Raw genomic sequence first — 126,414 nt, 5'->3', positions numbered from 1 at the left:
CACATCATGTAAATAAAATAAAGTTTAAATTAACAGGACGGTGAACGTTCATCATTGTAGTTAATAGTTTGAATATTTACAATTTACCAACATCTCAAATGTGAAGATTTGATGCTGCTCTCTGTGTATTAGGCTAATAAAGTGGCTGCTAATGAATTAAACAGGCAGCCTGAATACACTCCTTCACCTTTGGCTGTAGAATTTCAAAACGTCTTTGACTAACTTCTGATCCAATTTTCTAAACAAATCAATGAAAATCATCGGCAGGAACATCAATCGCCCAAATGGCAGTCAACTAAACTCTTTATCGTAATGATCAGACTGGTGTGAGTGGTACCTGAAGTAGTGACACACAGCGGTGTGGGGGAGACAGGGGTAACAGGGGTCGTAGATACCATTGGTATCTGTATCAAGCTCAGTGCAGCAGCGACTGCACCCAATGTAGGTAATGTCCCTACTCAGTGCCTCCAAGATATCAGCCAGCGGAGTGGAGCTGACCAAGACCGGCTGAGGAGCATTCTGGGAAGGCGGAGAGTCCTGGAAGTGGAAGGCGATGATGTGGACTCTGAGCTCAATGTTACCTAATAGAGCAACAATAATTTCCTCTCAGACCAGGATCACATTGTTCACAGTCACTGAAAAGTCAAATAATGTTGATTTCCTGCTGATTACATGTAGTGTTTGCAGCTTGGCAGCAGTGGAAGACATCGAGCTCTCAGTCCTTCAAAGGACATGAAGCAACTTTCATTTTCAAATAGAGGCACTATGAATGAACACTGATGTAGTGTCCACGTGGTGAAACTGAAATAAATGTAAAAACACCCTGAGAATGTATCATTTTAACCACGTGTGATTTTCTAAATGACAAATCTCAAACAGTGGAGGCAAATAGATAAATGACTTTTATTTCCAGCAGATAGAGCTACAGTTAAACTTTGAAAAAATACTTGTTAAGTTCTTCATTCAAAACCTACTTTACAGAAAGTGTAGAAGTATTAGAAGTTAAATGTACTTCAAGTAACAAAGTACACTGCCTACTTTTACTGTTAAATGACTTTATTGGATTAATAATCCTGAATCTTTGATGCTTCATTATTTTTACTCTTTATACACAGTTAAAAGGTGTAGTCCAGCAGTTTTCAGGTTTTAGACTTTTCTCTAATCTTTGAACTTTAATGAAATGTTGGATGAAATGGAGGAACCTGTGAAACAAAATGATCACCAAATGATGGTGACTTGTTACGAGCTTCTCTACAAACTACTTTTGATTAATTCTTTAAATGACTTTGAAAGAGAGGAACTTCACAGACTCATGAGCAGTGTTTCAGCTTTCACTGTCATCAGGAGCCAAACAACAATATTTTCACATCCTGCTGATAATGCTGTCACACTCACCGCTGTATTTCTGGGACAGTAGCGTGTCGAGGTCCAGCTCCAAACTGCTGCTGTTTCCTGTTCCGATGGGTCGTGGTGGGTAGAGGTCCAGTACCCGACGGTCTGTGGGGTCCAGAGGCTGGATTGAGCTCCAGGGGGTGGAGTGCAGCTCCAGGAGGTTAGAGGTCAAGCCCTCCCTCACCAGAAGGACACGGAAGTCCCAGACAGCTGCAATGGGAGAAGAAATGTTTCATGCTGGGTTTATGTGGATGCAACCATCACAGAGAAAAGGATCCTGGATTACAAGATGGCAGCCAGGTCCTTCCCATGAAGGCTGCTTATTGGCTCATTCTGAAAACATTTGGGCTAAGAGAATTAACATTATCTTCTGTGGGCTGGTCCATAGAGCACACATTGACGCTACCATTAGCACCGAGCCAGCGGACGTCCTGTCAGCTCCTTACAGGCAAAAACAGGATCAGATGCATGAGTCCAAATTATTTTGGACCAAACGGATGTTTAAGCCAGTTTGCATCACATAAAGAACATGGACATTACAGTAACACAGCAGTGGTCTGAAGGGATGGAAGTTTAGATTAGAGCGAGGCTTCAGGAATGATTGTGACACCTGTGTGTGTGTGTGTGTGTGTGTGTGCGAGGTGTACCTCTGTTTCTGTTGAAGCGAGGCAGCCAGTCCACAGCTGCTCCCCACAGCACCAGAACCCCCTGTTGTCCATCCCCCTGCTCAACAGTCAACATGACCTTCTCTTTGACCGCTGACCTACAGCGAGAGTCTGCTTCACTCCTCCATGCTGATACACACAAACACACATAGATACATACATACATAAAGCAACCACCCATCTCAGAAAGACTGGTGAATTCTATCTTCCTAAACAAAACTGACCAATTTTAGTGCTCAGTTGTGTCCCACAGGAATCAAACCTTGGATGACTGCAAATAATTGATTAAGTTTCTAAATGATTCAATAATTATTATTAAATCAAAATCTTTTGAATATAGACATATACATAATATAAAGTTTGCAGAAGGCTGGTATTTACACCGAGACAACTACAGAAACCACTGAATGTTTTTGCTCAGCTGGCACAGTTTCTTCTTAGTTGCTGAGACATGGACAGTAGTGTTGAGACGGGATGTTGACTGATCTGTGAAAGATTGTGTGTTGATTTATCCTGCCAGCTCTTAATATGTTTGTTTCTCAACCAAAGTCCTGTCCTGTTCAGAAACTTCCAAATCAGAGAACCAATGTGGTTCAAACTGTCAGACACACACTTCCACATCAGGGACAACAAACCGGACAGAGCAGAGAATCTGCTGCTGTACCAGTCTGGTTCAGCTTGAGTTCTCTTTATTCTGGTGAACCTGACACCCCTGTGACCCCTGTTACCCCTTTAACACTCTCACCTGAGCTGATTTGAGTGTGTGTGACACGCAGTAGCGCATGCACCAGTGTGTTGACCCTCAGCGACCTCAGGGGGGTGTAGGGGAGGCGATTTGGGTCCTGAGGTGGGCTACGGACTAGAGACAGCAACAGGGGGTGGCGCTTCCGAAAAAAGCCACACAGAGACCGAAGAGAGTGAATATTAACGTGCCGAGAAGCTAAAAACAGAGAGAAGGGAAATAATTTACTGTGAGGCAGCTGCTGCAACAAATGAAAGTACATTTTCCAAAATCTGTGCATGTGTCGAGTTTCAAAGAAAATAATCAAGAGCTGCAACTACCAACAATTTAATTTAATTCATTTTTGAAATATCAGAAAAAAGGGAAGAATGTCTGATAGAGTTTCCCAGAGGTTTTCGACTGATGTCATACCGAACTGAGGCAAGTTACAAATCCTCACAGTGGGCATGAGAATGTCAGTGAACTCAGTATTTTACAGCTCAGTGTTTCTAATGGACATTAGAGGAAAAACAACTCAGCTCTTGGTGGTGGAGGCTGCTGATCGGTTGTACCTGGTGGTGAAGTGGAGGCAGTGATGTGTCCCAGGTTTAGCAGTTTGCTGCTGAAAGTGGACTGCAGCACCGTCTCTCCTCTCCACCTGTCTTCATTAATCTGCAGTCCTGATCAAAGACAAAGTCATCGTATTAGACCTCATCTCATTGTACCGAATTATTTACTATTGTTTTGTTTTTGTTTTTTAACTCTGCTTTCAGAGTCAATCAAGGATTCATGTGTTTATGGTTATGGAAAAACAGATGGGAAGACATAGAGAGACAAATTACTCTCATTAATTTTGATTAAAGTGTGTTAAGTGTGTTAAGTTTATCTGCAAACACTGTGTGGCTGAACATTTTGTGTGAAAAATGTATCATTCAGAACATGAGTTTGTTCATCTGTTACCTTTTGTTTTTCATAAAAGTTTCTATGGAGGAGGTCAATAATGACTTTTTATTCTCTAGGATCAGTTTGTCTCTTTTGGCTGTGTGCCATCTCTTTGTGGTCACTTTGTGTTTTCTTTTCAACCAGTGTTTGGTTCTTTGGGATTGTTTCCACTTCTTTAAACACTGACTTCAGAAAGAGACTCTGGCTCTGGACCCCTGACCTGGTTACTTGCCACAGAACCGGCTGCATTTCTTTACCTGTAATGAGCAGGACGTCTCCAGGACTGACGGTCAACACCCAGAACGCTGCTCGTCGCCACAGCACCACCTTCATCTCAACACTTGACTGATCCGTCACCACAACGGATGCTAGTGGAACAAAAGTCCCTGCCGAGGGCCCAGATTTCACCTGTAATGGAGAAGAAACCTGAAACATGACACATTTTATGGAAGGATTTCATTCACTTCCTGTGCTAAAGTTTGATTGGTAACCACCTGAAATTTTTATACCCAGACCCAAGCACTGGGGAGTTCAGAAATGTAAAAAGTCTGAAAGACCACAGAAAGCAGCTGTGTGGGACAACAGAAGAACTAATTCCCTGGTAGAGAAAACCCCTCTCTCAGATACACAACAGCCACCAGGAGGTCAGCGCATCAGTGTCAGAGTCAATTATCAGGAAAGGACACCAGAGTAAATACAGAGGCTTTATCACAAGATGGAAAGAGGTAGTGCGGATTAGACTTTGTTAGAAACTTAAGAAGTTTAAGGAGACGAGACAAAGATCAAGCTGGACCAGAACGATGGGTTTGCAGTGGAGAAGCTACCACCTTATCTGTGAAGCAGTGTGGAGGTGGTGTTATAGTGTGGTCAGGCTTGATCAGGCCACTCATGATCACAGATATGATTGTGTTCGATTGGCCAAACTAAAGCCTGGCTGCAGTTCCTCTAAGGTTCAAGTGATGTATGTGACAGTCGACACGTTCACCAAAGTCACGGTAATGACACCTTTGTCACTGGCCAAATACTCATGAAACAGACTGTTCTTTAGATTATATAAGACCATGATAGAAGATGTGTCCTCTCACCTTGACCTCCTTCAGGTGACAGGGGTGAACTACCGCCACCAGAACAGAGTACCGTACCCCCAGTTTGTCACACCGGACCAGAAGTGTGGTGGAACCCTGAAGCACAGTGTTGGAGCTGTTGGACCCCGCCTGTCTCACTTCAGTTCTACAGTCCTCGGACAGTCGAGCTTTCTTGACACTGGGGGACCTTAGGGGGGAGCCGGAGGTGGTGGTGGATTCCTGGGAGCAGAGCACGCCCTCTGTGGTGGCCTCGAGGAAAACGCCCCCTTCCTCTGCCCTCGGGGTGGGGGAGGGTTGGCTGAAGAGCTCAATGGAGGCTCTGGGTGAAGAGGTTGCAGAGCTGAAGAGCTCTGGGGTGCTGGAGGACATGCAGGGTGGGGTCTTCTCAGGGCTGGCTGCTGATTCGAGGCCACGTCTGCCTCTTAAGACTAAGGCCTGACTCAGAGTCCAGGCGGAGAGGTACTGAGTGTGAGCAGAGGGTGGAGGAACAGCTGCTGCTGGCTGGTGTTCTGGATCAGGTTCTGGTTGATCTGTGGGGAAACAGCTGTCCAGGTACTCACCAACTGAAGCCGAACACCTGTCTTCATTTTCAGGACCTGGTTCATTGTCTCGGCTCACATACGACCCTGCAGCTGTGTGATGGTCTGAGTGAAGATTGTCCTGCTTGGTGTTTATGGTGCAGCCTGATCCTGCTCGTTCTTCCTGTCCTCGTGATTCATCTCCAGTCCGATCCAGTTCACAGCACAAACCACTCAGATCAGTGTTTGTTTCATCACGTTGATCTGATAAACTCAATCGTTCAGCTTCTGTGGTTCTGTCTTCCTCTGTTCCAGCTCCACCTGAAAAATGAGCACATTATCAGGGGGGCAAGTACTCACATCAATTACCACACTGAAAATACTCCAATTAGAGGCTGAAGTCATGCATTAAATCAAAAGTAAAAGTGTGTAAGTACTTTAAATTTTTGAATTATTAGAAATGAACATAAAAATGTTTGTGTGTATGTTTTAGTGTCATACTGTATATTTAATGGTTGTCTTGTTATCATGTATTAATGTTTAAGAAGCTTTTCACTGTTGTTGCTGCTGGAAATTGAGTTTTTGTATAGAATCGCCAGTAATAAATCATTTTTAATGTCCAGTACAATTTTAACGATGAAACAACTGCATTAAAACCAACACAAAATCACGAAAAGAGTATTTGGAATTATTAACGTATTGACTGTTCAAAAGTGGATTTATCTTTTTATCTATATATTATTCTTTGATATATAGATATATATATATATCAAAGAATATATCTTTGATACTTTTTTTCAGTAAAACACTAAAAAATTTGAGAATTGTTTCCCTGTTGCTAAAAAGCACAAATAAATGTGGAGGAGAGAATAACTTTATGTAAAACTGCTATTTTTCCACTTAGGTCCTTCAACCCCTCACCTCTTGTAGGCCTGAGATGTCCTCTTGTCCAGTAGAACTCAAGGTGTCTCCATCCAGCAGGGGGGCAATCGCCAGAATCTGGCACCGAAGCTGAGACAAAGGAAGGAGGAGGAGGCCCCAGGAAGACATGGATCTTCGATCGGTCACACATTATCTGTTAAGGACACAGAGACAAATTGTTCTTAAGTAAAAGTACAAATAAATAAACAAAGAAGTACTCCAGTAAAAGGATAAGTACCCACTGACATTTGTACTTAAGTAAAAGTAAGTACTGTAAGTACATGACTTATATTTAGAGTAAAGTAAAGTAACATGATTGTTACCTGTACGCAACTTTGATTAGAAATGTAGTAGAGTAGATTAGAGATATTTGCTCTTGTACTGAAGTAAAAGTCAAAATAGCCATAAGTAAACCTTAAGTAAAGCTTTTTATTCAATTGCATTCTTGTATAATATAAAAGGATATAGATTACAATAACAATAGTACCTTTTTTAGTATTTCAAATGAATTTAATAATTTATTTTAAATATTTTGCAAACCAAAATAAACAGATGGCATTAAAACTTCAATTAGGAACCACACATGTATAATATATAAATTTTTTGCCCTGTGTGTTCCGGGTCACCACAGTCGATCATATGTCCACATGTTGATTTAGCACAGTTTTTACGGCACAGTGGAGCTGGGGAGGGGAATGGGCTGTTAGGGGTTCAGTGTCTTGCCCAGAGACACTTCGACATATAGCCGGTAACGGGATCTAACCACCGACCCTGTGGTCCGCGGACAACTGCCTTACAAACTGAACTAAAGCCACCCCACACACGCAATATAAATACTGACTCTATATTTGAATGAATTCCTGTGTCTCAGAGGTTGTGGCCAGTGTAAAAGCTGATTCATTTTTCAGGACTGGATCTGAGATCAGTGGTGTAATTGAAAAATTGGCCTCCTCATTTTAAATATGATAGCCAAAACATTACAACCATCTATTTTTATAATGCACTTCAGTACGACTTCACTCCCCACCATAACATTCATAATAAACAGAGATTAAATTGATTACCTTTTGGGACAGTTTCAACCTAAAAACCTATGAAAAATTATAAAATTGTAAAAGTGGAATGGCAGAGCCACTGTACTGCATTGAATTAAACTGCACAGGTGGTAACAATGTTATGTCTGATCAGTGTACATCCAAATCTGACTGACCAAATGTGAATGAGTTTTACATCTTAGTCTTTATTCTTCTTATGACATTTGGTGCCTATCTACTTCCACATACATTTAGCTATAAACACCGTTAAAACTTCAAAATATTCAGCCTATAAGGGACATTATTGGTTTTATATGTTTTTTTAAATATGTTTTTTTCTAAAGGTGATGATGTCATCAGTGGCGTTCAGTGATTCAGTGACCTAATTGCCTTTAAAGTTTTGGCTTTGAAGTTTTGCCTTTGAAGTTTTTAAACGCTAAATGCCTTTGACATTTTTAAGGCTAACTATGGCTTTGAGGGCCTAACCAGTATCTAAGGAAGCAACATTTATTTCAGCTATTTCAGCAAAAACTTGTTTTTTCTCAGGTTTGCTTGAAAAATCCTTTCAATGCCAAAGCACTCACAGTGCATTTTCTTTTTGGAAATCCTTTTTCTACTAATATAATATTTATTCTGTCAGAGTTGTCAGATGTATGAACAGAAGAAGAGAAAAACCATCAGCAAAATGAGTTCCCCAGCAGAGGTGAGTTGAATTGTGACAGTAGGTTTATAACCACAACCAGAGACACTAAATGAGACAGTAGATGTGCATAAACCAGAGTTGTTCACTGCATCTATCTAGTAGCCAAACAGGCTTCTGTCGGGACGTTCTTGAAGATTTTTCAACTTTCATTCAAAAGACTTTATTAAAGATTGAAAAAAATATAAAGAATAATTTAATACAGCAAGTCAACAGGTGATGGCTGAGCTGTTAATCTTTTGTGCAATGCTTGTACATGTATGATCCAAGTTAAAGATAGTTCTTCTAGTGCAATGTTCTGTTAACATTACGTGACAGTATTGTTGCCCTTATCATTTATAATAATATGCTTTAATGACCTTAACATTCAATGTGCCCTCCAATGTCTTTCTCTTTTTAATTATTAGCAACAAATCGAACAAAACTTAGATGGACTTTGTGATAAGGGTGAGAATGAATGTTACATACAGTAAAAACCTCACACCATTGTGAGTGGTGCAGGAAGAATTTCTCTGACAGAAGTATTTTCATTAAACATCAGCGTGTCCACACTGAAGAGAAACCAGACATCTATGATCAGAGTGGAGGAAGTTTTCCAAAATCAGGGGATTTGGATGTTCACCAGCGAATCCATACTGGAAAAAAGCCATATCTCTGTGACCAGTGTGGGAAAAGTTTTACTACAAGGAAAAATCTCACAATACATCAGCAAATCCATACTGGAGAAAAGCCATATCTCTGTCACCAGCGTGGGAAAGGTTTTACTGAAAGGAACAAACTTGTAAAACATAAGCAGATCTACATTGAAGAAATGTCAAACCTCTGTGATAAGTGTGGGAAGAGGTTCATATGTGCATGGGGTCTCAATCAACATCAACAAAGATGTTCCATGAATCACACTAATTGTTAGATGTATAAAAGTTGTACAAATAATTTATCGTGCATCCAACAAGCGTTGTTTGAAGGTATCTGATATGTTGTTTATGTTCTATTCGTTATTAAATATGGACTGATGAGATTTACCAGTCATTGAATTCTGTTTTCATTTACATTTTACACATCTTCCCCAATTCCAAAAAAATGGGGAAGATGTGTATTTTTAATTTGCTTTTTCCAGGTTTCTGCAGAAATCAGCAAATGTAATTTAATGCATTTCAATGCCCTTTCAATGCAATTTTTAATGTCATCAACAGTCAATGCAAAAAACAAAAACACAAGAATAACGTACAGAATGCTAAAGCACATGCTGCGGGACATGTTGTTTTTTTTTTTTTACAGAACAGGATTATTAGGTTATTTCACTAGGTTTTGATTCCTATTCTGACTCGACATTTTTCTTTTTATTGTATTTGTCCCTGTATCTTGTCCTTAGAATCTTAGATTTTGTAATCATTTCATTATCCATGAGTGTGCTGGATTTGTTTTTAACCTCTTCATAAAATCCTGTATCCAGTTGTGGCTGAGGCTACAGAAGCCTTACTTACTTTGAAATGGTGCAGCAGATACTAAGTCTTTGAATGTCCCGTGAACTGTGATCCAAGATAACGTACTACATGCCATCAGCCTCCCCAAATCAAACATGGACATGTAGTTGTTTATTTTTTGTTGATGAATTGAAACTTTCATCAAACATCAGTACAAATGGCCCCCCTGCATTGTTAACTGCAGAAATCAGTTAGGCAGTTTGTTATTTCTGAATCGCTAAGTAGCTTTGGATAAAAGCATCTGCTAAATGAAACATTGCCTTAAACTCTGAAACACCTTTGTTGGGTGCGTACGAGTGGTGCTGCACGTCAGTATTTAGACACCAGGGCACCTCCGCCTGCAGCCTTGCATTCAATCCTAACAATGCTCAAAGACTGCTCGTTTTTCCAATGGTTGCCGGCTGTTCGATAATTCTGCACCATCCAGCTGGAAGCAATGTTTCTGTATATTGCGTTCTGTATGTTTATGCTAATGTACAGATGTAATCATGAGCGTATCAGAAATATGAATAAAATACTGATAATCAAATTATGCCATTTAAACCCTTTACTATTGCAGAATTAATTTAATGACTTGATTCTTTTTAATGCCCTGCAGAAACCGTTTCTACAGTGTGTTTTGTCATTCGGTTGTGTTATGGCTGTTGTGTTATGGCTTTTTGCGGCACGTTTCTTAATGCTGCGCCTGTGTTGTCAATGAAGTTTTTTTTTCGTTTAACCAGCCTGTTCTGACTCCTGTGTTTTTCTGATGATTCTCATCGGACTTTTCCTGTGCTTCCTGTGATCCCCGTCTATTGCTAGTCTTCTGTGTTTTCTCATTTGGCTACTAAGAACCCGAGTTACTGTTTGTTGGATTGCCTGGTCTGTTTCTCTACCCACAGTAATTGTTCATCAGATTGCCTGCTCTGTTTTCCTTCTCCTGGCAATTCAGTGTAGCACCGCCGTCTCTGATTTTCTGCTCGTCAATGTGACTCTTATTCTTATTGTTGGATTTTAATTTAAGAAAAGGACTTTTGCTCAAGTCTCTAGATGTTCTTAATTACATGGACCGCTCCCTTGTTAACACTTTTAGTTGATTACTTTGTTTTGGTTCTCTGTTGTGTTTTACTCCAGTCTTTACAGCCACCTTTAGTTCTCCATCCTGCCCTGGCTTTCTGCATACTGTTCCCGCTTTTATTTTATTTTTTATTCACACCCTTACTTAACCTGAACTCTCTTCTCTAGATCTACACTACATTGCTAGTCCCTCTGATCTCCTCTTCAATTCATTTCCCTTATTAATTCAATACTGTCATTCCACTCACTCACTTTTATTTTTTTCTGGGTCCACTATCACTGACATTTTCACGTTGCACATTTTGTGAGGAAAAATCTAAGTTCACAGCCTGTGTTCAGCAAATGCAAATGACTCAGGAGATTGAAAGCTGTTGTTGCCATGGTAATGGACACAGCTGAATCAGGTCGTGTGATCAGGCTAAGAGCTACCCGACAGATTTTCTCCCTTGTGATACACAGTGGACACACACACGAAATTCAAAATAAAAGCTTGTTTGAGTTTAGTTTTTTAATCACTATTTTTAATCACTACTTAAATTTAATCACTATTTAAATTGTGAAATAAATTTGAAATAAAGTCTAGGGACACTAAAAGGCCCAGGTTCAACCCGAAACACACATCACTGACCTACAGGAAATTCACTTTCAAAATAAAGTCTGCTTCAACTTCTCTTTAAATGTCTATTAACTTATTTTTTTCTTTCAACTTTTCACTAATAATTCACTTTTACTGTAACAGTTTTCTTGATTTATTTCCTTTTTTTATTGTTTCTTTCTCCTTTTGTCCGTATTTATCTACCATCACCTTCTGCTTTCATTCAACGTTTGTCTCCACATTTAAAGCTTCACGCAGCTTTAAAGGCACAAACTTGTCGACACTCTGCAGCTTCTGCATCTGTCGGGCGAGCTTAACAGCTCTCTCCTACATAATTTCCTCCAAAATTGTCTTTTCTTATTTTTTATTTAATGTGTAATGTTTTTGTTAAACCTCTAAGAAACTTGATCAATCTTCTCTACAGTAACTTCTTTTCATTAATCTTTTTCAAACTCTGATTCTTCGATTTTGGTGCTCAGTCAGGGTTGTAGACCCCGCTTTCTTCAATTTTTAACATACCAAAAATATAAAATGAAAATGTTAAGTCATCCTCTTCCTCAGACGTTGCATTGGTCTCGCTGCACTCATTTAACACATGTCTGATTGATGAGTGAGGTTCAGTGGCCTGTGGCACAGTGATACTTATACCATTTCTCCTTGTCAGATGTTGCACTCTCAAACACGTCTCAATAACACAGGCCAATGGTTTGTCTGCTCACTTCACTGATGTTAGCAGCTGTGTCTTCGGAGGCCTGTGGCACAGCAATTTTCTGCCTCTACCTGAGAGGCTGGTGTTTGCTGCAAAACATTAGAACAATTTCTTCTTCGGGGCTTAACTGGTTTTTCCTTGTTTCCTTTCTGGACATGGCTGTACTCATCAACATATGTCTCATTAACCACAGCCAGTGTATTTCTGGTGCTCAGGTACTTTTGTGTGTCCTCCACTGCTTCCCTGAGGTCCATGTTGGCCTGAATCACTGACCTGACGTGGTCTCCCATATCCTCCAGTCGTTCCTCAATCTCTTTAACCTCCTGCAACTTAATGCGATGCTGCTTCTGAACATCATAGATCTTGGTGTCGAGCAGATCTAACTCACTGTTTTTGTTTTCAATCATGGATTTGACCTCTTGCAGTTTAAGCAGGTGGTGGGTTCCTTGGTCCATGTACTGTTCATCTTTCTGAGAAGATACACAGCTCTTTAAGGTCTCAACTGCACTGTTGATTTCTACATGCGTCTTGCAAATATTCCTGTAGCTGCCAAGAATCTCCTTACATCGTTTTTTTGTGTACTTAGTCTGCTGAATGTCAGCAGAGTATCTGTCCACAACTTCAGAAATGGCTGTTTCCAGCGGGTGATGCTTACTGCTTTCACTTGTCAGGGTCACCTCCAGGTTTGTGAGTGTTTTCTGTAGACGTTTATCTTTCTTGTCAGCTGGTTTGGATTTAAAAGTTGAACCAGGGCCTGCTGTGTCCTGACATTTTGCTTCCCTTTCTTTGGCCACTTGTATAGCTAAGCGAAATCTCTCCTTATGCTGAGAGGGGTCAACTTCCTCTGGAAACATGAAGGTCTTTGGGCCTTTGGACCTTTGGATCTCTTGACTTCTCGCTTCCCTTTCTTTGGCCTGATGTAGGGCAAAATTAAATCGCGTTAAACTCCCAGAGGGGTTCACTTCCTTTGGAAACGTGGACCTCTGGAGACATATGTCCTTATTTTCTGTCAAAGCGTGGACCATTGGCAGATAGTTTCCAACAGGTTCAATGCTTTTTTCTGCAAAATCCATCATGTCCAATTGTTTAGTGTTCATCAATCTCTGACGTGGTCGGCTGATCAAAATATATTGTGAAACGAGCGCAATCTCTGTTTAGCAATGTGGTGCTATGATGTTTGTGATGTCATCATACATCAAAGGCATGGCATGACATCACAGCATTCTAACACTGAAATGAAACAAACGCTGAAAGGTGAGGAAGTTAGAATAGTTTTTCCTAGTTATGTTTTGCTCAGCATCTTTAACATCTGAATTTCCCCACTGTCCTGTCTTGTTTTTCATGTAAAAGTTTACTTTCTGTAAAAAGAAACTAGTAACAGCAGCTGTAAAATAAATAGGTTGGAATAAATTGCACACTATCCAAACTGGAATGTGGCAAAAGCATAAGTAAATACCTCAAAGTTGTACTTTTGTGAAGTCATTAGTTACATTTCACCAATATACTGAATATGATAAATAGTTCTCAGTCTGAGAGTGGTGGGTTGGGTGAACACCTTGAATGACAGCTACCTTTATCAGTGTGTGTATGAATAGGTCAAGGTGAAGCAGTTTTAGGTCCTTTGAATAAAAGATGGTATATCAGCAGATCATTTACCATTTACCTTCAAACAATAAAATGTGACAGCATTTGTTGGATTCATAGTAAAATATTTTTTGTACAACTTTTATGAATCTAACTAATTGTTAGATTTAGATTTAGATTCATGGAACATCTTTGTTGATGTTGATTGAGACCCCATGCACATATGAACCTGTTCCCACACTTATCACAGAGGTTTGACATTTCTTCAATGTAGATCTGCTGATGTTTTACAAGTTTGCTCCTTTCAGTAAAACCTTTCCCATGCTGGTGACAGAGATATGGCTTTTCTCCAGTATGGATTCGCTGATGAACATCCAAATCCCCTGAATTTGGAAAACTTGCTCCACTCTGATAATAGATGTCTGGTTTCTCTCCAGTGTACAAACACTGATGTTTAATGAAAATACTACTGTCAATTCTTCCTGCACCGCTCACAATGGTGTGAGGTTTTTACTGTATGAACATTTTTTGTTGATGCAACTGAGGTTGAGTCTCTTCACCCTTATCACAAAGTACAGGTAGGTTTTGTTCCATTTGTTGCTAATAATTAAAAAGAGAAAGACATTGAAGGGCACATTAAATGGTTAAGGTCTTTAAAGCATATTATTATAAATAATAAGGTCAACAATACTGTGACGTAAGGTTAACAAACATTGCTGCCATGTTGGTTCTTCATCATAGAGCACATAAGAAGCATGATTGTAGTAACTTATAATTTCTTTGATCATTGCAATTCTTCTGTGATTACAGATAGTTGTCAGTGACTTTGCACTTTGTCACTTTTTTCTATGCCCAGTGGTTCCATTTCTGTTCAAATTCACTTCACTACATAGAACAGTAGGTGCAGGCATCACTGTGCATACCACCATGAGGTCCAGTGCACTGGACTTACTGTCTTTAACAGATTAACAGCTTAGCCACCTGTTGACTTGCTTTATTAAATAATTTTTTATGTTTTTTAATCTTCAAATACAAGTAAAGAAGTCTTTTGAATGAAAGTTGAAAAATCTTCAAGAACCTCCCAGAAGCCTGGTTAGCTACTACATAGATGCAGTGGTTCTTGTTTTTGAGAACAATATAACCAGATTAAAATTTGTGGATTTTCACACATTTAGTGTCTCTGGTTGTGGTTATAAACCTACTGTCACAATTCAACTCACCTCTGCTGGGGAACTCATTTTGCTGATTGTTTTTCTTTTCTTCTGTTTATACATCTCTGACAGAATAAATATTGTATTACTAGAAAAAAGATTTCCAAAAAGAAAATGCACTGTGAATGCTTTGGCACTAAAAGGATTTTCCCAGCAAAGCTGAAAAAAGCAGTTTTTGATGAAACAGCTGAAATGAACGTTACTGTTAGGCCGTCAAAGCCAGTTAGCCTTAAAAACGTCACCTTAAAAACGTCAAAGCCAATTATGTGATGCCACTGATGGTGTCCCTGATGACATAATGAACTTTGATGACATCACATAAGTATAAAAGTAGTCAAATCTTAAAAAGTATAAAAGATATTAGGAAGCCGGATACAAGCAATAATGTCCCTTATAAGCTGAACGTGGTTAAGTTTGAACAGTGTTTCTAGCTGAAAGTATGTCAAAGTAGTTAGGCACCAAATGTCAGAATAATAATAAAGACTAGACATACTAGTCTTTATTATTATCATTACTGTCATGCTCCAGCATTCACAGTAGATAATAACAGACTATTAGTAAAACGTAAAGGTTTTAGCCCAGATCTGCATATTCTGAGGCACCCTTGCAAAATTTGCTGCACAATGTTTTCCAAATTAATTTACACACTTCTCTACAAAAATCTAAGAACTAACAACAAGACTGTCGGGTCTAGAAACTTGTGCTGACAGTAAGATGAAAAAATATCAAAGCATTTACAGAATGCTTTGATATTTTTTATGTTTGTTTTATTTAACTGTATTTTTAATTTAAATGTTGAGAGAATTCCTACTGAGGACTTTTTTCAGCATGAATAGTTCATTACATGATGCTGTAAATATTAACTGGGTCTTCAACATTTTAAACTTCTACTGAAATCAAATGCATTCGGATGATTAGGTACATGATTTTAAAATAACCAACATTAATGACAGCACAGGTTTGTTTTAAAATGTGACATTTGTTTTCAAAATGTATCCATTGATACTTTGGGACACTAAAAAAATTGTTCATGGGCGTGCGCTGAGCAGCCAAGTAGAAGGGGCTCATGGGTACAGAAAATGCAGAATTGCAATGGACAGAATGATGTCCACGTCTCTGGGAGGGTGACCCCTCCATCCAGCATAGGCAGCTCGAAACAAACTGTTTTTGTCTGTCAAAGGCTGGATTTTCACTCCTGTGCATTGAATGCAGATCACTTTCTCAGGGGTGGGTGTATGTGTGAACGCAAAGGCCCAAGTCTGTTGGCCCTGACATTACTTGGATTACCAGCTCCCAAGTGCAAAGTCAAGATTATTTCCAACAGAGCTCATTTGTGAATAGAGGAAGTAATACTCTGGAGAATTCACCTTTTGAGTGGGAATGTTGATTACGTCTATTTCCTGCGCCTGCTACAAAACTGGGCAAATACAAACATCTGAAGGTGAAGAACTCTCATTCATATGAACGCAAAATGTCGAACTGGAAGGACAACAAAATTCGTGAACTTCTATTGCTAAGGGCAGACCTGGAAATCATCAAACAAATACAAGGAACAGCATGATATTCTGTGGTATACGACCAGATTACAAAGCAAAACACTCACTTTTGCAGCTTTGTTTTGCTTCGTGTCCCCTGCTCAAAATGCCCAAGCACCATCCCTTTCCCAATTACACAGTGTATTTCTTCACAAATGAGAACGCATCGCACACGAACTATCTCCCGATGTTGGCTGCATGTGTGAAAGGGAAACTTGTGAAAACGTCAGGACTTGATCCTCCTGACACTCTCTAGAATTCATGTCAGAAACACGCTGTGCCTGGTTTAGTGAGGAGATTCCGATCACATTAGGCATTTGTTTTTATAAAAACAAAACAAAACAGTAAAAGTGGTAAATTATGAAATGTTAAGTAATGTATTCTTTTGATTTTGTTCATGTTCAAACAGCAGAAAATGTATCATTGTCCAGAATGTTTTTCTTTTTACTAAAATTCTCTATTCTCTACACTATTATCTCTCCTTTTTTGTTTGCCTGAATTCTTAGAAATTAGAATTTTATTCCTTTAAATGGACAGCGGTTTTCCTCATATCATAAAATAAAGGTGGACTTCAGCCATATTAAAGTCAGTATTTGGGGTGGGTTTTTGTTGTTTGTTGCAGTTGCACCTGCACTAATGCCAGCTATTACACAAATCATCAACTAATCTCTCACAACAGGCACTTTTCCAACCTCAGTCAAGCAGCCCCAGATTACCCAACTGCTTAATAAGCGTTCTCTTGAGTCCTCCCTTGTGGAGTATTACAGACGCTTCTCTCTTCTTACATTTCTGGCAAAGACCATGGAACAAGCAGTCTTCAATGGACTCTCAAACTTTCTTTCCAAGAACAACCTCCTCAATGTCAACCAGTCTCGGTTCAAGAGGGGTCACTCTACAGAAACAGCATTGCTGACGGTAGTGGAATCTCTTCGAGCTACAAAAGCCACAGGTCAGTCTTCTGTCTTAATCCTACTCAATCTAACTGCAGCCTTTGACTCTGTCACCCATCAGGTCCTCTTGCGCTCTGACATGGGCATCTCTGTAACTCCACTGATCATCACGGATTTCTGCCTGTCTCTCTACCAACTGAGCTTTAAAGACCACATCTCAGTCTCTAGAGCATGCAGATTTGCCCTCTACAACATCAGAAAGATCAGACCCTACCTCACGGAATATACAACCCAACCCCAGATTTTTATTTTTTTTTTATATTTATTAGTAGTGTGTAATTTGAACTCTACATTTTCTATCATATTACATCAAGACCTCCACTATAAATTGGTCTCTGGCTTGGTCTGAAATAAAATGCAAGAGCATCAGATCCTTGTACAGGGCGCTTCTGGCTGGTTGACTCATGCCAGTTTTTTTACAACAGTCAGTTATGAGTTTTCATGAGGGACTGTTGGTCAGAAGAAAACACGTTTAGCTTTTACCTCAAATACCTCCCTCATTTCTCATCCAATATACGTTTTTAATTTGAAAGTACTGTCCGGACATAAGGGTTTCTGTTTTGTAAAGAGGCCAGTTAGGTTTGTAAACGTTTCAGAAATGCTAGCTTTTAGCTAGCTAACGCTAAGCTACACTCGCCCGTTAGCTGGTGTCAGGACAACCGGTGGCACGCGCGCTGTGGGTCTGTGTAGCAGGAAGGGGCGGCGGGAAGGAGGGGCCGCAACTGCGATTCAACGTCTCGGCTTTATTTCCTCGTGTTGTCCCCGGTTCTCATAGCTTGCTTTAGCTGACGGTAAACTTCACTGAGTTAAACAAATGTACCGATACATTGGCGAGCTACTCACCCGGGGAGCGGGCAGCGTCCTGGCTTCTGGGTGCTCCGCCGCTGACTCGACGCTCCTGGCCTCCGCGTCCATGTTGCGGTACCGCGGCTACAGCCAGGCCGTGGACCGGGAGGACGACCCCAACTTCTTCACCATGGTGGAGGGCTTCTTCGACCGAGGCGCCGCTATCGTGGAGGACAAGCTAGTGGAGGACCTGAAGACCCGGGAGAGCCCCGAGCAGAAGAGGAATAAGGTCCGCGGGATCCTGCGGATCATTAAACCGTGTAACCATGTCCTGAGCGTCTGCTTCCCCATCAAAAGAGACAACGGGGAGTGGGAGGTGATAGAGGGCTACCGGGCTCAGCACAGCCAGCACAGGACGCCCTGCAAGGGAGGTGAGTCCATCACAGGGCATGTCATAACCTAAGGAGAATGTAAATAGGTACTTTTACTCTACTACTGTTTCAAGTAAAAGCTTTTAGGTACATGGACTTTACTTAAATATTTCCATTTTATGTAACCTTTCCTCCAGTTTAGTAACTTTGCAGATTGTTAAACCAGAATCGAATGAAATAATATCCAGTTGTGTTTTATTCTGGATGAAGCATTTTTAACACTTTTAACACTGGTATCTTCTGTGATTTTATCACTTTTATCATCAAGTGTTAAAATCAGCTCCAGCTTTACCTGCATTGGTAAATGCACCATTTTATTGCTATTAACCAAAGGGTTATTTAGTGAATAGAAGAAATAAATGTTTATGATTTTTACAGTAACTATCAGAAATCAAGTTTTTGAATTGGTTATCTCATTGAATCTTTACATGTTTTAAACTGGACAACACCTGGTTTTTGATTTCTGCAGAAACTTAATTATGAGGCACGCAAGTAAGAAAGAAGAACGGGCCACAACTGTTTCTCAAATTTAAATGAACTAAAAAGTATCCTATAAGATCATAACAACTGTCTCTTTAATTTCCTAAATATTTTGTATTTGGTAGAAACCTGTTTCTATAAAGTTTGGGACACTGAAATAAAAAGAGAATGCAGTGATTGTCTCTGTCTCAAAATTTTCTGGCATGAAATTCAAAAGCAGCAAATATTTTATGATTGTGCAACTAGAAATAGGTTTTAAAATCTATGGAAATCATTGCATTCGCTCTTTTTATATACATTTTGTAGAAATTGGTTGGGTTTTGGAAATACATTGGGTTTTTTGTAGCTTTAAATAATGTCTGAATGATTTCCAAAAAAATGTATAATTGTGACTGAATTTTTAAGAAACACATTCGCAGAGGGAACGTTTACTCAGCTATAGACAAATCCCAATAACAAAAATTAAAGCAATTAAGATGTAGCTGACCAACGTTTAGAATCAGCAGTGTGTGTCAATTGTTAATACTTTAAATTTTTGATTTTTAATATTGTAAATTTGTACTTCTAAAAAGATGTCATTTGGTGACTAATGTGTATGATTGATTAATTGAGGAATAGTTTCAACAGTTTTAATTCAGGTCCCTGCCACACTTCTGCTACTTCTTACTCGAGGGAAGAGCTCATGAATACCCCTTAGGACTTTTTTCCAATTTTTTGGCTTCTACTGTGGATTCACTCACTATTTGGATCAAGGAGGTGCATAACAAAGTGAGGCCCCTCAGAAGATAACACGCTAAGCTGTGCTTGTGCGTCACGGCCAGCACAGTATATTCCTCTCCAGCATGTTCTCACTCTGCAACAAAATGGATGAGTTGACCATGCTGCTTATCAATAACAGAGACTTTTCTATATCCTGTGTTTTGTGCTTCATGGAATCGTGGCTGTGTGATTTTATACCGGACTCTGCGCTACAGCTGGGGGCGGAATCTCAACACAAGCTTCCTGTAGCTGCTCGCACCGGGTTCAAAGCTCTGTCTTTCACCTACAGGCTGATCACCACAACAGCACCTGCTTACCTCAACTCCCTCATTCAGATCTACAATCCTTACGGTCCGCTGCGGTCTGCCAACAAACGACCTCTGGTGGTCGCAGCACCGCACAGAAGATATCAAGCAAAACTCTTCAGCGCAGTGATCCCACGATGGTGGAACGTGCTACCAAACTCTGCTCGCTCAGCAAACTCACTCCCAATATTAAAAAAACAGCTTAAAAACAGAACTCTTCCACATTTTCCTATGGACTTAAAACTATTTTTAAAAACAACAACAACAAAACTTTGCATCTCGTGAAATGTAAACACTTTTTTCTCCTTGACTTGGATTTTTGCTGCCTTGTACCTCACGTGTAAGTCGCTTTGGATAAAAGCGTCTGATAAATGACTAAATGTAAATGTAACTTTCCAGAGCGGATAGACACACAGGCTATCCCACAAAGGAAAGGGAGGTGGAATCTGTTTCTATATCAACTGTGGCTGGTGCAGAGATGTTTCTGTACTGTCTCTGCACTGTTGCCAGGACCTGGAGGCCTTCATCAATACAAGCAGTTTATCAAGTGCCCATCCAGAGAAGCGAACGTCCTAGGCCACTGCTACAGCACCATCAGCAGTGCTTATCATGCTGTTCCTCACGCTGCACTGGGCCAGTCCGACCACATTGATTTCGGCATAGAGGCAGAAATTAAAACTCTGCAAACCTGCTGTGAGGACATTAAAGAAGCGGACTAGTGAAGTGTGGGGGAACTTCAGGAGAGTTTCAAGGATGTTTTTAGGTCTGCCACTAACATACTGGATAAGTACGTGGACATTGTGACGTCCTACATTAACGTCTGTGAGGACATTGCATCACGCATCAGGGTGAGTTATAACAATGACAAACCTTGGTTCGCAGCTAACCTCAGACAGCAGAGGTCACAGAAAGAGGCTGCATTCAGAAGTGGAAACAAAGATAAATACAGAGAGGTTAAGTAAAGATTTAGCAAGGAGGTGAGCAGAGCTAAATGAGTGCATGGTGGGAGAATGACAACAACAATTCTCAGGCAACAACTCTGTCTCTGTGGAAAGAGTTTAAGGCAATCGCCAACTACAGGCTTCACTCTGAACAACTGGCAAACAGCCTGAATGAATTCTACTGCCGCTTTTTAAGACAATGGGACAGACCAGATACCCCCCACCAGGCATTGATCAGCAGCAGCACACCCCACTGCCACATCTAGATCACCCACACAGCTTTACACCTCAGTGTTCCCCTCCCATCTGCCACTCACACCAGTCTTAAAGAGGGAGATCTGAATAGACTGTTTGAATGGTTGAACCCACAGAAATGCACAGATCGGAATCTTGTCTCCCCCTCATTTTCACATTTATAACACCTCACTGGAGACCTGCCATGTGCCAGCCTTCTTTAAGACCACAGCCATCGTACCATCCCCTAAAAAGGCAAGGATCACAAGACTCATCAATTGCAGATCCATTGCCCTGAATCCACTCTATTGAGAAGGTGATTGGCTGCAGCCTCCCATCTCTCCAGCAGCTGTACATCTCCAGGACATGGAAACAGGCAGACAGGGTCACAGTCGACCCCTCTCATCCCAGACATGGAAGTCTTTCAACCCCTTTCCTCTGGCTCTCGACCTCATGCCACCAGTTTCTTTCGTTCATTCTCTAGACTGATAACACCATTACCTATGTACACACTTCAGGTTGAAGGTGTAATAGTATATCCGCACTATTACAACTACCCCAGCTACTGGAACATGGCTTGCTGGTACCTTTTCCCTTTTTATCACAGATCAGTTACAGCCACCGTTGTATGTGTTTGACCTGGGGCCCCATCTCTCCCTAAAGTAACCTTTTCCTGCAGAAAAACTTTCAACTTATAATCAGATCAACTCATCTCATATTTCTGCTGACAAATCTTTGAAATTTAAGGCCCCAAGCAGCATCTTGAAGGGTTTGTGGAAACATCCCATGATTGCGGTTGAGGAAATGGGTGTTGGGTTGTAAAGTGTCATGGTGCAGTAATGATTTTAGTGTTGTAGGTCCATCAGGTGACTAATGTTGATGTTGTTCATGTTGTGCAGCAGTGAGAATGAACTTAGTATGTTTGCTGTTCTTTGTGCTTTGGTTGTAGTTTTATTCCATATGGCAGGAGATATTCCGTTTGGTTTTAGTGAATATTTTTGTCAAGGATGAATTTTTTTTTTTATTTCAATGTCCCTCTTTGTTGTTGAAGACAGACATCTTCAAAGTGGTTATTTAGTCCAAACCTTTTAATATATTAGTGATTTTTAAAAAAACAGTCAATCATCTGATATCTCATATTAGAGGAGCTGGAATGAGAAAATATTTAGTTTTTGCATGAAAAACTCAATGATTAAGTCTTTTTTACAGGCGAATCTCGTTCATGTCAGCTCTACTAGAAATATTTAAACTTGCATGAAGAAATACTCAATTAAAGTACAAATAGACTTGCTAATGTAAATGTCTCAGGATTTGTATTTTTATTTTTGTGATTTAAAAAAAAAAGGTTTTAAAAGGAGAGTTGTTGTGGAGAATCAGTTAAAACTTGTTTTGGATTTTGGATTCATCTTTCCTGCTAACCCAGATGCATTTGATAAGACCTGGTGGAAGAGGTCAAAGGTGTGGTTGTTACAGTTTAGCAGTAATACATTTTTACTGAGGACAAACTGAATGGAAACTGTTTGTTTTACTTTTAAATGACTCACACCCAGAATGAGTCTCTGTTGCTGCAGAAAAACACGTCTGTCTGCTTCCTTCAACTCGTCTCTCTTTATTTACTTCCCTGCCATCGCCTCACTTTTATCTTCCTCACTTTTTTACTTTTCTCCTCGTCCATCATCTTGTCTCAATAACAGAACTCCCGCTCTTTCGTTCTTTTTTTTCTCTCTAAGCTGCAGCCATTTTGAGCTGTTTTCCAGCAGCAACCTATGTTTACTCTGCATCTGTTGGCTCAAATCCAGGCTAATTTGAAGTAGGCAGAACTCTTTCCACTTATCGTCTTTTGTTTTTTTTCGCTCAGACAAATGCCAGCAGCTCATTTCAGCAGCAGAGGGAACAGGCTTTAATTTTCACTGGCCAATTAGAGGAGTAAGAATATATACAATTCCAGATGTTGCACAGCCGAATGGATTCATGCACAACCTCATGTTTCTTGATTCTGTATCAATTGTAAACCAGAATTACATGTCCCCTCTCAATCAATCAATCAATCAATCAATCAATCAATCAATCAATCAATCAATCAATCAGTTTATTCTCCAGCCTAAGCTTGTTCCTCTCATGTTCTACACACATTCAGCAACTCTCCAGATACCTTGGAAATCTATTGTTAACAACACTAACCCAAATTTTGAAGTTACAGTGTTTGGTGAATTCTCACAGAATCATCAAACATAATCTGTTTTAGTCCAGGAAAATTTTTAATTCAGTTCTCTTTACAAATAAAAAGATATTGACAGAAAATAATGATTGCAACAAAGAAATGCACATTATGATATACTGCAGAAAGTTATGGAGCAAACTTTGTTTATGTTATTTTTAGTGAAAAATTTCCCCTATTTAAACAATAATTTCAGGTAAAGACATTATTATTTTCTCAACCAGAATTTAGAAATGGTCACCATGTACTAATTTCTGGGCTATCTGAAACATTAGCGGCGTGACATAAATGTATGTAACACGTGAGGAACAAGCTGGGGCTAGGTGACACTGAAAACTACCATCAAACCAATAAAAGATGAAGGGACAACATACTGAACAACAAATGAGCAGGCTAAGTCATGCAGAATACAAATATACATAATTAAAACTCCAAGATCTAAACTGTCAAAATGCACATTGTCTTTATAAGAGATGTAGTTATTCATTTTTGCCATTGTGTTAACATTTACCCAATGTCACAGTAACTAAGGACGCTTCACTAAGTTTACAAGGTGTCAGTTTTTTCAGAACCGTAACAAATGTAAAATTTTATTTCAGGAATCCGTTACAGCAATGATGTTTCTGTAGATGAGGTGAAAGCCCTGGCCTCCCTCATGACATACAAATGTGCCGTCGTTGGTGAGTGTACACATGCACACTAAAATGAGTCCTGTGGTTTATGTTGTGCGGTAGAAATGCTGTTTACTCAGATAAAGTAAATTCTTTACAGATGTGCCATTTGGTGGTGCCAAAGCTGGAGTGAAGATCAGCCCAAAGAATTATTCTGTAAGCTCACACACAGCCTCTGCCTGCTTTTATTAACAAGACTAATCAACATGTGCCAGTGACAGAGTGGAACAGGCGATTTTCATCCAGCAGAAATTACTTTAAATCAAAAAGTTTTCTGTCAGTACAGTGATATAGCCTTGTGTACTCTCTGATCATGTAATAATATCATGTGTTCAGTATCTGTCCATGTATTTTATGTCATGTGTGGGTTTTATAAATGTGATGATATTTTAGCTTTTTTCTCCATGTGTTGTCTCACCAGATACATGCGGAATGTTCCTGGGTTATAAGTTAGAATTTTTTCTGTTGTTTTCAGTAATATTTAACTCCACATATGAAGACACTGTGGTGATCCTGCACAGACACTTACACTAAAAAACACTGTAACTATTTGACCAGTATCTTTTTATGGTATATCTGGATTAAATGTCTGAACAGAACCTGAACAGACTAAACACAAGTTCTACTACCAACTTTGTTTAGACCTGCTGGGAACCAGAAATACTCATCACAGGGGCCGGCCCCCTCAGGTCCCAGGACCTGCTGCTGTACACGCTGTGTGCTGAGTGAGCCTCCTGTCAGCATCTCTGTGTTTTCTGATCCACTCACACCCCCATATTACAGACTGAGCCATTGAAACCTGTGACTCAACTTCGATGCTCCTCTGCTGCTTCACGCTGCCCCTCAGATCTGCCCATTTCTTTTGTCCTTTACATGGGGCTCAGCAGCTCAGGGTTTGTATTTTACAAGAGAATCGTTAAAGGTTATTTCTGAAGCACCCTGACCTGCCTTGCAGCAGGATAAACTGTGGTGTCTGTTTTGAGACATTTGAAGGTGATGAGTTTAACCCAGTGGAAAAGTAAAATCAGCTGATTTCTGAGTAAAAACAGTAGGTAGCAGGAGATAACATGACTGATAAAAGCTTCAGTGATATGTATTAAACCAGTTGTTTTCTGTCATTGTTTACCGGAAAGCCACTTGTGATGTGTTGCCACTGTGAAATCATCGGAGCTGTGGTCCCAAGGGAACAGGAGGATTTTACTTTTATTGGTGATAACAGTCAGAATTGACAGGGAATGCTGAGCCATTAGCTGGCAGAGAGACACTGGGATTCTCTCTGTCTTACATGATGAGTCATCAGCTTTTTCTCAGTGGTTAGTGAGCTTCGCTTTTTCAGTTTCCCTTTAGCGAAGCTCTCATATAGCTTCCCACTGACCTGAGGGAATTCTGTCCAAATTAACAGCAAATGTTAAATCAGTTCAGTGTCATATCACAAGTTGTCTGCAGCTTTTTCAGTCTTTATAAACCCAATAATAAACACAGTGTGGAATTATCACCTCTCTGACCATTTCAACTTTCAACTGAACATTGTAAAAGTAGAATGCATAGCAGAGCTGCTGTATTGGATTGTACAGGTTTACAATGGCTAATGAATGTATATCATGGTTTAGTGTCTCCTTGTTTTTCCTTATCATCTGGCTATACTGAATCTATTTTAGTTGTCTCGTCGTTTTATATTCATGATGTAACTATATATAATTTTCTGCTTCCATGTGGTTGCTCTTCGTTTCTTTCATTTATCCTCTCTATCTTTAGATGTTTAGCATTTATATGTTTATTTATATGTTCTCTGTGATAAAGAGAATCTGTGGTCATTTTCATACTTTTTGTAGCCGTTTTTCACCTTTTAAGTTTGTATGGCTGTTCCTCCCTTTTACATTTATTTGTAGTTCTTTCACTGGCTTTCCAACAAGAGATATTAACAGTCATGTCATACACAAACTGCGCTTCAGGTGCCCTCTGACTTCTTGGGTCATGGCCAGTTCAGTAATCCATAAAATCATCCACGACTGACGTATTTTCACACTGTTGCACTGGTACTTTAATTGAAAGATGTAGGTACTTCTAGTTTCACTCTGATCTTTTAAACACAAAGCTTTTTTACATCTCCAAAAAAACTGCACCAAAGATTTGCTTCCACTTGTTAAAGACATTTTAGTTGCACGATTGAGCAATTCAAGCGTTGAAATAAAAATAGCGGTAATAAAAGTAATGGTCTAGTAAAGACTTAGGGAAACATAGGGAAGCAGCTGCTGTGTCTGAAAACAAAACAGCACTAAAGCTGACTGAGTAACATGTATCTTGTTAGTTTATAGCACCAGTAAATCATGTTTGTTTTTGCAGGGGGTTCTAACAACAGCTAATCTTTGGTTTCAACTTGTTTTAGGATAATGAGTTAGAGAAAATCACCAGAAGGTTTACTATCGAGCTCGCCAAGAAAGGCTTCATCGGTGAGTGAATGCGATAGTGAGAATGCTTCATTCCTTCACTAAAGCTAATAGGTTTCATTGGTTAAATGATTATTTGTGAAGAAACAACACAAAAAAATCTATTTATTTCCCCTGTTGCATTAAATTACATCTGTGCAAGACACATACTCTCATCATACTTTAAGAAACCTGATGTTGTTGTTGTCCTCCTGATGTTTCTGCAGGGCCTGGTATTGATGTTCCTGCTCCGGACATGAGCACAGGGGAGAGGGAAATGTCGTGGATTGCTGACACCTTTGCCACCACCATGGGACAATACGTAAGTCTCTGGATTTCAACTCTGGATTTGCTAACAAACCTGAGAACAAATGTTGGATTATAAAGGTGACACGAGAAGTAAGGAGGAATAGGAATGTGTTGCAATAGCTGGTTTTGTTTTGGATCCAGTTCCAAATGGGTAAAACACTGGATTTGTTAGGCTCACGGTGAATCACACTTTAAACACTGTGTGATTCTGTGACTGTCACGTTGAGTGACACTTAGCAGAGGGACAGCAATCACTCCATCTTCAGGTAACATTTAGAGCAAGTCAAAACTTGGAGATGAAGCAGCGTAGAACAAGTTTCATCAACCTTGGTTCATACCAAGTACCTTTGGGATTTGACTTGATGAGTGCTCCTACTTACCAAGCTTTTGACAGAACTTGCATATGTTCATGTTGGCAGATTTACAGTGGACTCACTGTTACACCTGAAACCTTTTGTTTTTGTTTTGCTTGTGTCAGAAACCTCCACTCTTTTAAGTTTTTACCTCTGTCTCAGGTTTATCTTTTTCTTTTTCCATATTCAGGACATCAATGCTTACGCCTGTGTCACTGGAAAGCCCATCAGCCAGGGAGGTATCCATGGTCGGATCTCTGCCACCGGCCGAGGAGTCTTCCACGGCATTGAGAACTTCATTAATGACGCAGCCTACATGAGCCAACTGGGGATGAATCCCGGCTTCCAGGGCAAGACCTTCGTCATCCAGGTACAATGCAACAAATTAACAGAAGAGTGAAAAGTCCTGAAGAGGATTTTAAAATGAAACTTATTATCAGTTTAGCAACTTTTAAACTAATACTGAGTATGTGTTGCATTAGTTTAATTGTTTTTTGATTCTACTGATCATCAGAAATCTGTTTAAACAACCTAATAGGCCAGTCTAGAGCCCAAATTAAAATGTCCAGTCTTCTCTCCTTTAACCATTTATATATAATACAGGGTTCATATGGGTGCTTTAAATTCTTGAAAATGCTTGAATTTTAATGTTCTGTTTTCAAGATATGAAATGTGGAGAATTTTGAAAATGCTTGAAATAGTAAGTGTATGTCTTTCACAATAAATAGCTGTGTGACAGAGCAGTTAGTTCGCTTAGTAGGTGGAGAAATAAACTAGTCTAAAAGGAAAACTGTTACACCCGAGTGTGCGTGTGACTGATCGGCCAGTTTGTTTTCATGTGTCATCCTGTTGTTTTATTCAGCGTTAACTCGAAAAAGGAAAATATAAAGCATGGATAAAAAGAGGACCAAATCTAAGCAGAGCCTTCTGTAGAAAAGACTACAGCTTTTCACCATATGAGCGGTATACCATACTTCTCCTCGTCCCTCCATCTCCCTTTCCATCCTCCCTCCCTCCTCCTGGATCCCATTATTCTCAAAATCTTAAGCGGTGACTCGACAGCAAGCAGTGACTCATCTGAAGCAACAACTTTTCCATCAGGTTTAGCAGAAATATTACAGTAGACATAACACAGAATCCTCAGGATATTTCTTTCATTCATGTCCCAGTGGACAAGCTTAAGCTATAATTAGCAGTGTCAAACACAAACTCCCAGTTTGTAAACACAAAGAATAAGACTCTTAATGGGAGTATTTGAGTGTCCAAATGTGTTTTCAGTCCTAAAGAGTGTGCAGCAGATTTTTTTTATTATTATTTTATTTAATTTGTGTTCATAAATCAAGGCAGAGCTGCAACATTTGATTCGGTAATACTTAATTAAGTTTAATTAAGTTTTGTTCATATTCAGGTGCAGCAGCATAAATGTGTGCGAAGTCTGTGACATTTTACTGTAAGACTCATTATCACAACATCTATCTCAACGTCTATTTCAGAAGTCTGGCCTTTGTATTTGTCTCCAGGGTTTTGGTAACGTAGGCCTCCACTCCATGCGATACCTTCATCGTTTTGGTGCAAAGTGTGTCGGAGTTGGAGAATTAGATGGAAGCATTTGGAACCCCAATGGCATCGACCCCAAAGAGTTGGAGGATTACAAACTGGTCCGTACTGGGCCTAAAAGGACTATTAACTGGTCAGGACTTGTGATAGACGGAAAAACTAAACTTGTGTGTTGTTTTGTCTCCAGGCCAACAGCACCATTGTGGGTTTCCCAAATGCAACACCTTATAAAGGAAATATCCTGGAGGCCAACTGTGACATACTTATCCCTGCCGCTAGTGAAAAGCAACTAACCAAAAGCAATGCACACAAGATCAAGGCAAAGGTAACACAAACACATTATTATCAAGTAAACAGTGAATCAGTTTGCCCATGATTGTGGTGCTGTATCGCCGACACTAAACTGACATGGAGTCTGTTTCAGATCATCGCAGAAGGTGCAAATGGTCCCACTACACCTGAGGCAGATCGCATATTCTTGGAGAAAAACATCCTGGTGATCCCAGTATGTGGAGTTCTTCTGATCTTGTCTATGATAAAGAATTCATGGTGAAGTAATCTGTTGTAAAGTTTCAATTCCTCTCCTTGTTTCTTCTGCTGTTTTCTCCTCTCCTGTGTCAGGACATGTACCTGAATGCCGGTGGTGTGACGGTTTCGTACTTTGAGTGGTTGAAGAATCTAAATCACGTCAGTTATGGTCGACTCACCTTCAAATATGAACGAGACTCTAACTATCACCTGCTCAGTGAGTAGGACCACTTTTTGCTTCTCAGTGGCATTAACACCGATTCAGTTTGTCTACTTTCCTGCTTCTTTCATCACTACCTTGTTAATATTTCTCTTTTCTTATCTCCAGTGTCGGTCCAGGAGAGTTTAGAGAGGAAGTTTGGGAAACATGGAGGCTCTATTCCTGTCATACCCACTTCTGAGTTTCAGGCCAGGATCGCTGTCAGTAAATACATATTACTACTACTACTTCTACTGTACCACTAATTTGATGCCCTCTTCTCTAGTGTTGTAACAGTGTGTTTTGGTTGCAGGGAGCATCTGAGAAGGACATTGTTCACTCAGGTCTGGCATATACTATGGAGCGCTCTGCCAGGGTAATACACACACACACCCACACACACACACACACACATCTATTATCTATTGCAGAATAAGCAGGGTGATCATTTGAGTCATCCCTTTCCCCAGTAAAGTCTCCAGCTTCTCCTGGAGGATCCTTTGGTGTTCCTGGCTCAGATAGATACAGTAGGGATGTGAAAAAATTATTGGTACCACAAAGAAGAAGAAACCCAAAATTGTCTCTAAAATAACCTTAAACTGACAAAAGTAATAAAAGAAATACCTTAAGAAATAAAAAGAAAATGACCTAGGCAGATTTGTCAGCAAGGATCATAAGTAATTGGATTATTATATCTTAAAATGTTTCCTGTATGATTAGCATCACACGCCTTAAGTCTTGTAATCATTCAGCCCATTTGACTTGGAGAGAAGTGGACATGCTTGCTGTTTGTGAATGTGTCCACAAGACAGAACATGGACCAGAGAAAGCAAGGGAGAAAAAAATCTGAAAAATACAAACATGCATGTCAAAGGTAATGAGTGAGATTATTATTCTGAATCATCATTTTGCTCACTTTTCCATAAAAGACACAATGGCAGTCGTACTGGGTGTGACCTGGAAACATTTGTCACTTCTAGCATGGTACATTCATTCACATTAACAGAGAGGCACCAAGTTATTAACACATATATTATTGTAATACTTTAGTAAAACACAGGATGGACATTGAAAATTATTGTAGTGTCCTGAACTAAATGGTTTAAATATTCAGTCATTGTCTGACCTTTTATTAAATATATTGTAATGAGAATGGTTATGTATTCAATTCATGTTATCATGATTTTTGCCTTACTCTTCTCCCCCCTCACGCAGCAAATCATGCGAACAGCCAACAAGTACAACCTGGGTTTGGATCTGCGGACGGCAGCATACGTCAATGCCATCGAGAAGGTCTTTAAAGTTTACACCGAGGCCGGCCTCATCTTCACATAGACTCACCTCAATCTATGTCTGTCCGTTACCTGTTCCATCTGTTACCTGTTCCATCTGTTACCTGTTCCATCTGTTACCTGTTCCATCTGTTACCTGTTCCATCTGTTACCTGTGTCTGTTACCTGTCTGTCTGCAGGATTTCTTCAGGACTGTTTGAACAGAATCCAGCATTTGCAGTTTTTGCACAGCAGCGGTGTGAATGAAAAGTCTTAAGCTGTCTACTTTGCACTGGCTGTTTTTTGTCTTCACAGACCTATTTCACGTTTAGATAGATTTAAAACAAACCTGAGAGACTTCAAGTTTAATCCTTTTTACAACAGGCTAGTTCACCAGTGAGCTGCTCTCTTATGAATCCGACAGCTGCTTTCTGCACATATTAGCATCAATATAAAGAGATAGGAAGTGAATCTACTGTTTAAGCCTTAATAGCAAAACAACTTTTCACCATTTGCCTGCAACATGCTGTGTGGCCAAAAGTATGCAGACATCTTTATTCACAAACTTCAGTGTAGTGCTGATTTTCTTGGTTTGGAGCTGAAAGAATTTGTGAATTATTTAGATTTAACTCTACATTTTTAAGTCCAAAGAGCTTAAAATATATTTCTGCTTCATATCATTTTGTTATTATCATTTTCCCTACCCTTTATTGCTTGATTAACTTTCAGTCTGGGAAATGTCTAAAAAAATAATTCAAAGAACAGAGATTAAAAGATAAACATTGTTTTGAAGGCATCACAAACCATCTTTAGATTTTTTTGAATATAAACTGAATATGTTTGCACTGTATGTCAGACAAAACAAGACACTTGGTGACATCTCTGTAGAGCTTATGGACGTTTAATCAGAAGTCCATAAAATATCAGACAGTAGTGGATAATAGAGTGGATGTGCATGTACATTTAAAAATAGTGGCTTTATTGTTAAAGTGCTGTTTCTGATAATCATCATTTGCCTTTAAAAAGTACATTTTTTAAAAATATATTTTTTATTTTGTCATGGTTTCAAATATTTCATGTACTATACAAACACCCCAAAATATTCATGTCTGGGGAGCAGGAACCAGATTGTTTACTTAAAAAAACAGTTGCTGGAATAATTTGTTAAAAATCTAAATTGTGGATTTCTGAGATTCACAGATTTGGGCTTGTGGTTCTTATTGACACATGTTGAACCAAAATAGTGCTTTCTTGTTTTGTTAGACTTAAAAGGGTTAAAGGGGAAATTTATTCTGCTGGAACAGATTATTGTCTACAAACTTTTGGCCCCGCGGTGTGCACTGTATTGTTTCCGGGTTAAGAGCTTGTATGCATTTTGTTTTTTTTTTATATATATATAATGTAATGGACACGTGCCTCAGGACTTTAGCTTTATTATTTACAGCCTTCAGATTTATTAAAGGACCATTCTTGTATTTTTGTGTGTTTTCAATCATTAAGTACCAATTCTTGTTAGTGATTGTTTTCCTCATCCATCAGTTGGCAGTTTCAGTTCTTTCGTTTAAGCAGCCTCTGCTACAGTTCAGTTTTAGTAAAAATAATGTGAACAGAGAAAAATCCATTTTAGTCACTGTCGATTAAACTTTTATGTTGCTGCTAAAAATTAGTATAAAAATTTGATTAGTGTGCATCTGTTTACACCAGTCTACTTATTTAAAAGAAGAAAATGCTGAAAAGAATATAAATTAAATAAAGTAAAATAACAAAATCTCAAATTTGCCTCACGGGTTTTACAGTCTGCATAACAGTAACAGTCTCTGACCTTGGACCCTCCAATCAGATAAACGAAAAAGTTCCCTGACAATTCTGGATGGAACATCAGGAAGAGCGACAGAGCAGGAAGTCCTCTTCCAGGACAGACAGAAATCTCATGTCCTGTAAGCTGAGAAACAGGTTTACATTAAGGACAAAATGACAAGGATACAGATTGTAAACATATTTTTTTACAAAAGATTAATGCCAGGTGGGAAGTGGACTTCATGTCCTCTAAAGACCTGGAACAGGATGGACTACACAAACACAGAAGAGGCAGAACACATACATGTCATTGTCACATCTAACAACTAGAAGAGAGACATGAGAGAGAAGTTAAAGATGCAGTCTACAGAAATTCACTGAGCCTGGAACTGATCCCCTGGACAGAAACTGGATCTAGGCTCAGGTTTCCTGCAGTAAAATAAGTTGAACATAAAACATAATGCATTTAAAGATCTCTACAGAGGTGAAGCTGATGTCAGCAAGGAGGTTATTTCAGAGGAAGGGCACAATAGGAAAATGTACCTTAGCCAGCTGACTTCTTTTTAAATCGGGAAAAACAGGAGCCCTGAAATCTGAGAGACGAGTATATGATATTAAATCAGTTAAGTTCCCCAAAACAGAGGTGGGGTCCACCCTGAATAGGTCTTCAGTCTGTCTCAGGGGCAGCAAGGAGACACACACACAGAGAACCAGTTGGAGTTGTTTTCCAGCAATGATGAGAGATTGTCTACCATCCTTCTTTCTCACACCTCCTGTACCAAGTTCAAGGGGCATCCCCTAACTTATCCAGTCTCTTTCATAATACTGTAGAGATGCTGCTGCACCATTACGCCATGCCATAAAAGATGGCTGAGGCCACCCCAGAGTTGAAGAGGGTCTTCAGTATTGCTCCTAGCACTACAAAAGACCTTAGTCGCCTCAGCAGAAACAGTCTGTGCTGTCCACTCCTATGAAGGGTGTCTGTGTTATTTGTCCAGTCCAGTTTATATTTTAGATGAACACCAAGGTACTTTTAAGAGTCTATGCATTAAATATGCATGTCTTTGGACTGTGGGAGGAAACCACACAAGAAGATGCAAACTCCACACAGAAAGGCTGCAGCTGGTCAGGGACCTGAGCCAGGGACCTTCTAGCTGTGAGGTGGCAGTGCTAACCACTCCATCACTGTGCATATATTAGTAATAATAATAATACAGTACTTTAGTTTTATTTATTGTTTGCCTATTTGTTCTTGGCTGTGCACTCTAATGCTTTGATGGGAACAATAAGATTTTATTCTTCCATGTAGCTACAGGAAGAAACAAATGATTCAGATGATTAAACATTACATGTCAGGAACAGGTTTCTGTGCCCGTGTAACAGCTTGTAATGCTGTGGGGTTGTACCAGTAACTGATGTTTGTTTTAGATTTCTGACGGTACATAGAAAGTCAGTTTTTACACGACCATCACCATACACAAATGTACAATAAAGATACAACTTTAAGGTGGGAAGAAAATACTCCCAGGTAACCCTGAACTCACGGGATAAGCCGAAAGGACAAAAAAATAAAAAAATAAAATTTGTTATTATTGAATTTTTTATTGTTACAGTTTTTATGTTTATTGTCTTTATTATGTAAATATATTTAGTTTTATTGTTTTTTTGACAGTGTTTTGCAGTTATTTTATTTTTGTTTTAATTAAATTTAAATTTTTTTGTACGACTCTATTTTTCTGCATCACGTAATTCATTCTGACCAGTGGGCGGGACGATCTTTCCACCAATCATCGGGCTGTATTTGCCATGTGGCTCCGGAATTCCCCTACAGCTCCGGGGGTTTCCACGCTGACTGACAGACTGCTGTCACCATGACAACGGAGCTGAGCTGCGTCAGGTTCGTGGAGGAGGGCAGGACGTAACTCCGGTAGAGAGGGTTTGACTTCAAAATAAAGGCATTCATTTTCTTACTGTAATTGTCCTGTACTTCCCTCCTTTTCCATTTATACATATATAATTGCATACATATCATTGTAATAATGGAAAGAATAAAGCGAAATGTAAATACAAATATCCTTAGTTATGGTTTTATTAATAAATATATAATAAAAGCAACAATATAAGACCTTGCCTTTTGCCACATTGAAAATGTAAAATGGGAATTACTTGAGATCCGAAATTTTGGGTCAAAATACAAGTTGGATTAATTTTAATTAATCGTTTCGGTGTTTGATATTTTTTTTAATCCAAACTAATTTTCTGGTAGTTGATAGACTAAAAGTAGAACTAAACAATTACACTTAAAACCGGAGTTGCAGTTACAGTGGATGACCAGCCTCGATTCCGTGTTTTATTTTGGGAATCCTAAACAGGAAGTGGCTATTACTTGTGTTCGTTTTTCTTTCTAGTTTGGGATTGTTGTGTTTGACGGCGAAGCGGCTGCTTCATACAGGTAAAACTCACCTTTTATCCTTTTTTTTTCTAACTATTTTAGCATAATCGAAGATAAATTGCTGCTGATTCAGTGCCAGTGAGATAAACTAACCAAATACTCGATGAACCGCACATACTGAGCTCAGGTACTCAGACTGAAACTTGATTTTAACCCTTCACACCTGCTCAAGGTTGGATATGAACGCCAGGCTGTAAAGTAGCTTAAAATCTGTGTTTCTACCATGTGATTCGACCTTAACAGACTAAGAAAAGAACAAAATGTTTCCCACGGTCGGGATTTAGACGGTTATTCTATGGTTTAGCTTTTTCAGATGTGCACTAACATCAAGCTGAAGTAGTTTAGCAGCTGATTGTTGGGCCACTTTAAAGTTTGACTGGTCTTCGTCCTGAATGTGAACAACGACAGCAAATGTAACTTAAATCAGACTTGAAAAAACGGAAAAAAACAAAGTGAAACAAACAGTGAGATACAATGTGAAGGAAACAGTTTGTGCTGTTTGATCAGATTGTGTAACAGAGTAACTGTAGGATTTCAGGAGTTTATGCAATAATTAGCTTTTTTTGAAATGTTGTAGATCTTGGGTCCTGGGTCACAGTTAAGATGTGATTTATTATTAAAATAATTCCACTTGTATTGTAAAATAAGACATTCTACCTGTCGCTGCAGAGTTAGCTGACCTTAAATAATTTAATTGATGATAACTTTGAATAATTCAACTGAGGTTGAGTCCTAGGGCTTATTTTATTCATAAATTATTATTGTTATTAAATGAAGTTACACAGTTTTATTGATTAGTACCAAAGCTGGCCCTTTTCTGCTTTAAAGATGGACACACTAATCACCCAGCTATTTTAATTTTTAATCCATCAGTGGGTCAAATGTGGAAAACCCAGCCACAGTCATGTTGATCTTGTAGCTTGATTATTTAACCAAACGTATGTTTTTGGCTCGTGCACAAAAACTGAGATGTGTGTCAATTGCCCTCTGAATCAGGACAATATAGACAAAACAAATATTTCAGTGTGCCTAGTTTATTCAGTTGCAAATCCCTTTTTTAAGCCCAATGTGGAAATGGCTGTTTGAACTGAAGAAAGTTCTATCAGACAAAGTGTAGTAACGTCAGCGTCCCAAGAATTAGACGATGCAGATGTTTGACCAGCAACAGTAACAAACTCCGGTAGTTCAGAAGGACTTTGTATGTCAGAGGAACAAAATGCTGGAACAAATGGATGCAGACAGTGGCTCTGAAGCACAGACCTGATGCTGATTTTAATTGCTGATGAACATATACGTGAGGCTGTGAAGGAAATTTTCAGATTCTAGTTTTCAGCTCCTTTGCTGGTTTAATTCAGCAGATGATGGTCAAACAGATGTTGAATGGGTTTGTTTTTATATTGTTTCTACAGAAATGTTGTAAAAACACCGTTATGTTGCCCAACCCTAAAGAGAAGCAACACTCTGTTGTTTGTTTAAGTCTTACTGGCAATTGAGGATTGTCCCTAAACAATCACGAGAAGGAGGAGGAGAGAGGGAGGGAGGGAAATTCCCACTGATGCATTTAGATCTGAATCCATCGCTGAGCTGTGTGTGCAGTGATTAACTATGTGGTGTCTGCAGGAAAATCCCTGGAGGAAAGAGGAACAAGAACAGGAGTTCAGCCTTCATTGCCCTCATCATCATCATCCCTCATCTTCAGTGTTTCTACTGAGACACGGCTGGAGCTCTGAGGTGCGTTTGATTTGTGTGTTTTCTGACGTGTGAAAGTTTTCCGCTAGTGTTTCATTATTGATAATGTTTGAAAAGGTAAATTAAGGGGATTGATAAACCCCGACATGAATCCAGAACTTGGTTTAAGAATTTCCTCTGGCCCACAGAGCTCAGTGACCTACACTGCTGCACTGAGGGACATGTTTCGTCATAAGGAAATATTGTCTCTTTCCAAAATAAATGCCCTGTCACCTTTTACAGCATCTGAAGTGAATTTTCATAAGAACAAGTCAGGTTAAAGTGTGCATGACCTCTGCTTTGTTTGCACTTGTTCTTTAGCTTCTCACAATGCACATCATATTAGATTACATTTGTTCTAGAACCCTTCACTGTCTGGGACAGAGTGCTGTATCAGCAGAAATGTACTGTCCTGACAGCAACAGCAGGAAACGGTAAAACTGACACTCAAACAGTAGAACGAGTGAGCAATGGGTAAAGAGCAGCAACACATCTATCGCATTAATGTGGTGCATTAGAAGTGGATTGTTGGACTGTTAGTGGCTCTTGCGAAGAGGAAAACAGAAATCAGGAAGAAACTGTTCTTGTAGCGTGACGTTTTGGTCCTGGTGGAGCAGGTCAGAATGGACTTGGCATGGCAGTGTAGATGTGAACCATCACTGACTGTGACAGGTTGAGCTGCCTCAGCTGCTGCCGGATCTTCTGCTGTACTTTCTTTGATGAACAGACAATCTGGGGCTGATACTGCATGAGTTGCAAAATGTAGAGAGGATGATAAACTTTAATGTGTCCACACACCACCTGAGTCAGCTCACCTGAGGCCCAGGGTGTTGGACATGGTTGAGAGATAAAAGAGGCAGGGCCCACCCTGGACAGGTCTCCAGTCAATGTCGGGGCCACCAAGAGAGATATACACCTACCTACAGCCAATTTAGAGTTAGCAACTAACCAATTAAGGGTTTACATTGTTTAGTAATTTCATGTTATCATACTGTCCAGCTGAATGTCCTTAAGTCCAACCTATCGGGAAGTTTTACAGTATTAGTAAGGTGTAATCTGGAAATCTGTCGGTTTGTTTACAACCTGTCTGAGAGCTTGAGTGTCTGACATGTCACAGCTCCTGCAGATGTCTCACACAAGACTAGAGTTTTTTTTTTTGTCCTTTCGGCTTATCCCGTGAGTTCAGGGTTGCCACAGCGGATCATTGTCCGCGTGTTGATTTGGCACAGTTTTTACGCCAGATGCCCTTCCTGACGCAACCCTCCCATATTTCTACCGGGCTTGGACCGGCATTGCAGAACTGGGGAGGAGAATGGGCTGTTGGGGCTTTAGTGTCTTGCCCAGAGACTCTCACAAAACTAGAGTATTTATAAGAAATCAGAACGGTCCCTTTTTAAAAGAGCAACTTAAAGCAGGAATACACAAGTCGGCACTAGAGCCCTGTTATTGTCCAGCTGATCCAGCACAACCCTGATCTTCCAGCTTTTCATTGACTGAACACACCTGATGCAGGTAATCAGCGGTGGGTAGTGCAGGATTAGGCTTTAGAGGACTGGAGTTGACCATCCCTGCACTGGTGTGGAACTGTATCAATCCACTAAGCTCCACCCAGTCCTTCCTCTCACTTCTCCACTGCACAGACCTTCAGTTATCAGTCATTATCAATTCACAATAAATGAAAAGCTGCAGAACATTCTAAACAAAAGCTGCAGAATTGTCTGATCAAGCAGAAATTGTTATTCTCTGATTGGTCAGAAGATTGAGGCTCAGTCAACAGCACCTCTTCACAATAAGCTAAGTTAGGGAGCATTTAAATTAACATAGTACATAGTAGAACATAGTAAACAGAACCTACTGTGGCTTTATGACAACCTGAAAATGTGGTCTCGATTGACCTGCAGTGATTTAACATCTCACCTCACTGCAGTGATGTACAGGTGCAACGTCTGATCACTTGTAACCTTAGAGGTGAAACAGACTGAAACTAACTCCTGTTCTGTAATGTGTAGTTGGGGCTTATTTCACAGGGAAGTTACCTGCAGCTGTTTACCTTATGTAATATATAATTTAAACATCTTAAAAATGATCATTGTTAACCAGGTGTGTTAGGCTTTTATTAGTTTCTTTCCCGAAGCCAGGGGATATTTAAAATCCCCATAAACGGCACAGAGTAAATCTACACACTCTGATATAAATGTCCAGGTATGAAACAGAATTTTGACTTTTTGAATTTTAAATTGAGAATTAAAAAATTATTCTGTTACTCTACAAAACCACAGCTTCTGTATGAAATGGCTGCTGTTGTCACAGCTCATTTAGTATAGGCTGATTCAGAGTCTAATTTTAGATTGCTTTACTGAATTACTTTTATATTCATTATGTATCAGATAAAATGTGGGGGAAAATCTGTTGAAACAAAGGGTTAAATAGGGCTTTATCAAAGTTAGGTCTTCTCGTTGAAAGATGTTCTAGGGAAGTTTGAAGCAGAGGAGGATATTAGAATAAAACATCTCATCAGTCAGGTTAATAGAAAACTGTTGCTGTCCTGTTTCAGAGAAATACAAAAGTAAAATCACCTCTGTGGATTCCTGCAGACACCAGAGGACACAGAAATACCCAGGGTACAAATTTCCCCCTTGGGTTTCCTCTGTTTTGGCGGCCTCTCTCTTTACTGTACCTGCTGTGGCTTTATGTTAACAAAGACTGCCTCTGCTGTAATATGATTGGCTGTCCTAAATAGGGGGGGTTGTCCCATTGTCAAGGGACGTGGTTGAAGTCTGGTAAAGTAGACGATTGAGCTCGAATTTGAGTCAGATTCTGCTGTGAGGCATGTTCCAGAGCTGAGAAGCAACAGGAAGTGAAAGTGACAAACCAAAAAGACAAAAAAACAGAGAGAGGAGGACAAGAGAGTTCCGAGGACAGAATATGAACCATCAGGTCAGTTTGAGTCTGTATTTGTCTACTTAAAGAGGTTCATTCGTGTTTGTGCTTTAATTCTGCTGCATTTTAGCTTTCTGCTTGTTTCTTGTTGACAATGTTTGTTACAAGCTGAGCGTGAGTGTTTTATTAAACAATATATTTTCTCAGTTCACTAATTTCGGGTTTGCCCAGGAAATCTACCATATATCCTTACATACGCAGACAACACAAGGATTTGTTTAACTCGATCCTCTGGTGGCAGGTGCCTACATCACTCTGATGCGATTCAGGCTGTTTCAAACTGTTTTATATTTGATTAATATTTTATAATTATTTCTCACAGCAATCACTCAGTCAGACTGTCAGCAATACATCTTAAAGATATCATCGAATCCAGTGCATTTCCTTAAGCAATTCTGTTGCTTTAGATATGCAAAGTATATGTTTGAACAAAATGCAAATGGGTGCTGTGTGTGCATGACCTGGCTTATCTATATCTTTATATTCTATGTAATTCTACTTTATTTACATTTTTGCAATATTCACAAATGGGTAAGGGCAGCTTTTATTCTTTACTGTATTCGGTGGCTGAATGTTAGACACTGCACCCAAAACTTTCTGCAAATTAATTTGCACAGCCAATTCCACTGTTGTCCTGTCCATAGTCGAGGTTCAGTAGGGAACCTACTGTTCTGTCAGTAGGTGCATAGATGTGTTCGATATGGTGGTGACATCTAGTGACTGTAGTAATTATGACAAGGCTAACAGTCACTCCTGGTGATGGATCATAGACTACGATCTTTCCCTAAATCAAACAGACGTGTGGCTGCGTGTTTTTATTGTTTATTTTTTTTAACAGTGAAGGTTTAAAGCACTACCACACTTATTTCAACTTCCTTTGATACAGCAATAAAATTCAATCATAACGTTTTAGAAATAATTCTTGTCAGAAATAATAACAGAGTGAAAAAAACTTTGATTGCAGAACACACACCAGGGGATGGTGATGGGGATGTGGTAGTTACCTGGTGGTGGTTGTTGTTGTGACTGGTTACCTGGTATAAGCTTTTACATTACTGACACAGATGACTCTTTATTTCTCTGTCCACTTCATTGCGCGTCTTCTCATTCTCTCTTTAATTTTTCTTCTTCTCTTTCTTGTCTCCGTCTTTTTGGTCTAGTTCTTAAAAGAGCTAGTTTCCTGGTTGTCTTCGTAGGAAACAGTAATGCAGCAGCAGCAGTGCTGACGTCACCGTTGTAGCCCAGCCCCCCTCAGTGCTGGTCTGGGATTCTGGGGGTTTTCCTCAGCTCAGCCACTTCCAGGAAGTGACTGAAAACAGAGAGAGGGGAAAAGAAGGGAGGAGGTAGGGGAGTACATTTTTGCTAACACAGAGACACAGTGACAGAGCAAGGAAATGTTAAAGAAAAGAAGAAGACTGAGAGAAAACGTCAATTGATGTCATATGAAAGTGAAACTGCTGCAGATTTGTTTTTATTTGTTGTTTCCTCCTGAATCTCTGTCTTCATTCTCATCGGATCGGGGCTTTCAGCAGCTCCACAGGGGGTGTTAAAGTGACTCAGGTCAGAAAATATTCACTACACACACTGATGGTTTGTGTGTTTTTCTGCAGGATGACTGAAACTCAGTTTGCCGTCTACGAAAATGAGGTGAGTCCTTTTTTACATTTACATTTCTTATAAATGTATGTTGATAAAACAGAGTGTAATTAATTCTACATGCTGATGAATTGTTTTGGATAGAGGAAAGAGATTCAAAGTAGTTTCTCTTTCCATTAACATTTGCCTTTTCATTGCTACTAACTAAAGCTTCAGTTAGTGAATAGAAGAAATAAATGTTGTTGATTTTTCAAAGCGATTAGTCAGAAATCAGGTTTTTGAGATGCTTCTGTCTTTCAATCTCTAATTAAATCTATAATTGCTAATTAAACTTAGCAAGCTCTGAAACATGAACTTGTTTATTCATGTTATCAACAGCATCAAGTACTTAAGTATTTAAAATACTTGTCATTAACTCAGAGAATCTAATTTCTTACTGCAGCACTGCTATGTAAAGTAAATGAAATATAGTTTAATTGAGGTGGTTGTACTGTAGTGTAGTGTTTTTATTAAAGTACTTACAAAACTCAATACTCAAATAAAATGTATTTCTGCCACCTCTGAATCTATTCCCCCCAATGTTATGTGTCTGAATTAATTTACTATATTTATAAACGTTTAGATTTTCACAGTACAGAGTACAGTCAGTACCTACTGCAGCAAATGGATGTTAAAAGGAGTTTTTACTACTATTAATTAAAGTGTGGATGTCCTGAGTATGTACTAGATGTTAACCATGGGGTGCAAATATTCTTTGGGCCAGAGGAAACAATGGATACAACTAGCATCTGCAAATGTCCTGCAGTCTGGGACAGTGAAAAGAGTCTTACTTCTACAACAGATCAGCAAGCCAATCTTAAAATCTTCCATGAATTAATAAAAAAAAAAACACAAGTTGAAATTTAAAAAAACAAATTGGTGAGACTATTTTGAACATGCTGCAAGACATGTCAGCATCTGAAGTGATCTGCAGGAAGTAAAGGGACTTGCTACGACATGTGTTTGCAATGCTGCACCACATAATTACAGTTTAATATTCTAAAGTTAAGCTCATTTAATATTTGAACAAAGGATAATTTTAATGTTTATTAGCTGCAGGAAGTTGATTTACTTCTTTTCAGTTTAGAAAAATAAATCTATGTTAAAACCTTTAGCTACAATTATTGGCAACAGGAACTGTTGTCAAAACTGAATTTGAGCTCATGAAACTGTGATGCATCATGTAAAAGTTTGTCACACACGGTCAATATAATTATCCTTATATTTAATCTCACATCGTTATCAAATGTCAATCAGAAGCTCATTTTTATTAAAAGCCATTTTATCAGAATGATATGGATACCAAGGGGGGGAAAATTCCCAATTCATGCAGAAAGTTATTGAATGATTTTCATGTGTAACATTAGTGTTTCCTGCTTTGGCTCAGAACTCATATATCCATGAGCAGGTTTTTTTTCATAGCTTAATTTTTGATGTCTGTGTAAACATTTTATTTAAGCTGAAAAACAAATTCTTTGTACATTTTCATAAACTTTCAGATATACGTTTTAATTTAGACAACCTGAAACAAGCTGGAGACAAGGAACAAAACTTAAACATGTGACAAGGTTCAGAAATAATAGAACTTACAGAAACAGACATTAGCAGTAATGGTGTTAGATTCCCCTCATTTAAATGCCTTTGAAGCACAGCAAATTTTTTCTGAACACACTATCTTGTTGACCTTTTATTTCAGCCCATGCAGATATAGTTTCCTCCTATGTATGAATCTAAAGATAACGTGTGAGTATCGTGTGACAATGGGCTCACCTTTTGTTATTAGATAATTTACTCTTTTAGTTTGTGAAAAATATAAAAATGTCAACATATGAAAAACCCAAAGAGATGATTTTGTTTAATAAAAAAATTCAAGATTTTCTTTTCTTTTTTTTTCTTTTTTTGTATATAAGAATTTATTGGATAATCTCAGTGATCAGTTAGTTATTGTGGTACCTCTGATAATTGATCATTAATCATTCCTTCACCACAAACAAAATCAAACCACATCAAAATGCTTCTTTCCTTCTGCTTTCATGGCTCTCGGGGCTTTGTGGAAATCAATGAAGACATTAATTTACTGAGTATTAATTTTTAAGGTGGAATAAATGTAAAAGGTAAATCTCTCAATCTTTTTTTTTTTTTTCTTCTTTAGCTGAATTTGATGCCATTCGACTACATTCCTCCAGTGGACATAAAGACAGAACCTTACATACCTGAGACAGGTACGCAGACTGTTGACTTCACAGTGACATCTTAAGTTTTCCAGTGTAGTGAAGTGTGGTATGACACAGGTAGATTTAAATATGTAATGCCCATCTCACACAGAAAGAAGTCCATCAGCAGCATTTCATGCAGGATTTTTAAAAACTTCTTACATGTTTTTTTAAGCATCTTTTTCTTTTATTAAATGTTCTTTTTTTATTAATTTTAAAGAGCACAAAGGCTAAGCTAAAATATGAGTATATCCAGTCCCAGGATATAATGCCTGCTCTGCTGAATCTGCTTCCATTAGATGAGCCCTAAATAATGACTTTTATACTTGTTATTGTCGTCTCACTGGAAGACCCCAAACCTTCCCTCCACACTGAACAGTACAGGATCCTTTAATTCCTAAATGTTCTGACTTGCCCTTTTTGACTGACACAGAACCAGTTCGGTTCTCATTCTGAGCATTTTTACAGATGCCAGACTGGAAAGGTGATGTAATAACGGGTTGGTACTGAAACCCACACATTTTAGAGTATGCCGAAGCTTCTGTACCTTTTCTTTCCTAGAATGTCTTTTAGCCTTTCTTTGTGTAGTATTTATTGAACCTTACCTTGACAGCTACAATGTGCGTTATAAACTCTTTGCCTTTTCTGTGCAGGCAAACAAAAGACCTTTCAAATACAAAGCTCCGCACTTTATATAAACTACTGACATTGGTGTTCTTGGTCTTAACCTCAAAACCACAGGGACATCCTGATAGTTAAAGCCTTGATGTTTAATATATTCTCTTACACGTGGAATGGACTGAGACATTTTAGACTTTTTACCAGAACCAGACAAATGTGTCCAACATTTTTGATTCTTGACTTTCTCTGTTACGGGAAAACCCGTCCAGTACCTGGAAACCCCAAAATGAATTTTCTAATGTCCTCCTATTATGAGAAACAGACCTTGTCCTGTCCACAACCTGTTAATGTACAGAACCTGGGAAGTTACAGCTACAATTTCGAACCTACTCACAGGGAAAACACCTCGCTCTACCTTTTTACTGCATCTAAAAATTCCTAAAGCTGGTGAAATACTGAAAGTGGCTAGTGAAATTGCGAAACCATGTCATAGTGATTGATGAATTTCAGCAGGTATAGTAAGGGAGTCCGTGCATGTCATTAATTAAACTTGTATTTGTGTTTCAGCTCATGGTCCTTACATTCAAATCATTGAGGAGCCCAAACAGGTGAGAAAAGTATTTTATTTACCTACTGAAATAAGTTGCATATTTGTCAAAATGTCCATGTTTATGCTTACAATATCATATCCAAACCAGTCCAGTTTGCAGAGTTCCAGTCCTCAATTAATTAAATTGTAACTCCGGAGAAGAGTTTTTGTTTTTTCGCAAGAGCATATTTTTAACAGACAAGTTGATGAAGTTTTGCTAAAATCACATACCTAACAGAGAATCATGTTGGTGCACTGCTGCTCTGCCTTTATGCCACAAATTCATTTGACCAAAGTCTACATAGAATTGGACTGACATTCCACAGGCAGTTATGGTCTTGTTGTTCAGTCCACATTTGAGTTTGAATGAGATTTAACAGCAGCCTTAATAAGCTAAAGCAAACAAGGGAACACATTAGAATTATAGGAGCAGCTATAGTTACAGTATCCAGTTTAATACTATGGTACAAAATAGTTTATTATCATAAAAGCATCTCAACTGCTATGCAGTAGTACTATTATACTGTTATACATAGAAACATTTGTGTAACAGAAGTCTAATATGTCTAATCAGCAACAAGGTGCAGGTGTATTATATGACATACAGTAAAAGACTGGACCTTCAAGACAAAGCTCTGTTTACCTAAATACATAAACACAGTAAGTGGTGATTCCCCGTCTTCACACTGATCCACATGTTACTGTAACAGTCACTTCCTTAAATCCAGGGTTTTCCCAACAGTCATTTAACAACATGGCACCGAGCTGACGAGTTAGCAGGAAGTCAGGGAGTTTCTGCTGCTGCCGGTCACATGGCTACGGTGACAAATACAGTCCTCTGACTGCGCGTATGCAAATCAGTTATATTTTCAGTTTATACAAGACTTAGGAAATGGTTTTTGTTTTTGTTTTAAATGAGAAAATCAAGATTCAAAGAGTGGAAGCTCTTCTGTGTTAGTTGTCAGTGTCTAAGATCAACAATGGTTTTGACCTTTTGTTGCTTTTTGTTTGCAAGTTAGCTACTGCTTTATTTTAGAGGGGTAATTGCTAAAACAGTACAGTAGTTAAATGATTGAGGGAAATGCCAGGATTTAAGGTCCTGTCACAAGACTGTCAGTATTAAATTAATTTGGCATTGAGTGTCATCTGAATTACATCAAGTAGCTAAGATGTAAACTGGTTGTTGTTCCCAGTATATTTTTTGTAAATAAAACTATAATTATGAAGATGAAATGTAGGGAAAATATTTCAAAAATATACGGTAACTTAACACACTTGGGAAACAGGAATCAAGAGCGTTAAGAAATTTATAAAAATGTTTGTGTGTGTGTGTGTAGAAATGGCTCATGTTTCTTTACCCAAAAGGAAAAGTAAATGAAGTAAAATAGAAACCAACTTTATTCACTGAGGCCTGACGGTTATCTAACAGACATAGTGCAGATACACACCAACTGCAGAGTAAAGAAATGTGTATTTGTGTGTTCGCAGAGGGGCTTTCGTTTCCGTTATGAGTGTGAGGGTCCGTCCCATGGTGGGCTCCCGGGGGCCTCCAGCGAGAAGAACAGAAGAACGTACCCAACCGTGAAGGTGGGTAACATCCACACGGTTCAAAGGTGCTTCGTGTAAAACTGCTGTAAATGTTTTTTTTATTTTATTTTTTTAAAATCCCTGCGGGAGGTAAACTGTTGAGGTGGGGCTGCACAGGATGATAAAAGAAGGAGCAGGACTTGTACATTTCTGTAAAGCAGCTGGAAAGTGTGGACCTGATTGAGACTTTGTCGCTAGCGTGGCTCCAGAAATCCTACATTTCCCATAATACTCTCTTGTGAGACTTTAAATGTTTTTTTAAATTTATCAACAGCCATATTAACGATTTTATTTAGACACATGCACTGCTTAGATGACATGAGCTGCATATTACTATATTATTATTATTATTATTATTATTATTATTATTAAACAGATTGTAAAACCCACAGTGACAAGTTTGTGTTTAATTTGGTGATTGTTTAGGTAAATTAAATGAATTGCCATTTTCATTTAGCTAAATGTCTCTGCTGCATAAAAACTGTTAATGTCAGTGGTGAAACAAAGCAGAAATAAAACTTCACACAGGTGCAGAAATGTTGCTAGTACCACTGCCAACGTACTGCAGAGTCATACGGCCCCTCACAGTGATCCTGTCCTGAAGAAAAGTATAACAAGGACAGATGTCAGGTCAAATTTACTACACAGTCAAACTGGGCTTCAGCATCTCTGCTGCCCACATGACGATCGAGCTGCAGATCTTTGCAACGCTTTAAAAATATTTTAAACCATTACACTCATATGTACAAATTTACTTGGAATTATTTCTCTTACTGTAAAACACTTGTGTGAAAAAATTGGTGTCTGCTCATATTAAACCAGTTAATTGTTGGACACAGTTTTTTTTTTTAAAGAAATGTTTAATCCCTGTGTTTCAGATTAACAACTTCGCTGGTCATGCCCGGGTGGAGGTCCAGCTGGTGACCCACAGCGATCCTCCTCGCGTCCACGCTCACAGTCTGGTGGGACGTCACTGCACCGACAAAGGCACCTGCGTGCTGGACGTGGGCCCCAACGACCTCACGGCATCGTCAGTATCCAGTTCCCTTAGTGCACCTTCACTTTAGGCTGAAACATTAAACACAAAAGTAAACAGGGACAGAGTCAAGGAGGAGAGCTGGAAAGTTCTCAGATTTTTATCCATCATGTGTCTTATTCTGATGAACAGTGACATTAGTGAGAGAGAAAGTACAAACAGGAAGTCAAAATTTTCTTTTATTCAAATATGCGATATATCAAAGGAGGTAATAGCAATAATAATGGGATAAAGAGCTCAGTATAAACTGTAAAGTTTCATTTTCATTTCACACTATTATTTTTTTAGTTTAATATACATTTTAAGAAATGAAATAAAAGGGATTTTTCAGAAATGAGACAAATCTAGAGCATTTAGTATTAAAGTAAAACTTTTGTATTTTTGTTTTTACTACAGTGAAAACTAGAAAATGTGCAGATGAAACGTTATTTTTTTTTGTCACTATCCGCAGGTTCAGTAACCTAGGAATCCTCCATGTGACCAAAAAAGGTGTCGCAGACATTTTGTACAGGAGACTGAGAGATGAAAAGATAAGACTCTTGAACAGATCCTTCACAGGTAAAGACACCTTGACCTCCACCCCAAACTAACACACACACACCCCGCCATCTGTGACAAACCTGTGTCAAAGTTGTTATGAGGCTTCAGGTGTGTGTCCCACAATGTGCCGTTTCTGTCTCTTTAGATGGGGAAGAACAAGCGTGTCACAAAGAGGCCAAGGAGCTGGGGAAGGTCATGGATCTGAACATAGTCAGGTTAAAGTTTACAGCCTACCTGCAGGACAGCAACGGAGGATTCACCAGAGCGCTGAAACCAGTCATCTCCAACCCCATCTACGACAGCAGTGAGTCCAAGGCTCCACATTTTACTGCTGAAGGGAAAATGTCATAGAAAGGTTCCAGAATTACCTCCGCAGTTAATTTTTCTACTCACCACAGTCTTTAACGAGCTAATCAGACTGAGCAGATGAGGCTGTAGTCACAATTCTGTAAAAAAAATTTTTTACTTGCTCCATATCCTCACTGATCCTGTTTGTGTTTCGCCTGCAGAATCTCCAAACGCCTCCAACCTGAAAATCTCCAGGATGGATAAAACCTGTGGCACAGTGCTCGGAGGAGACGAGATCTTCCTGCTGTGTGACAAAGTTCAGAAAGGTAAAAACATCAGAAGTTTTCTGAGACTTTTTGAGCTGACTGTTTAGGTTTTTACAAACTTCCCACAAATCCACCACAGTTAAGACAAAATCATATGTAACCCTCAATAATTGAAGCTACTTTTGCTACTAAATCCTCATTCTCATAAATTCCACTGTAATCTGTGTCCTCTGATTTAAGTAAAAAAACTAATGAAAATAAATGACTGTCTTTTAAACGAAAAAGATCCCATCATGCCTCTGTGCTGCACATTACAGATGACATTGAGATCCGCTTTTACGAGGAAGACGACGAAGGAGGCTGGGAGGCATTTGGTGACTTCTCACCTACAGACGTTCACAAACAGGTACAGACAGAGTGTGTGTGTGTGTGTGTTTTGAAACCACAACAACTAGAAGAGTGGAGAAAAACAGCAGCTTGTCTTTTATTTGAAACGGGGGAATTCCTGCAAACTGCCTGCTTTTGCTGAAACACACCACTGAGCAACTGAAGGTTTACTGCCTGGCTCATGGGCTCTAACATTAATACAAACCATGCACAAAAAATGTCTGAGGACTCTGTCATCCAGGTCACGCTTCTCCCAGAAGAGCTGTTCAGTGGCAAATTAATTTGTTTTTTTCAGCTGAAAGGTTCTATCAGTTCTGACCAGTTTGTTGAAGTGTTGACACTTTCCAGGTTTTATCTGTGTTGTTGTCACATGAGTTACTATGTACGACTGTGGCGCCGTCTCAGGAGCGATGAAAGAACTGCATTGTTAGTCTTTGTGTCTGCATCTTTGAGCCCGTTGGTCAGAACTAAAGAAGCCTTTTGTGTGAGAGGAGACACTGAGCAGCACAGTTATCTCACACAGGAAACAAGGGCAGAGCTACAGACTGTTTTAAACTAAACACCTGACTCCGCTTCAAATACAGAAGCTCCTATTTGTTTTGTACTTTCACAATAACATAAAGTTAGTCAGTGCATGTTTTGAGAATCCACTAATCATACAATTTTTATGAAAATAAACTCTAGAAATTTTAATTAACAAATTTTAGAGAATTATATCTGAGATCTAAGAACTGATGTTATTTCACAATAAATGTTAAATTGAGTGAAACTTTCAACTTCATCTTTGCAAAGGTAAATACTTAATGAACAATAACCAGATGCAGCTAAAAATGTAGGTAATTTGTCAAAGGACAACAGATTTTCGGACAACAGGACTGACACCAAGCTGAGACCAGTATTTAATGAAATTAATCACATTTTTGTGCAAAGGAATAGCCAAAAACTTAAAACCATGGTTAAGAGTGTTTTCTCTCTCCTCAGTACGCCATCGTGTTCAAAACGCCAGCGTATCACCGGATAGAGATCGAGCGGCCCGTTACAGTCTTCCTGCAGCTGAAGAGGAAGAAGGCTGGGGACTGCAGCGACCCAAAACAATTCACCTACATACCACAGGTCCCAGGTCAGCCTCTGCTCTGGGAAACACCCCAAAGTGTTAATGTAAAATGTGGAACAAACAGAGTATTTACTGAGGTGCTGCCTGTATTGTAAATCCCCAGGAAGGTGATTTGTTGTCAGGGTTGTAGGTTGCAGTTTTGGGGTTTCCCTCAGTGGAAAACATTGGCATGCACCAAGTTTCACTGTTCACTTACTCATCCAGACACTCGTTATGCAGCAGAATAACATTTAGGCCAAGACAACATGTCATTCTGTAAAACTGGATCCTGTCTTCCCCCTTTTACCGTTATCACGTTAAAGTTTCCAATCTTTGTTTTCACCTCCTCTTCTCATCACCCCGCAGACAAAGAGGAGGTGCTGAGGAAGAAGCAGAAGCCGCTGCCTCACTATGAGTCCTGGAGAGGAGGAGGAGGAGGAAGAGGTGGAGGAGCTGGGGGTTTTGGAGGAGGAGGTAAAGGAATTTAACAGAGGGCATTGAGAGCCGCCACAGCTTCCCTCATACACAAACATGCAGTCCTACAGAAGAATGTGTGTTTAATGTGGTTTAGTCATTAAAATATGACAGTGATTCATCTGCAGATGAGGCTGGAAAACTAAAGGATCAAGTTTCCATTTGAAATTTCCTGCACTCAGTGTAAATTAAAGTAGATCATTTGGAACATATATATTACAACAAAGCTAAAAAATGTTCTTCTTGCCACTTAAAGTTGTTCTGTTGTGTGCAGTCATGCTTTAGTTAAGTGAGGGAATGCTGTAGACTGGAATGAGTTCCTTGCCTTTTTAAACCTTGCTCTGTTTAAAATCATGCTTTAGCTATTTCAGTTTTTTTAAATGTATTTTATATTTCAATAATTTGGAATTATGGTTAAATCTGATTGGATTCATTTTGAAAGGTAAAATAAACAGCAGCTGGTTGTGGGATCTGCCCATATCTCAGTCACTCTGGGGAAACTAGTTCACCGTGGACTTTTTTTGCATGTGCAGGATTTCCGTTCAACCAGCAGATGAACGGAGGAGGAACGGGAGTTTTCTACACTGGAGGCTTCACAGGCTTTGGAGGAGGAGGTGGAGGCGGCGCTCAAATGTCCAGTGAGTCCACACCTCAGACAAATAGACAGACTGCAGGACAGACACGACAGACAGGATCACCACTACAACAGCAGCTCTTTCAAATGGGTAAACGACCAAACTAACATTGTCTGAATTTGTGGTTCTGTCTCTTTGCTGATGATGTGACTCTGCTTATTCGTAAGCTGATTATTATTTTATCAATGCTCTTCTTCTGTTTCTAGCTGCAGCCCTCCATAGCAGAGCCTCTCAGAACGCTAGACAGACTGCTGCTGCCCTGCTGCAGTACTGCAGCACTGGGGACGCACGGGTCCTCCTAGCAATCCAGAGACACCTCTGTGGTGTCCAGGACAGCAACGGAGACACGTGAGTTTTTTGACCTAACTGAAGTAGCACTTCTTTTTCCAGTAAGCAAGTTGAGACCATTTTCACTCATGTTGTCATTAGTTTTCAGTCAAAGATGATTTGTTGATTTGAAATTGTGGATTTCTTCTCACAGTCCTTTACACCTGGCCATCATTCATCAACAGACAGGTGTAATCCAGCAACTGATCCACACTTTGCTCAGCAGCCAGCAGCAAAACATCCTCAACACAGTGAACCACCTCCAACAGGTAAAATATATCTAACCTATGGAAACCAAGGACCACCTCTCACAGTTGCTTTCAATAGACAGAAAAGTCCAAGCTAATCTGCCCCTTTATACATTAACAGGCCCAAAAAAAAAACACTAGCTAACCCATCTAACCCTACCTCCTCTGGTCCCTGCAGACTCCTCTCCACCTGGCTGTGATCACCCGGCAGGTGAAGATGGTGGAGGCGTTGCTGAGGGCGGGGGCTGACCCTGGTCTGCCGGACAAAGATGGACGCAGCCCTGTCCACCTGGCAGCGCTGGCTGGGGACAGCAGCATGCTCAAACTGCTACTGGCACACCTGGGAGAACACCACAGCCACCTGGTGAACACCGCTGACTACCACGGTGAGAGGACACCCAGTGTCTGTCTGGGATGTTTGACGAGTCACTGTACTGTAAAATAACATACAAGTGGAATCCAAGATGTCAAAATCCATTCATTATTATTTTATAAAGGAAACATTTGTGGCTAAAAAAACCTTTGTTCTCATTACTGTCAGGTCTTCACCCGCTCCACCTGGCAGTGAGAAGAGATGGTGAGCGCTGCCTCCGCCTACTGGTTGAGAGCGGCGCCAAGATCAATGCACCTGAGCTGAAGAGTGGGAGCACAGCGCTCCACCTGGCCATCAGAGAGGACCTGTTTAAGGTTGCCTGCATGCTCATCACAGAGGTACACACACAACGTTAAAGCTAATTCTACTCGTGATTTTATCTTTGTGCACTGGCACAGATAAAAGAATGAATTTGAGGAAATTTTCCCAACTAACTTAAATAGTGTCGAAATGTCAGTAAAGTACAAGTGCTACTCTTAAGAATACATTTGAAAGCTGTTGTTCCTTTTCAAACAAGAATTCTCGCAAACGAAAAAAACTAAACCACACTAGGGACTCGAAAACTTTGCTGATTAACAAATTAACTGAAAGAAAGACTAAACATTTCCTAGTGCCAGCTTCTCACATGCTTATTACTTTAGTCATGTTAAAAAGGTAATTACTGTTTTACTACTGTGTATTTAGAGCTTTTGGTATTTTATTTGACTGTCCTTCAAACCTTAATGTGTGTGTGATTGCAGCTGAAGGCAGACATCAACGCCTGCACCTTTGGAGGAAACACACCGCTCCACCTGGCTGCCAGTTTGGGCTCCCCAACTCTCTGCTCCATGCTTATTGCTGCAGGTCAGACACAAGACACACACACAGACATGTACATTCTGGGGGTCTGAGGGGCATTTTTAGTAAGTGGCTTAACAGATGAGTAATGCTGGAATGCAATCATGGATCAAGTTACCTCGTTATGTCTATGCACTCTTGTGGTTGTTGACTAGAATACATGAATCAATACCAGGAACAATGATCGGCACATTTCCCATCAGCTACGTAGAAGGGGAGCAGGGTATAGGAGTAGAAGGGGGAGGGGAGGGGAGGGGAGGGGAGGGGAGGGGAGGGTAGGGGAGGGGAGGGGGGAGGAAACACGAGTATCTCAGGAAGGAATTAACACATTAGTGCATCACTAATTACACATCAGTAATGAAATATACCTGAGTAAGTGCTTTTAATTTGGAAACCAAATATATTTTGCAGATAATCATTTTGAATGCAGGACTGAGTATTTCTGTTTGTAAAGATGAAGTTAAGTAAATAAGTTTAGTAAAGTACTTTTGAAGACATAATGTAGAGTAAAAAGTAGCGACCAGGAGCTTTAATCAAGTGACAAATACCTAAATGAGATGTTTTTCCAGGTGCTGATAAGAACATGGAGAATGACGAACCGCTTTTCAGCAGCTCCTCCTCAGATGAAGACGAACCCGCCAGAGACGAGGTTAAAGAGCAAGAGGCTGGTGCGTCACGGCCTGTCAACCCTCGCAAGAGACGTGCAGGACACACAGCTTTGGACCTTGCCAAGTGCCTGAAGGTACCGTGCACAGGACAGACTGGATTCAGAGTTAAACTGTGTGTTGATGTGAAGTGGGTTCAAGTGCAACACCACTGAACTACCCCCCCCCCAAAAAAAACAGTTAAATATCAATGGGCACGGTTAGTGGATCCTTAGAAGATCCCAGTCAGATCTTTCAGCTGTAAGGAAGTTAATCTTTCCACGTGACAGTGAAATGTAGCAGGTTTGAGATTTTTCTGTTTAGTTAAGTTAATGTGCTACAGTTTCAAACCTCTTTGCTTGAGAGAACAAACACACATCAAATGTCAGATTATCCTAACAAAGCCCACACCTGTTCTCATTGTCTCCTCAGGTGAGGAAACTGTTAAACTCCAGTCGGAGTCCGAAGTCGAGTCGTCACAGCAAGAAGATGAAAGAAGGAGGCAGCAGCAGCAGTGAAGGTTTGCTTCTTCTTATCGCTGATGACTTTAAAGGCTATGAAGCGGTCGCTCGGTTCCTCGTTTCACCTTTTCTAATTCACCCCTCTGGTTAAGGCCAGGCCAATAATATGACACTTGGGTCTATGTTGCAGCGGTGGAGAGCTCCGTGCTTGACGAAGACACCCTGTCCCGGCTGGTGGAGGTGCTAAGCAACGGAGACATTCCCTGGAAGAAGTTGGCAGAGAAGCTGGGCATGATGACGCTGACTCACTTTTACCAGGACAGTCCGGTGCCCTGTCACCACCTCCTGCAGCACTACAAGGTAATTTTCCATTCATTCTCCCAAATAAACTAGAGTAGAAAAATGTCTAATACTAGTACTCTTCCGTTACATTACACACTACCTTACCTGTGATGTCTCTGACCTCCCTGCGTCTGTATGCAGCTGGGTGGAGGTCCAGTCGAAACTCTGGTTGAAGCTCTTCAGTCTCTCGGTCTGACAGAAGGAGTCCGACTCCTCAAAAACGCTGAGCTGCGAGACAACAAACACAGCACAGGTAACACACACACACACACACACACACACACACACACACACACACACACACACTGTTTTTCCAGACAGAGTTTAGTACCAACCTCAGTCTTTCCCTCTAATGTTTCCTCCTTCATCTTGTTTGTTTGTTTGTTTTGTCCAATCAGACGCCACAGTCGACAGTGGCTTCGGCAGCCAGCCAATGGAAGACGAGGAGCCACCTGTGGCCAATCAGTGACAAGCGAGAAGTGAAACTGGACATTGGAGCAGCTTCATAGACCTCCAGGAAGCAGGACTCTGCAGGACTGTACTTTCACAGATATTCAGCAGAGTCGGACTCTAAATGCTGCGTTTCACGCGTGGAGAGGACTGTAAATATCCAATGGATGTTTGGTGATTTGGATTGTCCATCAGATGAACTGGTTCAAATAAAAATTTTAAGGCCCCAGGAAAAAAAAACAAAACAGTTTGGGCACAAATAAAGTTTTCAAAAATAATTTCTGAACCCTGAAGGTGTATCGTAGACCTGTTTTCTTTGAATTTTTAAAAAACCCTGTCCGTTTGAACATTCTACTTCGTAACATTTTTATTAATTTATATTGTGTTTTTCTTCTAATTACTTCTGTGGGTTGTGACCCATCTGAGAGATGATCTGCCCTCCTCCAATTTCACCATATGTCTCTCAACGTTGGTCATAAGTAAACATTTTGAAGATGACAACACAGTTTGTTTTTTGTTTTTTTTTGTTTTTTTTTTTCAAGTGTTACCTGCCAAACAAACCTGTAATTTCTAATTTTCTGTCCACTTTGGAATGTAGCATAGCTTGCCTCTTTTAGCCCGTCCTTTGAGATCATCAGAACAGACTTTACATGATACTCACCTGATTTCTGATTTACTTATACAAAATTTCTGCTTTTCATTCACTACAGATTAGGAGGTCCATTCATGCCAAGAAAAACATGTATACTGTTATAAATGACAAAATATCCCCTGTAAATAAAAAGTTGTTAAATCATCCTGCAATTTATTTATATGCCTGAAAAAAGTTTACAGATTTTATGTCAAAATTAAGAAATGCAAGTCAAACCTGTGACATCAAAATTTGCAGGAGTTATACAAGTACTCAAACTATGACTTAGTCAAAATTAAAAGAGTACGAGTAAGGTAAAAAAGAAAGAAATGAACTCTCTATAGAGATAGTTTCAGCAAAATTGTAACTGAAATAAAAACACTTATTTAATTAATGTCAATTTTTTTGACTTAAAGGTCTTGTTTTAATAGTTGCATAAGTATTAAATATTAATGTAAACCAGTGATTTAAGGGAAAATTGTCAACTCCAATATTATAAAATTATGGCAGGTCTGTCAGAATTTGACAGACATTAATGCAAGTCACTGATGAGATTTTAAGTCAAAAAATGTTGGTTTAATAGACCAAATTAGATTTATTATTTTTGAGACATTGGGTCAAAACTTAAGTGACTTAAGTTAAATCAATGTGATAAAAAAAGTCAAACAGATTTTTACCTCAAACGTATTATTACAGTGCAGGACAGGAAGACTTTGCTTAAGGTTATTGCTGCTAAAGGTTGTTTAACCATTTATTAAAACCGTTTCCATCAATTTTCCAACACAACTGTTTAATGGGTGAAATGTGTTTTATCACATTGAAAATAGTGTTTGTTGATGTTCTACTTTAGTGAAGATCATATCACATTTCAAGACATTATGCAGAAAACCAGGAAAGTGCAAACAGTGACGTTAATTGTTCTGACTGTGGAGAGGTTTGTAGATTTGTACAGGTTGGTGAGGCAGAGAGACAGAGATAGGAAGGACATGCAGCAGGTTAGGGGGATTAAAGATGAAGATGTAAAATGTATTGATAGGTTCCAACAGTGTGATGGGAAGATGGAAGGAGTAATTTGAAGAGTTGATGAATGAGGAAAATGAAAGAGAACGATGAGAAGAGGTGACTGGTGTGGAGCAGGAAGTAGGAAATGACATTGTGATATGTAGTGAGAGCAGGGAACAGATGGAGGAAAATCTAGAGAGGAGGAGTTCTGCTCTGGAAAGCAGAGGAATGAAGATTAGCCTCAGCAAGACAGAATACGTGTGTGAATGAGAATGACACAAGTGGAACAGTGAGGTTACAGGGAGCAGAGGTGAAGAAGGTGCAGGACTTTAAGTACTTAGTCGTCAACGGTTCAGAGCAACAAAGAGTGTGGGAAAGAGGTGAAGAGGTGAGTGCAAGCAGGTTGGAACAGGTGGAGAAAAGTGTCAGGTGTGTTGTGTGATAAAAGTATCAGCGAGAATGAAAGGAAAGATGTTCAAGACGGTGGTGAGACCAGCGATGTTGTTCGGTTTAGAGACAGTGGCACTGAAGAAAAGACATGAGGCAGAGTTGGAGGTAGCAGAGCTTAAGATGTTGAGGTTCTCTTTGGGAGTGAAGAGTATGGACAGGATCAGGAATGAGAACATCAGCGGGACAGCTCATGTTAGATGTTTCGGAGATAAAGTCAGACAGGCCAGATTGAGGTGGTTTGGTTATGTTCAGACGAGAAACTGTGAATATATCAGTAGAAGGATGCTGAGGTCTGAGCTGCCAGGCAGGAGGTCTAGAGGAAGACCAAAGAGGAGATTTATGGATGTAGTGAGAGAGGACATGAAGTTAGCTGGTGTGAGAGAAGAGGGTGCAGAGGACAGGGTCAGATGGAGGCACGTGATTCGCTGTGGCGACTCCTGAAAAGAAGCAGAAGAAGCAAAAAGCAAAAAGCAGAAGAAGAAGAAGAAGAAGAAGAAGCAGAAGACAAAAAAGCAGCAGAAGAAGAAGCAAAAGCAAAAGCAGAAAAAGCAGAAGTAGAAGCTGAAGAAGCAAAAGCAGAAGAAGCAGAACCAGAAAAAGCAGAAGAAGCAGAAGACAAAAAAGCAGCAGCAGAAAAGCAAAAGCAAAAGCAGAAGAAGATGTAGAAGCAGAAAAAGCAGAAGAAGCAGAAGCAGAAAAAGCAGCAGAAGAAGCAAAAGCAGAAGAAGCAGCAGCAGAAGAAGCAGAAGCAGAAAAAGCAGAAGTAGAAGCAGAAGAAGAAGCAGAAGACAAAAAAGCAGCAGAAGCAGCAAAAGCAAAAGCAGAAGAAGCAGAAGCAGAAAAAGCAGAAGATGAAGAAGCAGAACCAGAAAAAGCAGAAGAAGCAAAAGCAGAAGAAGAAGCAGCAGAAGAAGCAGAAAAAGCAGAAGTAGAAGCAGAAGAAGAAGAAGCAGAAGACAAAAAAGCAGCAGAAGAAGAAGCAAAAGCAGAAGAAGCAGAAGAAGCAGAAGATGAAGAAGCAGAACCAGAAAAAGCAGAAGAAGCAAAAGCAGAAGAAGAAGCAGAAGAAGAAGCAGAAAAAGCAGAAGTAGAAGCAGAAGAAGAAGCAGAAGACAAAAAAGCAGCAGAAGAAGAAGCAAAAGCAGAAGAAGCAGAAGCAGAAAAAGCAGAAGAAGACAAAAAAGCAGCAGCAGAAGAAGAAAAAACAGAAGAAGAAGCAGAAGCAGAAGAAGCAGCAGCAGAAGAAGCAGAAGCAGAAAAAGCAGAAGTAGAAGCAGAAGAAGCAGAAGACAAAAAAGCAGAAGTAGAAGCAGAAGAAGAAGAAGCAGAAGACAAAAAAGCAGCAGAAGAAGAAGCAAAAGCAAAAGCAGAAGCGGAAAAAGAAGAAGCAGAAGACAAAAAAGCAGCAGCAGAAGAAGCAAAAGCAACAGCAGAAGAAGAAGTAGAAGCAGAAAAAGCAGAAGAAGAAGCAGAAGCAGAAAAAGCAGAACCAGAAAAAGCAGCAGAAGAAGCAAAAGCAGAAGAAGAAGCAGCAGAAGAAGAAGAAGCAGAAGACAAAAAAGCAGAAGCAGAAGAAGTTTGTATGTTTTTAAAGGACAATTTATTAACAGGTCTCATTTTCAAAACCAATTTAGCTTAAAAATTTGATAAATTTCAACAGTGTGCAACTTAAAATGTTCTGATTGCATGGATTGTTTTATTCATCACGATTCAACACATTTTTTCTCCATTATTTTCGCTTAGTCGGGGACGACAGGAAGTCCAAACCCTAAGAACAATCCAGGAGTCATTTGTCTTCACGCAGCCAGGAAACCATGAATATTCCAGAACAGTAAAATGAAAGTAAAAATGACTCTAAACTTGTGGTTTTGTTTCCAAATGGTTTTATTTTTGCCTCTTCACTAAGACCAAAACCTCACAGAATGTGGACAGTATGTACAGCTATCGATCGGCGAGCAGGCGGCCAACATTCACGCCGCAGCGAAGCCGAGCAAACAACAAAACAAATCCAAAACTGATGGAGGAACAGATGGAGGAAAATCTAGAGAGGAGGAGTTCTGCTCTGGAAAGCAGAGGAATGAAGATTAGCCTCAGCAAGACAGAATACGTGTGTGAATGAGAATGACACAAGTGGAACAGTGAGGTTACAGGGAGCAGAGGTGAAGAAGGTGCAGGACTTTAAGTACTTAGTCGTCAACGGTTCAGAGCAACAAAGAGTGTGGGAAAGAGGTGAAGAGGTGAGTGCAAGCAGGTTGGAACAGGTGGAGAAAAGTGTCAGGTGTGTTGTGTGATAAAAGTATCAGCGAGAATGAAAGGAAAGATGTTCAAGACGGTGGTGAGACCAGCGATGTTGTTCGGTTTAGAGACAGTGGCACTGAAGAAAAGACATGAGGCAGAGTTGGAGGTAGCAGAGATTAAGATGTTGAGGTTCTCTTTGGGAGTGAAGAGTATGGACAGGATCAGGAATGAGAACATCAGCGGGACAGCTCATGTTAGATGTTTCGGAGATAAAGTCAGACAGGCCAGATTGAGGTGGTTTGGTTATGTTCAGACGAGAAACTGTGAATATATCAGTAGAAGGATGCTGAGGTCTGAGCTGCCAGGCAGGAGGTCTAGAGGAAGACCAAAGAGGAGATTTATGGATGTAGTGAGAGAGGACATGAAGTTAGCTGGTGTGAGAGAAGAGGGTGCAGAGGACAGGGTCAGATGGAGGCACGTGATTCGCTGTGGCGACTCCTGAAAAGAAGCAGAAGAAGCAAAAAGCAAAAAGCAGAAGAAGAAGAGGAAGAAGAAGAAGCAGAAGACAAAAAAGCAGCAGAAGAAGAAGCAAAAGCAGAAAAAGCAGAAGTAGAAGCTGAAGAAGCAAAAGCAGAAGAAGCAGAACCAGAAAAAGCAGAAGAAGCAGAAGACAAAAAAGCAGCAGCAGAAAAGCAAAAGCAAAAGCAGAAGAAGATGTAGAAGCAGAAAAAGCAGAAGAAGCAGAAGCAGAAAAAGCAGCAGAAGAAGCAAAAGCAGAAGAAGCAGCAGCAGAAGAAGCAGAAGCAGAAAAAGCAGAAGTAGAAGCAGAAGAAGAAGCAGAAGACAAAAAAGCAGCAGAAGCAGCAAAAGCAAAAGCAGAAGAAGCAGAAGCAGAAAAAGCAGAAGATGAAGAAGCAGAACCAGAAAAAGCAGAAGAAGCAAAAGCAGAAGAAGAAGCAGCAGAAGAAGCAGAAAAAGCAGAAGTAGAAGCAGAAGAAGAAGAAGCAGAAGACAAAAAAGCAGCAGAAGAAGAAGCAAAAGCAGAAGAAGCAGAAGAAGCAGAAGATGAAGAAGCAGAACCAGAAAAAGCAGAAGAAGCAAAAGCAGAAGAAGAAGCAGAAGAAGAAGCAGAAAAAGCAGAAGTAGAAGCAGAAGAAGAAGCAGAAGACAAAAAAGCAGCAGAAGAAGAAGCAAAAGCAGAAGAAGCAGAAGCAGAAAAAGCAGAAGAAGACAAAAAAGCAGCAGCAGAAGAAGAAAAAACAGAAGAAGAAGCAGAAGCAGAAGAAGCAGCAGCAGAAGAAGCAGAAGCAGAAAAAGCAGAAGTAGAAGCAGAAGAAGCAGAAGACAAAAAAGCAGAAGTAGAAGCAGAAGAAGAAGAAGCAGAAGACAAAAAAGCAGCAGAAGAAGAAGCAAAAGCAAAAGCAGAAGCGGAAAAAGAAGAAGCAGAAGACAAAAAAGCAGCAGCAGAAGAAGCAAAAGCAACAGCAGAAGAAGAAGTAGAAGCAGAAAAAGCAGAAGAAGAAGCAGAAGCAGAAAAAGCAGAACCAGAAAAAGCAGCAGAAGAAGCAAAAGCAGAAGAAGAAGCAGCAGAAGAAGAAGAAGCAGAAGACAAAAAAGCAGAAGCAGAAGAAGTTTGTATGTTTTTAAAGGACAATTTATTAACAGGTCTCATTTTCAAAACCAATTTAGCTTAAAAATTTGATAAATTTCAACAGTGTGCAACTTAAAATGTTCTGATTGCATGGATTGTTTTATTCATCACGATTCAACACATTTTTTCTCCATTATTTTCGCTTAGTCGGGGACGACAGGAAGTCCAAACCCTAAGAACAATCCAGGAGTCATTTGTCTTCACGCAGCCAGGAAACCATGAATATTCCAGAACAGTAAAATGAAAGTAAAAATGACTCTAAACTTGTGGTTTTGTTTCCAAATGGTTTTATTTTTGCCTCTTCACTAAGACCAAAACCTCACAGAATGTGGACAGTATGTACAGCTATCGATCGGCGAGCAGGCGGCCAACATTCACGCCGCAGCGAAGCCGAGCAAACAACAAAACAAATCCAAAACTTTCACAGAAACGAAACAAACTGTCGTCGTTCCACAGACGACAATCAACAGAATAAATAAACTGGTCTTTGAGGAGGTTTAACATCTGCGTTTATTCTAAAATATCTAAACCAAAGTGCCCTAAAATGTGCTAAACGCTCAGCACGACAACTATATGGCTTCTCAAGGTGAACGTTTCTTACAATGTTTGGACACGGACCAAGCGCAGAAAGCGGCCATGAATTGTAGACAAGTTCATCCTAAGCTGCTTTATACTGCACAGTGCCAAAGATACACAAGTGTTACAGGAAATCTGAGGAGTAAATAGGAGGATGCGGGGGTCAAACAGCACAGCGGGACGATTAATGTGAGGCCTGCAGCAGCAGCTGAGTCAACTCATACCTCCAGTCTCTGCCAGGATGGCGACACGTAACATAAGGGAAGAAGAGACGCTGGTGGACAGACCATGGGACTCCCACCCTGCTTTCCTGTCCTCAGAGGTCCAAACCACAGGGTTCTCTATGAGTAACGGTGGGGCTCGTTTCAAAAGGTGCTTTTGAAATCATCACAGCTGGTCATCAGAAAGGACGCTAGTGAAACTAGCAGTTTGTCCAGGATCTGATGAGACGGGGACCCGAGGACTGTCAGAACCAGGGCAATTAAATACATGGGAGTGTCGGACGATGGGAGTCAATGACATTTCTCTGCTTAAAATTTTTCCTGTTTTCGTTACAGGCCTGTCATTGACTCAATGATTGACTCAAGAGTCCAGCACCCGAAGTGATTCAGCATGTGGTCTCGGTCAGGGTCAGTTTACAAATTTCACGTTGGTCTCACAATTGTTGCTTCACCTTTTTTTGTCTTCTAACTGCCCCTTCACAGTAATTGGGCCTGAACACGATACACCATGGATCACAGACCACATTGATAATGGCAGAATACGAACGATTCTTTGTGGCTCCACAGCAGTTGACAAAGGCTCAACTTGGTTCAGACGTCCTTTGCTGCAGTGCGAGAGACAGCCAGGTCTGAGCCAATAGTGACCAGCACCACTCCACCCATGGTCTCAGCATTCACATCTTCGAAAACCACCTTTTAACACCTTACTGGGACATAAAAAAAAAGTTTGTGGACAGTGGTGACGTGTGACTCGGCAGAACTGTCCAGCTCCTTCAGAGAGGCTCTGTCGTCTGTGTCAGACATCAGAGATGCTGACTGGTTTTACAAATTTGGTCCTGGATCCCCTCAGTACCTTTAAACTGTGTTTGTTTAGTGCTCGTTTGTCGACTGAAGAGCAGACTGAAGACGATCAAATCTCACACTTCCTTTGTTTGAATGCAAAGACTCACTTCCACAGCAGAACAATCAGTGTTTGTAATCCTCCAGAAATTTCACCAATTTCTGCCTGGAAGCTCTTAATGTTCCCTGGAAAATGTCTCACTCGTTTGAGTCCAAAAAAATAAAAAATAAATAAATAAAAAGGAAACATGGAGCTCCTCCTGTTCAGCTTCATCATTCATGATGAATAACTGCATTATAATACAAAACTCTGCAGCAGGAGGTCCACATGGAACCTCAGGACTGCCAATTACTAATGAATAACAAGAAAGAAAAACGTCACGACCTAGACAAATGCACATCCTGAGTCACTTTCTGATCTTATTACTATCCAGCTATTTGTGGACATTTATGTAAAAAGACACAGCTGGACTGTGATGATATAATCAAAATGAACTGATGTGCATTTGTTGCATCTGTTGTCTAAAAATAACTTTTGATATAGAACTGCAACAGCAAAAACACTTTGTAGGAGAATTTAGCAGTAGATGTGCGACAAGTGTGTTTTACATAAATAAATCACAGAGAGTTAGAGGTTAGAGAGAGATGGCGGTTTGGTTAAAACACTTTTTCTCTATTTACCAGATCAGGGTTTCTCTCTCACCTTAACCAGTGACCAAACTGGTTTATACACTAATCACCCATAACATTATGACCACATGTGTAGTTTAATCCAATCCAACACAGCAGCCCTGTCATAAATTCTACTTTTACAAGGTTATAATGTCTCAGTTTTAGTTTCTCACCCTGAGGTGAGGTGGCCAAAACATTTGAAACACCTCTTCCTATACCGCACTCCACTATGATCTCAATAATAAACAGAATTATCACCTTTCTGCCACTTTTAACTGAAAAACTGAGAAATTTTAACTCTGTAAAAGTAAAATACATGGCAGAGCTGTGGTGTTGGACTGTATTAGATTGTATAATGTGGGGTCATAATGTTATGCCTGGTTGGTCTGTAGTCAGAAAAACTATTGTTGTTCTGCAGAATTTGATATTTAGGTGAAAAATAAACATTGTAGGAACATTTCATGATTTTTACAGAGAGTACAATCTGGTTGTTCCACAAAAAAGTCTATTTGCTGTTGCAGTTCAGTTGTAAAAAATTTTTCAAAGCAGGACAGATGCAGAGCTCTTTAACCTTCTCTATGATGCTGGATTTTGTTGTTTAAATCTGATCTAAAGACCAAGTAAATATGTGGATGTGTGATTGGCTGTGGCGACCCTGAAACAGGGAAAAGTAAGTCGTCATTTTTTAAAAACCAAAAGGATTTTTGGCTTTTTTTTTCCCTGAGTGAGGCTTTGAGGCCATGCTGCCCATCTATGATCCTTATGGATTCTTTTCTTCTGTCTCTTCTTCAGCATCTATCAGGATGCTTTGGAAGTAGTCGAGCACCAAACTAAAAGGCTAAAATCTGCTAAATTTAAGTCCACATTTCATTGTCCGTTTAATTTTCTGCATCTGTCCTGCAGCAGCTGCTCTACTCAAAGCTCTGCTGACACCAAGTGGGAGAAGGAGGCAACTGCCTGATGACCCAGAAATCTCTGATAGTGTCCGATCTTTAAAAAAAAAAAAAGAAAAGTTGCGATTGTTTTGGGATGTATCGCCCAGTCCTGCTTTTCAGCTGCTGTTTGTTCCTTAGCATTTACAGCTGTCCTTCAACAAACGTCACAATTGTTTCAGTTACACAAATGTTAAGAAGAAAACAGTCCTCAGATATGTTTTATCCTTGTCATGTGAGGATACAGGGAGAGGATTCAAACATTATTGGGTTTCCAGCATCGATTACCAGCACAGAGAGGAAAACTATGGAAGATTATTAATGAAAAAACTACTGAATGAGTACAAACTGTAACCAGTCTACACACAGCTCCAACATTACACCACTTATACCTTAATGCTACACTTTTATTATGTATTTTTTAAACTGTCATTAACTGGACATGATCATGAGGGTGTCTGATTACAAACTTTGCACCCAATTTCATCATAAAGGCAGAATTCACACCCTATTAGTACCAACTATTTGATACAATGAATCAAGTGTAATTCTTATTAGTTATTTTGAAGAGGAAAACTATTCCTTCATTCATGTGAAGATCCTGGCAACAAAAAATAAATAAATCTAATGACAAGCCTTAAAGTAAACGGTGTAAATAAAAATCCTTTAATAAATATGGGCTATTATAATAAATAAAAAAGCTAAATTCAATGCTTCCTCTGAACTGGTTGACCGACAATGAACAAAAACCAATAACAAGTCTTTGTTAAGGTGAGTCTGCGTCAATCAATTCCTAATAACTTCACAATAAGGTCATGCAGTGTGAAGCAGGTTCTCTACTAATTTCCCTATGTTTCTGTAGTATAATGAAATAGTGCAGATTGATAAAGTTTACAGTGTTTTTGTTGCTCAGTGAGTAGATTCACTAATAACCTTCCACACAGGCTGTTGGTTTGCGTAAGAAAGACATAAATAAGACAAACTGCAGAGACACTTTGATCAGCCTCCATCCAGCATGTTCCGAAAGTACACATCAACGCAGTATCACTGTGTACCTGCAGTACTTTCCCTGGGGTTTACACACACTCAGTGAAGTGTGGAGGAGGACGAGGTTTTGTCCATTTGTTTGTTGGTGCTTTGGCCGGGGGGGAAGTTCTGACTCCAGAGTCTCACTCTCCCATCCCTGTCCCCCTTTTTGCTTGTCGCTGTGGCAACAGTCCCACGCGCTCTTGTCCGTCACATGTGGTCGGCATGGCAACCTGCTCCCCCATCAGTTGCTAGGAGAAGCTGAGTGATGGTGATGCAGGAGGTCAATGTTTGTCGCTCTGAGAGGAAAAATAAAAGTACCTATAAAGAAAAGTTGATCCAGGAGAAGTCAAAGCTGCTGCTGGAGACACAGTCACTGATAATCGAGGTCTGCTTGCATCATTTTGACAGAAAATGCTTCCAGAATGTCCCTGAAATTAAACATTTTACACAAAGTAAAGCTTTGATCATGACAGTCTTCAGCTGCTGAAGCTGATGTTTGAAGGAGAAATAAAGACTGACCAGCTGGGAGACGGTGCTTCAAATTCACCTATTAAAACATTGTTTGTGTTTTCTGAATGTTTTGTCCTCCTTTCTTCTCACACTGTCTTAGCTCGGCTCAGGACAAAAGTCTCCTCAGCCAATCAGAATCGGACTGAGGCTAAACAGAAAATGTCTAAAGGAGGATGTTGATATAGTACCCATGATGCTTCATGTCTGTCTCCAGCTACATGCTCTGTATAATATGTGACTGCTGCCACCTTACGCTGCCTCTTCCTGTTTGTTGCTCTGTTTCTGTAGCTCAGGCTGCTGGTGGTCCCCATTCTTCTTCTTGCTTCCCTCTCTGGTGCTGGCGCTGCTCGTCTTGCAGGCTGAGGATGAGGAGGATGTAATCTTTAGGCTCTTTGACGTCTTGCTCCCTCTGGTTTTCTCCTTGTTGGCGGCATCCAGAGGTAGCGTGGGACTGGAGTGGGCCCTCTGCAGGCCGCCATTGTCAAACAGTCGAGACTCGAAGGCAGACAGATCCTCGTCTCCGCTGGACAGCTTGGCTCGAAGCAGCATGGCGTACGTACCGTAACGGGTTTTCTGTGCAGGAGGACAAAAAAACAATTAAAATAAAAAGATAAAAAAAATTACGGGGGAGAGAATGATGCTAATTAATCGAGGTTCTATCCGTTTATAAAATGGTTTTCTGGGAAACTTTAAGAAAGAATTGTAAAAGAACCTCTGTTAAGCAACTACACAATTCAATTTTAAGTATTTTTTGTATTATTTGGAAAATTACAAACAAAATTTTCTTTTGCTGTTTTTTTGTGATTATAAATGTTTTCTCTTATGTTAAATGTGTGTTCATACACCCATATCAGGACAATTCAGAACAATACATGAAGACAAACATTAAGATATTTCAATCGTGAGTATTATTTATGATCATCTGCTGTTGGTTAAGTTAAAAGAATTGGGGTTAGAATAATAAGTAACTAAATAAAGCAGTAAAGTGTTCCTTCAATAACAGACCAATTACAGGTGTAAGTTTCAGTGTCCCTGTGATCCGATTAGTGTGTCCTGTCACACAGTTCCTATATGATGTGTCAGGCTTTGCTTTCTTTATTTGATTGTCACAAGACAAGAAGCAGAGAAGTCAGAGCAACAACTGTTGGGTGATTTGGAGAATGAGCACGAACAGAAAGTAAACAGGATCTGTAGGCAAGGAGCTAAAAAACAGCAGCATGTTCCTGACACACAGCGTGTTTGTGCCTGTGCAGCCTGTTTGACACCAGACCGACTGATTCAGTGACAGTTTGTGATGAAGACGAGCAGAAATGAGACAGAAGGAGACGCAGAGAAGCTTCAGTCTGTCAGAGGATTTTACTGCAGGAGAGGAAAAATACAAGATTCAACACAGTTGGTAAAAAACAACTGCGGTGTATGAACTGTCACTTCTCTGATTCTGTGAAAAGTGATGAAAAACTAATCTGAGTGGAGGTAAAAGTCATCTGATTACAGTACAACTGCAAGTACATATATTCATGAACCTAAATACCAGTGATCAGAGTCACTTCATTCTTTTCAACATTAAATATTTATTATTATATTTTTATTTTATTTTAAACTGTGATTTTGTTTGAGGTGTTAAAAATTCTGTCCTCCGTTAAACAAATTTTTTTTTGTTTAGGAACTGTCCTTTCTAGGTCCTATATACTGTATGACAAACCAGCTTCGATCAATAAAGAAGTTATGATTAATTTCTAAAAGAGTTGGAAAGTTGCACTTTCTGTAAATACAATTTTGAGGCATGAGATACTTGATTTCGTTGTTTCTATTTTATTTTCCATTTCCCTCGAATCTGAATCTGATGCAGATGCTTCAGATTCTGTTAAAAAAAGAATCTGATAAACTAATAAATGTTGAAAAATTCTTATGGGTGAAGCAGCTGTCGAGACAAAGTACTCAAACATTTGTGATTTCTCAGAGAAATAACCGTCTGCATTTGAGAACATGTACTTATTACTTCAACTGGGATAAAGAATTCTGGCAATTTTTCACAACATTTTGTACAAATGAGTCTTTCTGAGAAAAGTAATATTAGGGAAGAAAGAGTAAAAACAGTGATAAAGGGGAAGGGAGGGTTGAGAGGCAGGATACACCCTGGACAGGTCACTGGATCCAAATTATTTTTAAAATTATTCTTATTTTGCCATTTTTTAATAACTGCTAGGCGCTTCCTATTTAACAAAAAAAGTCCATCAAGAAAAATTATTCACTTGCTACAGAAACCAACTTTAATCTTATTTGGTTTCGTTTGATGTCATGTGGTAAACTGATACTGATGTTACACAGCAGTCGGATAAACATATAAAATAATAACAATAAAATGCGTGACTATCCGTACGCAAATACGGAATCTGACGTATGATCGCAATTTTAAGTAAATCATATGTATTTACGTTGATGGTCGGACAGACCAATACTCTTTGTATAATTTGTTGCAGAAGAATTGTGAAAAATAAAACCTACATTCTTTGAAAAGTAGAAAAATAAGACCTACGTTCTTTGAGACTGATGTAAACTAATGTGTTTGTAGCAGTTAGCAATTAACTAACAAGCTTTTTGTGGTGAACACATGACCATGGATGGGGAACTATGGGCACAGCTGAAATTATCCCTTTTCTTCACATTTCTGATCATGTAACAATTGTTTGGACCATTTCCTCTTATAGATCCTTAATTTGCGGAGCATTTTTCCGCCGGTACCCAAACAGGCACTGATGTTGTCCGGTGGAGTTAAGGAGCAACTTTGACTTAAGCTGAGCTGTCTGCTCCATCGCTGCTGCAGACAGGGATACTTGGGTGAGCTGCATCCTCACTCAAACTCAGAAGAAGCTGCTCCACAAGTTTATTTTCTTAAATCTCAGTGACGTCTTTTAGAATTCATATCCAATGATGTCAGAACACAAAGATTTAATTCTTTCTTGTCCCAGGTGCAATTTTTACTGATAATTACATCATTGACTTGATAAATGTAAAAGCTAATTTTCATATCTACAAATCTATGGTATTTAAAAATAATATCTCCTGAACTTGAGCCTTAACTGAATAAACTGTGCATACATGTACCTTTTACCTTCTTTGCCATCAGAAGGCACAGTACACATAGTTACCTTGAGGTCCAAAAATTAGCCCTATGGGGTACTTTAGTGTAGATTGTACCTTGGGTGACACAAATGGACTCCCATTGTAGCCCTATTTCTGAAAGTGTACAAATATGTGTGTGTCTCACCTCGAAGTCCAAGTACTCCTGTCGCAGCTTCTGCTCCTCCAGCTCACGACCTTTAACCTTTCGTTCCGGTGAGGAGGCGATGTCAGCCAGCTCAGAGGAAACCGCCCTGAAACGATTCTCGTGAGACTTGGCCTGCTCCTCCTGTAGAGACAGACGAGGAGACTGTTCAATGAGCTGCTCTGGACAAAAATGGTTTCAGGACGACAGAAAGTTTCCTGGAGCTATGACTATCTGCCTTTGGCTCTGGCTTGGCTGCAGATTAGAACAAGTTATAACCTGAGAAAAGTCTTTGATAAACATTAACTGCAGCGTTTACTCTTGGTTTGTATCTGCAGACAAATCTATACACATCAGTATGGAGGCAGCTTTTCTACCTGGGACAGTTTGGTGTTGGAGCCTGGCAGCAGAGGACGACTGAATCTCTTCTGGGAGCCAATCGCTGCAGGAAAAGGTGGGGCCGAAAACATGGCTGCAACCACATTGATGCGTGTGATCCATGACTGCATCTGTTCTGCATTGCTACAGTGAACAGCAGACACACAAAACACTATAATAATAATAGATAATTCTGATTCTGATATCATGCCAGAAAACTAAACAACAGTAGGGTGTGAGGGATCTTACGGAGCCTGAAACATGAAGACTCTCCAGTCAGCGGTCCTCAGGTAGAAGACATTGGGTCTCTTGCTGTAATCGGCTGCTCTCATGGCCAGAGAATGATGGATGGACACAGCGTTCTTCACATCCTCCTCCATCAGTTCTCGCTCTGCACGGTACTCATCCTGCCAAATGAATTCAACCACTGTGTTCACTTGTGATCTATGGAGGTTTTTTGCTTTCTTTATTGAGAAGCAGTTTTTTCAATTTGTCCACATGATGTCATGTATCGAGTTTGTAATGTTTGCCCTCAAAACACTTCTCTCTCACTCACAATGTGCAGACGTGTACGATGAATACAATTTTAAACAATAATTATTTAGATATCCCTTGAGGGCACTGGAATTTTTGTTATTGAATCTGCAGCAGATGAATGAGAATTTATCATCATTACAATAATTAACAGTTTTCTGTGATATATAGTGTTCATGTCTAATAAGTAAAGTTGAATTAAAGATGAATTTTTTGTAAAGGTAACGCAGAAAAGTAAGGAAGCACTGAAACAGGAATTAAATCGATCAGCTGTAAATTGATGAAGCTGTATACTGGCTAATAAAAATATCAAATCTCAGTGCTGACAAGCCATTTACTGAAATATTAATATTAAGATTTTTTGATTATTATGACGATGAGGATAAGTCTCCTACATCTGCGTCTGTGTGGAAAAGTCACTGAGCTCAGTGTAAAAACAAAAATGGTGTCAGATTGAAATGAGAAGTGGTGAAATGTTCAGTCCTGATTGTGAGTTGTTCTAAATAATCTGCATGACCCAGAAGAGTGTTTCCATTTCTGATATCAATCTCATCTGGGACACACTAAAACAGACCAGACCAAATGGCTGCTGGGAAATGCAGTTGTAGTTGAGACATTTTACCTTTTGCAGGTAGAGCACCAGACCCTTCAGCATGGCATAGAAAGACTTCCACCCCCTCTTACCCCGCGGTGCTGCAGGAAACAAAGCATCATGACAAGCTGAACATTTCAGGTCCAGGTAAACACAAATTAATCGTTTGAAATGTTATTTATGACGCAACTTTAGCATAAAACTGACACATAATCCTAAGCTCCTGAAGACACAGGCCCCCTTTAAAATCTCATTAACAGACTTAGAAATTTGACAACCACATTCTATGTTCCACCTTAAGTTTTCATTTTCTTCTTTGATGTTTTTTCCACCAACAGAACATTCTTTCAACAGCCTTGTTGTTTATCATCATTATTTAACATCATTATTTTCACTGTTTTCCAGATGTTTCCAGATATTTAACACTCCATGAGAAATTACCCTGTGGTTCCAATAACCTCTACACCTTGATGAGGGTGTGATCTTTGTTGGTCGACCACTACAAGGCGAGGTTAACTGGTGCTGAATGTCCAATTGTACACTATCTGCCTCCAGTCGACTGGTGGAGTCTAAACTCTTTTTAGCCTGGGGAACATCAACAACTTTTCATCTAAGAAATCTCTTTTGTTTGAGCTATGACACACTTCTACAAACCTGTGTTGTCAAGACTTTGACAGTAAAGATGCAGATTTGTCTACTTTAAATAAGGCAGGCCCTCCCACACTCACAGCTGATGGTCATCTCACTGAATACCTTTAACTGATAACCCTAGAGGTTCACATACTTTTGCCACACATAACTGGGTGAGATTGGATCATTTTCCACAATAAACAATGAATAAAGGAATGCAGAAAGAGAAAAAAAACTTTCAAGCACTAGTGAAGCGTTGCTTCAGATGAAAAGATTAATTTTTATAAACAGTGTTGACAAAACAGATGTTACATGAACAACATCAGGTTCTGTGAGCAAACGTGGGTGAAGTACTTCTCTTTCCGTCGGGGTCAGCGTGGACTTTGCGGACCAGGAAGCCGCTCTTGTAGAGCTCGCCGTCAGCTTGCTGGGCAACGCTGACCAGTGGGTTTCCTCCACTGCCGAGTCGCTTCATGGTGTGGGAGGCAGAGTCTGTCCGGACATCAGCCAGCTCCGACATGGACTTTCTCAGCTCCTCCTCGTCACTTCAGAGAACAAAAGGAGGAAGAAACAGTGACCATTACTGATGACCTAAGGACTTAAAGACATTATCATCTTTGTCTCTTGTCATCACATCATCTGGTCCTGTAAACACAGTAAATCTCACTTTTAGTTCAGTGCTCAAGTAAATAAATTAAAAAACTGAGCTTCACATTCATGCTATATTACTGCACCAACACAAGAAACAGCTGTAGCAGAAACAGATCCAAAGAACATGAGGAGGGAGGACAGATGCTAAATGCAAACATGATGCCTGTAAATGTGTGTGTGGGGGCGTTTGTGTGATTGTGTGTCCACAGTCAACCACGGGTGCTGGGATGCTGACCTGTAATTACAGGGAGGGAAGAAGAAGCATGGAATGGTTACTGTGGCAACAGAGCCTTAAATAAGAGAGTCAGGGCAGCAGGGCCACAGTACAAAACATCACACATACACACACACACACACACACACACACACACACAAATTAGAAAACAACACACACAGTAAAATTAAGGACAACACACACTAATATACACAGTTCAAAACACAAACAGTAAAAAAAAAAAAAACTTTCAAGCACAAAATAACAAAATGACACACAGAGCAAACCACACATATACAGAGTGTAAAGAGCACAGAGAAATATATCAATGACTGTTAATCCAGCTGATGGAGGGGACTTACATGGTCCACTGAAGCTTCTCATTCTTAATGGAGCTGTAGAGAGTCTGCAGACACACAACACACAAACACAGACACGTTTTAGTTGAGTTGTTCACTCTAACATGCACATACAGATCAAAACTGTTGTTTATGTTGATTTTTGATTGCTGTTAACTGTCAGTGTCTCACCACTTCCTGAACAAGTTTCACATTAAAAGCCTTTCAGCAGATGAAAATACATAATTCTCTCTATGCTTTTAATGTAAAACAACATGAGCAGTGTTCATTTTAATCAGTCACAACTAAGTATGTTTGATTGATGAGGTTAAACTTTGGTGTGTCCTGGCAGACACCAAAGTGTCCATTTCCACACTGAAAAATACAGCATAGTCTGAATTCAGCCAAACTTGATGATTTTTGTGTAGTTGTAGTTTTGAAAACAAAAGTTGTGTAATAAAACAAAGAGATAACAGGAGAAAAATCACACCACAGTTTTAGGACTACAAGCTCTGAGGTATTTCACTATTATTTTTAGTGACTGTGGGGCAGGAGATAGAGCAGCCATCCACCAGCTCCTTTGGTCACATGTCAAAGTCTCTTTGAGCAAGACACTGAACCCCAACTTGGTTGCTCTTGGCCAGCCGCATAGCAGCTCCCCCATTGGTATGTGGGAGTGAATGGGTGAATAAGAAGCAGTGTAAAGCGCTCTGAATACCTTTTTAAAATAATACTTTTTTATTGAGCAATTGCCAGTTGTTTCTCGTCTACTTTGCTGTATTTTCAACTTTAGTAAAGTTACCATCAATTAGACTACCTGCATATGTCAAACTAAAAGCCTGACCCCCCCCCCAAAATTGAGGTTTGTGTGGCTAGCTTTTAATGCAAACCCCAAAGTTGTTGCAGATATCCAGGAGAAGGACAGAAGCAACAAGTGTCCTTCATAGGAAAACTTCCTGCCAAAGCACAAAGAGGCTTTTTGGATGCCCCAAATATCAATTTATTCCATGTGATAGCAGTAATACAATTAATAAAATGTGAGCTAAAACTACAGATTTTGTTTAAATGTGAAACATTTGTACGTGAATCGTTGCTTTTTTTGTAGCTTAGGAGCAAAGGAAACATTGAAAAGGAAGAAACACAAAATACTACATAAACAGATTCAATGGTTTCACTAATTGAAATAAAAAAACACTTTGTATTTTTGGGTTCTACCTTCTTCTTGCGGCTCTGTGGGTGCTGCTGTCCATCCTGAGTTTTTCCCAGCAGGTCAGGGAAGGCCAGCGGTTTAAGAGAGCGCGAGCGGGGGGTTCTAGGATACCTGAACGGGTCATTGTCCCTTGAATCGCGCCCGCTCCGGACCGAGCAGAGCGACCGAGACCGCATGCGGCCTGTCGAGTGGATGCTGTTCACGCCGATCATTGTGATTATTTCAGAGACCAGAGGAGGATTTGATGCGGTTTTGATTTGGGTTTAAGAGAAGCTTCATAAAGTCCTTAATGTAAAAATGGTTTGTTCCAAGAAAAAACTTTAATGATGAAATGATTAACGGTCCAAAGTGCATTAACACAAAAAGTTTTGTCCCAAAAAATAATAATGCCCAAAAATATGGCTTTCAGATGAGAATGTGACCTCTAGATGACCTCAGAATAAACAAAAATCTAGAATTCATAAGGGGTTTTCCTCTGAGTGCTTATCTGATCAGTTTAATCCACAAAATATCTTCTTTACGTGAATGAACAAAAATCTCCACTTGGATCAAAACAGGAATGTTTGGAGCTGAGGAAATGAAGATGTCTAAAATAGAAACCAGAGTTGGCTAGATGTGAGCGGACTAATTCGGGCAGTTTCAGTCTGGATTGATTGTGTCCTCAGAGGATCTCAGCCTACTGCATTATGGATCCAGCTCTATTCATTATGCATTAAAAAATAAAAAATAAAAAAAAAACTGTGTTTCATCCGGCTCATAATCCTGCTGGCTTACTAAGGTGTTTATACAACAAAAAGACACTGCCAAAAAGCATGTCAGAGCTAAAGGACACTGTGGAGCAAGGCTGGATTCAAACTGCTGCAAGATGATTTATTTATCAACAGTTCCTTTCTTATTGGCACCAATTTTCCAGGTAAAATCTGTCACAAAAATAAGAGCAAATTTATTTTTTTTTAAATGTTTAGACCTATATTAGGGGAAATTATTTAAGATTTTCTGTTAAAAAAACCCTCAAAGAATCTAATATTTAATATATGCAAGATATATTGTTAAATTTTATACTGAGAAAATACATTTATACATTTCCAATTTGTGGTTTAGGAGTAAAATATTGTTAATACTAGGCCTTAAAAAGAGTAGTACAATTGTACATTAATTACTAGACAAAATTTGAAATCTATTCTAGACTTTAGTTTTTAAAAACAGAAAATCACAAATTTTCCCACAGAACCGATATTAAATGAATTGCTTATTATCACTGAATAATCAAATGTATGAGCTTTCGAGCCAAAGTAAAAATGTGTCACAATATTTTTTTTAAAAGAAATTGGAGTATTTTGTCCTAAAAAGGGTTCGAGTCAGAATTTATATAACAGACAATCGTTAAATATGCTAAAATTTTTTGTTTTGTTTTTTTGTTGTCAAAGCCGAGTCAGGTCACCTCAACGCAAACACACACTCTGTCAGTGTGTGTGTTACTGTCTAATCCTGCAGAAGCAATAACCTGTAATTAATCATCAGCTCACACTCCTGCAGAAAAACGCTGCAAATATTCAGTCGACAAATATCCAAACTCTATGCTTCTTCGACTGATTCACAGTCACTTTGTTGTCGAGCATCCTGATGCAGCAGTGGTGGCGTTGGTGGAAGAGAATCCCTGGGTTGCAAATAAAGCTGCGTGACGGAGGAAAAGCATCAGCAGCACCGGCAGATCACATCCCAAACATTCACTGAACCAAAAAAGAAAAGGAGACAAGGAGAACAGGGAGGGAGGCAGGGTGGGAGTGCAACACCCACACATGCAGACACACAGAGAGACAGAAAGAGACAGAGAGGGAGAGAGAGAGAGAGAGCACCCCAAAACTGACGTCAGCCTCCTCCAACCCCGACTGCTGATGGAGGGATGATGGAGGTGGAAAAGAAGGAGAGAGATGAGTTTGTCCTGTTGCATTAAAAAAAAAGAAAGAGTGAATCCCTCCTTCCTCCTCCTCAGATCTCTTCAACTTCACTCCCACTCTTCTTCTCCTCCTCCTCAACTTGTCTTACTTCTGCAGGAGAATCCCTCTGTCAGGTGAGCTCACACCTCCTCCACTTCTTGGATGTCTCCTTCTGTTGCTCTATGCTGAGACTCTCAGCTGTTCAGGACTGTTGCTCGCCCTCTTCTCTCTTTCTCCCCTCGCTCTCTCAATGCGCATTTTCTCTTCACTGCAGCAGCCAATCAGAGCACGAGAGAGGAGCTCCGGCCCGCCCCCTGCTCTTCTCTGAGCTGTCAATCGAGTGCTCTCAAAGCTGAATGTAAATGCGGCCGAGGGATATTCAGCAAAGAAATTATCCAAAACCCGTGATAAATATTAAAAAAACGCAAGTGACTCATTCAAAAAAAAGAAAGTTATAGTAAAATAAGCAAAATTATGTAATTGCAAAAGTTTGTATCTCCTCCATAACATTAAAATCAGGTGAAATATATTTTATTTAAAAACGTTTAACACTTGTGTGGCACCGGGTGTGTGCAGAGCGATGCCTCGTGCATTTTTTCTGAGAGGAAAAAAACAATGCACTTAAATTAATAGACCCAAATATCATTGAGAATTATGGATTTAAAAAACGACCTCACACGGCAGACTACCAAACAATCTGGAAGACTCTGAACAATTATGCCATTAAGAATGAGCTTAAATTACACCTACAAGGATATGAACGCTGCTCAGAGGGAACCCAAGATGTTGGAGGAGGTTCTAATACAAAGTATTAGAGAACATTTACTTTTGTAGTAAAATAACTTTCATGATTTTTGACCATTTGTACCACCTGAATGTACATTAAACATTATGCCATTTCAAAGTAAGGGGATGTAAAGTTTTACACTTTCATAACTGGAACAAGTATAAAATGACTGGAAAAAAAAAGAATCATGTCCTGTAAAGCTGTATGAGAGAATCTGTGGTGACTGAAAGTCAATAAACACAGGGAGAAGATTTGTTTTGTAATGAAAATTCTGTGGACATGAAGACACTGTTTACTGTGAGAATAATTCATACTTTTCTATTCTAAATGTTCTGCATTCACTGTCCGAATCAGTGCTGCTGCCCACACACCAGCAAGCATCAAACCAGACAAGCTGAAGGCGGGAAAACACTCCACAATCGCAGACACACACATTAACAGAGAGTGGAGACGATGATGATGATAAGGGTGAAGAGGTGACGCAGATTCATGTTGATTGCTCAGAGGCTGAGATGGAAAAAGACACACACACACACACACACACACACACACACACACACACACACACACACACACACACACACACACACACACACACACACACACACACACACACACACACACACACACACACACACACACACACACACACACACACACACACACACACACACACACACACACACACCCCCTGAGGATCATGAGAAGTGAAATTAATTCATTTTTCTATTTCTTGTCTGACAATCACAGACCAAGGATTCCTGAGTGTGTGTACATGTCTTTATGAGGTCATGTGGACATTCCACTCTTGTGAGGACTGTGTGCACTCCAGGGACTCCGGGGTTATCTGTTCCTCATTAGGGTGTGGGTTAAGATTAAGGACAATTCTGTGATAACACAAGATTTAGCCACAGGGCAGTGTGAAAGGGGAGATCAGATCATGAACATCAGGAAACAGACCTGAAGACAGGTTGGAACCTACAGACTGCACACAGCACATGTAGCATGGCTTCCATAACGAGTCGCTGAGTTTGCATTTTAAAACCGTGAGCATAAATTCCCACCTGATACTGAATAATGACCAACATGAACACGCAGGTTGATCCATTTAGGTGATGCTTTCTCAAACCAACAGGGCACATGACATGTGAGTGTGTGCATGTTACCTTGAGCAGGTCTTTGGGGAAGTCTTTTCCATCATTGAGACCTTCTAGGTTAGAGATGAACTGACTGCAGGACATCCTCTTCCCCAAGTTCTACACAAACACACATTATTAGTTTTTCTGTAAAATCATTACAGCCTAATCATCTCACAGTGAGCTTACAGCGATGCTAACAGTTCAGTGAACACATTTTTCAAGTAGAATTAATGTTTAATGTTTGTTTTTTTTTATTAGGTTTTGATCATTTGTTTCAGCATCTTTCGTTAAGTCTAGAAGGTTCATGAGATACACTCCTGCTGTCTTGCAGTTGGACTATAAATACAGCTTCGTCGGTTTCTCTGTGACTAACCAAATAAGGACTTCCTCTCAAAGGGGAAAATTCACTCTCGTCTTCGCCTGCAGGTCCGCCAGCGGGCAAAGAAAGAATGAAACAAATCTAAAAACCTGACTCACGTTTCCATGAAGGTCTGTGTTCAGCAGCATGACGGCACAGGTCAGAGTGTGGACGCTGTCTGAGGGAGAGACAGACGGACTGTTAATGGACAAAAAAAAGACAGTTAGAGAGACAGATGAACAGTGAGACAGGTACCTTCAGTGGTCAGAGTCTCTGCGTTACACTGTCGGTATCTCTTGGAGAAATGAGCGAGGACTCTCTCTCTCTCCTGAGTTTCTCCCATCAGAGCAAACTTTCTCAGAAACATCCTGAACAAACAATCACTTAGGCAAATTACAAGGACAGATAATGAGACGACAGACATAAAAGCCCTCCCAATCATACTATATGGGAATGAGACCTGCGGACTCAAAGACACAGCCACACGGTCGTCATATAATGTCACCTTGTAGGGGTCTCTTGTTGTTGTTTGGTCTCTTTGTGGTGATTCTGTGTCCTTTTGTGTCTTGGACGTTAGTCCATCATAAGCTCATTTAATTCAGACTCTGCTTGTGCCTTTTACACCTAACATTTGCACTGATAGACAGGTTTCTTATGTTTGTTGTGAAAAAAATATTTGTGACATCAATCCAGCAGCCTCTTATGTATCTCCCCCTCCTGCACTGGGATATTTTAATGTCACTTTGCAGGATCAGAACTGACCTGAGTGCCTGGTCAATGGTCAGACCAGTGAAGTTGAAGTGACTGAGATATTCCTCTGCAACCAGCTGACTGAACTCATTACTGCACAGAGAGAGAGGCAGTCGATTAAATTATGAACTGCACAGAACTGAATAAATTCTGAACTGAACACTGACTTCTTGCCGAGGTGTCGAGCCACATCAGACTTCTTGAAGCCGTCCAGGTTGTAGAGGCGTTTGGCGAGCCGTTTGGCGGCCTGCAGGTCAGCCTTCGTGCCGTTGGCCAGTGCGTCATCGCTGCCGCTGAGCACTAGTCGCTCTGCCACATTGGCCTGTGGGTATAGCAGCTCAGGGGGGCGGTTCACGGGGCGTTCCCTACACACACACACGACATTTCAGGAATTTGTTGTGCTGCTGAGTAACGTGAGTTAAAAGGTGTTTCTTTAAATCAAAACCAAAATAAAACCGTGAATTTGGAGTTTATGGAGTTGTTACTGAGGAGTTTAAACACTTGTTTAACAAAACTGACAAATATCTTACAAATGTTCATAAAACAGGGGGTTGGCAACAAACACTGGGGTCCCCCACAGCAACAACAATGGCAGCAACAGGAATCGGAATTTCTTTACCACAACCCAACACTGACGAGGTCAGTCACATGGAGCAGAACTGGAGCAAACAGAGAGATGTGCTTAAGTAACACTTTAATAAGAAAGTGTGTGTGTGCGTATGTATGTATACAAGTCTTTTTCAAACATGGTCATCTCTGCACTGCTGTAACCCTGGAAACAAACTTCACATGTTGCATCATACTTGTCAAATTTAGACTGTTTCTTTTGTATCAGCAGTAATTCGTGTGTTTGCTTCCATGGTTACTATGCAAACAGGAAGTGATAGCAGCAAGCATAGCATGACTGAGCGTGCCACGGAAGTATTTGTTCCAAAGTTTTTAACAACTGGATACAAACAGTGTTTTACATTTTAAATAACATTCACATGTCTACAGTGACTGTTTCTGCACAAATTATTTGGCATTCATTTATACTGAAAGTGCCAATCTTAAAAGTAATCATTATGCAGAATAATATGTGATATCATTAGATTGTGATTGATTACATGGTGAAGTTGATTTTATTACTGACATCAGCTTCATCCATAAAACCAGAGTGTTCATTAGTTCATTAGATTCTGATTTAACAATCAGCATCTGTAAATGTACTAAAGTTTCAGATACATGAAATAGAGGAAAAGTACTGGAGGAAAATTTCTATGGGTTAAAGTATTGAGATGTTTAACTTATTTTCCATAATCTAAGATACATATATCTACTGATAAAAAAACTGCTCAAATGGTCTTTAATGCAAATAATCATATGTCCAAATGACATGTAAACAACAGCCCGTCAGCATCACTTTCCTGATTTAAATTTGACACATTTGGCACTTTCTATTCATTAGCTTCCCTGTAAACAAGCTGAAGCACTGGATGCGGTTAAATTTCCTTCAGTCTGTTTCGTGCTGCAGCATCGACTAGCATCCCCTCAGGGATCAATATAGGTTCATCAACTCTCACTACACCTGAGTCAAGGAAAATCGTTGTGAATTTAAACACACCTATCTGTTGTTGAGGTAATGTGTCCGTTCTCCATGAGCCTCTCTTCATTGCAGCCTCTCTTTACACAAAGTGACCTTTTCAAAACTGAACCATGAGGAAGAAACTGAGCCGAGTTGTGAATGAGTAACAAAATAGGAAGTGTTTTAACCACAGCGAGGACTACATCCTTTAGTACTCAAGTAATGCACTTACAGTATATAAAGCTTAGGTACTCTTCGTGACACTTTGTTTTTCTACTCATAACAAGTGAGAGGGAAATGTTACACTTTTAAGTTTTTAAAAAGATTTGTTATAAATACAATTTAAACGCAGCTAAAATTATGTCTTGAATTTTCCAAATTTCCTGGAAAGTTTCTTTAAACTTTTCTAAACAATCACAAGGACAATCACAGGGACATTTGTCTACTTTAATAGTTACTACGTTTTAGACCATAGTATTATCCATTTTCCTGATAATACTATGTTTGCTTTAGTAGGGATTTTCTGTTTTAATACAGTAATAAAGGATGTGAATATGTACTGCATCACTGAGTCATCAAAGCTGAGCTGTTACAGGGAAAGTCCACAGGTTTTACAGGTTAAGGTCAGTTTGTGCTGACAGCTGTGTGATAAAAGCCACACAGTCTGTCTTATACTTCTTCTTCTTAAAAGTTAAAGACGTGGCTGTTCCTAGGCACAGGTTGTAAGTAGAGGCGTGAAGTATTACAAGTTATTTTAGGTGCCCCTGGTTCCTGACGCAGACAACAACAGTGACTCACTGATTGAGTTTCTCCTGCATCTCTCGTTCTTAATCAAAGAAAGCCTGAACAATACAAACCCATTTCCAGAAAAGTTAGGGCAATGTCAACAGAGAATTAAAAAAAAAAAAAAAGAATAGAAAGAGAATGCACTCATTTGCAATGAATGTAAAATAAAGACAGCTTTAAACGTTAAAACCAAGACATTTGATTGTTTAAAAAATATTTGCTTGTTTTAAATTTAATGACAGAAACACGTCTTAGTAAAGATGATGAAACAAGGATATGATGTATTGGACCATGAGGGCCTGAAGATAATGGCTGTTCAGTTTTAGGTCTTGTTTCTTGTTGGCCAGAGGTTTCTCTGGATCCTCTGAGTTTTCTAATGATATTATGAATCATAGATAATGAATTCCCCCAATTTCTTTCATTTCATGTAGAGAAAGGAGAGGGCAGCGAGAGAGGGGGTTGACATGGAATCAAACAATGGTGATTGTGCCTGAGGGCATTAACTTCTCTACTGGAGGATGAACACACATTCTTTACCAAAGTAGAAGTACAGATGTGCTAAAGTTAAAGGCTCAGAAATGTAACTCAAATATAAAGCACATTTCTACCAGCTGTTTCTGTGACCTGGTCCTCACATCATTCATATCATTTGAAGATCATGAAACCATCTTGCTTTAAAGAATTTTTTTTTATATAGGCTGACAAGGCTCTGACTTAGTCCTTGCCCAATTAATTTATAGTTTAATAATGCAGTTAATGTAAACTTCAGGAGCTGCTGTGGCAATAAATACTGAAGTACAGAAATCTGAAAATTCTACTTAAGTACAGTTACAAAGTATTTGTACTTTGTTACTTCCCACCTCTGTGGACGACTGCAGTACCCACTGACCTACAGCCACCACCAAAATGTTGAAACACTTCACAAATATGCATGTCACAGGAAACACTGCTTGATTGCACACACCAGCCTAAAATGTCCAATCATGCGTTGGTCTTTTCAGTGAACAGACACAGCAGGGTAAGTGCTGCTGTTCTGATAAAACACTGTGGTCAGGGAGGCAAAGTACCCCATCAGAGGAAACTTCAGGTGTTGGCTAAGAAACCACAGAAACTATAAAAAACAGGTGATAAATAAGATGAAGAGATATTGGTTGTTTGTCTGCGATGCATTAGAGTCCTGCTGAGCACTGCAAAACTACTGAAAATTCATGCCAGTCAAAACTGGAAATACTTTAGGCTACAAAAACACTAGATACTGACCACAGATCCTCAGAGTGGTGATAGGAACCAAATCGTGAATTTTGTGTTCCAGCTTTAGTTTCCACACAGTAGAACCTTCAGACTCCAAACCGTGACCCAGAGTCACAAACCCACATGTCAAAGCAGGTCTGTGGAATGAGCAATTAGTTAATCAGAAATAAAAAGGACCTGTTCTTGTCCAGTGTACAATACAAAAAGCAAAGATGTTGCACATTTTGCTGCCTTCTACACTGGAAAAAACACTGACTCGATACATAGAGTCCAGTGAGTTCAGTTCAGTCATTTTTCACGTCTGTATCATATATTTAAAGCAGAAAATGAGCCTTTAATAAAAGCAATAACACTCATACTGTGATCATTATTGTTAAGACCTCCTATGAAGATGAGCTCACCTCTCTGTAGTTCAGAGCTGCAGATGAAGAATCCACTCAGGGACACTCCTTTTCATTTTCTGCCATCCTTATACTGACTGCATATATTGTACACTGTCACTGAGAGATACAAGACGTGTGTTAACATTGAGTCTGACTTATCATTTTTACTTCTTGATCAACCACAGCTGTGCAGAGTTCAGAGGAGATGACACAGATGTTGTTTATAGTAAAGTAAAGGTCAAATCAACCCACTGAAACAAAACAGACACTGACTGTTAAGCTGGCAGGTTCGTAGTATTTCCTGGTGTACAGACGACAGAGAACACAGTGACTATATGAGTACGGATGTTTCTGCCGCCCAGTCCTTCCTCCACCAACATAACCCATTCATCCAGGACAGAAATAACCTCCTCACCAGTAGCCTGGAGTTTGCTCAACAGGACGTCTGTTTTCTTTGTTGTTCTTTACCCAGCAGCCACTGGGGTCGGACTATATTTGACCACAGCCTTCATGATTTAACAAAAGAGTTCAAAAACACACAACTGTCTCCTGACCATATTCTGGTAATTGGAAAGATGCTGTTAAAGCAATAACTCCTCGGGATGTGCACCCAGGATTTAGGAAAATATAAGGCCTCAGAAAATGAGCCGTGAAAATAACATCTGAAAGCAAAACTGAACAGTTACTGGTTTACAGAACATTGTGTGGCAATTTTGTAATAAATACCTCCAAACTCAGTTCCCAAAACCTTCAACAACAATAATAAAGGTTTTAAAACATATATAAGCAAAGTAGCTTCTCCATAATCACATGCTGGCACAATAAAATCTGCGCATCACTGTCTGTATTTTGATTTGTTAGTACGTAGAACTAACACACTTTGCTCAACCAAAACCCACATCCCTGCACACAAAGAAGATTTTCCAAACTACAAGAAATTTCCACTGAACTACATCTTGGTAATAACAAAAGAGACCATCTTACTGTATTACTCTAGTATGAATTTATTGGTCCTGTAAGAGTTCCGTAACAAGAGTAAAACATTCTGTAGTTTAAAACAGATTAATGGGAAAATATTCTGGTAACAAGTTAGTATCATGAGTAACATCCTGATAATAAATTAAAAAGTATAACAGTCCTAAAATAATGATGTAACCGAGTGACAGCTCTGTAATAACATGTTAACAGAGGCATTATACTATGGGGTAACGGTTCAGTATTAACAGGGTAAGAGGGGACAATAATTCTGTAATAGCATCTTAATAGGAGCATCAAGCCAGCAATCATAAGGTAATTGAGTAAAAGTTATGCAAGAATACTTTAATTGGGGTGGGGGTGCAATATTTTTGTAAGAGAAATGTTTCTAACTAATACTACGTAATTACCACAGTAAATATAAAGTTTTACCCAGGCAATAGCTTGGATAGATTATAATTTGTTACCTGAAAACACATGGTTATTTCTGTGCAATGACCAATAAACAGAACTGGAAAATGCAAAACTACCTATTTCTATTTTCTTTCATGAAAATATCTCTCTCAATCAGACACACGCACACCTTTACAAAATTCTTGTACAAGACTCAATTCTGTAAATGCCCCCACAAAACACCACCATTACACAAGCCTATTTACAAATTTACTTCACTCTCACCACTATAAAATACAACAAGCATGTGGCTAAAAAAAAGAGTGCAAACACCAGATCTACCATCAAAAGTCATTGAAGTCCTACCAGTTTCATTATCTCAAAGGTTTTTCTAAGCCAGCAAATACAGGAGAGGTTTTTTTCCTCTGCACTACTGATAACTGGTCACTTTACAATTGCGTTTTATAATATTTTGATATTTTTACATACTTGTATATTTGAATTATGTGTTGGAGCCCTGGCAACGAAATTTTGTTCTATGTACACTTGTATTTTGAATAACAACAAATTCTTGGTGTCTAATGGCTGATTTATGTTCAGATTCTGTGGTGACAAGTCAGCGAAAAGTTTAAATCTGAGGAAGGCAGAGCTGAAACTCTCCCCCTGTGCTGATACAGGCTAATCTGAAACAAACAAAGGTCATTTCTCATGGATTTGTCTTTGAACTTTCTACCTTTATTATGCATGGTTCAATACACACATGCCCAGTAGAAAACTTCTGGATCTGGACTGAAAAGCAAAGCAAAATATTTAAAACACAACAACAATAAAACACAACACTGACACTCAACAGGGCTTCTAAGTCTCACCATGAGACACTTCTACAAACTCCAGAAGCCTATATCCAAAGCATGTTTCTGAGTCAACAAAACATAAATACAGTTCCTTAATGGATCAGTGTCTCTGCAGAAAAGTCACAAACCAAAGTGAAAGTTGTAGCAGCTTTTAACATCTATTCTCTGTTGTGTTCTAACTAGTGTAAAGACAATAAAACTTGTGAACCAACAAAGAGGTAAATGCACAAAGAGAAGAATAGGAAGATAAAAATGAGACAAAGAGGAATAAATAGAGAAAGAAAAGTGAAGGAGTAAAAACACACAGACTGTTATTTCCAGGGTGTGTCAGTCAGCTGAAACCACACCAGCCAAACCTCAGTGCACACTGTCGCACAACACGAAGCAACATCAGACTATGAAGAAAATACTTAATTCTATTTTTTTCCTGTTTGGGGCCTATTGAGTTTAAAGCCTAAAATACTTGCATCTGAAAAGCAGCAAACAGAGATTGGGCCATTCCTGATGGAGAATTAAATATCTCAACTGACTTCAGAGCTGGTTGCTAATTTTGAATTTATTAAACAGGCACAGTGGAGGGCAACAGGAGCTTAAACGAAGTGCTGTACTTGAGTCTATGTGCTCAGAGGGAAAGCTTTCCTCACAAGGTGGAAACATGGTGCAGTGAGGCTTCACTGTGGAACAAGTGCTTGATCTATAATAGATGCTCAGTGGAAGAGTTAACACAGCACACTTCTCCCCCTGACTCCAGAGAAGATCCTCTGCCTGCAGGGACACCTGAACTCAATGAGGAAAACAGGGAGGTTCATTAGAGATTCAGTTTGAAGAGATTCTGCTGAGTCAAACCACCCAGTTTAGGCGGTTTAACATGATACATATCAGGGTCCTTTGGACGAGAAGCCTGAGCAACAACCCAACACAAGGAAGACGTGGATAATGAAAGATTGAGTTTTTGTGACAGGTCTTCATCAACAAGAAGACAATATATTCATGGAAACTGAACCTTTGTGTTTCTTACCAACGGTAAAGATGCAGCAGAGTTGGGTTTTTCACAGTCGACAGTTTCAGACATATAAATCAAACTTTGATTAATCTCGCAGCTCCACAAAAGTTGCTCACACACAAGCAGCATTAATGCAGAAAAACTCCTACAAACACCCCAGATACAGAGCAGAAACATCTCTGACAGTGTAAAGTACTTATTCCAACTCTGTTTCTTAAATGTGATTTATCCACTCAATCCAATTATTCTGAATTGTAAATATGCATGGGACTGTGATGAATAATCATAGAAGCATTAATCCACAGTCATGTGTCAGTCTTGGTCACATGTCCACTTCCATGTTTCACATCCAGAACCTTTTGGACGACACAGATCTTACCTCTCCACATCGGTGGTGGTACTACTACTACTACTACTGCTACTGCTACTGCTACTGCTACTGCTACTGCTACTGCTACTGCTACTGCTACTGCTACTGCTACTGCTACTACTACTACTACGTCAGTATTTAGACAGACAGGGTTACACAAAGTTCTGAATGCTGTTCTCACATTTACATGTTCTTATTGTGTCCGTCCACAAAGTAAATCTGTACATACAAAGACATAATTAATAAGGACCCACTGGTTTGACATTTTCCAGGACTTTCCGTTAGCTACTAACTGCAGAGTAAGCACAGTTTAAACTGCTGCATGATGAAAGTTTGTGTTAAATGAAACAGAACATGTAAATGTGTGCTGCTGTATTTTGGTTCCACTATTTGAAAGTTTCACAGCCTCTGAAACAACATCTAGACCTCTGTGGGAAAGATCAGTTTCAGGTTTATGCAGGTTTTCACTAACTAATGCAATACTGGAGGCCAACAGCACACACACTTCTTTTCATCCTCTCCACGTGATCCTTATGAAACACTAACATGTTTTTAGTGAGTTTCACTCTGACAAAACAACCAGGTATACACACATCTGCAGCTTCTTCTGCAAGTCTGAATCCTTAGCACTAAAAACATTTCACTGAGATGCATAACTGGAACAAGAACTGCAGATCTGAAAATCCTGAAGGAAGAAATAATGGACAGAGAAAGAGGGAGAAAGGACAACAATCGGTCTATCTTGGTCAACTCAAGTAATTCAGTCTTCTCATTCAGTACAGCAAATCCATAGCAGCCCAAATCTGTGCAACCCAAGTGCAGATATCCCAGAGCTGAGTCTCTAAAATATTGGACAGCTGGTAAGGAGCTACTTAGTGTGTAAAATTCAGTCTCTGTCATCTGATTTGAACTAAATTCATCTACAATCAAGCGAGAATAAGACACACAGAATTTGTGGTGTTGCTGAAGACAAGAAGTAACTTCCAAAATTACATGGACAGTGGACACTTATTATTCCTGTAGATGTTGGCTAAAGAAATTTCAGTTTTAATCAATAGTGAGATTTAACTTCATTTCTTAAGCTTAACCTGCAAAGTTTTAGGCATATTGTTAGTGAATCAGCTTCTTCACCAACCGCAAAAAGGCACAAACCAGCTGTAAAGAAACACAAAATAACCAAAAGGATGCAAAACATATGACCACAAACAAATACAAATGAAGAACACAAACAATGAAAAGTATATTGTTAAAAATATGAAAAATTTAATTATGATAAATTGCCAGCAACAACTGTCTCCTTACAGCACACGATTTGATTTGATGTCATCGTAACAGCTCAAACCAAAATACTTCAAAATCTTTGTACATCACACTTTGACCTAGGGCCTCTGAGGGAACTGCACTAAAAGCACACTCACCTGTATACAGCCGGGTAGGGCGGGGCGTACAGGTACCTGTCCTCTAGAGCCCCGCCCCCCCAGCACAACAGGTAGTTTGCCATGACGAAGAGGCCGCCCCCTGTTAAAACAAGCTTGTGATATCAGCGGCTGGCAGCTGCCGCGAATCAAACAACATCCACATTGATATGGCCAGTGGAGGAGGAGGCGGCGTTAGGGAGGGAGACAGAGCGACATCATCGAGACATCCAACTGATGACATAAGAACACGACTGCATCAACATCTTCACGTCTTCTTTGTGTTTCACTCAGAGTTTCCTCTGGTAGAGATCACCAGGCAGCAGAGCAGCAGCTTCTCCTACTTTCTCATCCGGCTGTTTTCTCTTCTTCGTCTGGTCCCTCAACACTGCTCTGTCAGCTCCTTCCTCCTCCTCCTTTTTTTTTGCTTTGAAACTCTCAGCAGCAGCTCTTCTCTTTTAACAACTTCATTACACAACTTTCTCTCGTTCTCGTCTCAGTCAGATCTTCTCCTCCCTCCCCTCGCTCTCGTCCATCAGCTGGATTTTTTTCCTCCACTGAGGGGGAGGAGGTTTGAGATTCCTCCCGGTTGACCCAGGATGCCCCTCCTCCTCCTCCTCCTCCTCCCCCTCTGTCCTCTCCTTACCCTTTTCCTCTCTTTGTCTCCTCTTACCTTCCTTTCCCTCCATCGACCTTCCTGGAAGTTTGTATCCGGCTTGTTTCCAACAGCTCAGTACACCTCAATTCTTCTGTTAACATGTTAATTCACACAGACACTTAAAACAATCTGCAGCTTCTTCACTTTCTGTGCTCCAGACCTAATTAAACCTTAGAAACCTATATTTAGTCACCAATACTTAAATAACAAAAACAACTAAAACCATCTATTCCAAGTCTAAATTGATGTGTATTCTCTCTCTAAAACGTACTGCTCTTGATCATCTTTGGATTGTTCAGTCTGAGTCTAAATGACTAATTAAAACAAAACACATCAACAGAAAACTACAATCAACATATTCTCAGGTTTCGGCTCCTTAATTTGCCTAATTCTCTGCTGATCTCTGTCATGTCACTGATCACTGTGGATTCTGCAGTGTAATAAACAGCAGCAGAAAAAAACTTTTGTGTCAGATTCTTCAGACTACATTTGAGAATAAAATTTATATAACTATTGTCCACCAAAGAGGAAAACTATGTCTTTGCACGAACAGATTACCAAACAGGCTACTGACCACAGGCCCAGGGGGGTGAGAGGTCAGGGGCCCCTTAAGGCTGAGCCTTTGTATGACGATTTCTGTTAAAATACACAAAATGATCCAAAGACATTTTAACTATCCAAAGGGAAAAACAAATTAAAACAAACAAAAAACACAAAATGACCGCAGAGACACAGACTCTGATTAAACATATACACAAACTAACCATAAAACACACATCTAAAATTAACACAAATAGTCACAAAACAATGTCAAAGACCCAAACACCCACAATCAGGCATAAAAATGACCACAAATACGTAACTGCTTCAGTTGTAGCTGCTCTGTAAACAATTCAGTCTGGGGGGTTTTGTACAGAGGAGCTGAGGCCCCTATTCTCAATTTCTGTGTGCTCACAAAACATATATGTAATTAAAAGTCGCAGTAGAAAATATAAAAACAAGGAAATTATACAAGTGTGTCAACAACACACCCCTCACTCACACACGGTTTTTCCAGGTGCTGTATCTGTAAAGTGTAAAAAATGAAATAAAGAGATTTTTATGAGTTTTGAGTTAATGCCAAGAGAAATATACTATCAGTATTAAAAGTACTCCAAGTACTTAATTTTGTAAATGCCCTGAGATGACTTTGTTGTGAATTAGCACTATATAAATAAAGTTGAATTTAAATTTTATTGAATAGAAAAATACTACATATAGTCCTATTATGACATGTGAGTGTATAAGCCAACTTGTTAGTTTGCAAAGATGTCAAATGTAGTGGATTAATCTGAATAATACCTCATGTTTATTATATTTACTCAAATTACTACAAATGTGTACTTGAAAGTACAAAGCTAATTTTTGTCTGATGAAAAAAGAAAAGTGCACAGATTCTCAGCAAAGGCTTTTCAATTCCTGAACCAGAAGCTGACAGAAAGCAGGTCAGAGGTCACAGCCCCCAGACAACAGATGGAAAAGGTTCAAATGAATGATACAGAGGAGGAGGAGGAAGACGAGGCCAAGGAGGTTTGACTACATAGATTTCAGTGGGTTTTTAGGGAGTGTCTCCAATTTTCTGACAGGAGTGGGAGGTCTTTCTTTCCATCCTGTCTCTGAAACTCTGGCTGAATGAATCCATGTGGAATTTCCCTGAAAACAAAAAAAAAGAAAACTGTGTGTGTGAGTGTGAGAGAGAGTGAGAGAGTGAGAGAGTGAGAGAGTGAGAGAGAGAGAGAGAGAGAGAGAGAGAGAGAGAGAGAGAGAGAGAGAGAGAGTGAGAGAGAGTGAGAGAGAGTGAGAGAGAGAGAGAGAGAGAGAAAGTGTGTGAGAGTGTGTGTTTGAGGGTTCAGTCCCAGTTTTAGGGTTCAGATTAGATTAATTTATGGTTATGTTTATGGTCACTAAGGAATGCATCAGTGAGTGTCCTCACAGCTCTAGTAAGTTGTGCACGTGTTCTGGGAGGAGTATCATTCCAGTGAAGAGGAAGAAGAAGCTGCTGCAGTTTGGGTGTGACCATGTTTTTCAGTCTCTGCTTTGCTTTCACTTTGTTCGCTCTTTTTTCACTGGAAAATATTAAATTTTGGTCTGTGTGTGTCCACAACTAGTGGAGGGATTTCATAGAGGCCAAAAAGGAAAAAGCCGTCCAGAGTGAAGAATGAAAAGCTCTTAGCAGCACTGTGTGTTTTCATTTCATTCCTCAAATATCTCTGATATTAAAAACACACACAAGCATGAAGAAAAAAAACAAAAACTGTTTACTTCATCCATGAAAAACAAGACTGATCATCTGAAAACTGTAAACTACTTTGGGAAGAAAAATTTGACCTGGAACAATGTGGTTCTCTGCTTTAACTGGTGATAAAATGTGATCTGATCTTCATCTAAATGCACACAAACACACTGAGCTTCAGCAGAAAACACACAATCATATTTTTGGCATTCATAGCTGGAGTAATGACGCCTGAATGATTCATGACATTTGTGTGATAAGTGCTACCAAGGGAATTGGGATATTGATACAATAAACACGTCATGTTATGAATGCGCCTGTAGAAATCTCTCTCTCTCTCTCTCTCTCTCTCTCTCTCTCTCTCAAATGACAAGGACAGTAAAGCTCTTTGCGGCTTTAAACAAAGGTTTCCTAAGGTGAACTGACATAAAGACATGGAGTGAATAATAAGATGCTGACTCACAGTTAAATACAGACTTTACAGTGTCTGTAATAGCAGAGCAGCTGAACCACACACACGGACTGCAGGCTGAAGTTTGAAGTGAGCCATCGGAGCTCTAAAAGCAGAGCTGCTCTAACGGCGTGGTTTTTACGCCGACTTGGAATCGCACCATGTGACCACCGTGGTCTGGTAAAAAGTAAAAGCAGAGTGGGAATAGATCACAAGAAGAAGTGGAACCAAAACTGATCACCAAATAAGACAGAGACCAGATCAAGAGGACCACAGAGAATAAAAATGTTCCGTGACTGAAACTACGCCACAGAACTGTGATAATGTGACATGGCTCACATTTCTCATCAACTAATTAAAAATGTGAACGAGACAAAATGATAAGGGACAAATAGACTGATTCATCGACCTGCAGCATATGTAGAAACACAAAATAATGGAGCTTTTGATTAACAAGAAGGTTCTTACAATTCAGTATCATCCACCTCTGATGTTAGCCTTTCAATCTATGATTGTAGAATTATACAAAAAACACACAGAAAACCTGAGAAACTGAAAACACAGCAGCACAAAGACATTTCTGAAAATGTGAGACAAAGTTCACAACATGGTGTCTGCAACATCAGTACAGACACCCTGAGAAAAGGGGCGCCGTTTTAGCAGATTTAAATAAAATGTGTCGTCACTGCAGCGTCAACATCAACATGTGTAACCATGGCAACCTTGCACAACAGACAACTACAACCACTATTACTGTGGTAACTGCACAGGGATATCAACAACCGCCATCACTGTGGTAACCATGCACACCACAAACAGCAGTAACCATAGTAACTGCAACAACAAAGACAGATGTAACACCAGGAACAAACTGGCATTTGGTAACTGGTAATTGTGCCTAATCTGTGGCTATAGTAACAAAGCCTGCAACCATTGGTGGTGACTGCACACAGCAAAGATGGAGACACTGGCTTCAGAGTATTAAGGAGATTATACAAATTAAAATGAACAAATTTAAAAGTATCTTCCGTTACTGTTAACTAGCTGCAATAAAACAAAATGAAACAAAAACTCTGAGTCCAACTAAAAGGCTCAGTTTATAAAGTTTGTAAAGTTGTCAGCTCAGTTTATAAAGAGCTGACATCCTCAGTTGGTCATGTGACCTGACACCTCTCCTCCCATCAGTGTCACGACCAGGTGCTGCACCGTGACACTTCTCTCCATTTTAAACCCTGACATCTCACGCTCCAGAAACTTAATCCACTGTTACCGTGGTAACAGTAGCCGGGCTGGCCAGGCTCCAGGTGTGACCTAACAGGAAGGACCAGGTATAAAAACAACAGACAGTGCGGATGGGAGAGTGAAGGAAGAGAACAAGATCTGATAAAAGCTGAAATTCAAATATTCAAACTCAGGTTAAAGAGAATAGACAGAGTGTAGGAGTCAGACAACGTCTCTAAAGCCTCAAGAGATGTGGATGTATGTAAATGTCCAAATTCTCTCTACATCGCTAACATTTGAAGACATGTAGTGACAGAAATTAGAGGCATAAGAAGCCGTAATATTCAAGCACAGCCACAAAGCAAGTAAACGATGTGGAACTTATTCACTGCACAGTGAAACTAAACTCCTCAGCACTTTAGAAGAACACCACATAGACACTTTGCTCCTGAAATGTTTTCTGACTCTGCAGTGAACCCAGATGATGATGACGACGGGAATTTTAAACTGTTTTTAGATATTTAACAATTAACAGATTATTTATTGTTAGCATGGCTGACGACAGGCTAAGGAAATACATCGATAACCGACTGTTTTTTTCTTTGATCCATCCAATAAAACATACAGTACCTGAATTCAAAGCAGAGCTGTCAGCCTGATTTATTTTAATTTTCTCAGACAACACTAGGATGTGATTTATCAGCATCAATGGACTAAAGATACTCTCCAACTTTTAACAGTCAAATTTTCTTACTAAAAACTTTCCGTAGAGCAGCTTCACAAATATGTTTATTGCCTATACCTAATTTTACTGATAAAACAAATAGTCTCAGTTCTTTTTCTCCAAGTCAAAAGTGAAATTTTACTCACCAACATTTGAAGACACTTGTGACTAATTGTTTTTCAATGATCATCTGTGAACTCCTAAAAAGAGCAGTGTCATAAAATTCAGAAATGAACAAACTGCAGTTAAAAGTGGAGAATTTCATGCTGTTCATTTATTTTGTCAGATTTAAACATCATGGCTTTGACCAGGTTTATCATAAAACTGCTTCTGCTAAAAACAAGGAAAAGATAAATGAGAAGTTTGTTCTCAAGACAGTTATTCAAGAGTAAGGTTGCTGAGTGGCACCCTCTTCACCCACCTACCAATTTGTGTGTTTTTGTGTTCATTACAGTGCGTTTGAAGTGTAGTTGAGCTGAACACAAACACACACACACACACAACACACACACACACAACACACACACACACAACACACACACACACACACACACACACAATGACGGTTTAGTGCCATTGTGTGGCTGATCAGTGTTACTGCAGTAATTCTCAGGTAATTCTCATTCTTCTGGTCTTTTTAACTTTGACAACTGACATATTTGATTGTATTTAAAGACTTAGAAATATAAACAATCTTGACCCTCAGACAATCCTCAGCAGATTTCCACTGCAGCCAATCTGAAGAATCACTACCACCCTACCAAAATCATGTGACTATTTCACTAAACTACATTTTATCGTTCTTTTTCTACAGGTTTCAAACTCGAGTCAAGTTGATATTCCTCCTTCAAATCACTGTAGATTTTAAAATTAGTCTACACGCACAAAGAGATGACTGAAACACACATAATTTTGATTATATTCAACTAGATTGGACTGCTTTAGACTTTAAAATAATTTAACAAAAGGCCCCAAGATCCTTAATTTTAGCAAATAAAGAAGTAAACATTCTATTCCACTTGGGATAATAATGGTACAAAAATGACAAAGTGAAACTCTTGAAATCAAAGTAAGAACAGCTTAAAGATAAGGATGTTTGTCCTCCAAAAAATTATAATTTTGTCATATCTAAAGTTACATAACAGCTCACTTATTCTTTTCCTTTAAAACGTTTCCCTTCAGCATTAATTCTGGGTCAAATAACTCTATACCATTGTTTTTTAACTGATTATGACCCATGGACCAACACTCCTGAGCACCACTGTAGGAAAGTGTACAAGTAGGTGAACATTATTTTTACGCATCATATGGACACATTACTTTTGTAAGCAGCAATATGGTTTCATATGAGGAAGTCTGGAGCTGCAGAGAAGTAAGTTAGAGTGGTGCAGGACATGTATGAGAGCTGTAAGACCATGGTGAGATGTGCTGTAGGTATGACAGAGGAGTTCAAGGCGGAGGTAGGCCTGCACCAAGGATCAGCTCTGGACAGGCTGACGGATGAGGTTAGACAGGAATCTCCATGAACTATGATGTTTGTAGATGATATTTTGAATTGTAGCAAGATTAGGGAGCAGGTGGAGTAAAATCTAGAGAGGTGGAGGTCTGCTCTTGAAAGCAGAGAAATGAAGGTTAGCCACAGCAAGACAGAATAGATGTGTGTCAATGAGAGGGACCCAGGTGGAATAGTGAGGTTACAGGGAGCAGAGGTGAAGAAGGTGCAGGACTTGAAGTACTTAGGGTCAATGGTTCAGAGCAATGGAGAGTGTGGGAAAGGACATGTTCAGAGGGAAGACTGTGAATATATCAGTAGAAGGATGCTGAGGTCGGAGCTGCCAAGCAGGAGGTCTAGAGGAAGACCAAAGAGGACATTTATGGATGTACTGAAAGAGGACATGAAGTTAGTTGATGTGAGAGAAGAGGATGCAGAGGACAGGGTCAGATAGAGACAGATGATTCACTGTGGTGACCCCTGAAGGGGAACAGCCCAAAGGAAAAGGAGAAGATAGGAACACATTACAACATTGGCAAAGCACAAGCTATCAATGATAGACCAGATGTTATTCCAGAAAGTCACCTTCACTTTTATGTTATATATTTGCATTAATTTCATTTTTCAAAGAATAATTAATACATGGAAATCTATCTAAATAATACAATAAAATATGTTTCCCACAGTAAGACTATATTTTTGAATGCATTAATGAGATGGACCTGCAATAACTTCATGGACCACTGGGCATGCTTTATGCTGGTAAATGTAGAGCTTTTGTGTCCTGTAACATTGTTACCTGACAGAGTTTACATGTCTCAAACGGTTTTACTTGAGCTTTAACCTGCATGTTACTTGGTTAATGTGCACTCAATCATAGTCACACAGAAAAGCGCTGCACGTCTGGTGCCACAGACAGCTGCCAGTACAAGGGTAGATAAAGGAAAACAGTATGTGGATCCGACTTACCTAGGGCTGCTATGGAGGGAGGGGGCTGAGCTTGCTTTTCTGAAGCCATCTTTGAGGATGGAACGATGCCACTTATCCTTCTCTGACGTTGCCCGAACTGGAGGGGCAGAATCATATTTGGAGCCACCTTGAAGCCTGGCCTCCGGGGCACTGAGGGCAATTTCCGAGCGAGACGTTTCCAATGGGACAGATGGGTCTGGTCGGGCCAGCGGGGCAAAGCTCAGCTCAATGATCTGTTTGGCGCTCTCACAGATCTGACTCTGAACACATAAACATATCAGTAGGTCACTCAAGGCATATTAATTTGTCTCCTCTGATTTTTTAACTACAGCTTCAATCTCCTACTGTACCTGGATCTCTGGGGTGAGAGTTGGCAGGTCGAAGGTGAACACAGATGTGGATCCGGACGTCAGAAGGTCAACACTGTCCAGGCTGCTGTATGAGGTGCCTTTGGCCCGGTGAGACTCCATGATGGTTTCAAAATGGCGGCTGAAGGAGTCCAGGTTGCTCTCAGATGGTCGGCGAGGGCTGCCCACGGAGATCGGAGACTTGAGGCCGCCGTGGGTGTCAGAAAAAGGCTCAGACAGCCTGTAAAGGAAACAAACACCAAAATTGAAAGGTTCTAGTGCAGGTGAAGCACATGGATGCATCATGTCCTTTACCACAACAAGAATCCTGCAGCTACCATTCCTTCACACAAACACAGCCTTGAACTACTCCACAGTTCAACATGAAGTGATTTAGAGCAAATCTAGTGAGTAAACTGCATTCTAAATGTTTTCACAGCTTTTCAGCCATTACAGGAGTCTCACTGACAGCTCTAAAATGTTGTAGTTTGAAGTGCATTAAAGCGGTGATGTGAGCATGCCTGATTCCACACAAAGTGTTGGCAGTCTCACACTTTAGGCAGTAACTCCCTGCGTGCAAACAAATGAACATTTCTGAAGTTCAATTGAGGTGTTGTCTTCTATAGAGAATGTAAAGTTACATCACGCTGTGTTAACCTTTGGGGGACACAAGTGACATCTTGTGATTTGTGTGGTCTGTGTACCTGTGCCTGCCATTGTGGTTAGAATAGATTACCTAAATGTCTTGTGCTTGGCTAAAAGATCAATTAGTTAAAATTTGCTGGTAAGTGATGAAGAGATAGTAAACAAACCCTGCGTAGAGTTTTCCAGTGGCCCAGAGAAAAATCTGCTTGTTCAAGTACAGTCGTACTCACAAAGGGAAGGCTGCACTCCAGCCTACCTGTGGCAACACTTTTCAGAAGTCAGAGCGTATCTCACCAACAGAAAAAGGAATACATCATCTGATAAAGTCTGAAATATAAAGTGCAATGTGGACCCCAGTTTTATTAATATCATCATCATCATTATTAAGATTATGCTCTTTTTCACTACAGCTGTCTATAATTAATCTAATTGACTCTTAGCCCATTATGCTGCTGTCTTTCTCAGCCCAGCTCATCCGCATTTTTAATCAGGTCCTATTATTCTTGGGTTTCTTCTGGTTGGGTCTGGCTGTTCTTTGCTTAGATTGGGTTTATCTTTTCTGAAAAAAATGTATGCACAGCATGTTTGGGTTTCTACAGTTTGTTGTGGGTCCTTGAAGATCTGAAGTTCCTGGTCCGAACTTTCAGTCTGCATCCCACTAAGAAGAAAACTGTGAGGACTTGCAGATTTTACTATAGATGCTTTGTAGGTAAAGTTTTTTTTTTTGTTGGGTGATAACTGCACAAGACTGTTAGTGTGGTTTTAGTTTCTGATTTGAGGGGAACTAAATCTATTCAGCTCGTTATATTAGATTAACTATTGTTTGGATTTCTCTATGTTTTCAACAGGAACATTCTACAGGATCTAGTACTTAAACTACTTCACACAAACAGTGCTCAGGTTAAACTTTAATGATGAGGCTCGTTGAGCCAGTAGAGCTGAATGTAACTAAATTAAATAAAACCGTGTGGTCTCTCACCCCTTGAGCAACATACTGAAGACCTCTTCCTCCTCTTTTGCTGCCTTCTGTCTCTGTTTATCTCCCTGCATTCGGACGCTGGCCCAGCTCACCACTCCTTCTTCTTCTTCTTCGTCTTCCTCATCCTCTTCCTCCTCATCCTCATCCCCCTGCTTCACCCCACCAGTTCGGGCTTTCGGGGAGGCACCACTGGGGCTAAAGCTGTTTACTGGGACACTGTGGTTGCTCCCGAAGGCCGAGTCCACCTCCTCATTCGCCTCTGCCTCTGCCCGCATCACCTGAACGAAAGTAATGAATATTAATCCTACACGAACAAAACGATTCCAGATGAAGTGAAACCAGGTGAAACAAGATCACCTCGTCCAGGTCGGTCTCCCTGTAGCAGCGCAGTGGCACAGCGTCCAAATCTGTCTCTGAGTATTTGATGGTTCGGCGGATGATGCCCGTCTTGGTAATGGTGCTTCGAGGGTCAGGGGTCACCAGCTCCACCTCAACCTGCCGCACCTCGTGATGTGACAACTTTTGACCCTCACTGTCCCTCCCCCTCCTCTGATTGACAGCCTTCAGATGGAGGGAGAAAGGAGGGATGGGGCTTGGCGAGCCTGTGGTGGGAGGTGTTGTGGACAGAGTGTCTGCAGGATTAAAAGAAAGGGGCTCACGGTTATAATCGTGATGTCATTCAAACACTAATCACTTGTATGTTATTGTTAATGATGGTGACAGAGACCACCACGGTGCACACAATATTTGTCACAATACACAAAGCAGTGGTGAATTCTTCACCCTTTTACCCAACAATATTAACACTTGCATGTTACACTGAATGAGTCTGTTTGTATGATTCATATGTTGAAGTGAGTGGTATTTAATCAGAGTGATAAAGACTAAATTTCTGCAGTAACAATGTAAGTACATGAAAATAGAACCAACAAATTTCTTTTTGGCAGTTTTTTCAGTTTTGACCTGGGTTGTGGCTTTACTAAAGGATTTCACATTTTAGTTTCCGATATATGACAAAAAAACTGTTTATATGTTTCTAGTAAAGCACCAATAAATTATTTAGACAATAATAAATATAAGCTTACAATTTGGACTATGTTCAGGTGTGATAAGGCCTCACATTTCTAAACCCAGCAGACATCAGTGACTTCAGATATAAGGGACTGAGACAGAAAAACATTCTAAATAAAGACCAGGAAGTGAGTAGTGGCATATACCTGTGAGTAGATTCTGACTGTGAGCCCTGTTTTAGCTGATGATAAGCTTCAGCTAACTGGATTAGAAGAAGCTACTAAAGCTTCTTGTTTACTTCACTGAGTGAAGAAACAGTACAAGACAAGAAGACGTAATGGACCTGCTGTAGTTCAAAACTACCTCTACTGCAACTACTAATGACACAATTACTGCTTCTGCAGGAAATAATTTTTCCTCTGTGTGCATCAGGTTTTATGCAATTAAATGGTCTAAATCAGAGTAAGTTTTAACACATGAACATCCTCTGCTTTAAGTGTGAATCTGTGAAAACAAAATAGCAAGCATTCAGCGGAGCTGAAATAGCTAAAACAAATCTAAAAGCCATAAACAACATGTGACTGAAAGATGACTGAAATCAAAGTACCTGGCTGTGGGCCCAACTTTATATCAACTAAATGAAACGTCTAAATAAAATTTAGTTTCATATCTTTGTGACTTTGTTGCTGCTTTGGTTTTATTGCCCATTTACTAATTATAACCTTTAGAATTTTTTGTTTTACTGACTTGCTCAAAATTATTCCAATTCTACTGCAAATTATGTATAATGGCAAAATGATTTTGTCTGGTTTGTTCACTGCAAAGAGGTGAAAGTTTGTACATTTTGCCAGTACACCTAATTTGCAGTAGAATTAGAATAATTTTGACTGCATCTGAACTGTCTCATTTAAGTCATACCATTATAAACAGGTTTCAGTCTGTTCAGCTGTCACCAGGTATTGGATACAGATTGAACCACATATTAATAATTATTATAGGAAAAGTGATCTTTTGAGAAAATAAGCAGTCTTCATTGCTTCTTCACTGCACATGTCACATTTTTACATGTGTAGACCTTATGTCAGATTTTTGAAATTCATTAAAATTATCAGAACTCTTCTCCAGTAAACTATGTTTTATTTACCCAAAATCATTTGATGACTATAGTACAGTCTGATGAGGAAGAGTTGTACAACTTTTTTTTCCATTATGACGGACAATGATTTAAAAATGTAATTATAAATGAAGACAGTTGTTGGCAGGACCCACTGTACCTTTGCTGCAATGATTCTCCTCTGTTTGGCCTCCAAACAGGAACTCCCACTTGGCTCGGGCGATCTTCTGTGAACGCGAAGACTGAGTCGTTGCTGAGCCGCCGTCTGACTGCAGGCGGAGAAAAGAGAAATGTGTTTCTGAATCCGAAAAAAACAAAAATTACAATTTATTTTAAACATTTACAGTATCAGTTGAATTTAACAGTACTAAAAAATTATTTTTACAAAAGATTTGATATTTTAAAATCATTAAAACAAACATATACAATGTTTTTCAGAATAAGAGATAAATGATAAAGCTGTTTGAAATATTTGAAATGGCAAGTGACCACATCCAACAGTCTTTTTAAAGGTCTGCTGCAGATCTTCTGGCTGTTGACTTCTCACTAAAAGGTGTCTGGGCCTTAGTTGTCAAACACCCTTGGATTGCAACTTCGGGCAGGCAAACTCCTGCCTCCCTATGTCCTCTCTTAGACCAGGGACACAATCAGCCATCTGAGGTTCCTCGGCCTAGTCTTAGGGATGTGTCTCATATCAATGCCACAAGTCGGATCCCCATTGGCAATTTTTTGCCCAATTCAACAGGTTACATCAGAGGAAGAGATCACACTGATTTGCTTAATGCTAAGCAAATCATTGTTCAAGAAGAAACCATGACGCCTTCTTATCAGACAAATCAATTAAAAGCAGTTAAATCATTTATAGACAGCGAGTATGACAATGGTAAGCTAACTCTGCTTCGTCTACACTTTGTATATATCTGGTCTCAGAACGTGCAGTGCTATATGTCGGCTCTCGTCTTGCCGGTGTGTTCTAGTGCCACTTGTCAAAGAAGACTAGTGCCACTTGTCAAAGAAGACTACACAGACAGGACTCAACACAGCAGTGAGTCTTTGTTGGACCTGTTTGTTTCAAGTTGGGCTTGGTGTCTCATGGCTCTAAAGATTGTTTTGAAACACACTGACTGAGGTGATGAATTAAACACTTTTTAACAGTTTTTAATGCAAATCACTTAAAACACAAAAAATATTTATCTTAGGATGTAGACAGAAAGCGTTGGGAACATGTTTTTTCCGGGATTATTAAAGGAAATCGTTAATGATAAAATAAACTGAAACAGAAGCTGACTAAACAGCAATGATGGGCTTACTATTACATATTTATTGATACTAATTTATTAGTTCCACATTTTCTGATAACATGATTTTCAACTCTGCAGACAGACACCCTCAGATTCATAATATTCATAAACAAAAATGGTCTGCATTATTGCTTCCCGTTACACAAATGGATGTATTTACATACGACTGAACCCTGATCCCCCTCCTTTCCAGCCAACCTGTATCCCTGAGCCAGTGTCTGCAGTGTCGTAGCTGGACTGGCTGGAGGTTTCTGGTGACAGACTATCATATCTGTCCATTGGGGAACTGTCTCCCATACTGCCTGTTATCCCACTGGAGCTCTGCGACGACATCCCAACACCTCCAGTGAGATCCTGAACTTCCTCCCTCTGATCCTTGGACAAGTATAGCACTGGCCTCTCATACCCTTTCCCTGTCATCTTTATTCCTTTGTCTCCTCTGTTCTTTCCAGGATTTTCCTCTTTGCTAGGAGTGTAAACTCCAGAAGATGAAGATCTTCCTTCACAGAGTTCGTCCCTATCCTGCAGTTGTCCAGCCTCCCCCCACTCCTTGAGCCTAGGAGTCCAGCTCACAGGGAGTGCTTCTGTGTTCTGGCTTAAGAGAAGTCTTCTAGAAATCCTAGGTGATTGATCATAGAGGTAATCATACGGTCTCTGCTCTGTGAAGTTGGATTTGCAGTCTTCATTGAACTGTGGCTGCTGGTAGCAGTGCACAGTGGACATGTCCTTATTGAATGACAAACATTTTTGTCGTGGGTCCAAGACTGGCGACTGAGAGGCAGCAGCCCGGTGTAGCTGGGGTGAAGATGGGGCTTTCTGGGGTACGAGAGGTGGTGTATGCCCTGGTTGTGTTTGAAGTACTGGTTTGTCAGTTTTCCATCTCTGGTTCTGGTTGTCTGCTTGCAGAGGTTCAGGGGAGAGTTGCCCATGAAGAGTGGCATATGGCTGGTGGTCTCTTCGAAAGGGTGCTCCTATCTTTGGACTCTCTGACTGCAGTAACTCAGCCTGAGAAGGTGTTGGAGAGGGGGTATTCCTGTCTGCATAAGTGGTACATCGTTTGGTAGCTTCCACAGCTAACTTCCAAGCCACTTCAGGATTTAAGGATGGGGAGATGCTTCTTCTGCCATTGGTGGGGCTGGCCGCATCACTGGCTCTGCTACTAGAGCATGGTGGTTTGTGGTGAGTCTTGCTAGATGTGTTTGAGTTGTCCTTATTACTGTACTGTATACTGTCTGGAGCATTATGACTGATGCTGGTGAAGTTAGCATTGTAGTTACTATTAATACTCTGTTGGGAGTTTCCACCAGTTTGGTTGCCAGTATGGAAGTGGTTGGTGGCAGGTAATATATGATTTGGGATCTCATGCTGGATGTCTGTGGGTTTCCCTGCAGGTAAAGGTGGGTGAAATTTGTTTGATATCCTGGGGCTGTCATCCCCCACCCATGGCCTCTGTGGGCTCTGGCGGAAACCATCGGAGTGATGAGTTGAGTTTGAGATCATTGAATTCATGGTCTGGGTGCACAGGTGGTCAGAGCCAGGACTTCTGGGTAATCCATTCAATGAAGCTTGACAGACTCCCCTGTCGAGCTCCAAAAGCTGGGTCCTGGATGGCAGTGTGAGAGTGCTGCGGGGCAGGATAGGTGATCCCCCCAAGGACTGACAGCGAGAAGATTGGCAATACCGTGGCATTGATGGGCTGCAATTGTCTGTCTCACGAGCTGCAAATCGTCGCCTCAGTTCTGGAGATCCAAACTCTTCCAAGGCCTTGTAGGTGGCCTCTCTTGCTACTGCATCAATGGTAGCCTTTGGAGGGTGGGGGGAGCTCCTTGAGGACTGTTTCTGTGATGGGTAGAGATGATAAGGGTCACCTTGTTCTGGCTGACCATTATACCAAACCGGGTCACTCAACCTTTTCTGGAGGTGGGCAGGCAGTAACTGCCCTTTCATTCTGTTGCCAGACTCACTTTGGCCCACAGAGGCACGACGACCCCCCATACTATGAACATTAGCTTTCTCTATGTAGCCAAAAGTTACTACAGACGACTTTTCCTCCTCGTTCATCCTTGGGGCACCACAGGACCTGTTATTGCTGGTAGGTGTAGAAGGTGCAGTCAGCCATGTTGGTCCTGGTGAGCTATGCTGGCTTGGACTGGTTGTTCCAGATGCAAGGACCTGGAGCAACTGATCACAGGTGTCATAAAGCCCATTGTGATGGTGAAGCTGGGTCAGAGACCCCGTTGCATTTGGGTTTTTGAGTTGGAAGCTGACCGAGTGCCTAGAGGAAGACTTCTGGGAAGGTAAAGTATTGTTTCCACTTCCAGCATGATGTTGAGTGACTGGGGTAAGATCTGGGCTGCGGCTGGGACTGGAGTGGGTGGAGCTTCTCCGGGAGTGAGGGAGGATGTCTGGACATTGAAGCATTAGGTGATCGGTTCTACCATCTCCCCTTCCTGGCAACTTCCCTTCCTCTTCAGCAACAGACCTCACCTCAACATACAGGTGGAGGACTTTGCCTGCCTGAGCCATATTGAACTTCTTCCTTTCTTTGGCTTTGCTAATTTTGAAAAAGGACCCTGAAACTTGTGGTACTAAAGTAAGAGCTCATCAAAAGCATTTAATGAAGATCAGAGGCATGGCTGGAATATCATCCACATGAGGGTCTAGGATCCACATGACAATCACTTCTTCAATCTGCAGAAGGAAGCAAAAACAAAGTTTACATTTCACACTTTTTTCTCTAATTTTATTCTTAAGATGGTTCCCTTTGCAGTCAGGTCAGAGTCTATCTTAGCCTTTATCACTTTAAACATAACTTACTTCAATATCTCACGTGGTTTCTATAAACAATCTTCACAAAACAAAAACAAAATAATGTGCTTTGAAAATATTTTATTCGTTAGATTAGTTAGATTCACCGTTTGCTGTTCTGTCTCACACATACGCATATTCTAAGATACATTCAAATGCAAAGCACTTTTGTTTTATGTGATAGCACTTGCAAAAAACCTCAGCTGATCATCAAGTTTAATTTCTCAACAGTCATCTGTTAATCTACCATGTGCCCTCAGGCGAAACTGTTCTGCTACAACCAGAAACCAGCAACACCTCCTGTTTTATCCATTAAAGGCAGAAGCTAAGTCAAAACATTGTAGACCTGTACATTACAAAGTAGGGCAAAGTACTGCCAATATAGGGCAGTACTTTGGGTTCTACAGTGTAGAACCCAACATATATATTACCCAACATATTGTAACAAAAATTTCACATACATGGCAAGTTACATGGACTGCTGTGATGTAGGGGTGGTACGGGGTAGGGGTGCCTTAGGCTAAGTTGATTGTGTTTAAATAAATAAAGCACAAGTACAATAACAAAAAGCAATAAAACAGAAAGAAATAAAAAAATAAACCTAAACAGAAAATACCGATGAAGCCTGGCCTATTCACTGAGGAGCTCCTAGTCGAGCAATTTAAGGATGTTCTAGCAGTACTAGTTGTACAGAAATGGTTTTATAAGAATTTCGCATGGATTTATTAAGTCATTAACTGGTCAACCTGAATGTTGTAAGTGGTCAAAAGGTCAAGGTGGTCGTTATAGTGATACCATAAAAGGTTTTAAGGGTTTTTTTAAGAGGTTCTAGAGGCCACTGAAAGAATTTGCGGAGTTACTGTGAAGATTCTAGGCTCATCAAATAGGTTCTAGCAGATGCACAATGGTTTCCAAAACTGATCCTCAGTAACCCCCTGCTTGTTTTCCAACCATCCCTACCTAACTGGTGCTCTGCTGATTACCTGGATCAGGTTTGATTGGTCAATTACAAGATGGAAGATAACATCTTAGGGTTGGGGAAGACAAATTAAATTAGTATGTCAACACTAAACCAGGGTTGGGAACGACTGAATTAAGAGGTTCTGGGGATTGATTAAAAGCTAGCAGTGGCCATTAAAACTTCTGTGATACATTCTGATGGTCACAAAGGAAGTTTCCATGATTTTAAAATAGGTTTTTTTTTTCTTTAGGAGGTTTCAGTGAATATTTGGTGGTTAAATGCATGAGGCAAGGTTGTTAAGTTAGAAAACTTAGAAAACATTCACGCCACCATTATTAAAAGACCAAATGAGGTAATGTCCACAGAAAAAACATCCAGAGATCTGGATAATAGCGTTATCCTTTTGAAGGTTGCAGGGGTCTGGAGCCGATCCCAGGTCTGTCATTGCTCACTATTTAACAATAAAACGACAAAGCTGTTATGGAGGGTTTGGTAGAACTTCACCTTAGTTGGATCCTTCCTTTTGTAACACAACAATGCCTTTCTGGTTCTCAGCCTAAAGGTCTAAATTGTTTGTGTGTATTTATCCTCTGTTAAGATCAAATGCCACAGACATTAATTACAAGTCCATTCATGTCCTTGGCCTTCCTCCAGCATGGTGGCAGGAACATGTGGGCCAACAGGCTCCAAGGGACATAAGGGCTTGATTTTTCTATAAATAGATGTGGAAAAGCAGCTTGGAGGGCGTTCAGGTGAGAAACAGCAACCATACCTCAAACTGTCTAATCAACAGTTTACAGTGTAAGATTTTCTTCATTAATCAAAATGCATCTTTTAAATTTTATATTTTTTTAGTGGGTGTTTTGATAGGAGTTATGTCTGAGTTTTAAATTGTTTAGAATGAAAGCACTAATTGGGTTTTTTGTCAAAAAAACAAAACAAAACAGGTCTTGGTATTAGGCAAGTACATTCTCAGATAAATAACAACAAATAATGTCATGGTAAAAAGAAAAACATTAAAATAAAGCAAAAATAAATAAATAAAGCCCGCCCAAAAAAGTTTTAAAAGAAGAAAAACAGGATGTTAAAACAAGAGGATTTTTGCACTTCTGTAAAGTTGGGTCTCAGTCTTACAGAAGTCAAAAGGGCCAAAGCTTGAAATCAACATGGATTTACGTAATTGCTGTAAAAGCTTTGACACTCACAAAAAAAAACCAAAGATGTCAAAAAACTAGTGCCACTAAGATCAACAGCTGCGTCAGCTCACATCACATTCGTCTGGGCCGACAAGGGTGCTACAAAGTCAATAAGACTGTTCTACTGGATGTTCTCTACATGCATGAAAGGAGGAGAAAATGGAAGCCCGAGGACAATGTCCAACTGTAAACCAAGCAGTGTTAGCTTATCAATTTTTAGTGTGTCATGACCACAAGTGAAAAGCACAGTTCCAAAAGATGTACACCCCAGATATATATTCAAGGTCAATTTCAATCTCAAGGACAGCGCAGATGTGAGGCCTGTGTGCAACAGCTCTGCAACAACAGCTTGTGTAATAATTAATCTGTTTGTTGGTAGTTTAAAAAAAAAAAAAAAAAAAAACTTCTATATAAAATCATTCATCATGCATTCCATGAAAATCCTAATGGAATGACAGTATCCACGTGTGTATAGCTTAAGGTTTGGTTTTTGTTCCAAAAACACATTTACATTTCAGTTGCAATACAAATGTCTGTTAATCCAATGAAGCTCATTCATTAAATTGATTCGCTTATTTAATACAGGATTCTGTGCAGCCTTTAAAGATTGTGCTCTGTTCATACTTTATTATGCATCAACAGTCTATTTAGAGTCTATTCTGTCACATTTGCTTCTTTCTATATCCACTTAAAACAGCATATGGGACTGTGTTGGATTAAAGTGACGGGAACTCCTTGTATGTGATGAACATGATTGGCCAAAAGGCTGATTTTGATCCTCTCTGCTGTTAGATGAAGGATACAAAACTCAATGTAAAACTAATTAAACCAATATTCACAGATTACTTATCAACGCATGTTGATTTTATTGAGCAGAGCAATATTTACAATATTATTTTGTGAAATATCCGTTAAAATTGTGCATATGTCGAAACATTAACCCTAAATGGTGGTCAGTTGAATGCCGACATGTCTCTGTGCTTAACAGTGAAGTGCAGTGAGTTGCTGAGTTGTGCAGTCAACACAGAATCAACATCCACTGACAGTCAGAAACACAACACCCATTGTCCTAAGATAACCTGAAGTTTGTATTTCAATCCATTTACAACAACAACAACTTAGATATCGTTTGATGATTAATAGCTTACAGAAGTGAGATGGAGGGAGTTCACTGAGACACTAGGACATCTATACATGCTGCAAGACCACATGTATGTTTTTTAAAAAAAGAAACCAAGTGAAGGCAGCATGGTGGTGGAGTCATTAGCCCTGCTGCCTCACAACTAGAAGATTGCAGGTTTGCATCAAGTTAATTGGTGAATGTAAAATTGCCCATAAGTGTGAATGTGAGTGTATGTCTGTTCATGTACCTGAGACAGGTGATCTGTCCAGGATGTACCCATAAGCGGTGACAAATTAATGACTGAATGGAACTGAGTGACATTTTTGCAAATTGGAGGACTGATATCCTTTAAACGTTTTATAAATATAAGAGAGATGGTTGATGGATTTGAACATTGAAAATTTTTAGCCGTTTACCTGTGGAAAGTACATACAGTGTATTAAAATGAACAATGAATATGAAGGAAAACAAAAGAAATAGTAGTTTAATTGTGCCAGTGATGAAAACTGGCTAGTGGAAAATGTTATGTGAAAATAAAGTGTCGGGTATTTTGAGTCTCTCTGTCATGTATTAGTTTATGTACTAAATATAACGCACCGATTAGTTTGAGCTCAGCAGAAACTCTGCATCTGCAACAGCTGAGGCAAATTATTGGCAAGAACACCCTGTACATATAGTGTTTATTCCTGACAGAAACCTTAAAAGGTAGACCGTAATACATTCCGCAGACCCTTGTCCAGAGATGGACATGAACAGGGTATGTGCAGCACACGCTTCAACTATGGAAATGGACACATATGGCAGCACTGAGAAGACGTTAGTTTGTTGTGGTAAAAAAAGAAAAAGTCCAAGAATTTGCAAAGTATGGTTGGGCCTTCAGGGAACAGTCTATGCTCTTCTGTTATCCAGCTGCCTTTTTCCGCGCAATTTGTGTACACATTCACACACCCGAATATGAGACTCACAGCAGCCTAATGTTACAATTCATAACAGAATAAACAAACACTGTTTATTGAAATCAAGTTTCAATCATTGTTTATTCAACTGATCAATGTTTTGTAATAAATACCTTTAAACTCAAAACAACCTGTTGTTGTGAAACCTACTATGAGACAACACACACTTTAAAACAACTGTGTTAAATAAGCTGCACTGTTCTAGCAAAGCTACACAAAGTCCACCCAGGTCTGTCTCCCATTAGTGATAAACTGAAACAATTCTTCATTTCTACTCTGCTCTTCTTACCCTCTCTGGGTCATTTGAAATCACAGATGAGTGTAAATCTAAAACCCATTTCTTTTCTGTTCTCTTAACTTAGCAAAAAACATTCATTCTTACATTATTAACAGGTAGCTGGAGCTGAACTTATCTGAATACTAAGCTCAAAGTAACACTTTACAGAGTCTGTCACAATGTGCCATCAGGGGCACAAAGTTTCCATCAGAACAATGTTGGAATTCATATTAAGTTAATCTGAATCCCAAGAGATGCTGCTCGTGTTGAGATATTGGAAAGGAAAGCGAAATCAGAGACAGAGGTCTGGGTCGGATTCAGATTTTACATCTGTAATAAATTAAACCAAACAAGCAACTCGCTGACTCACCAACTTACAATTCTTAAGCAACATGTGACCACAGTTTAAAAAACTAAATCTGTGAACTTCAGTGGTGTGAATAAATCTACAGAAACAGGGAGCAGAGATGAACCGATCAGACTCAAGTTTCAGATCTGTCTCTCCAGTCTGGATCAGACTGACAGATAAAATCCCCAACACAAAAACATCCTGTTTACAGAGGATGCTTTTCCATGATTAGAGTAAAACTGAGTGTTAACGTGGAACGTGTTCACTGAGCTGATTGTACAGCTCAACATCAAAACTCAAAATTCATTTTATAAATGCAAAATATCACTATATAGGTAAAGGTTATGGTGTTCCCCTGCTGAGTGCCAAAAAAAAGTATGTAAGGTCATTAACCAATACTGATGTACAGGTGGAAAAAAGTTGTAGATTATTTTCATCCTTGAAAATAATCTACTAATTAAAGTCAATTTAGCTGATGAATCCTTTAGTGTGTAAACTATCAGAAAATAGTATCTCTGTGAGAGACTATAGACTATTTCAAATTTCTCACAGCCAGATCCCTCACTTTACTGCCATCTGTGACAAAACCTAACCAGGTAGATAAAGCTTCTATAAAGAAGACAGTGTGAAGTTTCAGATGGGATGATCCAACAAAAAAAAATTACAAATATACAGAAGACAACAATGTGTTAAAGGTTTAAATAAGAGACAAAAAGGCTTCAGACACATCAATCAAACCTCCACAGATGATCCAAAACATCGCAACACAATGGAAACATCTCAATTGTTCTGCAAATGCTGAAAGCTGCACTACTTTCAATCATTTTCAAGTCCAAACACCAGAGAAACTCAACTTAAAAAAAAGTAGAAAATATTCATCAACTCCATTCACATTTGTGCAAACTGCAAACAAACTTTTTAAAAAACCGTTGCAGTGCTGAATAAAAGCTAAATCTCCTTGTTTAACCACTATGAAGTGACAGGTGTTTCATTAATAACATTATTCATTAGATGATTAAATTATGCCTTTTGGTAGTTCATGTACATAAATCCCATTAAAATTCCCTATATCAAAACATTTTTCTTCAAGCTGAAAAATGTTTCCAGATGACATCCCTTGGAGGTACCTTCAGTTCAGATTACGTTATCTCATCGCTCACACTATGGAGTTTGTTATTAATGGTCTACCTGTTTTTCCAGAGCTCCCCCAGATGACATCTGAACCAATTATGAAAAACTCCCGCGAGTGATGTCACTAAACTAAATGAAAATTGGTGATGCCACCCTTTAATTTTTTGTTAAGAATCTGCATCTGCAAAGTCACTGGAATAAATGCAGTGGAGGAAAAGTAAAATGGGAATACTTTCTTGCACCACATTATCTAAAGGAACAACTTCCCAAACAAATGAGCTCTTTAACTCCAGTCACAATCACTTTATCATTTTTAGAAAAACAAGCAGACGGTCTAAACCTGAAAGCAGCTTGAGTTTTGACAAATGACTGAAGAAGAAACAAACTGTAAAACTGAAAACAAAGCTGACAACTGATCCTCTACAGGTAGAAACACCCACACAGAACTTTTTCTGGAGTCTGCTAATAGGATTCCCCCTACACTCCCTCCTTCTTCCACCTTCTCCCCCACCCAGCATGCACTGCTCTATCCACCGACACACACACACACACACACACACACACACACACACACACACTCGCAAAACCTAACGAATGCAAACATATGTGCAGCAATGCTCTATCTCACAAACACATGCAGTAACCTTACCTGTATGTCCTCTTCATTGCAGCAACGTCCTGAGTTGCCGTGGTAACCATCTTTCCCCACTCTCTCATGCAGTCACTCTCTCTCTGTGTTTTACAGTAGGCTCGTTTTATCCTCCCTCGCCCTCCTCCATCTCTCTCTGATTAACACTTGTTGTCTGCAGCAGAGCCGGCTCATTGTGGATTTAGACCCCACTCAGCTCCTCCTCTTCCTTCCTATCCTACTCCTCCTCCACTTCCGATGTCCATTAGCTGACGTCCAAACCTTCGTCTTCCAGGCAGACGGTCAGCCAATCCCATCCTCTGCTGCCTGCAGATCTGAGTTCCTGCAGCCAATGATGATCAGCTCTGACATGACTAAGGGAGGGGTTAAGGTGGATGATGTTTGGAAGAAGATGGTCAGACTTGTCTAGTATCAGGACACTGGAGCTGCTTTAAAAGCAAAATATACAGTTTTACAGTAGTGTGACAATACACAACAGGAGGGTGCGCCCCGTGTGCACCTGTGGAGGCAACAGGTCTGGAACATAATGCGAAGACTCAAAGCTACAGTATGAAACTTGTTTTAGTAGAAATGTGCTCCAAAACCTTAAGCTTCTCTCCACATCTGACCAATCATAGAAGACCAAGGTTTTCTGCTTGATTATTAAGCTTAACTTAGCCATTATCAAATTACAATAAGTTAATACCTGAAAGACTGAGCAGAGAGTGTCAGAGTGTAGCAGATGGTAGATAACTATAGCAGAGCGGAGTATAGGTGACTGACCTCTCATGGTAGCACCAGCTTAAGTTTCATATTGTAGCTGTAACATATGTAGTTAATGTGTGTAATTAACCTTAAAGCGGAACTTCCTCAATTTTCAACTTGCTTCTTATGGCTTTATTTTAGGGTGTAAATGTACATCAATGCTTTTAAACTTCCCTATATGAAAATATTTCTCTGCTGAAAAACTCCTCCAGATGACATCACCCGGAGGAGTTTTTCATAATTAAGAGTTCAGATGACGTCATCTGTGGGAGCTCTGGAAAAGCAGGTTGACAAACTGCATAATGGCAGCTAATCAACAAGATGACATCATCTGAACTAAAGGTTCCTAAAAGTGATGTCATCTGCAGGCATTTTTCTGCTAGAAGAGATACATTTTATTGTAGGGAAGTCAAAGAAGCTAGTTGGCATTCACGTACCTGTACTACTCAATCTAGATCCAAAGTTCAACATCAGTGAAGGTGTCCTTTAACATACAGAGGTAACAATGACCTTAATTATTCCCAGATTGTATGTACAATTCCCTCATACAGCTCAATTTCAACAGTTCCTTGTGCACTTTGTGTGTTGTGTTATCCACATGGGAGCAGACTCATTTCTGATTGTCCCTGACTGGATTTCTTCCTTGTAAACTTACATTTTTGCAATACATAAACAGAAGCCATGGCAACACTCATCAACATTAATGTTGATATCATGGTAGAGAACATGGTCTTCTTCTTCTTCTTTTCCTTTCGGCTGTTCCCGTTCAGGAATTGCCACAGTGAATCATGTGCCTCCATCTAACCCTGTCCTCTGCATCCTCTTCTCTCACACCAACTAACTTCATGTCCTCTCTCACTACAACCATAAATCTCCTCTATGGTCTTCCTCTAGACCTCCTGCCTGGTAGCTCCAACCTCAGCATCCTTCTACTGATATATTCACAGTTTCTCCTCTGAACATAACCAAACCACCTCAATCTGGCTTCTCTGACTATCTCCGAAACATCTAACATGAGGTGTCCCTCTGATGTCCTCATTCCTGATCCTGTCCATCCTCGTCACTCCCAAAGAGAACCTCAACATCTTAAGCTCTGCTACCTCCAGCTCTGCTTCCTGTCTTTTCTTCAGTGCCACCGTCTCTAAGCCGAAGAACATCGCTGGTCTCACCACAGTCTTGAACCTTTCGTTTCATTCTTGCTAATACTCTTATCACACAACACACCTGACTTTTCTCCACCTGTTCCTACCTGCTTGCACTCGCCTCCTCACCTCATTTCCACACTCTCCATTGCTGTGAACCGTTGACCCTAAGTACTTAAAGTCCTGCACCTTCTTCACCTCTGCTCCCTGTAACCTCACCGTTCCACTTGGGTCCCACTCATTCACACACACACACACACACATTTATTCTGTCTTACTGTGGCAAGCTTCATTCCTCTGTTTTCCAGAGCAGACCTCCACCTCTCTAGATTTTCCTCCACCTGCTCCCTACTCTCGCTACAGATCACAATGTCATCTGCAAACATCATAGTCCATGGCGATTCCTGTCTAACGTTATCTGTCAGCCTGTCCATCACCAGAGCAAACAAGAAGGGGCTCAGAGCCGATCCTTGATGCAGACCCACCTCCACCTTGAACTCCTCTGTCACACCTACAGCACACCTCACCACGGTCCTAGAGCTCTCATACATGTCCTGCACCACTCTAACAAACCTCTCTGGCACTCCAGACTTCCTCATACAATAGCACAGCTCCTCTCTCGGCACCCTGTCATACACTTTCTCTAAATCTACAAAGACACAATGCAGCAGAGAACATGGTAATAACCACATAAATAGCAGGTAAGCAAATGAGAGTACAGTCACATGCAAAAGTCAGTGCGCCCTTTTTTAATGTTTTTTTAATGTAAAAATCATCTTATTGTAAGAGGTCTTGTGACCTGTGAGTTTTTCACTCAACACTTCTGCTAATGTTGTGGCGGTTCAAAGCTGCTGCTGAGAGGATCTGATACTGCCTCACTGGTCATTGCAAAATTCCATCTCACGCGTAGCATTCGTGTCTGAAGATTTCCACAAAAGACACTTTAAATGAAAAGATGATACACAAGCACATTTGACTTTGAGAGGTGTTCACATATGCAGCAAAAAGCTAGGTCAAGGGCACCTGCTCTGGCAGAGCTCGATTAAATGGCAGCCCAGCTACACTTCAGGGGGACACTGAGCTAGATAAAAGCTATTTCAGCTGAAATCAAGCAGCAAGTAACTTACTGTCCAATGTTAAATCAAATAAACAAAATTAGGGATGTTCCAATACCACTATTTAAGTACAAGTACTTACGTTTACGTGCTCACCGATACCTACTACTAATACAGACACTAAACAGTTTTGGTTGTAGTATGAGTTGCTTGACAGTACAATCCTCATCAATCCACTGCAGTTACGCAAATTCTGCAAGAATGTAAATGTTTTTCTGCCAAAACAAATATGGTAGCAGTCGGTTTTTAATAAACGGAGCATCTTTAGCTGAGAAAATGATGAAGAAAGCAAAGATTTAGGGCGAAAATCCTGAATGGAGAAGTCTGGACAACATGGACTGTCTCCACAGGAATATGAAGGTAAAATAAGTGAACAACAGATAACGCTGTAGTTACTGAACGTATAACCCTCCTTGTTGCTGATGACAGTTGCAAATATTAAACATTTTTAAAATATTCTTGAGAAACATGATTATGGCTGTTAGTAACTAAATCTTAAGACTTTAGCACAGCAGAGTTTGTGTTCAGCTTTACTTTTGTTCTCATCAGTTATCTTAAAACAGTTCTAAACCACAGACATTTTTCCACACCTGCCTACCTGCAGAGATTAAACTGGTATCGATACTAGCTCAGTATCAGAGATGTTTTACAAGTACACATACATAAATGTAGGATTGGGGCTTATGCCCAATACTGGTTTCAGTTCAAATTTCACACAGACACAACATACACTGGATTATAAAAGTCAGAGGCTACCTTAAAGCCCTTTGATACTTTCATTAAAGGTTTTTCAGCATGTTCTGCTGAGAACTGGAGGCACAGCCATATTTCAGCAGGAGACATGAGCTTCAGTATAATCTCAGCTTAACATAGCTCCAATGAAGAAGAACAATAGTGTGATAGCATAACAGGTAAAAATAATTATAATTTAAAACATTTTTAAAAAGTTTAAACTTACCAGTTTCATAGCAGCATGTGTGTGTTTTCCGCTGAAGAGAGCAGCATGTTCCACTTAGAAATGCTTTGTAAACATTCTTCACATCAGTGTTGCATAAATGAATTTATCTTTCTACAAAAAGGTAGATGACCAGGATCCTGCAAACGTCCCTATGGTTGGGTTCCTGCAAGAGGATCCACTACGGACCAAGTTCCAAGTGGATAAAATATCCAGAACTTATTCACATCACAGCACATCACTTGTAGTCACCGCTGATTGTTCTTTTTCCAGATTATTATGACAAACCCCTTAAATGATATCTTTCCTGACATTAGAGAAATAAAAAGCTCCAACTGTCCAGGAAACAATAAAATCACCACCTGAAAACCAAAGATCCTGCAACAATTTATGGACAATAACATTTTTTTTTTGTAATAAATAGTTTATTATGTTTATTTGTTTCGGAAGATGATTCTTCTAGTTAGTTTGACAGGGGCTATATACATTAATGCAATTAGATGACAGTCACAATCCTGCCAGTACAATATGAGCTACGTCACACACACAACACAAGAATTCACAAAGAAATAAGCCTCTATTCAAAGTGTAGAATGGAAAAAGGTGAGTTGATTTGAGCCCATGATTATGTTTGTAACAAGTACGATTCGGGAAAGTTGTTTTCTGAAATGTGACAGTAACCTCCACTGTTCACGTGCGTAGATGAGGGAAAGAATGAACTGGGTCTGACAAACACAAAACTGTGCATGGAGATCTTTGCGTCCCCACCACAAAGACCAAACCAAGCAGTGTGATCACAGGACAACAGTTTTTCACTGTGGGTCCCCATGTAGGCACATGTACAAACATTCCCATTGCAGACATGGTCCGAAAACACTCACAGCAGAAGACATAGTTATCGGGTTACTATAAAATCACAAACCAGCTGCACACCAGTAATCAGATTACTCCACTACTTTAGACACATTTTCTGACCCCTGACACAGTCACCAGAGAGTTAGATAAATTGTCCTGGAGAAACCTGACAGTAACAGGATTGGTAACATAGTCATGGATTCAGGAGCAGCTTCTTTAAACTGAGCTGAGTAGAGTCCAGGACAGTGCACAAATATTTACAGCTGAACTGAGTACCAGAAGTAAATCAGCCTGTGCACTGAGCCAAGCACCTTTAACATGTATGTGGACTGATTCTTTACATCTGTGTGTGTGGACAGTGCTGTGGTACCTCAGTTACTGCAGACGGAGTGAGACAAGGCAGCCGATAACAGGAACGCTGAAAGGAGAGAAGAAGATCAGATCAAGAGAGTATCAGAGTTCAATTTAATATCAGGTCATTTACTCCAAGGACCCAGTCCTTGATGTGGACAAAGACAGCGAAGGCCAGCTCGTACCATTCTACAGTCAGCAGAATAATCATGTGTAGCTGCAGAGTTCTGAAAGATACAAACTATTGTTCATGAAGTTTCCACTGATGCAGTGCCTGTACAACAGTTATAGCCAAAACATGTGTCAGAGTTATAAAATTCCCTCCAGTTGTTTCTCAGATGTGGCATTCACAAGAATGGGATAGACGGCTGCTGCTGGTGTGGAGTCACAATAAGTTCAACAAGTTCATAACAGATGGTTTTACAGCAGCCATGTGAGAAATCAGACGGTGGAACTGCTTGCAAATCACAGTTTCTGATCTGTCAGAACCACAGTCTGACTCGTTGATGGGTCAGGTGATTAGCTGTGCAATGGGACAGAAACTGTGTCCAAGAACCAGTTCTACAGTTTCCAAATGTTCTACCATCTTGGTCAGTGTCCAAACCTCTTTGCTACAGGTAATAACATCATGATGTCTCCAAGGGGCTGGAAATGCTGCTAAATGTAATGTCTGTTTCCTAACAGTCTTTTATTGCTAAAAATATCTCCTTAATCTAAAAAGTTATGAGTACCGAGGATCCAGACCGGCTCACAATCCGTGTGCTGGACCTACTATTTTACGAAAAATTAGTGCTTAGTAGACGCTTGGAAATTAAACATGCTATCACACTATCAGCAGACACATTGATTTCTGAATTTGTTGTGATTTGTTTAAATCTCACCTGACTAACATACCTGAGCAACCACAGCTGCTATTTAAACAACATTGAAAACTTGAACCTGCCATCATGCCTCTTTGCATTGACCTTTACTCAAGGAGGGCATGAACTGTGTTTCTGCTATTTCCAGTAACAGGTGGATCATCATGCAGTGTTGCTGTACTATTTCTATTTGGGTCTATTCACATCCAACGCGGTCTGCATCAGTTCTGATTTTGAAAATCAATTCAAGAAGCCTCTTATTTGATAGGTTCATTCAAGGATCATTGCAAGGATTTACTGCATTAGATAGCTTGCTGTTTTTCTAAACAGCTCAAGTACCACATCCTGACAGGATCAATGGGTCAGCAAAATTACTTATTTCTGGGCAGTGGTTCCCACTCCTGGTCCTCAAGGACCCCCTGCCCTACATGTCTGCAATCAATCCTGACTAACTTGCTCAGGTGTGTTCAATGAACCACGAGCTGGAAGATACCATCTCTTATGAGATGGAAGTGGGGGAAGACAAAGTGTATTGGTATCTTCCATCTTTTGATTGGCTGAACACACCTGAGATTAAAGTCAAGGACTCCAGTACCAGGGTTGCATACCTTTGACTTAGTCAAATACAGTATGGAAGTGAGTTACTTGTTAAAGTCTATTATGAAAATAAAATAAAAAAAATTGCTGGTTCTGGTTCTCCAGTAAAAACTCTGATTTTTATATTGAATTAGAATAAAGATATGTAAACTGCAACCTACAAACTTTATTTTGTCGTCTATGGTGGACCCTATTATTTGTGACAATTTGATGATGATGATTTTGGCGGTAAAGAATATTTTTGAGGCCAAACTGTTAAAATACTGGAGAAAATATATAAAATATATACAGCGCTGACGGAACACAACACTAATTATCAGTCACAAAACCAAGTCAATACTTTGAGAAAAGTATGAATTCATATTTAGCGTTACAGTTCTTGGATCACTTGGACATTTCTTGCAGTCAAAGTAAACACTGTCATTTTAAAAGGCTGCTCGACCTTCCACATCCCTGCTGCGGACCGATGAACACAGATGGACAATATGCTAGATTATCTCTGCATTTCAATCTATCACACAAATATACACAATATTCATCCCCATCTTATTTCAGAGTAATGAGCTTAATTTTTGGTCATTTTTGAGAATTCTGATTCTTTTTAAGCTTTAATCTTTAAGCTTCGATACCCGCTGTGCCAGGGAACAGACAGAATTCCTTTCAAAAACATGTCCGTTTAACGCTCCCTTACGCTGGTGCCCGCAATAAATGCAAATTTTTACATTATTTCACGTCTATTCAAAAAAGGAAGACATAATTTTAATTTCGGCGTCTATCTAACCAGTCAAATAACAGCAACTTCGGTGAATTTTCTACTTTTCCAAGAGATTCGCGTTGCTGTTAGTCACCGCTCAGCAGGGTGGAACACAATTTTGAAAAACCCCACCATAACAGATGAAGGGCTAGAAAAGTTTACATTTTAGCAAAGGAAACTACTGTTAGCTGCAATATTATGAACGCCGAAATAACGACGCGATGCTAATAAATTTGGAAATACCTCCACTTTTATTCAGGCGTTTTTGTGGTTTAGTTACTCATGCAATAAAATGTAAAATAAATTTTTTTCCAAAGGGGTTTTGCATCTCGTCCACTTACCTTCAAAAGAGAATGAGATGTGGAGGGGCTCGCAGTTTCTAGCGGCCCGTGCAACACACCGCCAGCACCGACGTAGACTCTGAGTCACCAGGTCGGTCCATTTACCGGTCGCGGTGTCGGTAACGAGTGAATCGATGTCCACAGAGGAGGCACAATTAATGTTCACTGGAAACACAAGGAGCAGTGACAGCAACGGCTGCGTTTCATGCCGTTGGCCGAGAAAGTGCAGCTGGAGGTAAAGTGTCCGCCGTTTTTAGTGTTCGCTCGGTTCTTCTTTCTCGTTCTTCTTTCTTCTGCTGCTTTTTTCTCTATTTTTAAGGCGGCAGGTTGACATTAGTTTACGTTCTCCACGGTGACTTTGACTTCCGCATCGTTTAGGTGACGTAGAGGCGACGTAATGCAGCGTCAGACCGGACCGAACAGAAGAAACAAAGAAAATGTAAATATAAAAAGAAGAAAATATAAATAAAAAATAGTAAATAAATAAAGATACGACATAAAAAGTAATAAATAATACAAGAAGAAAAAATGAATCCCCTCCAAAATGTTTATACAGTAATAAATAACGTGAAAAATACATAAAATATAAAAACACAGCAGTAAAAATGTACAAGATTTCTGAAGTAAGGTTGTAAAATTACAACTTTATTCTTAATGGGTTTGACTTCCTTTTGGCTGTAATTATGTGGAAAGCTGATAATTTTAAAACCTTGTGTCCAACAGGCTGGGACACCATGTAAAATCTAAACAAAAACAGATTGTAATAACTTGCGATTCATTTAAAATCAATAATTGATTCAGAACAAAGAAAGACAACAGAAAGAAACAGACCACTCATTTGTTGGGTTTTCTCTGTATATCTTCATAGTCTTTAATCTGTAGTGTTTAATCAAAGTGCCTTGAGATGACTTTGTTGTGAATTAGGGCTAAATAAAGTTGAATTGAATTATCTAATATACTTCATTTAGATCATTTAGTTTAAGTTTGTACATTTTCACTTAACTAATGCTGAATATAAATTAAAGCAATTGGTCTCCTTTGTTCATCAAATTTATTTCCATAATCTGTATTTTTTTATCTTTCTTTCGGTATAGTTTTTGATAAAGTTTTGATTTCAATTCAACTTTTTATACCATCAATTCAAATTAAAATAATCTCAAGAAAATGTACATAATAAAGTCAACATTTTACATATATGTAGAGGAAACCCAACAATTCCCCTCTTGAGCAAGCCCTAGGCAACATTGGAGGGGAAAAACTTCTTTTACTGGAAGAAACCTCCAGCAGAACCAGGCTCAGGATGGGCAGCTATCTGCCTTGACCGGTTTGGGTGAGTGGAAAGTGAAGAGAGAAAAGAAAACAGCAACAAAAAGCAAATCCAAACACACAGCTCCAAAGTCCGGGACACCTGCAGAAAGTGACAGAGAGAATCTTCCAGAACAAAATAAACTGGTATCATCTGCAAAGATTACAAATTTTAATAGATCTGTGACCTCACACATCATTAATATAAAGTTAAAACATTTTGGACCAATTACCGAACCATAAGTAACCTCCTTTAATCCTGAAACAGTGTCAATTATTTGCACACATTGTTTTCTATTTTACAGATAACTTTTAAACTAAAAATGAGCAGTGCCTCTCATTCTATAATGATCCAACTTTCTCAGTAAATTACCATGATCCAGTGAGTCAAAAGCCTTCTGTAGATAAATGAAAATACCAATAGAAAACACATCATTTTCATCTTCCTCTGCTAAATCCTCAACCACTTCCATTACTCCATTAGCCGTAGATCTACTTTTTCTAAATCCATACTGATAATCACTCGATAATTTATTCTTCTCAATGAATACGTCCACTTATTTAACAAACAGTGTCTCTAATATTTTTGAAATTGAGGAAGTAGTTAGTAAGGATACAGGTCTATAATTTTCCATGTAATTTTTATCTCCACTTCTAATATTGGTGTTACTTTTGCTGTTTTTTTATCATTTGGGAAAACACTGCATTGAAATGACTGGTTGCTTATATAAGTCAAAGGTCTAACACTAGAATAAATAACTTCTTTAATAATTTGTTATATCATAATAGAATAATAATAGAATATATATCTGAGGATGTTTTATATTTATTTAAACACATGATATTTTAAAAATGTATAAATATTAGAATTATACTTTATATACATTTTAATTATTTAATATTTTTAAAAATTTCTCAGCAAAATAAAACAACTGAGACAAACTCAGTTGTTTTCATGTGCTGTATATAACGGGTTCTGAGTGCAGGTGTCCTCTCAGAAGACAACAGGTCACTTGTGAAGGGAAGGGGCAGACGGACTGAGCTAGGGCCACAGGATGGCAGCAACAGGAAGCAGCTGCACTAAATGTCCGCGAAGAAGAAGAGTTGCCGTCGACTTTTAATTCTTCTTCTTCTTCTTGATCTTCGTGCAGCTGTTTTATGCCCATTGACGTCCACTCCTCCTGTGTTTGTGTCAGTTCAGGTGACGCCGAGCCTTCAGGATGTGTGAGGACCTGCGGGTGGAGCTGGACAAATTCCTGGACACGTTACACATCCAGACGAGCTGCGTGGAGCATCCACCGGTAAAATAAATATATGGTATACTGTCGTTCTAGAGCACGTTTCCCTTGATTCCTATCAAATGCATAAACTCAACAAACCCTATTCAGACTCACTGAATAATACATCCAGATTCACAGTTCGATTCTGTGACGGACATGTTTACTGTAGTCACTGTCCCGCTCTGTGACGGGGGCGTTTTCTCCACATTTTACTGCAAGGCTGCTGTGAAGCCGAGTTCACCTCGACGTCTCCTGAAGCTGAAATTTGATTCGGACTTTATCGTCCAGTCATTTTTATGTGCATATAAAAGACATACACAAAATGGACATGTTTTTAATGGAGTCTGGGGGTCCAACCTCTGCAACCTTAAGTAAAATACTGACGATGGATGTTGGAACGGTTTTAACTTTTTGTTCATAAACTTTTTTAGCTCTTCTGGCGCGTGTGACAGGTTTCAGCTTCTTTGACCTGTAGGAGGAGACAAAAACTAATTTCTCTCTGTCCACAGACTCCACAGTCTGACACAGGAGCAAAGTAACTACTAACTGCATTTACTCTACTACAGCACGTAAGAATAAAATTAAGTTGATTACTTTAATAATTTAACATTTTTACTATATACTGCACCTCACTTTACTTTGCTTTACTATTTACTCCACTACATTTATATAAAAGCCACAGTTAATCTGTGGCTTTTAGATAAAACACTGTATGACCTTATATTACCTAATGGCACGTAAAGTACAAAAACTGACCTCACATTGCAGCTTTAGTGATCTAGTATTTAAAGTGCATTTTGTTGTTAACATGTCTTTAACATTTTGTATGTGATGTAAAAAGTACTTTTAATTAGGGCTGCACCTAATGATTATTGTTTTGTATTCATCTTAGATTATTTTACACATTTAAAAAAATTATATAACGATTAATTTACTCAAAATTAAAATTTGAATTCATCAATAATTTTGATTTAAATATTTTCTTTAAACAAACAAATATGACAAAGTGTGCACTGCAGGACTCTAACAGAAAGTAGTCCTGTCCCAACTGCTGATCTGCATTTGACAGATTAGCTCCATTCAAGTTAAAGGAATGTAAAGGAATTTCATCTACATTTAGCAATTTAACAGCAAAATAAGTCAAACACTTAGCATAGCTGGCAGAGTACCATGTTCTTTGGTCTCTGCTTCAAAGACTTTAGATGATTGCGGTCCAGTTTATTTCCCGCTGGCTCATCAATGGACTCACTAGACAGTTATCTTACTTTCACCTGGCTGGAACCCATCAACGGTTCGACTAATGTACGTAAGGAGCTGTCTGCTCCATCTCTGCTGCAGACAGGGAGACTTGACTGAGCTTTGTCCTCGTCCAGACTCTGAGAGAAGAAGCACAAGTTTATTTTTTTATTCATTAAACTCTGTGGTGTCTTGAAGAATTAATATACAATGATGTCAGAACACAAGATTTATTTCTCTAGTTAACCTTTAACAACTTGTACACTGTGTGCTCAAGTTTTATATTGGCCCTAAATTGTCCCAGATCCCGAATCTTTGTGTCCCAGGTGCAATTTTTACTTAAACAACAACTCCATATTTCCTCAGTGTCACAGATTCAGGATCAATTGATATTTATACTGTAACATTTTCAGATCTATGTACCTGAAAAAGAAATTTCCAGGTACTGTTATGTCCCAGGAACTAAAGTTTAGGAACCTTCCCTGGGATCAAAGTTCTTTAGGGAATTGTGACTTGTGTTTCCACAGCAGGATCCAAAGCCCGGGAAGATTAGGCAGATGAGCTTGCTGATGCATAAAAAGTGTGATTGTTGTATCCTGGGTGATATCATACCAGTCGCTGCAAGAATCAGCAATGGTGCCCCACCTCTGAACTCTCCGATTGTCTCACCTGCAGGTGTTTACAGTGGAGGAGATGATGCCTCACCTGCAGGACGTGAGCGGAGCTGTCACGAAGAACCTCTTCCTGAAAGACAAGAAGAAAAAAGGCCTGTGGCTGGTGTCTGCTCGTCACGACCGTCAGGTTAGCTCCCTTCTGAGTAGTTAGTGTGTCCTGGCAGTCATGTGACCTGTCCACATGGGATCAAAAGACACCAACACATATATCTTCTGGCAACACACAATAGAAAAGAATTATACATGTTAGAAAACTGCAGTTGGTCCTGATCTTCAGCTAATTAAAATGTTTCATATATAAACAGCCTATCATGTGTTACTGAAAAAAATACTGCACACCCCCACCTACAAGTGGCTCTTTTCCATGTAAAGAACCCTCTAAAACTTCCAGCTTAGCCTGGAGGGGGAGTGTCTTCCAGTTTTTAAAGCTTCACAGAAAATAACAAAAGATAAATGGTGATATCTGACTCTGCACACAGAAAAGAGAAAAGTGTAATTTGCAGGTAATTGTTCTCGCCCCCTCCTCATCCCATAATTCTCCCTGTTCCTCTGCAGGTGAACCTCAGCGACCTCGCCAAGAAGCTTGGCGTTGGCAGCGGCAACCTGCGCTTTGCCGACGAGGTGACCATGTTGGAAAAACTCAAGGTGAAAAAGCCTGAGACAAGACTCTGGATCTTGTGGAACCTTAAGATTCTAGCTGTTCTTTAGCGATGAGGATCTGAACATTGAAGTCAGAATCAGGAAGAACAGACATAATGTGACATGTTTAGTGCTGCAGCGCGAGAGCAACAATCGGTGATATTTTCATGTAAACTTGGTAAAAATCTGATTTAGAAAGACGTGAAGTCGCAATGTAAATGGAAGGTGAAATCTTTCAGATATTGAACTACTTCTGGGTCAGAAAACACACTGAAGCTTATTCTCATTATTAACCATGTTAACTCCTTTATGCTCAGATCTGCTTTCCTCCAATGACACTCGCTTTCAGATGACATTGAGGCGCTAACATGCTCAGTGACAGTCTGATGCAGAATTTGAAACATTTTTTCTTCATCATACATTAGAACGTCTTGTTTTTATAAATACTCAAACTTTCTATTTCCAGGCTTGTATGAAAATATCCCAGCTGCTGTCAAACTGGTACTGACTAAATGGGAATTTTAGGGCCCTGAAAATACTAATAGTACTTAATGCTTTATTTATTGAACTTTATACAAAGTGCAGTGATCCCAGACTGATTGTGTGATGCTGCGATCAGGGCTAAAGGATGACTGTGTTCTACAGAATCAGGCCTGAACTTAAAGAGTTTGTAAAAACTGTATAAAAATAAACTTTGAATAAGTCTAAAATATTTTTAACATAAGAGTAATGGATTGAATCTCCACCATTAATACTCTTCGTCTGCTGTCTCCTGTCAGGTAGGACAGGGCTGTGCCACGGCTCTCGCTCTGCTTTTCGATCAGGACCGCAGTGTGAAGTTCGTCCTGGACCGGGACCTGGTGGAGGGAGGCCACCAGATGGTCTACTTCCACCCAATGACCAACACTGCTACCATGGGGCTGAGACCGGATGACCTGCTCCTTTTTCTCAAGGAGACTGGACATGAGCCCATCCTGGAGAGCTTCGAATAGGAAGGACACATGGATCTCGATAAAACTGGATAGGGGGAGGCTGTGGGGTTTAAACTGGACATAAACATGTCTTGTGTTTCAGAGTTACAGGGTCCAGGCGTAGCAAAATATGAATTTATTTTGTATCAAATATTTAATAAAAAAAGGTTAAAGTGTGACAGGACAGGAATGGCTACACATCCAGCGCTGCAGAAATCCTGTGAAGGCTGATAAATCGGTCAGTGAGGGGAAATGAAGATTATGAAGTCACTTCTGTTACCCTGTTTATTAGGACTACACTGTCCCTTTTACAGATTTTATGTTAGTAAAACACATTGATGGATCATTTTTATGTCTGTCTTTTGTCGCGTTTTGTGTGTTTAACTAACCCCACACAGAGGAGACCTGCTCGGTAACCTGTCCATGCCGTGGTACTTGTTGTACTTTCCTCTGTGATGTTTTGCATTGCTTTGTGCTCTTTCGGACTTCATTTGTGTGTGTTTTGGTCATTTTGCATCTGTGTGGTGTGTTTTATTATTTATTTGTTTTGCAATTTAGTCAGTTTGTGTGTTGTAAGGGGCTTCTCTGTCTATTTTTAGTCATTTTGTGTCTCTTTCAGTGACATTTTGCAGGTGAGGCCTGGGGACTCCAGCCCCTGCTGTGTTTGTTACACGCCATGCATGAGTGCAGGACATTTAGCAGGATTCTGTCAGTGTAAATGACCACAGTAAATGTCAGCTTCTCGCCAGAATCCTTCTCTGATCTCCAATGACACCAGAAAATGTCATGGTTTTCTGGCCAACATCTCTCAGGGGTTGTCACAAACTCATTGTCACCAGTAGGGGCTTTTATGATGAAAAGGACACAGGAAACAGTTTGTTTGGCTGATTGTGACTTTCCGGTGGTGATCGCTGTCTGTCCCAGCAGCTCACAGACTGAAGTTAGGAAGTGCTTGATCTCCTTGCTTTAACCTGCAGCTACAGCTGCAGCTGCTGCTGCGTTGCTGTGTTTGTTTGACCTCACGTGCACAATGACTTTGCAAATCTACATGACATCCTCGTGCTTCTGGTGTGTGTTGCTGGAGTTCTGTGTTTGTGCATTCCTATGTTTCTGAAAGTGTTTACCTCTACTGGTAAACTGCTTCATTACTGTGCAACTGCAAAAAAATACAAGTACAACTTTAAATTCTTTTACTCCAGTTGAGGTAATGAGCACATGCTTCTGTTGGTGCTGTAAGTCCAAAACCAGTGCTGCGGTAATAGAGTGAGTTCTGGGTTCCTGATAAACACAAACTAAACACAGTGCATAAATTTACAAGTCTGGTCCACATTTGTTCCATATGTGCCTCATAAAGTTTTAGCAAAAATCTAAAATGTTTTGGTCTGTTCAGTTTAATTCATGTACAGACATTAGAATCCCACTTTAAAAAGCTGATTTTTGTTAGTTAATATTTGAAATCACCAACATTTATTGAGTCTTTAGTAGCAATGAAAAAGCAAAAATGTAGGGAAACTGGAAAATTACACTTTTTTATAATTTATTTTTTTAACACTGTACAACTGAGCTGAAAACTCAAATGTAAGCCATGTTATACAAATATTTGTACTGATGATTAAAACCTAGTAGTGATGATTAAAACCTACTAGTGAAACTTTACTGAAGTGAGCATACAAAAGTATTAGGATGAAGTATCAAATGTACCTGATTATTTGAAAACACTGTGTGATTCTGCAAAGTAACTGAAGCTGTCAGACACATGTAGTGGAGGAGTAAAATCAAATGGAAATACTCAGTACCTTTTAGAGTTTTACTCTAGTAAACTACTTTTGCTAAAAAGCAGCAAGAAATTAAACTTATTCATTTAAAAATTTTCATTTATCATACTTAAATAAACCTGTCAAATTAAAATATAAATGAACAATTCCCAGTGTTTGCGTATTTCTGTGTGTGAGGCGTCTGTCTCTGCATTTTTAATGAGCATGTGTATTGTTGTTAAAATTAGCAAATGAATAAATGGTTCACACTCCTCAGTTCCCAGGCATTCTTTCACATGCTGTGAGTGGGTGTGTGTGTGTCCATTTATACAGAGACGATCTGTGGGAAAACTCCTGCGTGGGAAAATGTGTGGAAAACCCAGACATTGTACCTGTGATGTAGAAGTTTTCTGAGGAAAACGTGCTTCAAGTATAACAATTTGTTTATAGTGGAGTCCTTGACAGAAAAACACAATGTAGTGAAACAACATACACACTTATCAAATCATTGATACAACAAAATACTTCATGACTAACATTTTGTCCCTTGTGAGCACCATGGTTAGAGAAAACTGACACATATTAAAGCTAGAAGAACAGGAGCCTCCTCAGAAACTGAAAGCCTCAGTATGCAGGACTTTTACCTTTTACCACTCTAATGTTGTGAGTCACTTTCAGGGCCATGACACTAAACCTACTGTCAGCCTCCTCTTTGTGTTGTGTCCTGACCCCTCAGCATTAGTCTGACCCTCTGCTGCTGCATTTCACCTGATTCAGCACGTTGGATTGGTGTCAGTCAGCGTCTGCCTGCCATTCTGATTGGCTGTTAAGCTTAGCGAATCAGTGCAGGAGAACATTGTGGTTCTTAAGCTAAGTGCTAATTCTGTACCTTCTTTGGACAGTTCACACTTTCTGGTCACTAATGATGTTATTTGTGTAGTTTTACCAATATATAAACTCCTGCTTGTTCAGCTTAGTAGACAGTTTTATTAAAGGACGCCTTCGCTGATTTTGAACCCGCTTCTTTTGGTTCTAATTTAGTAGTACATGTACAAAAATGCCATTAAACTTCCCTTTAACTTTACTATATCAATATTCTACTAGCTAGCTGAAAAGATGCCTCCAGGTGACATTACTTGGAGGAA

At 39.7% G+C, this 126,414-nt stretch overlaps 4 protein-coding genes across 13 annotated transcripts; 3 read left to right on the top strand and 1 right to left on the bottom strand.

Annotated features, from left to right (window-relative positions):
* Positions 1-17,552: 17,552 nt before the first annotated feature.
* Positions 17,553-32,045, top strand: LOC137101824 (glutamate dehydrogenase, mitochondrial-like). Its single transcript, XM_067480685.1, has 13 exons — positions 17,553-18,319; positions 23,856-23,936; positions 24,028-24,083; positions 26,314-26,377; positions 26,581-26,675; positions 27,206-27,385; positions 28,536-28,673; positions 28,760-28,897; positions 28,997-29,077; positions 29,194-29,317; positions 29,429-29,520; positions 29,613-29,675; positions 30,515-32,045. The coding sequence occupies exons 1-13, from the start codon at positions 17,917-17,919 to the stop codon at positions 30,632-30,634; spliced, it is 1,635 nt and encodes a 544-aa protein (XP_067336786.1). The 5' UTR covers positions 17,553-17,916; the 3' UTR covers positions 30,635-32,045.
* A 2,689-nt stretch (positions 32,046-34,734) lies between these two features.
* On the top strand, positions 34,735-55,329 carry nfkb2 (nuclear factor of kappa light polypeptide gene enhancer in B-cells 2 (p49/p100)). Of its 4 annotated transcripts, XM_067480520.1 has the most exons (25): positions 34,735-34,819; positions 36,440-36,550; positions 41,098-41,134; positions 42,819-42,865; positions 43,275-43,344; positions 44,524-44,564; positions 46,034-46,132; positions 47,011-47,162; positions 47,620-47,726; positions 47,854-48,012; positions 48,218-48,322; positions 48,580-48,668; positions 49,631-49,769; positions 50,109-50,216; positions 50,750-50,941; positions 51,058-51,199; positions 51,333-51,447; positions 51,605-51,812; positions 51,968-52,137; positions 52,540-52,642; positions 53,206-53,378; positions 53,713-53,800; positions 53,932-54,101; positions 54,225-54,336; positions 54,482-55,329. In XM_067480520.1, the coding sequence occupies exons 5-25, from the start codon at positions 43,284-43,286 to the stop codon at positions 54,550-54,552; spliced, it is 2,604 nt and encodes an 867-aa protein (XP_067336621.1). In that variant the 5' UTR covers positions 34,735-34,819; positions 36,440-36,550; positions 41,098-41,134; positions 42,819-42,865; positions 43,275-43,283; the 3' UTR covers positions 54,553-55,329. The 4 variants fall into 4 exon arrangements, with proteins under 4 accessions (XP_067336621.1, XP_067336592.1, XP_067336603.1 ...); XM_067480491.1 differs by lacking the exon at positions 42,819-42,865; XM_067480502.1 differs by lacking the exons at positions 34,735-34,819; positions 36,440-36,550; positions 42,819-42,865 and adding an exon at positions 39,345-39,484.
* An 8,489-nt stretch (positions 55,330-63,818) lies between these two features.
* psda (pleckstrin and Sec7 domain containing a) lies at positions 63,819-117,788 on the bottom strand. Of its 6 annotated transcripts, XM_067480143.1 has the most exons (20): positions 117,411-117,788; positions 114,878-114,925; positions 100,445-102,937; positions 99,106-99,214; positions 97,178-97,452; positions 96,821-97,098; positions 95,200-95,437; positions 94,850-95,109; positions 78,236-78,433; positions 78,081-78,161; positions 77,574-77,686; positions 77,438-77,496; positions 76,988-77,077; positions 71,912-71,955; positions 71,039-71,229; positions 70,085-70,155; positions 69,178-69,335; positions 68,928-69,072; positions 68,554-68,694; positions 63,819-65,858 (listed from the first exon to the last, which is right to left on the bottom strand). In XM_067480143.1, exons 3-20 carry the CDS (start codon positions 102,770-102,772, stop codon positions 65,535-65,537), a joined length of 5,103 nt encoding a protein of 1,700 aa, XP_067336244.1. In that variant the 5' UTR covers positions 102,773-102,937; positions 114,878-114,925; positions 117,411-117,788; the 3' UTR covers positions 63,819-65,534. The 6 variants fall into 6 exon arrangements, with proteins under 6 accessions (XP_067336244.1, XP_067336253.1, XP_067336262.1 ...); XM_067480152.1 differs by lacking the exons at positions 114,878-114,925; positions 117,411-117,788 and adding an exon at positions 109,697-113,405; XM_067480161.1 differs by lacking the exons at positions 100,445-102,937; positions 117,411-117,788 and having other exon boundaries at positions 114,878-114,921.
* Positions 117,789-119,827: 2,039 nt separating this feature from the next.
* Positions 119,828-125,438, top strand: LOC137101964 (prolyl-tRNA synthetase associated domain-containing protein 1-like). 2 transcript variants are annotated; one of them, XM_067480991.1, is made up of 4 exons: positions 119,828-120,016; positions 121,907-122,032; positions 122,461-122,550; positions 123,324-125,438. In XM_067480991.1, exons 1-4 carry the CDS (start codon positions 119,936-119,938, stop codon positions 123,534-123,536), a joined length of 510 nt encoding a protein of 169 aa, XP_067337092.1. In that variant the 5' UTR covers positions 119,828-119,935; the 3' UTR covers positions 123,537-125,438. The 2 variants fall into 2 exon arrangements, with proteins under 2 accessions (XP_067337092.1, XP_067337101.1); XM_067481000.1 differs by having other exon boundaries at positions 119,860-120,032.
* The last annotated feature ends 976 nt before the right edge of the window (positions 125,439-126,414 follow it).

Source organism: Channa argus, chromosome 1 (assembly GCF_033026475.1).
Source record: "Channa argus isolate prfri chromosome 1, Channa argus male v1.0, whole genome shotgun sequence".
Lineage (NCBI taxonomy): Eukaryota > Metazoa > Chordata > Actinopteri > Anabantiformes > Channidae > Channa > Channa argus.
The sequence above is the reverse complement of the archived record's forward strand: the minus strand, read 5'-3'. Positions and strand labels throughout refer to the sequence as shown.

Bases quoted from the DNA above. Each gene is read 5' to 3' on its own strand.
- LOC137101824 (XM_067480685.1), top strand. From the start codon at position 17,917: ATGTACCGATACATTGGCGAGCTACTCACCCGGGGAGCGGGCAGCGTC. The intron at 26,378-26,580 runs GTGAGTGAATGC...ATGTTTCTGCAG, and splicing joins CGCCAAGAAAGGCTTCATCG to GGCCTGGTATTGATGTTCCT. The intron at 29,318-29,428 runs GTGAGTAGGACC...TCTTATCTCCAG, and splicing joins CTCTAACTATCACCTGCTCA to TGTCGGTCCAGGAGAGTTTA.
- nfkb2 (XM_067480491.1), top strand. From the start codon at position 41,099: ATGACTGAAACTCAGTTTGCCGTCTACGAAAATGAG. The intron at 47,727-47,853 runs GTAAAGACACCT...CTGTCTCTTTAG, and splicing joins CTTGAACAGATCCTTCACAG to ATGGGGAAGAACAAGCGTGT. The intron at 48,013-48,217 runs GTGAGTCCAAGG...TTTCGCCTGCAG, and splicing joins CAACCCCATCTACGACAGCA to AATCTCCAAACGCCTCCAAC.
- psda (XM_067480143.1), bottom strand. From the start codon at position 102,772: ATGGCTCAGGCAGGCAAAGTCCTCCACCTGTATGTTGAGGTGAGGTCT. The intron at 99,215-100,444 runs GTTGGCTGGAAA...CTCCGCCTGCAG, and splicing joins ACACTGGCTCAGGGATACAG to TCAGACGGCGGCTCAGCAAC. The intron at 78,434-94,849 runs GTAAGTCGGATC...GTGTGTGTGTAG, and splicing joins TCCCTCCATAGCAGCCCTAG to GGAACGCCCCGTGAACCGCC.
- LOC137101964 (XM_067480991.1), top strand. From the start codon at position 119,936: ATGTGTGAGGACCTGCGGGTGGAGCTGGACAAATTCCTGGACACGTTA. The intron at 120,017-121,906 runs GTAAAATAAATA...TCTCACCTGCAG, and splicing joins GCTGCGTGGAGCATCCACCG to GTGTTTACAGTGGAGGAGAT. The intron at 122,033-122,460 runs GTTAGCTCCCTT...GTTCCTCTGCAG, and splicing joins CTGCTCGTCACGACCGTCAG to GTGAACCTCAGCGACCTCGC.